This window comes from Canis lupus, chromosome 17 (assembly GCF_011100685.1).
Source record: "Canis lupus familiaris isolate Mischka breed German Shepherd chromosome 17, alternate assembly UU_Cfam_GSD_1.0, whole genome shotgun sequence".
NCBI classification, from domain to species: Eukaryota; Metazoa; Chordata; class Mammalia; order Carnivora; family Canidae; genus Canis; species Canis lupus.
The window spans coordinates 15,295,231-15,429,367 of record NC_049238.1 but is presented as its reverse complement, the minus strand read 5'-3'; the positions used below and the strand labels follow the sequence as shown (position 1 = coordinate 15,429,367).

At 38.1% G+C, this 134,137-nt stretch overlaps 2 protein-coding genes and 1 pseudogene across 11 annotated transcripts; 1 reads left to right on the top strand and 2 right to left on the bottom strand.

Moving 5' to 3' along the window:
* Window positions 1–16,037: 16,037 nt before the first annotated feature.
* LOC111090393 (translation initiation factor IF-2-like) lies at window positions 16,038–31,387 on the bottom strand. Its single transcript, XM_038562395.1, has 6 exons — window positions 30,600–31,387; window positions 28,466–28,513; window positions 25,652–25,759; window positions 19,230–19,315; window positions 17,415–17,566; window positions 16,038–16,198 (listed from the first exon to the last, which is right to left on the bottom strand). The coding sequence occupies exons 1-5, from the start codon at window positions 31,385–31,387 to the stop codon at window positions 17,541–17,543; spliced, it is 1,056 nt and encodes a 351-aa protein (XP_038418323.1). The 3' UTR covers window positions 16,038–16,198; window positions 17,415–17,540.
* On the top strand, window positions 31,269–127,075 carry PUM2 (pumilio RNA binding family member 2). 10 transcript variants are annotated; one of them, XM_038560863.1, is made up of 23 exons: window positions 31,519–31,604; window positions 53,403–53,471; window positions 54,382–54,506; window positions 55,387–55,460; window positions 60,975–61,083; window positions 64,147–64,334; window positions 64,888–65,057; window positions 67,948–68,218; window positions 68,459–68,552; window positions 77,069–77,194; window positions 79,896–80,038; window positions 81,297–81,426; window positions 89,926–90,069; window positions 90,187–90,477; window positions 94,746–94,982; window positions 112,505–112,772; window positions 113,932–114,061; window positions 115,996–116,130; window positions 119,575–119,712; window positions 120,565–120,690; window positions 120,988–121,109; window positions 122,266–122,458; window positions 124,044–127,075. In XM_038560863.1, the coding sequence occupies exons 6-23, from the start codon at window positions 64,155–64,157 to the stop codon at window positions 124,173–124,175; spliced, it is 3,030 nt and encodes a 1,009-aa protein (XP_038416791.1). In that variant the 5' UTR covers window positions 31,519–31,604; window positions 53,403–53,471; window positions 54,382–54,506; window positions 55,387–55,460; window positions 60,975–61,083; window positions 64,147–64,154; the 3' UTR covers window positions 124,176–127,075. The 10 variants fall into 10 exon arrangements, with proteins under 10 accessions (XP_038416786.1, XP_038416787.1, XP_038416788.1 ...); XM_038560862.1 differs by lacking the exon at window positions 55,387–55,460; XM_038560858.1 differs by lacking the exons at window positions 31,519–31,604; window positions 54,382–54,506; window positions 55,387–55,460 and adding an exon at window positions 31,269–31,287.
* On the bottom strand, window positions 116,726–116,823 carry LOC119864062 (annotated as a pseudogene).
* Window positions 127,076–134,137: the final 7,062 nt, after the last annotated feature.

Genomic DNA, 134,137 nt, shown 5'->3' with positions numbered 1-134,137 from the left:
ATCTTTTTTTTTAATTCCACATGTGAGTGAAGTCATATAATTATCTTTCTCTGATCGACTTATTTCGCTTAGCATAATACCCTCTAGTTTTATCCACATTGTTCCAAATGGCAATGTTTCATTTTTGATGGCTGAGTAATATTCCACTGTGCGTACATATATTGGAACTGACATCAACCATGTGGATGAGCTGGATAGGAAGAGACACAAAACCAACTGCCCTGTTTGCCCCAGGCAGCAGCTAGAAATGTGAGGGGACCATTGACTAAAAAGTTTCCAAACTAGAGGAAAGCCACAGAAATTTGAGTGAGCCAGCCAAGAGCAGAGGAACTGTCGCAGGCATCCAGCCCAAGTTGCTGACCTACAGAATCATTGGCTGATAGGTGATGACTATGATCAGTCACTGCACATGAAGGCAATTTGTTACGAAGCAAAAGCAACCTGCTACACTTATCCCATTTTCCAAAGGGAAGCAACCAAGGACTATATCCAGTCACTACACTCCAGTGAGTTCAGGACCCCTTAGTGATCTCTGTTCTCTGAAAGTTTAAGATATGGTTCATCATCATACAGCAACCTGTATGGTGAGAAATTCGGTCACCTCCAAAACATCTGGCAAACAATGATGGAGAAAAAACAAGATTGTCTTTCAGACAAGAGAAAAAGAAAAGTAAAATATCTATATAACAAGATTGCCATTAGTTTTGGCTACCTTGCATTTGAATTCTTTTTTACATGCAAGGAGTCCCTCACCTTATGAAGCAGAGTCTATATCCCACTACTGAGCTACAAAATATTCCTCAGACTTCCTTCCAGCTTGGGTATGGGCATATAGACTTGGCTCTGCCATTCAGATGCATTTATATTTTGAATCAGAAAACTTCGATGTGAAGAAACAGAAAACCCATTTGGTTAGTGAGTGGTGGCAGTAGTATCAGTTCAAGGGACAGTGACCAATGCCAGTCTCAGGGGTGTAAGCAGTGCAAGCTTCACGGTTTCTTTCAGTGTCCTCACTACATTGTTTGTATGTTCTTTTTTTTTTTTTTTTTTAGATTTTATTTATTTATTCATAAGAGACAGAGAGAGAAAGAGGCAGAGACACAGGCAGAGGGAGAAGAAGCAGGCTCCACGCAGGGAACCTGATGTGGGACTCGATCCTGGGACTCCAGGATCACACCCTGGGCCGAAGGCAGGCATTAAACCACTGGGCCACCCAGGGATTTTTGTACATTTGTACAAAATGTACATTCTGTTTGTACATTCTGATCTGGAATATTGCTCCTGATTTTATATTCTTCAGGCTGTGTCTTTTAGTCCTTCCCCCTCCCCAAAACACACAACACTTCTATCCCCAGTTCCCCAGAGTGGATGACAGAGAAGCTCTGGAGCCCATCCAGCTGGTTTTAAATTCTGGTTTTTATCAGCCATGAGTTGGGTGACTGGGGTAAGTTCCTTAACTTCGGTGCCATTTCCCCATCCAAAATGTGCAGTTGGGGCACCTGGGTGGCTCAGTCGGTTAAGCACCTGCCCTCAGTTCAGGTCATGATCCCAGGGTCCTGTGATCAAGCCCAGTCCCTGGCTCTGTGCTCAGCATGGAAGTCTACTTATCGCTCTCCCTCGGCTCCTCCCCCTTGCTCATCCTAGCTTGCTCTCTCTCAAATAAATAAAATCTTTAAAAACAGCAACAACAAAATGTGCAGTTAATCACAGAATCAATCTCAGACATGCTATTCTGTTGTTATCAAGTTTGTGAGAAGAATTATATGAGTTTCATACACAAAAAATTTCAAAGAATGCTTGATAAAGTATGTGTTCAATAAATGTTATTAGCTATTCAACAATAACTAATAGTATTCACCTCTTAGTATCATATTAATATGTTCCTTTTTCTGTGTAAATCAATTCCTATTGCTTGTAACTAAGATTGCTGGCAGATATAATTAGTCACCAATCCAGAGTGTATACCATATCCTGGTAAATAGGGATATGATACTAAGAGGTGCAATTGTTATATTTCAATGAGCCACTTCAGTTGCTAAAGATTCCATTGACCATGGGGATCCACTTTGTACAGTTCCTCCATGGCCATTGTTGAGGTCTGTACACCTTAATGATCAATTTGCTTTGGGGATAGATGAAGGAACATGGGGGATGTTTCATAGCCTGAGCCACACATAAGAGGCCAGAGAGGATGTCTTGAGGCACAGTGCCTAAAGATGCCATACCAACATTTCCACCTTTCTATGCTGCATCATGCTGCCTTGGCTAATGGCAAGGTTCTGCCTTGCATAATGGGGAATTCTAGAGCCTGACATACTTTCCTGGGTTTTCCCCTTGGAAGATCTCCAAATCTATCTGGAGATTCTCTTGCCTTTACATGACTCTTGACCTAGCACATGTACACCTCTCCCACATGTATGCTACTGCAGGCCCTCCAAGAAGCATATACCAAGATAAGATTAAGTGAGCAGGAAATACATTAGAAGAAACCCCAGGAGAATATAAATAATAGTGAAAGGGAATAAAGGGGAAAGGAGAAAAAATAAGTGGGAAATATCAGAAAGGGAGACAGAACATGGAAGACTCCTAACTCTGGGAAACGAACTAGGGGTGGTGGAAAGGGAGGAGGCCGGGGGTTGTGGGTGACTGGGTGGCAGGCACTGAGGTGGGCACTTGAAAGGATGAGCATTGGGTGTTATTCTGTATGTTGGCAAATTGAACACCAATAAAAAATAAATTTATTATTATGAAGAAGAAGAAGAAAAAAGAAGAAGAAGAAGAAGAAGAAGGAGGAGGAGGAGGAGGAGGAGGAGGAGGAGAAGAAACAACCCCAGGAGAGGCAAATGGAGGAGTCAAGAAAGGCTGGCAGATATATATGTCAGCCCATGCTGCAAGTCTGGCCTTGAGTGGAAGAAAAAAGGAAGGGAAAGTGGGGCACAAATATCTTGTTTGTGATGCAGATGGAAGGCAAGTTGACCAGGACATTGAGGAGTCCTTAGGCCAAGGTCGCCTTCAAAGGAATCCCAAGACTCCCAGGAATGGGCCTGCCTTGGTATCCCTGCCACACTCAGTGACTGGCTGGGAGCAGCTGGGAGTGACACAGGCATAGTGGAAATGTAGGGATAGGGATCCCTGGGTGGCGCAGCGGTTTGGCGCCTGCCTTTGGCCCAGGGCGCCATCCTGGAGACCCGGGTTCGAATCCCACATCAGGCTCCCGGTGCATGGAGCCTGCTTCTCCCTCTGCCTGTGTCTCTGCCTCTCTCTCTCTCTGTGTGACTATCATAAATAAATAAAAATTAAAAAAAAATGTAAGGATGGTTTCAGAGGATGAAAAGTCTATTCAATACATGATTTTGGTATAATTAGCTAAGCACAGTGAAGAAAAAATCAAGTGTCCTTACCTTATGTCATTAAAAATCCAAATGATTTTTTTACATGAAACATGTAAGAAAAAAAACAAACAAAAATTATAAGAGAATGTGAAGAAAATATGAATGAACCAAAAGACAGAAATGTATTCATGTAGAAATAAGAAGTCTAAATGCCGGGTGCTGGGGTGGCCTGGTTATTTAAGCATCTGACTCTCAGTTTCAGCTCAGGTCATGACCTCCGAGTCCTGAGATCTAGCCCCATGTGGGGCTCTCCACTTAGGGGAGAGCCTGCTCAGGATTCTCTTCCTCTGCTCCTGTAGTGTGTTTGCTCTCTCTCTCACTCTAAAATGAAATAAATATTTAGAAACAAAACAGAAAAAGAATTCAAAATGCCAGAAGAAAGAAGAGAAACTGGTACACTATGGATAGAAGAAAGAGTGGGAAGGAGTAGAACCGGAATCCATAATGTCATTTTTAAACAATTAAATACAAATAAAGATAATTTAAAAAAAGAGAGTGAGAGAACACTATGTACTACTTTTTCTACAAATCTTGAAAATTAGGGGAAAAAACAGATGACTTGTATGCTACTATAACCATTAAATATATTAAATCAGAAGTTAAAAGTTTTACAAGGAAAAAAACAGGTCCACGTGGCTTTATGGGAACATTCTGCCAAATGACAAAGAACAGATAATTCTAATACAGTGCAAACTTCTCAAAAGAAAAAGGTGGAAATATTGTCCAAATCATTTTATGTGGTTAGAATAGTCTTAATACCACCAAACAAGAATAGGACAAGAAAGTAAAAATAAAAGTCAATCCCATTTACTAATACAGATGCAGAATTTCTGAGCACAGTATTAGAAAATTGAATCCAACAATGTATTTTTTCAGTTTATCATGGCAAAGTTGGTTTATCTCACCAACACAAAGATATCTAACTTTCAGAAAATCTGTTATTACAAATTATTTACTATATTAACAAATAAAGGGAGAAAAACATCATCTCAACAGGTGCAAAAAAAATTTACTAGAGTTTAATACTAACATGAAAAAATTTGAAAGTAACTGAAGAGAACGGTTTTAATCTCATGTCAATCTGCAAAAAAGACTACAGTAAACAATGTACTTAATAAGCAAATTAATGTACTTAATAACAGAATTTTTTCAAAGTCAGTAATGAGACAAGAATGACCACAGTCGGGGATCCCTGGGTGGCTCAGCAGTTTAGTGCCTGCCTTTAGCCCAGGGCACAATCCTGGAGTCCCGGGATCGAGACCTGCATCAGGCTCCCAGCATGGAGCCTGCTTCTCCCTCCTCCTGTGTCTCTGCCTCTCTCTCTCTCTCATAAATAAACACATAAATCTTTAAGAAAAAAAAAAAGAATGACCACAATCACTGCTTCTATTAAATATTGTGCTGGAAGTCTAACCAGTGTAGCAAGGCAAAAATGAAACTAAAATTACTTCTCTGCTTCAAACTGAGGGCTTGGGGTTTGGCCGGGTCAGCTCTGTTCCTCCAGTCTCTCACTCTTCAGACCAATGGGTCACAGCTGCAGTATAAGAACATACCTAAGGGGCATCTGGGTGGCTCAGCGGTTGAGCATCTGTCTGCCTTTGGCTCGGGGCAAGATCCTGGGGTCCTTGGATAGAGTCCTACATCAGGCTCACCACAGGGAGCCTGCTTCTCCCTCTGCCTATCTCTCTCTCTCTCTCTCTCTCTCTCTGTCTCTCATGAATAAATAAATAACATTAAAAAAAAAAAAAAAAGAGGGGATCCCTGGGTGGCGCAGCGGTTTGGCGCCTGCCTTTGGCCCAGGGCGCGATCCTGGAGACCCTGGATCGAATCCCACATCGGGCTCCCGGTGCATGGAGCCTGCTTCTCCCCCTGCCTGTGTCTCTGCCTCTGTCTCTCTCTCTCTCTCTGTGACTATCATAAATAAATTAAAAAAAAAAAAAAAAAAAAAAGAGGAAGAACATACCTAAGACAAAAGCACAAGAGGGCAAGAAGGAACTCACAATTCACCCTAAGACTTGGTCTCTGTATTCATTATATTTTCTGTATTGTTGATGCTCTGGCATATGAAAGCTTTCCAGTCTTGAGAAGAGACTGCTTCTCCCTGGGCTGGCTAACTGCTAATGACAGTAAACAACTTAACAGGAAGCATGTGTCTCATGTGCAAGGTGACCACCACCTTTATCTAAATCACCCCGGGGGCCACATACCAGGCAACGCAACACCACCCCCACAGCCCAAAACCTGCCAGAATTATTCTATCTAGCCAATCCTAAACTGTTTACCCTGCCTTGCCTTTCTCATAGAAACCCCAATAAAGTTTGTGGTCTCTGCCTTCCCTTCACTCTTTTCTACCTCCTGAACAAAACTGGTCCTTACCCCTGTGGCCCTAAGTGGTATGGCCCGCCCCTTTCTCTTGGAAAATGTTAAGAAAGCATTCTTCTTTCTTTTCTTTTTTTTTTTTTGTAAGATTTTTTTTTAATTTTATTTATTTATGATAGTCACATAGAGAGAGAGAGAGAGAGGCAGAGACACAGGCAGAGGGAGAAGCAGGCTCCATGCACCGGGAGCCCGATGTGGGATTCGATCCAGGGTCTCCAGGATCGCGCCCTGGGCCAAAGGCAGGCGCCAAACCGCTGCGCCACCCAGGGATCCCTTTTTTTGTAAGATTTTATTTATTTATTCATGAGAGACACAGAGAGAGAGAGAGAGAGAGAGAGAGAGAGAGGCAGAGGGAGAAGCAGGCTCCATGCAGGGAGCCCGTCGCGGGACTCGATCCTGAGTCTCTGGAATCCGGCCCTGGGCTGAAGGCGGCGCTAAACCGACGAGCCACAAAGGGATCCCAGCATTCTTCTTTCCATGGCATTTGCCTCTCCTTGCTGACAGCCACCACCATAAATTAAAATCCTATGGGTACAGACAAGATGGTGTCAAAACTTGCACTTGGTAACTTCTACCCAAAATCCATGGTCCAAAGCAACTCCAACATCACTATCGAGTGTGGATTTTACTTCTTTTCTGAGAACAACTGCAAAGCACATGGCAAAAGTTTTGGATATGTGGAAGAATGAGAAACTGGAAATAATAATAAAGCCTAACACATCATATTATAGTAGTAATTTTTAAAAAGATACCTAGGAATATCTCTAACAAAGGATATTCTTGAGCAGCCCCAGTGGCGCAGCGGTTTAGCGCGCCTGCAGCCCAGGGCATGATCCTGGAGACCCTAGATTGAGTCCCACGTCAGGCTCTCTGCATGGAGCCTGCTTCTCCCTCGGCTTGTGTCTCTGCCTCTCTCTCTCTCTCTCTCTCTCTGCATCTCTATAAATAAATAAAATCTTTAAACAAAATAAAAGGATATTTTCATGACCTTTACAGAGATGTGTATGCAGATTTATTCAAGTATTTTAGAACCTACATAAATGGAGCAATATATCATGTTATTACATAGAAAGACTCAAAAGTGTAAAAATGCCCATTTTCTCCAAATTAATCTATAATCCAACGCGATTTCAGTCCAAGAGAATTTGGGCAGAAAAACAAGGTGAGGAGTCTCAGCCTGAAAAGCAAGACTTAACGGTAATTAAAACAATGTGACATTGGTATAAGAAAAGAAAAAAACACAAGGAGCCAACTTGAGAGCCCAGAAAAGTACATATGCAAACAATCTCTGTCAGCAGTGCATTTTCAATTATTGGTGCTTATAAACAGCTTAACTATGTTTAAAAAATAAAGTAAAATATAATCCTACCTCATACCATGCATAAGCATCAATTCTATATGGAAAGCACTACATATGAAAAATCAAATTTTAAAACGTTAAGGAAAAAAAGCATAGAAAAAAATCTTTCTGGCCCTAGGTTAGGAAAACTTTTTAAATTTTAAGTAGGCTCCATATCCAATGTGGGACTTGAACTCATGACCCCAAGATCAAGAATCACATTCCACTGACTGAGCCAGCAGGGTGCTCCAAAAATATTTCTTTTTAAAACAGGACCCCAAAAGCATTAACCAGAAAAGGATTGACAAGTATTATTATATTTAAAAACTAAACTTTTAAAAACCAAATGGCACTGAAAACAAGCCGCAGACAAGAGAATTCATGTAACAGGCAACAAATTTGTATCCACATTATATAACATCTTTAAGTCAACATTTATAAACAAGTAAGAAAAAGAAAAATAGCCCCTGTAAAACTTTGGCAGTAAGTTTTGAGAATAGGCACTTTTCCACAAAATAAGGGGGAAAAGTAAATGACCAATTAAAATATGAAAAGATACTCTCCATTGACATTAATAATGGGAATGCAAAATAAACTTTAAAGATTTTATTATTTATTTATTTATTTATTTATTTATTTATTTATTTATTTATTTGACAGAGAATGTGAGATAGAGTACACACAAGCAGGGGGAGAGGCAGAGGGAGAAGCAGGTTCCCCACTGAGCAGAGAGCTAAGGTGGGGCTTCATCCCAGAACCCTGGGACCAGGATCTGACCCCAAGGCAGGCGCTCAATGTAGGCACCCTGCAAAATAAACTTTACAAGCAACACTCATTTAAAAAGTTCTTTTTTTTTTTTTAAGATTTTACTTATTTATTCATGAGACACAGAGAGAGAGAGAGAGAGAGAGAGAGAGAGGGAGAAGCAGGCTCCATGCAGGGAGCCTGATGCGGGACTCGATCCCGGGTCTCCAGGATCACACCCTGGGCCAAAGGCAGGCGCTAAACCGCTGAGCCACCCAGGGATCCCCATTTAAAAAGTTCTTAGGGGGATCCCTGGGTGGCTCAGCGGTTTAGCGCGCCCACCTTTGGCCCAGGATGCGATCCTGGAGTCCCGGGATCGAGTCCCGCATCAGGCTCCCAGCATGGGGCCTGCTTGTGTCTCTGCGCTCCAACCCCCCGCCCGTGTCTATCATGGATGAATAAATAAAATCTTTTTTAAAAATTAAAAAAAAATAAAAAGTTCTTAAACTCAAGGCTCCCAGGTGGCTCAGTAAGCTAACTGCCTGCCTGGCTCAGGTCAGGATCCCGGGTCCAGTGCTCAGTGGGGAGCCTGCTTTTCCCTCTTCCTCTGCCCTTCCCCCCCCACCTGACCTCATGCTCCGCTCTCTCAAGTAAATAAAATCTGTAAAAGAATTAATTAAAAAATAAAAAATTTTTAGCCCTTAATGGAGACAGAAGAAAAAAAAATACCTAGAGCAAATGGAAAGCCAAACCAAGATCTAGGCTTGGGAGATTAATTCATTTTTGATTATTTAGTTAGACATGCTGATTCTAAAGTTTTTATGAAAAACAATCAAGAATGGCCAAGGAAATTCAGAAATAAAAGAGTAGGAGAGAAAATTAACCCTACAAGGTATGAAAATATATAAGTAAAATAACTCCAAGTACAATGCCAGCAGAGGAATAGACAGAAAAATGGAGGAAAATTGAAAATCCAGAAATAGACCCATAAGTGATAGAAATTAGTTGATGATCAAGGTGACTCTGTTAAAGGGTCTCTTTCCTTTAGATTCCTGGGTTCTTGCTCATACCACTTGTAAGAGTGAAGAGGCAGACCAGATGAAGAGTGGGGGGCAGCAAGGCAAAATTTACTGAGCGATAGTAAAGTGATTGAGTACAAAGCTCCCAAAGAGAGAGGGGACCAAGGAGGGTTGCCCCCAGAGTTTCTAAATCTAGGGATTTTTTATGAGCTTGTTGGTGGGCTGTTTTAATTTCATTTACCCTCCCTGCACCTGTCATCCAATCAGGTTTTTGTCATCTATCCATCACCTGGGAAAGGGTGGAGGGTTCCTTCCAGGGTGGTTTAAAATCCTTTTAAGGGTGGTTTCCTCTTTGGGAGGGCAGGGCGGGGGGGGGGGCGGGGGGGGGGGGGGGCTTGTCCTGCCTGCCTTTCTTCCAATTATCCTTCATCCACATTGTAAATCAGTGAGGGGAGAGATGGATAACTTAATAAATGGTGTTGAAACATCTAGGTAGACATCCGGAAAAAAACATGAACATATATCTGTATTTCTGGCCTTATGCCAAGATAAATAACAAATGAATCAAGTATTTAAATATAAATATAGGGGCACCTGGGTGGCTCAGTGCTTGAGGATCTACCCTAGGTTCAAGTCATGATCCCAGGGTTCTGGGATGGAGTCCCACATAAGCTCCCTGCAGGGAGCCTGCTTCTTCCTCTATGTCTCTGGCTCTCTCTGTGTCTCTCATGAATGAATGAATGATCGAATGAATGAATGAATGAATGAATATACAAAAATCCTAAAGTGACTACAAGAATGGAAAAAACTTATTTTTACATCACAAAACTCAAAAGCCATATATATGAGTCTAATCAGGTGACAAAAACCACACAGCAGGGGCACCCTGGGTGGCTCAGTCTTAAGTGTCTGCCTTGGTCTCAGGTCCTGATCTCAGGGTCCTGGGATGGGGCTCTCTGCTCAGCAGAGAATCTTCTTCTCTTTCTCACTCTCCCTCTGTGCTCTCTCTCAAATAAAATCTTAAAAAAAAAAGAAAAAAAAACACAGCAATTTTATTAACAGGAGGAAATTAATAGAAGAATTGTCAACTACAGGGGTGCCTGGGTGGCTCAGTCAGTTGAGGTACTCTTGACTTTTGGCGTATGGTCATGATCACAGGGTTGTGAGATTGATCCCAGCATTGGGCTTCCTGTGGGGCTCCATGTTGGGCACAGAGCCTGCTTGAGATTCTCTTTCTCCCTCCGTCTCTTCCCCTCCCCTCTGTCTGCACACACATGCTCTTTCTCTCAAAAAAAAAAAAAAAAAGAAAAGAAAAAAGAAACTACATAAAGAATTGAAATGGTAAAAGAAGAATGATCTGTGTGAAATAATAGGAAATATCTATATTAGTGTCTGCCCCGGGTTCCTGTTAATATTTGGTCTTTGATAGGAGTCTCACCAGGAGCTCCTAAATCCACATTTTTTGTTCTAATTCGATGACTCTGGGGCCTCTGGCTGGGGGCAGGTCTCCAGAAGGACTAAACAGGATTTAGAAGCTTGGAATTTTCAGCCTCACCCTCATCTTCCCAGGAGAGATTACCAGGGGCTAGAGATTGAGTTAATAATTGAACATTGTATGTAATGAAGCCTCCATAAAAACCCATAAAGTACAGGATTTAAGGAGCTTCTGGAATAGTGAACAACACATCAACACCCCAGGAGGGTAGAACGCTCCAACTTCACACATAGAGGTTCCTGTACTCAGAACCCTGCAGGACCTTGCCCTATGTACCTCTCCACCTAGCTGTCCATTTGTACCCTTTATTATATCTTTTATTAGAAACCAGTAAACAGGGGATCCCTGGGTGGCGCAGCGGTTTGGCGCCTGCCTTTGGCCCAGGGCGCGATCCTGGAGACCCGGGATCGAGTCCCACGTCGGGCTCCCGGTGCATGGAGCCTGCTTCTCCCTCTGCCTGTGTCTCTGCCTCTCTCTCTCTGTGACTATCATAAATAAATTAAAAAAAAAAAAAAAAAGAAACCAGTAAACATGCAATGTTTCCCTCTCTTCTGTGAACCATTCTAGCAAACTACCCAACCCAAGGAAAGGGTCATGGAAACTCCTGTTTCATTACCAGTTGGTCAGAAGTACAGGTGACAAGTTGGGACTTGCAATTGGCTTCTGAAATGAGGACAGTCTTGTACAACTGAGCCCTCGACCTGTGTGGCCTGTGCTAACGCCAGGCAGTTGGCATCAGAATTAAGTTAAATTGTAGGACACCTCGTTGGTATTCTCCAAAAACTGGAGAATTATTTGGTATAGAAAATCCCGTACATGTGGTATCAGAAGTTGTGTGTGTGTTAGTAGAGGAAACAGGAGTTTTCTTTTAGTATAAGTCATGGGAAAGGGTGTCTGCATGGCTCAGTTGGTTAAACAACTGCCTTCTGCTCAGGTCATGATCCCAGAGTCATGGGATGAGTCCTGCATTGGGCTCCATGCTCTGAAGGGAGCCTGCTTCTCCCTCTGCCTGCCACTCCCTCTGCTTGTGCTCTCTTTCTGTCAAATAAATAAAATCTTTTTTAAAAAATCATGAAAAAATACAAATTTCATTTTCAGTCCAACTAGGAGACAAAAAATCCATAGATTGCAAATATCCATAAAGGCTACCCAAAGCTGATGTGTTTCCTTCCTAATCTTTACAAAGGTAAAATGTTGTGGCAGCCCCTCAGGATAAAATCTGGAAGCAAAATGCAAAACGGCCCAAGGGCAGCAAATCTAAGAAACCCCCAGCATGAAGATTTCCTCTAGGTGGGAAGCTCAGCCTGAGGTGATATATCAATACCCCTTGCATCCAGTAAGGGATGTGTCATTCAAGAGGCCAGCAAAGATATCTCATGGAGGGAAATAAAATAATCTGTAAGGACCAATGGAAGAAAAACATTAGCAAAAATCCAGCCTGCGAAGCTACCTAACAAACAGGTAAACCACGAATATTCAAAGGCAGCCAACACTAATACAAAGAAAAAAAGAAGGCCAGAAATTACAGCAAAATCTATCGGGTGCAAAGAATCACCCAAAAAAGCTGCCATGAAATCTATGAAAATCCCGGCTAAATATTTGGCCATGACTTTAAAAAAAAAAAAAAAAGTAATGAAAAGGTAGACTTAGGGAAGAAAAAATTCAAAACAGAATTCTATACTCTCAAAGAAGACGGTGTGAGAAAACAAGAGAAGATAAAGCTTGATCTTACACATTTGCAGAACTCAGAACAGAGGTACAAAGGAAAAAAGAAACATCACAGAAATCAAAACAAAAGCTGGGGAGCACCGGGGGTATAAACATAGTGGAAAACACAGTACTAGAACCAGAGCATAGAAATGAAACAGGTGTAAAAATGAAATGGAAATACAGTTTTAAAATAAATCATAAAGACGCTGACACATAGAGAAAAGACAGGCAGTGGAGAGGCTGTAAGAGGAATCCCTGAAGGAGGAAAACAAACCATCCACCGTAACCAAACAAGTAGTGGGAAAGGATGCTTCTGAAACAAAAGACGACTTGACATACTGTGCACCACGGGAAGTGGACACCACATGGTCACTGCAAAGACATAGTAGATGTTAAAAATAAAGGAACAGTCCCTCTTCCTCTTTCACTTCCTCTTTCTTTGTCCTGTCCCTTCTAATCAATTCAGACCAGTCATTGGGCGGCACCAGCGAAATTGCCATGCGTGTAAGGAAGGGGAGAAAAGGGGGAAGCACCCCCAAAAGTCATAATGGTGGAACCTGAACAGAGGAAGGAGGACATGTGGGTACAAAAGTACAATGGAGGGGATCCCTGGGTGGCTCAGCGGTTTAGAGCCTGCCTTCGGCCCAGGGTGTGCTCCTGGAGTCCTGGGATCGAGTCCCACATCGGGCTCCCTGCGTGGAGCCTGCTTCTCCCTCTGCCCGTGTCTCTGCCTCTCTCTCTCTCTCTCTGTGTGTCTCTCATGAATAAATAAAGAAAAATTAAAAAAAAAAAGTACAATGGAGTGAATGTTTGTGTCTCTTCCCCCCCACCCCCAGAATTCATATGCTGAAATCCTAACCCCCAATGTGATGGTATTAAGTGGGGCTTTGGGAGGTGATTAGGTCACCAGGGTGAAGCCTTCATGCATGGGATTAGTGCCCTGGTAAACAAGGGACCCCAGAACTCCCTCTCTCTCTTTCCACCATGTGAGGATACGACAAGCGAGAAATAAGCAGTCTAAAACCTTAGAGAAGGTCTCACCCCACCCCCACCATGTTGGCACCCTGATCTCCGACATCTGGTCTCCAGAACTGTGGGAAATACATTTTGTTGTTTGTACACCACTTCGTCTATGGTATTTTGTTGTAGCAGCCTGAAGTGACTAAGACAAAGAGTGACCTATCCTAGGATGTCAGTGCTTTAGTGGGGTAAGGAGGGTAGCATATGGGGAGGAGCTGGCCTGCACAGGGTGTCACAACCCAAGTGGGGTGCAGAGAGTGTCTGTGCTGGAGGGCAGCCAGGTATGGGATGCTGGAGCCTAAGTGGGTGAGGAGGGCTTCTGCGTGGAGGGACAGATTGAGCTCAGGTGTTGTGAGAACAGCATCAGGCAGGAAGGGAGGCAGCCAAGCAGGAAGTGTAGCATCCTGACTGTGACCTATGACCAGGAGGAGCACTAAGAGCAAAGGGGTGAGTGCCTACCCAGCAAAGCTCAGAGAGAGCAGGCTATCAGGACAGACGAACATGTAGGTGATAAGAAAGCCAGGCACTGCCCCTAGACTCCAGAACCAGTGCTCAAGTCAGCACAGCACCCCAGGTTGAGCATGACCAACCTGCCCAGACCATGAGGCTGGCCTCAGGGCTGTCCATGGGGAGCATCACAACAGCGCACAAGTGAAGGTGTCAGAGCTGACCGGGGACACAGTGCGCTGCAGGTCATTTCCACCCGTCCCCGGTGCCCCACCACCAGGCTCTTGCCTGTCCCTCTCTGGCCTCAGGACTTCAAGAGAAGTGGACTCTAGTTGATTCGAGGTAGATCAGAGGGAGCTTCCTGCAAGAATTAATGATTACAACAGCCCAAGAATAGTTGTACCAAAAGACAGGCAGGCTACCCTAAAGACTTTGGTTCTGGTCCTTGGTCCTAGGTCTGGTGCCTTACTGACTCAGGCTCGTGTAAAAGTGCAGAGACACCTACTCCCAGGACATCTCAGCCCCATTCCAGAAAGGAGAGGTTTCAATGCCAACTCTCGGCACTCACCGACTCAACTTGGTGTAGAACTAGTTAAAGAAGATTCTGTACCTAAAATGTAAATCCAGGACGCCTAGGTGGTTCAGTGGTTTAGCGCCTGCCTTTGTCTCAGGGCCTGATCTCAGGGTCCCAGGATGGAGTCCCACATCGGGCTCCCCACAGGGAGCCTGCTTCTCCCCCTGCCTGTGTCTCCGCCTCTTCCTGTGTGTCTCTCATGACTAAATAAATTAAATCTTTAAATAAATAAATAAAGTGTAACCTCCAAGGAATTGCAGATGGAAAGACAGAGCTCATTGTATAGGCAGTTCAGCAAAGATGCCAAGAGGGGCTTCTTCTAGGTCAGACAGCAGGGGGTGAGGGACACAGATAAGAAAGCCTTCAAGTTAAGGATAAGGAAATACAGACGGGAACAGGCAGGGATGTTTCCATCAATCACACCTGGATAAGGCTCTCACCACCAGTTCCATAGTGTGAAGGGATTGGATTTTTTTTTCTTTTATTTATTTATTTTTTAAGGGATTGGATTTAATCTCAGAATGACACTCTAGGACAGAGCTGTATTAGACCATCCACAGTTGTGGAAACATTCTTCATCTGTGCTAACCCAGCAGCACTACCAACAGGTGGCTACTAAGCACTGGGAATATGGCTAGTGTAACTGAAGAACTGCATTAAAAATTTTTTTTTAAATTTTTAAAAAGATTTTCTTTATTGGGGTGCCTGGGTGGCTCAGCTGGTTAAGCGTCTCCTTTGGCTCAGGTCATGATCTCAGGGTCCTGAGATCAAGCCCTACATCAGGCTCCTTGCCCTGTGGGAGCAAGCAAGAATAAATAAAATCTTGAAAAAAAATAAAGATTTTATTTATTTGACAGAGAAAGAGACAGAGAGAGCACAAGCAGGAGGGAGGGGCAGAGGAAGAAGGAGAAGCAGGCTCCCAGCTGAGTAGGGAGCCCAATATGGGGCTTGATCCCAGGACCCTGAGATCGTGACCCGAGCCGAAGGCAGACGCTTAACCGAGTGAGCCACCCAGGCACCCCAAGAACTGCATTTTTAATTTTACCTAATTGTCATTGATTACAATATTTAAATAGGCACATGTGACTAGTGATTCATACTGAACAGTACAGCTCTACAGAATTTGTGGTCATTGTGTAATTGACTGCTGTGTACTGTGTGAATCATTCTGGTAGTTTTCAATTGTTTTAAATAATCAGAATTATGGGATCCCTGGGTGGCTCAGCGGTTTAGCGCCTGCCTTTGGCCCAGAGCGATCTTGGAGACCCGGGATCGAGTCCCACGTCGGGCTCCCTGCATGGAGCCTGTTTCTCCCTCTACCTGTGTCTCTGCCTCTTGCTCTCTGTGTCTCTCATGAATAAATAAATAAAAATCTTTAATAAATAAATAATCAGAATTATTCTTTGTATAAGTAAAATTCTGAGTGAAAGAACCCTTCTTAATTCATGTAAGTCAAATTCGCAGGGCTCTGGAGTCCTGTTGAGGCAAGTTACATGAACTCAGCTGCTAATTGTAGTCCAGATGGTGGTGTCCAAAGTGGGCAAAGCATTCCCGGAGAGGCATTAGCAGGGCACGATAATGACCAGTTGCTATCCGGGTGTTTGCTCCTGGTGTTATGAAGGGGTTTTGGGTAAAGCCCCTTCATGGTCCCCTTTGGCCATGGGGACTTCCCAATGGGGGAGAATTCTCCCGTGAGAATTCTCCCAACCCTACCTAAATCTTTTCCACAAAAGCCTATCAGACACACGCCCAAAGAAGCAGTGTGGTTTTCTTCAGACCAGCATCCACGTGGTTTCTTATGCATGGGAAGTAACACAGGGAGGGTAACAAAGATGGGGAAAGAAGAAATGAGGGAGTAGAAGGGGATCAACATGAAAGGGTAATCACCTTCTGTCTGAGGTAAGAAACCATCAGTATCTGAGACCCTCTGGTGAGCATTTATTAATGTGTAAACATGTTCCCTTTCCATGCCAGACTTTCCCTTTCCAGACTTCTGAGTCTTTGGGGACCCTTAAACCTGTAGGAAGGTCCTGTAGGTCATGAGGTGGGCTGAGCCCAGAGGCCAGCGGGGCTTGTGTCCTGAAGAGGGAGGGAGAAAGTCAGGTTAGAGTTTAGAACTGTCGGGGTGCCTGGGTGGCCCAGTGGTTGAGCATCTGCTTTTGACTCAGATCGTGATCCCGGGGTCCTGGGGTCAAGTCCCATATTGGGCTCCCTGCAGGGAGCCTGCTTCTCCCTCTGCCTATGTCTCTGCCTCTCTCTCTGTGTCTCTCATGAATACATTTTAAAAATCTTAAAAAAAAAAAAAAAAAAAAAAAAACCTGTCAAGAAAATTATGTGGAAGGAGAAGGAGCCAGCTCAGGATGTTCTTGGTCTAAAGGGACTAGGAAGGCTGAGGTCTCTCCTAGAGCTGTCTTGCACCTGGCACACCTAAGTGTCCTGCACCTTCAATGGGCCTCTCTGTGAGGCTGTTGCTGGGTTCCCATGGCTTGTGAAAGGGGGCAGACCCTGCCGGAGGCCCTGTCTGCTCTCAGCAGCGGGTGTGGGGAATGACGAGGAGAACGACTCTTGAGGGCCAGGAAACTTGGCTTCAAGGCTGCTTCCCTCTCTGTAACAGAAATCCTGAGTGCCGCCCAGGACTCTTGTAAGCATAATCCCCAAGTCCCCGTATCCCTCGGCCTGTGGGTGCAAACAAAATTACATTTGCACCAGTAAGTCAAGATTTCCTGCTCTTGTTCCCACTTGCCCACTCTAGGCTCCAGGGCCGGACACACTTCCCTCAAGTATTTTGGGCAGTTCTCAGGAGGTGGGTCCTGTGCGCTAGAAGGCCATCTGTCAGCTACCATCAGTGTCAAGTGCTTTCGCCCTGTGCTCTCTCCTGCTCTGCTCCTCTCTGCCCATGCCCCCCCCCCATCCTGCAGCCTGCACCCCCTCCCCCACAACCCTGCAGTGAGGGCACCTCATCTCTGCCTCAGCACAAGTGCCACTTGTGAAAATGCAGCGCAGGGGCAGGAATGCTCTTCCAAGTTTCCAGGGCTGTGATGAAAGGTGCCAGGCTCAGGGCAGACATTTTTCTGATTTTGTGAAATACTTGACAACCCCGATTGTTACACCCAAATGACTAGGGCTCGGCAACTGTGGCTGCCAGAGAAGATCGTTTAAGAAGAAAACAAAACTTAATTTTGAATAATAGTAATAATGAGCTCCCCTTCTGCCTCCCAGCTCTCTCTTTCTGAGGGGGGAGCCCAGATCAGCAGCACCTCACTTTGGGCACCCTGAGGCCTTTGGGAATGCTTACACTGTCTGTGACTTGCTCTTCCTGGTCTTGCCGGCTTTCCCTGCCTGGGGAACAGATGTTCAGTCATGACCCCGCGTCCAGACTCTGCAAAGGCTCTGGCCAGCCCTGCAGCAGGTCTGTGTTTTCTCAGAAGTATCTTGTACAAATATGCCCTGAAAAATACAAAGTGCTGTACTCAGAGCTCTGAGTCTTATATAAAAATTGAGCCCATCGGATACATCTCTTCTCCTCTGAAAGCACACCTAGAGATGACCCAAAATCATTATACTTGTGAGGACAGCCCCAGCCCCACCAGACTGATAATGACCAGAACTCCCTGCACTGGCCAGGCAGGGAGTGCCAAATTCTGGAAACCAGGTCACGTCAGCCTCTGCGTGTTCTTAGCCTCACCCAGCTGTCTCAGATGAACACCTGAGTGTTTACAGGTGACTTCACCCTGACCGGCTGCCAGGGAGAAGACAGTCATCAACAGTCTTGCCACTCCCAGAGTCCTGGAGGAAGCTGAGCTGGCTCTGCAGCCCGGGCCTCGGGGTGAATGGATGAGGCCAGCCTGTAAGGCTTCAGGGTTAGCACATCCCACTGAGCATTCAGTGGATGTCCCGCTGCCCTCCAGACTTTGGCAGGGTCAGAGCCGCCCCTGAGTGTCCATGCCTGGGTGCCAGTGTCAGGACTGAGGTCCATTCTAAATTCCTAATGTGACCCTTAGAGGTTGGCCCTCTCTTATCTCTGTCTGAGACCTCCTCACCCACCGCCCTGGCTAAGTAGCATCCCTAAAGAAATACCCCTAAAGATACGCCCTGAAGAAACATATCTTGCTCCATTTCCTGCTTCTTCATTGGGCACAACCTGCTTCCTTGCCCTCCGTAAGCCACAAAGCCAGCGCAGGGGCAGGCTCCAGGGCAGCTGGGGGTGAGTGTCTATCAGCCCACGGAGCTCTGTGTTCTAGAGCACAGAACAGCAGGAGATGGAAGTGACCCTTCATCCCCTGGGGAGTTTGCAGCAGTGAAGACAAGAGGCCGAGGAGCCCTCATGGTGAGGAGTGGTGGTGGGAAGCTCTGGAAGCTGCCCTGTGCCTCCCTGGGTCCCCAGCTGCCTGGGCAGCGCTGATTCCTAGTGGAGATGGAGAGGCAGCCCAGCCTGGGCATCCAGAGAGGAGAAAGGAACACTGAACTGCAGGGGAGCCTTCGGCACCCTCCTGAGCCCCTCCCAGACATCTTCAGCTCCTCAAACTGTCCTCTAGGGCCTAAAATCGTGCTTGGCACACAGCACATGCTCAGGAAACATGTGCCAAACGAACAGGTGAGTCTGAAAGGAAGGCCTGCTCACCTGCGGGGCTGCTTTCACAGGGAAACATGGTGGCAGCTTCTGTACCCTTTGTGTTTTGGGGTGCTGCCTGTCCGCCTCACTGTCTCAGCCCTGGTTCCTCAGCGAGAGTGCCCTCTTTGCCCTGTCTCACCCGGGGTGGACAGAATCCGGCCTTGAGAGGCCCCCATGATTCTCTCTTTTTCACTAGTCTGGCCAGAATCCTGCCCTCACTCCCGTTGGACTGGTTTGGATGGCTCCATTTCACGGGGCCTGCAATCCTCAACACAGCACCATAAACACCTCACAGCGACATCTTGCGCACAGTTTCCTGTGTGCTGAGGGCAGCAGCAGAGCACCATGTGAGGGGCAGTGCTCTTCAGAACCACATCTCCTCAGGTGGTCCGGAGGCAAGCCTCTTAACAGCTTTTTTCCCCCAAAAAATACTTAGGCAAGTATGAGGAGACACCTCCTATGAGGAGGTCATTCGTATGCTCCACACGTATTTCTCACCTGGCCTCTTCTGTGTCAGGAGCCTCCTGAGGAGCTGGGGACCAGCTGAGAGTACAACAAAGCCCCTGCCTTCATGGAGCTTACTCCTAGTGCAATAAGAAGGACAATAAACAAATAAATCATACCTCAGGTGGTACTAAGTACCAAGGAGAAAAATCGAGCAGAGTAAGGGGATACAGAATGGTTGGGAAAGACATGAGTTGTGTGTATGTGTGTTATCTAAGGGAGTGTCACCAGTAAGGTGAATTTGAACAGAGATGTGGAGGAAATGAGCTGTGTATCTGGGAGGAAATAGTCCAGCAAGAAATTAAAAACACAAAGATCCTGAAGCTAGAGTCTGGTATATTCGAGGAACAGCCAAGCATCCAATGTGGCTTCAGGGAGGGGGAGATTTGAGAGGTAGCAGGAAGCCAGAATACAAACGTCATGGTAACGATTTTAGATTTATTCCAAGTGACATGGGAAGCCATCACAGGGTTCTGAGCAGAGGAGGGACAAGATCCAACTTGAATTATAAAAGGAACACACTGGCTGCTGCGTGTAGAATAGACCAGGGCTGGGCAAGGAGGGGGGCAGGGAGACAAGGCTTTGCAGTAGTTCATTTAAGGGATGATGGTAGCCCAGACTAATGTGGTCACGGTGGAAATAGTAGAAAATGGATGGAATCTGGATATTTTCAAAAGAAAAGCCAACATGGTCTACTGGTGGATTGCATGTGCATGCAGTATTAGAGAAAGATAAAAGTCAAAGATGACTCCAGTGGCGACTTAGAGTGTTGATTGGAGGAAGAAGGAAGAATGAAGCTACCACAAGGAAATGCTTTCAACTCTGGGGTCCTGTATTTCTCTGAAAAGAAAATGAAAATCAGGAATCAAGAAAGGGACACTCCAAGGACCTGGATGCAATACTCAGTCCAACCAAGAGGGTGGCGCTGTGAATGTGCATGCTGATGGTTATATGAGGACTGACACTATGGTGACCCAGGGCATACGCAGAGGGTGATATTACAGGTGTGCTTTAGAATATTTATGTATCATAAGGTAAACCCAGATGGAATCCTGTTAAAGTAGCAGCCTGGAAGCGCAGTTATCTTGTTTTGACCATGTACTAGACCTTTGACTTCAATAGTCCAAGAAGATTTATCCAGCTTGATTATCAACTACAGTGAAAACTTGAGGCTTTATTTGGGACTTTGTGTAGACCTCAAAAGGACTAGTTAAGAAAGAAGAGCACAGGGACACCTGGGTGGCTCAGTGGTTGAGCGTCTGTCTGCCTTTGGCTCAGAGCATGTTCCTGGGGTCTGGGATTGAGTCCCACATCAGGCTCCCTGCAGGGAGCCTGCTTCTCCCTCTGCCTGTGTCTCTTGGCCTCTGTGTGTCTCTCACGAATAAATAAATAAAATCTTAAAAAAAAAAAAAGGAGGAGCACATACTCTAATGAGAACCACAATCAGTTTACTCTAAATTCTTTTATTTTTATTTTTATTTTTTATTTATATATTCATGAGAGACACAGAGAGAGAGAAAGAGGCAGAGACACAGGCAGAGGGAGAAGCAGGCTCCATGCAGGGAGCCCGATGTGGGACTCGATCCCGGGACTCCAGGATCACGCCCTGGGCTGAAGGCAGACGCTCAACCGCTGAGCCACCCAGGCGTCCCAGTTTACTCTAAATTCTTATAGACAACAAAATATAAATGTTGTACAGAAGGTTCTGATCTTGGTTTCTCTTCACTTAGAAGCTGGTAAAGATCCATACCTACTATAGCCAACAGAATAGTCTCTTACCCTCCAGTTTCCTCTGTCCAAGGACTCTTCCATATCTTCCTTTGCGCAACACTGAGATCGTCTCACATGATGTAGTCTGCTCAGGGATGTTTACTTCTTGTTTCATACATTTGTTACCATTCATTGTCTAGGATACACAGTTTTTGCTTCTGTTTTTCAAAGGAGGATTTGCTTCTAATATACTCTATATGCTCTCTCTCAAATAAATAAAATCTTAATATTCTCTATAAAATGCTGAATGTTGGCTCTACTTGTCAACCCAAGAAGACTACATGATGGGGCTGTTCTGTTTTCCCTGCCAAGCTGTGTTTTCTCTCTAGGATCAACTTTCTCTATGAAATTCTGCAATGGGAGGGATATTTTAAAGCCCTTTGACACACACAGCACACCAGAGACCATGAACACTGAGGTGAATGAGTAGGAAAAACTCATTGCCTCTTCTACAACAGATAAAGGAAAAAAAAAGAAAACAAAACAAAATAACCACGTTTCTTCAATCTACTACTCTCAATACTTAATTCTGGTCACCAAATGTGGGAGGAGGGGGATTCCCCACACCAAGCAATTCTCTAATTCTCTGTAGCTAACAACTGGGTGTCCTACAATTCAATTCAGTTCTGACACACCTACCTGGGGTTAGAACATACCCCACTGGCTAAGGGCTAGTCCCAGAAGACTTTAGGCCCTCACTCACTTCCGATATCAATTATAAGGCCAAGTTGTCACATGCGTTTGTGACCTACTGATTTAAGCCAGAGGTTCCAGGTTCCCACAACACCTGCCTCAGATTTGGTAATTTGTTACAGCAGCTTACAGAATGTATGAAAATAATTTACTTACTTGATTACTGGTTTATTATTAAAGGATATAATTTAGAAACAGCCAAATGGAAGAGGTGCCATAAAGCAAGGTATGGGGGATGGGGTGTAGAATTTCTACACTCCAGCACACCCCCACACATGTTCATCAGTCTAGAAGCTTTCTGAACCCCACTGTTTAGGGTTCTTATGGAGCCTTCATTATGTAGGCATGATTGATTAAATCACTGACCATTGGTGATTATTTCAACCTCCAACCCCACTCCACTCCGCCAGAGATCATGGGGCTGAAAGTTCTAACCCTCTAATTACCTGGATGGTCACCCTCCCTCAACCAGCTCTCAGGTTAGATAGAAGCTTTCCATAAGTGACTTCATTCAAACTTAGATATGGTTGAATGGGACTTGTTATGAATAACAAAAGATACCTTTTATCTCTTTCATCTCTTATGAAATTCCATGGATTTTAGGAGCTCTATGCCAGGAATGAGGATGAAGACCAAAAATATATTTATTATAATTCACAGTATTGCACTGAACCTGTTGTACTACCAGGAGGTTTTCTTTTCTTTTCTTTTTTTAAGGTTTTATTTATTTGAGACAGGAAGAGAAAGCGAGAGCAAGGGAGGGAGAGAGAGAGAGAGAGAGAGAGCGCGCAAGCCCAAGTGGCAGGGAGGAGAAGAGGAAGAGGGAGAAGCAGGCTCCCCACTGAGCAGGACGCCCAGTGCTGGGCTCCATCCCAGGACCCTGAGATCAGGACCTGAGCCAAAGGAGGATGCTTAACCAACTGAGCCACTCAGGCACCCCTACCCAACAGGTTTTCAATAATATTTTGTATATATTTTTCCCGTGTAATGCATCTCTAGTTAAATGACAAATGAGAAAATATAATCAACTTTCAAAATCTCTATTCCTGGCAGCCTATAAAGTAGAAGATATCAGTAGATTTTCCTGACACCATGGATAGGTAGTAGTTTATTTTTGAATTTATGAGCATTATTTGACTCCCTGACTCATCACACAGCCTGAGAATCACTCCAATGGCATGCAAGTCATACTCTGGGAATGATGGAGGTGTGGCATGTCTGAGATAATACAGAGTCTCCTTGTCCAGTTTTGCCCTTGCCTAAGTCCAAGACATTGGACAGAAAGTCCTAGAGTTCCCTGTGTCCAAGACCTTCTTATTTTAAGTCTAGGAAAGCCCTACTCTCTACTATGCCCAAATATGAAAACTAGCCAGGTTTCCCTGCCCTCCCCCAGAAAGTATAAAAATCTGGGAAAACCTCACCCAGGGATGTCCATGTTTAGGGAAATTCTCTCTGACCCTCCAACATTCAGTTGGCTTCTCCTTCAGGGGCAATGGGACATACAAAGCTATGACAGCATGTCCTCATGCACAAACATTCAGAGAATACAAGCAAACAAACCCACAGCCACCACAGCTTCCCCAAACTAGAACAATTGTTCCTAAACCCCAAACATACCATGATTCAGATCCCCACTGTTTTATTGCCTGTCATGGAAGAATGATAGGTAGTTAAGGTTTAGCTAACAGTGGGTTCTTCATTTTGTATAAGCTTTAGAGCAAAGATGGGGATTCAAGCCTGCACTGGCCATGTTGTCCCTGACAATACCACCAAATGACCGAAGGTAAATTTGGAAACTATTTTGAAATGGGAAATAGAAGCTTTGGAGAAATCCTCTGCTTGAGACTGGTGACCTCACTTGAAGAACAAGAGATTATATGCAAGGTCACCAGCTAAGAGTATCTAAGAAAATTTCTCTTATAATGCTGAAATGAGAAATTGATATAAGGTGATCTTCCCCAAATATACAATTTCTTAAGAAATTGGGCTATGTCTTGGAAGGGGAAAGGAAACTATCTATAGCTATGCACAAGCTGATCAGTGCTCTTGCTTGGCTTTTGTCCTGAGATAGGACTCTAACAGACCAGACGGCTAGGATGGAATAAGGCAGGAAGCAAAGTGGATGTCACGATGGTTTACCATCTTCCTGGACACTCTTAGTTGACAGAACAAGCTGAACTCTATGAGGGTGGAATGAAATCCTCAAGCAGGTGGCATGGGCCTCGCAAAGAATGTTCAGGAGGATCTCTACTGAGTGACCAGCATCTAGGACCTCCAGGAAGAATCCATTTAGTGGTGAATAAGCTTGTTCCCTCCTCTACCATGGTTTCATTGGGCTACAGGTTAAGTGGCATAAAACTATACCTTATACTCAAACGATAGCTCTGAAGGGAAGACACATTGATCCCAGATGAGTGAGAAAGCTCACAGTCGCTCAAAGCAAAATGAGAGTGTGCCAGGTCTGCCCATGGTAACCTCAAGCAGCAAGAAACATAAGTGGCCTTTCTTGGAGGCAATTAGGCAAACAAACGACAAGGGAAAAAAAGGAAAGAACACCTCATACAAAAGGCAGAAAACCCAATCCAAGAGAAACTACAGTCTAAGACACTACCCAAATACTTGTTCACAAATATTCATGGCAGCATTCTTCACAATAGCTAAAGGGTTATAACAACCCAAATTTCCATTATTTGATGAATGAGTAAACAAAATGTGGGATATCCATGCACTGGAATATTATTTGGTTGTAAAAAAGCCATAGGGTACTGATGCATGCCACAACGAGGGTGAAACTTGAAAGCATTACGCTGAAAGAAGCCAGTCACAAAAGACACATATGATTCCCATTTATACAAAATGTCCAGAATAGGCAAACTACCCATAGAGACAAAAAGGTGATTAGTGGCTGTTTAGGACTAGGGTGTGGGAGGTCAGCAGAGTACTATCCAAAGGGTATGTGGCTTCTTTTTGAAGTGATAAAAATATTCTAAAATTGGCTCTGCTAGTGGTTGTAGGCATCTGTGACTATCCTAAAACCACTGAATTATACACATTAAATGGGTAAATTGTATGGCATGTAAATTACAGCTCAATAAACCTGTTTAAACAATAAGAGCTAGTAATGTTGTCTGACTCATTTAAACAAAAAAAAATAGGTGCAGAAAAAAATGCAATAAAGGCACGGGAAAAGATTTTTTTTTTTAAAGTCACATTTTGGGACACTTGGGTGGCTCAGTGGTTGAGCGTCTGCCTTTGGCTCAGGGCGTGATCCTGGTACCGGGATCAAGTCCCACGTTGGGTTCCCTACGGGGAGCCTGCTTCTCCCTCTGCCTATATGTCTCTTCCTCTCTCTCTGTGTATCTCATGAATAAATAAATAAAAATCTTTTAAAAAGTCACATTTTCTGCAAATGCTTATGCTATAATAACATGTTTAATAACAAAACTTTAATAAATTCTAGAAGATGATGCATCAGTTTAGGACCAGTCAGGAAAACAGAGACCACACTGGTTATTTTAACGGAGAGAATGTGGGCAATTGGTTAGGCTGACAAAACGAAAAAGCATGATGAGAAGCATGATGAAGTAGTAGAGTTAGCGACCACCCCTGAGAAAATCAAGAAAAGAGGGGGACATTAGCTGAACTTAGAAACAAAGGAAGTACCCCCAGAGAGTTGGGACTTGGACTTCTGAGGAGGGGGCATTCTGGTTGCTCCTACTACCGCAGGAGTTTGGAGAAGAGTCTCTAGAGGAGCAGGGTCTCAGTCCTCTGAGGAAGGGTCATCATTCAGCCACTGCTTATTCTTCCAAGGGAGTATCAGCAGGCTGGTTCTGGGAGTGGGCAAAGAAGTTAGAAACTGGAACCAACTTCTACAGTTGGGCTGAAGTGCTCCCTTGGGATCCTGCTGATAGGAATAACAAGTGGAAGAGCAAGAGACTTCTCCTTCCACCCACCTTGTCATCTCTTTCCAGGAGCCCGCTATTGACGAAGTTTCCCAGGTCGCCCACTGGCGAAGAAGTGTCATTTGCAGAATCTCAATCTCAGCACTGCAAAGTTTGGAGCTGGGAGACAATAGATTAAAAGCACAGATGATGAGAAAACATCAAAATATGATGAAAGGGATGATTGAGGAGCTAAGGAAACATCAAAACCAATGGTGACATTGCATCATTGACAATTTGGCAGAAAAACAAATTAATAACATTGAAGAAAAGGCTTGATGTAATCGTAGTGAATTCAGAAGAAAAAGCCAAAGATATTAGAGGATTAATGAGGTGGTACATGTGAAGAACAAAGATGTTTTCGTTCTCAAAATTCTTTTTAATAGTGTCTTCCCATCACCTTATTGTTCTGAAGTAGAAAACTCCATCAAAGGTCAGAGAAAAAAATATTCAGGGCTGTTATACAGAAAAATTTCCCTGAAATAATTAAAGAACTTAATTTCAAATATCAGGGTTATATTGTAATGCCAAGAAAATCTGTTAGAAACTGATCGACAGCAGGATATATTGTGATTAAGACATTAAACTTCAAAAGCCGAGGAAAATATTCTTAAGTAGGTTAAAATCAAATCGGCCTAAGACTTTTCCATGAGATTCTTCCCTAAGAGCAGTGTCCACAAAGTCCTGGGGCATGAGGATGTGGCTGGGGCTGGGGGGGAGGGGCTGGGAGAGGGGAGAAATATAAAGCTTAAAACGTAAGAAATATAAGGCTGTCGAAAGATTGCAAATACACACAAATTCTTCGTATCTTCTCCCATCAAAAGATAAAGTCTGTTTCTTCATCTTTTAAATCTGGGCTGGCCTTATGATTTGCTTTGGCCAATGACTTGCAGAAGAAGGGACATTACATGAATTCCAAGCCTGCAGCTTCCATTCCCACTGTCTGCTACGAGTGAACAAGCCTAAGCAAGTCTACAGGAGGGGCTACAGGTGCCTTGGCTGACCACCAGGCCTGAGCCATGCAGCCCCAGGCTCGGTACTGGCTTATCAGTTGTGCATGTAAGTCCAGGAGAGATCAGCTGAACCTCTCAGTTGAACCCAACCCTACTAACCAACCCACATCACTGGGAGCTAGAGAATGAGCTATTGGGGGTGGTTGTAACCCACATAAACAAAGGCTAACTGATACATGATGAAATCCGTATCATTGAATCAAAATAAAGTCAGACATGAAGAAGCTATACACGATAAATACATTTAAATACTGAAATTAAGAAAAATCAATACAAAAATGATGGATAAAAATAGAATGTAAATATTATAAACCCTGACAAAGTGAAAAATAATGAGCCCAAAATTACGAAGTACAGGAAAGAGATTAGAAGGAAGTGAAAGTGTTAATCTAATCCCCACAGGGACATCCAGAGGATCTGTTAGCAGGGAACTCAGTACTGAACAACACTGAAGCACATAGTTCCTCTGTCCTATTATGATTTTTTTTTAATCATTTTAACCTTTGAGAAAGCTTTTATGAATCAATTCCTCTTACAGTGAAGAAACATGCATCTGAGCAATTCCTTTGGGTCTTTCAAAATTCAAGTAAGACTAAATTCAACACTGTATTTTAAAAATATTCATGTGCAGGGGCACCTGGGTGGCTCGGTGGTTGAGTGTCTGCCTTTGGCTCAGATCGTTATCCCAGGGTCCTGGGATCTGAGTCCCACCCGGGGGTCCCTGCAGGGAGCCTGCTTCTCCTTCTGCCTATGTCTCAGCCTCTCTCTCTCTCTCATGAATAAATAAAATCTTAAAAAAAAAGAAAAAAGAAATATAGCACGGGCAGACTTAGTCTATTCCTCCTGTCTGTTACCCTACGTAGCTCTCTATCCATCCTTCTATCTGAATTTGTGCTTGTAATAATGCTGTTTACCACATGTGGGTAGTAGTATTTCTGTGATCTTTAAATTGAGATGGTTTGAACTTCATTTCTTGAAATTTTGATAAAAGGCTTATATTATTTTTATATAAACAACAAAGTTGTAAAGAGTTTACAAGTTTCATTAGCAGTCCCAGTGGAAAGCGACATTTTCATAGAGAATATTAAAATGGCATTATCCTCTGAGATGTGGTCTGTCTAAACTGGTGGTACACCAATGGCTACATGCTATAACCACTAGGGAATATTTTTTAAAATATCAATATCCAGTCTTCAGCCAGACCAGAACCATTCAATCAGAATCTCTGTGATCGGGCTAGAGAATGATACAATTCAAATGTTCCCCAAGGTGATTCCGATGTGCAACTCTGGCTGAGAACCACTGGTCTCAGCAGGCCATATAGACACTTCCTAAGATGCAATGTGTGTTGCTCATTCTACCCTATGCCTCTTCCAGCCCACAGGGACATCCAGAGGATCTGTTGGTAAAGAAGACAGGGAAAATAAATACTCTGGGTGGGCTCCTAGCAGATAGGATGTCTGTCTGCAGGACCTGGGGACAAGGTGGCTTTTTTGTTTACATTCAGGAGAGCCTAGCTTTTTTCCCCCAGATGCTGAGTTGGCACCTCTTTGTGTCCCACAGGCTCTAAATGAATGACACACCCACTATAGAACCAGTTCCTATCAAGTGAGATGGAATTATTGTGATTGGTTTACCAATGCTTCTTAACTTTTATTATGTAGAAGAATTGCCCAGTAATCTTGTTAAAGTGCAGATATTGATTCAGTAGGTCTGGAGTGGGGCCAAGATTCTGCATTTCTAACAAGCTCCGGGGGATTAGAATGGCTGTCAGGCATCAATCAACAATGTCCACCTTAACTATCAAGCTCACCTGATATTTACAGTAGCTGAGGAATGCATTCTTTCCTTGTAGGTAAATCTGCAAGAGAAGCCAATTATAATCAGAAGGTGCCTAATGAGGAAAGCCATATTGTAAAGCATTTATGAAGGCACAGAAGCAAGAAAACAGCTCATGTGTAGGGTGGAGCTGGAGGTAGGCGGAGTCAGATCACTTAAGGTTGGACTTTGATCGGTATTCTGCAGAGCACAAAGCCTCTAAGACATTTTCCATGAAAAATGGTCTTCTAGAGTCAGATTTGTTTTCGGAAGTGTAGTACACTATGTACACTTGGATATTTACAATGTATAATTTGATTTTAAAGATATAAGAAGTCTTTTGTCAAAGAGAGAAAACGCATAAACAGTACAGGTTATATAGTTTGTGGAGCCCAATGCAAAATGAAAATTTATCTTCCAAAAACTATTAACATTTCCTAAATGGCGATGACAAAACATTAAACCAATTGTGGGACGTTTCTAAAGCTTTTAAAACTTCAGACCTTATGGGACTATACAGGTCACAGGCCTGCTTACCTGCCCTGTTCTTGGGGATACCGGGAGCATTAAATGAAACAATGTATGGAAAGTGTTTTAGTGCTTGCGTACTTTAAATACTAAATAAATAATAACTGTGGTGTACACACAGCCTTTAGTTAGGGCTCTTGGTTGTAACAGAAACTCATTTCATCTAGCTTAAGCAAAAAAAACAAAAAACAAAAAAAATTATTATAATGATCCAGGCATGTATTTCCAAATCCAAGGGTAGAAGCAGCTAGCAAGCAAGGTATAGGAACAAAGGGGAAGAGAAGCATTATCAGGACTCCCTTTCTCTCTCAACACCAGTTTTCTCTATGGGTTCGCTGCCCACATTGTGGGACAAATCAGCCAGGAGGGGATGCCTGGGTGGCTCAGTGATTTAGCGCCTGCCTTTGGCCCAGGGCGTGATCCTGGAGTCCCAGGATGGAGTCCCACATTGGGCTCCCGGTATGGAGGCTGCTTCTCCCTCTGCCTGTGACACTCTGCCTCTCTCTCTGTCTCACTCTATGTCTATCATAAATAAATAAATAAATAAATAAATAAATAAATAAATAAGATCTTTAAAAAAAAAAAATCAATCAGCCGGGAGGTGTCAGGCTCAAGAGAGTTTCCAGAGGGTGACTGGGGTCTCTTAGTCCCAATTCTGCATTCTGAGGGAGGGCTTCTTAGTCCAGGGCTTTTAACCGGGACTAAGCAACTGTACATAAAGACTCTTCAGCTATTATCAGCCCAGTGGAAGTGGAAGAAGGCAACACATGTATATCCCAGTGTGTCCCATACTTACTTGGTCATGAGACATTTCTGGAAGGAACATCTATTAGTTCTACAGACATGGGCGGGGGTCGGGGGGAATGAAGTTGCGGGGAAAAGGGAAGCAATGGGATGGCCAAAGGAGAGGCAAGAAAGTCAGGAATCAGATTCTCATTTTAGATGGGGAGCAGAGCTGACTAGAGGGAACAAGACTGAATACATAAAGGCTAATTAAGAGCCTGCTATAGAAATCCAGACTTGGGGAAGCAAGGCTAGTATTAATGAGGATAAAGGGGAGGAAAAAAAAAAAAAAGTCTCCAGAAATATTTGGGAAGTGAAAAATCCTATATGGGGAGAGAGGGGTGTAAGAGCAAGAGACAAGGATGGTCTCAAAGGACTAACTTGGGGTGCTCAATAGGTCTAGCACTACCAACTGTTGAAACAAATGCAAGAACTGGGGGGTTGGGGATGGTTTTAAGTTGGCTCTTGTTTGGCGCCAGGATGAACATTCACGTGGAAATACCTAGAAGCCTGAAATGTGGACCACAGGTAAAGGCTTGAGACAGATTAAAAAAATAAAAATAAAAATCACTCGCTTTTCGGGAACCATTAAAAACCGAAAAGCTCAGGCATTCAACCTATAGGACGGTTCACCACTCTACCACGGCCCAGGCCCTGGGGGACACAACGCACAAGGTCCCTGCAGCGCTCGGGGGGCTTACAGCCGCCCAGGAAGATAAGGTAATGGCAAGGCACTCCGTGTCTCGAGGACGGCGTGTCGGAGCGGAGTGCTGCAGGCCAGGGAGGACGAGGCGGGCACACTGTGCCGCTGCCCCTACCGATGTAGGGCTGTGCGACAGGGGCAGACTCCGGGTCGGGGGTCGAGCCTGGGGTCCCCACGACCAGGTCCCCGAGCCAGGGCGGCGGCGCGGTGCGCTGGGCGAAGCATCCCCAGCCCGGGAGGACGCCCGGGTCCTTTGTGTTCCCCCGGGCCGGGCCGAGCACTGGCTCCACCGGCCGGCGACGCGACCGCCAGAATGACAGTCCACGCAAGGGGCTCGCTTTTGCACCCCAAATGCGTGTCCATCGCCTGGCTGCGGGGACAGGGCGAGGATGAGCCCCACGGGCCTGGATGACCGTCCGGCTCCTGCGGGTGCCCGCGCCCCAGAGGCGACGACACCCGCACACGCGGTTGGCGGAGAACAATGAGCTCCCAGGGAGGAAGCGGAGGGCGAGCGAATTCGGAAGCCGAGGCCCCACGCGGGACACAGAGGCGGACGCGGCGCTCGGCGACAGCACGCCTGCGCCGCCCCAGCCCGGGCGCGCGTCCCCACCCGCCGCCGCCGAGCCCAGCGCCAGCCGCCAGCCGCCAGCCGCCAGCCCGCAAGGTGAGGGCGGGGGTGCGCATGCCCGGGGGCCGGCCGAAACGCGCGGGCGCGGAGAGCGTGCGCACGCGCAGAGCCCCCGCCGGCCGGCGCCTGGAGCGCGGGAGAAGCGACGGAAGCCACTGAGAGGAGCCGCACCTCGGTGAGCGCTCCCCCCCGCTCCCCTCCCCTTTCTCCCGGAGTGCCTTGCGCGCGCCCGGTGGGCGGGGGGGGAGGGGAGGGGAGGCGGCGGTGGCAGCCATGTTGTTGTGAGTCTCTGTGTCTCACCCTCGGTACTTCGGTGGTTCGGAGGAGGAGGGGGAGGAGAAGGAGGAGGTGGGGTGGGGGGGAGGGAGGTAGGTGGAGAAAGAAGATCTTGCCGCCACCGAAGGCGGAGGAGGGAAGGACGGCCCAGAGCGACGCCGCCGTGTGCCCAACGGTCGGTGTCCCCGGCTGAGGCAGCGCGGCCGCAGCAGCCCCGTAAGTCAGTCGGCGTCGGCTCCGTCTCCCCGTGCTCGGGCGCCGCAGAAGCTGGCTTCCCGGGCTTTGTGCGGCGGGCGCGGCGGGCGCGGCTCGCCGGCGGGAGGGCGGACGGGGCCTGCGGGCAGCCCGCGACGGCCGCGGCCTGGGGCCCGCTCGCACAATGCGGGGGGAGGGGTGCCGGAAGGGGGTGTGCGCCCGGCGGGCGGGGGGGTCGGCGCTCGCGCTAAGCTTCCGCCCCCGCGGCGCGGCCGCGCGGCCCTGGGGGCGGGGGGCGGGGGGGCCACCCCACGCCGCGGGGCCCGGGGCTCCAGGGGCTCCAGGGGCTCCCGGGGCTCCCGGGGCTCCCGGGCCCGAGCTGTCGCTTCAGCCCCCGGCCGGGGCTCCGGAGAAGTGTGCGAGTTGGAAGTGGGCGAAGGGGGAAGGAGTGGGCTTATGAAAACAAGTGCGGGAATTCCCGGGGCGGGGGGCGGGGGGCGGGGGGCCCGAGCGCGTCCGGGGAAAGCTGGCGGCAGACAGGTGTGGGTAGGAAGGAATCGGCGGCGGGGGCGCTCGGACTCCCTGGGTGCCGCCGCGATCCGCGAATCTTCTGTTTTTGTTGCCGCAACAGATTCAGGCCCGGCGAAAAGAGGACCCGCAACTTAAAACGAGAAAGAAAGGATTGATTATATAGAGGCTTCAGACATTGTGGCAGCAACAGTTTTTGTTTCTGAGTTGGGTCAGGTTTGGGGATCATGGTTTACAAAGTTTTATTCCCCAACCAACGCGTGTGAAAAAGTTAGGCTGCTGCTTGCTGCTGCTGCTGAGAACGCAGCTAGGGTTAAACCCGTTTTTCTTAGCCTGGTGGTTCATTCTATCTAACACGTATTTGAACATTTTTAGGGGGGGGGTTAATACCACGAATGTGTTAGGCGTAATAAGACAATCATGTCAGTTAAAATCAGGATTTCGGACTTTGAGATTTTTAACTTAAGAAAACTGTTGATAGTTTTTTTTGTTTTGTTTTTCGGTAAAGGTTTTTTTTTTTTTTTCCCCCTAGGGAGAGCTCTATTAGACGGAGGGTTTAGACGCTTAAGAGAAATGTGATGTCTGTAAAGGTATTTCAAAACGATTTAAATAAAGGGAGTTACCTAAGGATTTTAAAAGGTTGTTTACTGCTTAGATTCCGTGTTTCATAGGTGACTCTTCACCATGTGACCTAGAGTATCGGAGGATGATTTAAGGAATTCTGGCTAGGAATCCTGTTTAAAATAGAAGGACAAATATTTTTTAATTGGCATGAGCTTCTGTGCTTAGTCTTTAAATATTCTGCTTTTTGAAGATGATTTACTTCCATCTGCACAGACATCATAAATGATGGTATTTCCCTTTTGCCTGAATGCCTTTTAAAGTTCAATTTTGGGTGAACTTAAGTTATTTACAGTTGTCTTTGGGTGTCCTGAAGGTTTTTGTGCCCAGTAAAAGTTTACACCGATTTAAAAAATTAGTTGTATTTTAGAATCCTGGTTCTTAAGCTCTTTTTTTTCTTACTTGTGCAAGTCTGGCTATTCAATCTTCAAGTTAGATTTACTATTAACAAACTTAAACATCTTCGAGAGAACTTAAGCTAATTTTTATACATAGTTTTCTTAATTTGAGTGGAAAGTTCTTTTAGATGTTTGAATATTTAGTAAGATTTCAACTTAAAGTCTAAATTACTGTCATGGTTGAATTGATCTTACAAGGTTGTCCACTTTAATAGACCATTTTTTCTTAGGCATGGAGGACATAAGCTAACCCATGCAGTCTCAACAAAGATACTAGGATTTTGTTTCTCTTAAACCTTCCATACTTGTTTATAAATCTTTTCTGGTGGTGAGATACAATTTGTCTTCCTGCATAGGGTACTTAGCAGAAGTAACTATGATCAGAGATTTGGGCTAGGTGTGACATTCAAAGCCAATCTGGTCAGTGACCAGATTGTCTACTTTTTATAGACATGGACAAGATCTTCATAATTTTAAGTGGAGATTAGTTCTATCTCCTGGACTCAAGTTCTCCATAGTTCTAATTCAGTGACCTGTAAGTTGGTTAAGTTTCTATCATAGCAAAATAGTCTGTATTTTTTTTCATGATCTTAAGGCAGGTTTGTTTGTTTATTTATTTATTCATTCATGAGAGACAGAAAGGCAGAGACACAAGCAGAGGGAGAAGCAGGCTCCATGCAGGGAGCCTGATTCGGGACTCCATCCCTGGTCTCCAGGATCACGCCCTGGGCCGATCGAAGGCAGGCGCTAAACCACTGAGCTACCCAGGGATCCCCAAGACAGGATTATTTTAAATATCTGAATATATCACGTGGCTTTGTCTGGCTTGTATTCACAGTTTGTGGCTGTTGTGATAGGTGTGTGATTAATATAAAAAATTGTACAAATAACTGGATAAAATGGTTTGCAATGTATTAGGTAGATTTCTCATTTCTTGCCTTGTCTAACAAGGCATTATAAACAGTCTGACTTCTTGTTATCCCACTTCTTCACTCTTGCCTGATGAATTTGTAGGAAGGAACTGGTGGAGAATATGGCTTAGCCTCCTTCCTCTCTTTTTCTTTGGAAGTCTGCCCCCTGCAGAAAGCACTTTGTTCTGCTTCTTGAGGTCACCATGATAGATAGACTCTGCCCCTCTTTGGAGGACCATCAGTTGTCCAGTACTATCTGTGACTGGGTTAGGATAATTAAGGGGTGTGGTGGTAGGAACCCCACTGGCCTTGTCTAAATTAGTGGTTCCATTGTAGCTTGATCAGTAATAAAGGAGATAATTTGCATTGTTATCAGTCTAGTTTCTGTGTTTCTCACTTTTGAATTCTGATTTGGTGGAAAAAGTTTTCCTTCAAACCTTGTCATTTAGAAGCTAATATTTTAGTAATTTTTATATTTAGGAATTTAGGTAAAAAAGGAATATAGATAGAAGATATTTTTCACTTAAAATGTATTGCTTTTGTAGTGGGAGAAGTGAATTTACAAACCTATAACTTTGAAACCTTTCCAATGAAACAGTTTAAAATTACTAGATAGGTTCATGGTAAATGCTTGTATCTTCTCAGAGTTTCAGGTAGCAGTATGTTTACAGACATAAGGTTAATGTATTTTTTTCTTAATGACTTTTTCGTTCAAGAACTCAAAAGATCCAATTTTTTTATAAATGAAAAATTAAGACTTGCCTAATTAAGCACAGTGTTGCCTTCTAGAGAGTCATTTAATTCTTAATGAAATTGTGGACATTTTTATCTTTCACTGATTTTTTTCTTAAATGAAAAGTTTTGTTTGATCCCTTGCCTGGCTTCTTTCTGTATTTTTCTAAAGTGCTTTAAAGAATTAAAAAAAGTATCGGTTATTAAGCACATTGGCAAAATCACCTTCTTGTTTTAAAGATTTTGTTTATTTATTCATGAGAGAGGCAGAAGGAGAAGCAGGCTCTCCACGGGGAGCCTGATGCAGGACTCGATTTCAGGACCCCAGGATCATGACCTGAGCCAAAGACAGACACTTAACCCTAGTGCCTTGAAATCAGTTTCTTTAGTATATTTTATCACTGCAAGTTTAACTCTATAATCTCATCCATTTTTAGTTTATGTATTACAGATTTTTACTTCTTATTCATTTAACTTTTCTCTTTTAGAGAAATAGAAGATGTCGGAATAGAATACCAGAAAACATACAAATGTGTACACCTTATGTACATTATCCCAGGATTTCACTGTAGCTGCCAAGTACAAAAAAGAGGAAGAAATGTGAAGGGAGAAGGAGTAGTTGGGATGTCAGAATACTTTGACTGCAACGGGAGAGGGGGAAAAAAAGTCATTATCCCTACCTAAGGCAAAAAGTATAATTTGAACCACAAAACCTCCACAAAAATCTGCTTCCTGGAAGTGATTTGGTGAAATTGACTATAAAATGACCCTACACAACCACCTATTCAACACCTGCTCAGGAGAATAAAACCTGCAACTGACTGCCAGAGTATATAAGAAATGGTGTGTGGCCGGGGATGGGGAAGAAAAGGCTCTTTTTAGACATCTTGTAGTCCTTTAAAAAAAATCACTAAGTTTGTAGCGAATCTAGTTTGAGGGCAAATCTTGGTAATTTTTTTTTTTTAACCTCTGTTTGAGGGAATGAGAGCACACGTTAGAGCAGGGGAAGGGGCAGAGAGAATCCTCAAGTGGACTCTCCATTGAGCTGCGAGCCCAATGCAGTGCTCTATCCCAGGACCCTGAGATCATGACCTGAGCCAAAATTAAGAGTTGGCATTTCACTGACTGAGCCACCCCAAATCTGTGATTTAGAATAGCAGTTTTAGATGTCAAAGTGGTGATCTGTGGTTTTAGGCACTGTTTTTGAATAGCTTATTAGGGATCAGTAGAATATCGTCTTCATTGTATAAGATGCCACTGGTTTATTCATTCAGGCATTAAAGAAAGTAAATGAGTAGTAGAGACAAGCTGACCCTAAGTATAGGTCTCTGCTAGATAGTCAAATAAGGTGAATTGTAGGTAGAGAAAAATATAGATGGTTCTTATTTTGATAAATACCAAAAGTTGTATACAGGTAGAAGCTACTTGTGTTTTCCATTTTGGTGACCAGGTCATTTATTAACATCTATTTAGTATTTTATCAGCATTTTTAGTTTGACTAAATGCAAAATATTAAGTTTTCTCTAGTACAAAGTGAATCTTTAAAACTGGTCAACATAAACAAGATTTGAAGTTTTGAGAAGGTGAAAGCTATCAGGTTTTCCTTGTAGATGTTTTCTTGGACCACCTTGCAGTTGAAGTGTAAAAGATTACTGAAAAGGGATCCAAGGGAAAGCCTTATGTGCCTTCGTTTAATCTGATTTACTTTGCTCCTACACTAGCAGAAATGGGAGTACTCTGTCTAGGAACTTGCTAAAGATAAATTGTTTGCTAATTTTTTTTTTAAAGATTTTATTGATTTATTCTTGAGACATACACAGAGAGAGGCAGAGATATAGGCAGAGGGAGAAGCAGGCTCCCTGCAGAGAACCGGATGTGGGCCCCGTCCCAGGACCCTGTCGCAGGACCCTGGCAGACACTCAACCACTGAGCCACCCAGGCGTCCCTTGCTAATTTTTATTGTAAGTCTGGTTGAGAAGATACTCATGGAGTATTATTTGAGAAACATTTAGTTGTTACTCTGGATATTCTAAGTTGTATCTTTTTTTTTCTTTTAAGAATTTATTTTATTTATTCATGAGAGGCACAGAGAGAGATGCAAAGTCACAGGCAGAGGGAGAAGCAGGCTCCCCACAGGGAGCCCAATGGGGGGGGTATCACATCCCCCCCCCCAAAGGTGGGGCTAAACTGCTGTGCTACAGGGGCTGCCCTCTAAGTTGTATCTTCTCATCAAGGTACACTACCAGAAACTTGCATGCATTTTTTTGTTTGTAGGCCTATGATGTGCCAGACTTTCTTTAGATATTGGTGATACCAGATCCCTGTTGTTAAGGAGTTTACAGCAAAGGGAAGAGTAAGATGATTAAACTTGTGATTGCAGTGTAGTACACTGAGTGCCACACATATGGTGTTAATAAGTGCTGTGGACTCAACACAGGTAAACATCGTAGGGGTCAGGAAGAGCTTTCTGCATGAGATAAAGTTACATTTGAAAAGACTTGGAGAGGGGATCCCTGGGTGGCTCAGCGGTTTGGCCCCTGCCTTTGGCCCAGGGCGCAATCCTGGAGTCCCGGGATCGAGTACCGCGTCAGGCTCCCGGCATGGAGCCTGCTTCTCCCTCTGCCGTGTCTCTGCCTCTCTCTCTCTCTCTATCATGAATAAATAAATAAAGGAATAAATCTTTAAAAAAAATAAATAAATAAAAAGACTTGGAGAGGGGCATCTTGCTGGCTCAGTCATAGAGCATGGAACTCTTGATCTCAGGGTTGTGAGTTCAAGCTCCATGTTGAGCATGAGCTTACTTAAAAAAAAAAAAGAGTTGGTAGAAATTTATTTGGTCAAGAGATAAATGAATTGGCATTCAGCCAGAGGGATTAGTATGGGTAGTGACCCTGATGGGGGAGAATGGCAGAACCTGACGTGGAGGTAGGGAAAATTGAAAAGATATGACTGGATAGGGGCACCTGGGTGTCTTAGTTGGCTAGGCATCTGCCTTGGAGTCCCTGCTCAGTGGGGAGCCTACTTCTCCCTCTTTCTCTGCCTGCTGCCTCCCCTGCTTGTGTACACATGCTCTCTTTCTCTGTCAGATGGATAAAACCTTTAAAAAAAGAAAAGATATGACTGGAGAAATAAGTAGAGGGAACCATAACATATTTAAAGGCTTTTTCTGATTTGGATAATTCTGAAAGACTTTGGATATCCAAGAGTATAACCTGGGAAGATTTAGACCACATTGTCCTGAAACCCTTACAGAATTAATTGTGGAATTAGTTTCCCGGGACTGTGTTACAAGTTAGGTGCATGGTTTTCCTTGAGGGACTAACTACAAAAAATAAGATTATGAAACTTTGCATCTGTTGAGAGAATGGTGTGAGATTTTCTATTATAATTCTGTGTCCTCTATAGTATCCTATATAAGAAATTTCTTTGAAAGTTTAATGCTAGAAATAAGGTTGTGTATGAGGAATTGTTGGTATGATTTTTTTCTGTGGATTATGAGAACTTTATGTAATTCATTGTGTTTTCTCCCTTTTTATCTCTATCTTCAGAAGTTAATCTTAGAGTTCACTTAATATTTGCTTTATGTTCCTAAGATTAGTTTTTGTTTTACTGTGTGTATTTCCTATGAATACTTCATGTACCTTTCAAAAATTTTTATTTAAGGAGTACTTGGGTAGCTCAGTTGGTTAAGCATCTGAAGGGTTTGGCTCTTGTTTTCTGCTCAGGTCTTGACCTCAGGATTGTGACTTTAAGCTCACACTGGACATGGAGCCTACTTAAAAAAAATTTTTTTTGTTTTTTAAGATTTAAATGCATATAAAACAAATTTCATTTAAATTCTACACAATAGGGGATCCCTGGGTGGCTCCGTGGTTTGGCGCCTGCCTTTGGCCCAGGAGGTGATCCTGGAGTCCCTGGATCGAGTCCCGCATCGGGCTCCCCGCATGGAGCCTGCTTCTCCCTCTGCCTGTGTCTCTGCCTCTCTCTGTGTGTCTGTAATTATTGTCTATGACAAACAAATTTACTTATTTATTTATTCATTCATTTATTTATTTCTACACAATATTTCTTCCAGCCCCCCCCCCCCCTTTTTTTGGTATATAACTTAATAGTCCTGGAAACTAACAGATTTGGCTTCTCTTTTCAGGCTCTGTAGCCCAAGGTGTGTGTGTGTGTGTGTGTGTGTGTGTGTGTGTGTGTGTGTGTGTATTTAAGTAATCTCTACACCCAGTTTGGGACTGTACATCCTTTGTCCAGTCACATGCTCTTCTGAGCCAGCCAGGTGGCCTGGATACATTTGTTGTTGTTTTATAAATAACAACTTAGAAAGTTTTTTAAAATTTCAACTTTTTGGGCACCTGGATGGCTCAGTGGTTGAGTGTCTGCCTTTGGCTCAGGTTGTGATCCTGGGGTCCTGGGATTGTGTCCTGCATCAATCAGGTTCCCCATAGGGAGCCTGCTTCTCCCTTTGCCTGTGTCTGCTTCTCTCTGTGTCTCTCATGAATAAATAAGTAAATGCATAATCTTAAAACACACAAAACAAAAATGGGATTATATGATACACCTTAGGCAACTTGGTGTTTTTATTTAATATCCTGAACATTTTACTGTGTTTGTACATAAAACTTCAATAACTTGTAACAATCAGTGCAGATTTTAATTTTGTTAAACCATTTTTCTGTTGCTAAGTTTGTTCAATTATTTCATTTAAATTCAATTAATGTATAGTGTTATTAGTTTCAGAAGTACATTGTTCAATTCTTATTTTTGAACCACTGCAAGCAATGCTGCAGTAAATGTTATGCAGTTCATTCTTTTCATGTTGGTGCTGTTTATGTAAGGTAAATTCTCAAAAGAAATTCCTGTGTTAGAGGATTGTATATTGATTTTTTAAACAAGAAAATATTCCCTCATTGTGGTAGTCCTTAATACTCTTGAAAGCACTTATATTTTAATTTCGTATATTTCATGTTTCACAATAATCCTGTGAAGGAGGCATATTCTCATTTGCAAATGGGAAAACAGGACCAGTGTTAAAGTGTTTTGAATTCATTCACCTAGTTTGGGACAAACATGGAACTATATTCGAGATCTTTTTATTCAGATTCATCTGTTATACTATGATGAATGATCCAAATTTTTTTATTTGGAAAACCAATATGGTTTTGTGGATATATTCCTTAGCTATAGGTGATACAGTGACGTTGTAAGGGTTATATAAGTGGGATCTGAGTGTACAGTTTTAAACCTTCTACCTAGATTCTGATGCACCGTGAGGTTGTGAACCAGTGACCTTAAAATTGGGGTGTTCATATCCTTGAGGATTGCATAAAGAATTTCCAAAACGAGGGATGCCTGAATGGCTCAGCGGTTGAGCCAAAACGAGGGATGCCTGAATGGCTCAGCGGTTGAGCATATGCCTTCTGCCTTTGGCTCAGGACATGATCCCTGAGTCCTGGGATCGAGTTCCACGTCAGGCTTCCTACATGGAGCCTGCTTCTTTCTCTGCCTCTCTCTTTCTCTCTGTGTCTCTCATGAATAAATAGAATCTTTAAAAAAAAAAAAAAAAAGATTTTCCGAAACATTAGCACATTTACTTTTCTGGGAATCAGTTAACAGATCCTCCTTATATATGCTAAGAAAGACATACCTCTGATCCTTCCCAAATCCTAATGTGGTATGTTATACTGATGGGTAAACCTTCAGGGCACAAACTTAAAGTTAGTGTCCTTTAGGGATTAATCTCATTTAGTCTTTTTTTTTTTTTTTAATTCATGAGAGACACAGAGAGAGAGAGAGAGAGAGAGAGGCAGAGACATAGGCAAAGAGAAAAGCAGGCTCCACGCAGGGAGCCCGATGTGGGACTCGATCCCAGGTCTCCAGGATCACGCCCTAGGCCAAAGGCAGGCGCTCAACCGCTGAGCCACCCAGGCGTCCCAGTCTCATTTAGACTTAATTCACTCACATTGCTGTTAGGAATGAAATTTAGCATAGAACTGTAGTATTTTGCCTTCTGGGAATTCAGGTAAGTGATAGTCTTGAGCTATAGAAGTAATGGCAAATTAAAAAAAAAAAAAGTCATATGGGGTGCCTAGGGGGCTCAGTCTGTTGAGCAACCGACTTGGTTTCAGCTCAGGTTATGACCTCATGGTCATGGGTAGAGGTAGAGCCCATGTGGGGCTCCATGCTCAGTAGGGAGTCTGCTTAATAAGCTCTCCCTCTCTTCCTCTCATGCATGTGCTCTCTCAAAAGAAAGCTTTTTTTCTTTTAATTTTAAAGATTTATTTATTTGAGAGGGAGCTTGCAAGTGGTGAGTTGGGGGGAGAGGAGAGGGAGAGAATCATAAGCTGATTCCCACACTGAGCATGGCTCTATCTCAGGAGTCGGTGCTTTTTTTTTTTTTTTTTTAAGATTTCCTTTATTCAGGAGAGACACAGAGAGGCAGAGACACAGGCAAAGAGAAGTAGGCTCCACACAGGGAGCCCGATGTGGGACTTGATCCTGGGGCTCCAGGATCACCCAGGCGTCTCTTCAAGAGTTGGTGCTTAACCAACTGAGCCACACAGGTACCCCAAAATAAATAAATCTTTAAAATAAAATAACAATTCTTGTCTTCTTTCTTAAGCTTTTGTCAAAGAATACTTACCAAGCAGAAACAATATTATGTATGAAATACTTTGAAAACTAGAAATACGTAAACCATGTTTATCACAGTATACTGTCAAATACATTGAGGAGTTTAAAAGGTATAATTTTTTTTAACACTTTGAGGAATATATCAAAAAGGTAGAACTAACCTAGATGAAGTGGTTAGAAAACTAAGTGTTACCTACACAAGTACAATCCCTTTAAATCAAGTGATGAGAAAAATACTTAGAACTATATTTTAGATTTTACTTTTTAAAACCCAAAGTGTCATGAAGTGTATAGCTAGAGATATTTACTACAGTAGGTATTGGTATTGGTATTGGTATTTACATGTAAATTCCTTTATAGTGCCTTAAAACCCCTTAGAAGTTTACCAGTAAGAGCAGAATATTTTTCTTTTAAGTGATGCCTAGTTTATGGAAAAGATGTTTTTCTGGTGTGTTTCTTTGCAAGTCATACATAGCTCATGTATAGGTATACTTCCAAAATACTTGAGCACAGGGACACCTGGGTGGCTCAGCGATTGAGTGGGTGGCTCAGCGATTGAGCGTCTGCCTTGGGCTCGGCATGATCCCTGGGTCCTGGGATCGAGTTCCACATTGGGCTCCCTTCATGGAGCCTGCTTCTCTCGAGTTCCACATTGGGCTCCCTTCATGGAGCCTGCTTCTCTCTCTGCCTTTGTCTCTGCCTCTCTGTCTCTCACGAATAAATAAATACAAATCTTTAAAAAAAAAAAAAATTACTTAAAAATAAAGGCCATTGATTTCCAAGCTGACTTGATTATAAGAACTACATCAATGTGTTTAGTGATTTCCAGCATGTATATATTTTAAATATTTTCAGAGTTAAGTAATGACTGGGAGACACTTGAGTAAATAATTATAAAATATAAAACAAAAATCATGCATACCCTTTTCCCAGATGTGACCACTAATAATTAAGTGTCACAGTTTCTGATGGTTTTCCATTTATACAATGTGTATGTTTTTATTTTGTTTTTATGAAAGTTGGATGATGCACTGCTTTTAACCTTGCCTTTTCACTTATATCCGGGATTTCCTCCACCACATATGTCTAAATACATTTATCTCACGCTTTTTTCTTTTTTAAATCTCACGCTTTTAAATGGATTCATAGTTGATAATGTTAACCGTTTCCCTCTCTCCCTATCCCTATTACACTATGCCTTACTATTCTTCTTTGAACCCTTGCCTCATTTCATGGAACGCTGGTGTAACCAGAATAGCTTACATAACTGTGTTAATGTTTTTTCTACCCTAATTCTGATATAGAAAAGTTTTGTGGGGTTTTTTTTTCTTTTTTTTTTCCTATGATACGGAGAAGTTTTAAAGTCTAACAGGGAATATGATGTTATTAATAATTGATGAAAATACCAACTAAATGCCATGGGAATTAAGAAAAAGATTGTTTTGGGGTGGGTTTTTTTTTTTTTAAGATTTTTTTTTTTTTATTTATTCATGATAGTCACAGAGAGAGAGAGAGAGAGAGGCAGAGACATAGGCAGAGGGAGAAGCAGGCTCCATGCAGGGAGCCCGATGTGGGATTCGATCCCGGGTCTCCAGGATCGCGCCCCGGGCCAAAGGCAGGCGCCAAACCGCTGCGCCACCCAGGGATCCCGGGGGTGGGTTTTGATGGAGAAAGTGCCATTTGAGCCAAACTTTGAGTTTGTGTTATTTACATATGAAGAGATAAGTGTCAAAGACCTGTCCAGGGAACTGGAATAGTGTAACCAAAAGGATGATGGGGGTGGTGGCAGCTTTAAGAGAGTTGTAGAATTAACATATATGCTGAATATTGGTTTATGTTTGGTTGGTATAGAAAAGCGCATGGAGCCTTTGGAGTCTTGACAGTATAAAGTCTGCCACTTTAGTAGTTTTGTCTATTAGTATATGGAAATTGTCCACAGTTTCCTTATTTGTAAAACAAGGATACAGTACTTACTTTGCTGGATAGTGTGGCGCAGCGGTTTGGCGCCTGCCTTTGGCCCAGGGCGCGATCCTGGAGACCCGGGATCGAATCCCACATCAGGCTCCCGGTGCATGGAGCCTGCTTCTCCCTCTGCCTGTGTCTCTGCCTCTCTCTCTCTCTCTGTGACTATCATAAATAAATGAAAGTTAAAAAAAAAATCTAAAAAAAAGAATTAGATATTATGTGCCTAGCACAATCTCTGGCATGACGTTGAGTGTTAAATTAACTTTGTTCCCTGGAGGTGCCTGAGTGGCTCCATTGAACATCATCTGACTCTTGATTTCAACTCAGGTCGTGATCTCAGGGTTGTGATGATATCCAGCCCCTTGTTGGGTTCTGTGCTCAGGAGGGAGTCTACTTGAAATTCTCTCCTTCTCTGCACATGCATGTGTGCTCACTCTCTCTCAAATAAATCTTTTTTAAAAAAAAAGATTCTCTGAGGGGATGGTGTGTGATAAAAATTGGTCCGAAGAGGTTTGTGCTTATTTGGAAATCAGTTTTTTTGGGAAAAGAATTTCATGTGCCACTTGTCAGAAATATGGTTGATGAAGTAATAAATGATAACCAAGTTATACAATAGCTTGGATCCTAAGTCAGTTAATGTAGCAAGTAACTACCTTTACAAGCCACAGTTTATATAAATGTTTTTTTTAAAAAGGGGAGTGGTTTCAAATTGTACTTACCCCTCAAGACCCAGCTTGAATACTACCCTGTTTCACATGGTCTTGTCACATTGTTTTTTGTATATATGTGTGTGTGTGTATATATATATACACACACACACATATATGTATGTATTTATATATAAAATTTATAAAATTAAACTTTGTTATGAGGATATTCAAACACAGAGGTAAAATAATATATTGCATCCTCAGGTATCTATCATTGATATTCAACCTTGTATGAAATATTTTACGTTTTTAAAAAGAGTATTTCAAAGCAAATCCCAGACAGCAGGCCAGCTTAAGGATAAATTCTGTGGGGTGCCTGGGTAGCTCAGTTAGTTAAACATCTGACTCTTGATCTCAACTCAGGTCTTGATCTCAGGGTGGTGAATTCAAGCCTCTCATTGGGCTCCAGGGTGGATATATATAAATTCTCTTACTGATGAGGACTTATTAAAATATACAATCCTCTTGCTGCTATTACCACTAGCAAAATTTGTGAATATCATAATGCACATTCTGTATGTAGATTTCTCTGATTTTCTGAAAAAAAATTTTTTTTTAGGATTTTATTTATTCATGAGAGACGGAGACATAGGCAGAGGGAGAAGTAGGCTCCCTGCAAGGAGCCTGATACAGGACTCTATCCCACTTCCCTGGGGACCACGACGTGAGCCAAAGGTAGACGCTTAACCACTGAGCCACCCAGGTGCCCCGAAACCAGTATTTAGATCTAGTGATTTTATCACACAGATGGAGGTTTTTTGGATTGTTCTTTGTTTCGAGACCATAATTTTTCATAGGTGGTGGTACTGTTTGATATTTTGTCATGGGGGCATAAAACTGTTGGCTTTACTTTTAAGATCATACCATATTAAATCACAATAAATGTTAATTTAGAAATAATTGCTTTTTGGGGGCTCATTTAATAATATATCTTTGAGGGGCAGCCCGGGTGGCTCAGCGGTTTAGCGCTGCCTTCAGCCCAGGGCCTGATCTTGGAGAGTGAGTCCCACGTCGGGCTCCCTGCATGGAGCCTGCTTCTCCCTTTGCCTGTGTGTCTGTTTCTCTCTCTCTCTCTCTCTCTCTCCTTTCTCTCTCTCATTAATAAATAAAATATTTTTTTTATAAATAAAATATTTAAAAAAATATATCTTTGATATTTCACATCTATTCTTTGACTCATTAGAGTCACTTTATGTTATCAGTCTTTTCAGGCATGTCATCTTCACTTCCACCTAAGATACCTGATTTGCTTCTCTCAGGTGTTACCTAAAAGTACCAAAAACTAAGATTGATTGAGGCTGATTTAGTTTGGAGATTTTCTTTAAGTAGTATTTCATTTTTCAAAAATGAAAATTTTTGAATTTTAAGTAGTATTTTCATTTTTCAAAAATTTCCTTAACCAGTGTTTTATTTCTCAAAATAAATCGAGAGGATGCTTTGTAAAAACAAGGGACTTCATAAAGGCTCAGATACATGGTAATTCTCCTTTGAGAGAATTCTAAGGGGGAAAAACATCTTGCCTCATATTTGCATGTATGTAAGTTAAATACTTAATCCTATTTTGCCTCTTTGAGAATATGTTCTATGAGATTTAACCTCAGAGAGCTAAAGCAGTCTTGCATGGAAGTACTTGGTAAATTTGCATTTAATATCTAAATGCTGATGTTGGAATAACTTAATTTCTAATCTTATTAGAAGATTTGAGGTAGGGTCTTTGAAGATTTCTGGTTTCTGGGAGTGTATATTGACACTTTTGTGTGTATGTGCCAAATTTAATTTAACGTGAAAAAAAATAAAACGTAAAACAATACAGTTGAGTCAGTAATACTGTTTATGTTGGCAAAACAAGCATTATATAATTACCCCATGAAGTATGTAGACAAACAGCAAATATCAAAACATGTTGATGGGCTTCTTGGCTCAACTACTAGCTAAGTGACTTGTCCAACACAACTAGAAAAGTATATGATTCAAGGGAAACAAAAGCAAAAATGAACTTATTGGGATTTCATCAAGATAAAAAGGCTTTGGCACAAGGAAACAAAACTAAAAGGCAGCCTTCAGAATGGAGAAGGTATTTACAAATGAACGGTTAGTATCCACAATCTATGAAGAACTTCTGAAATTCAACACCCAGAAAACAAATAATCCAGTTAAGAAATGGGCAGAAGACATAAATACACACTTTTCCAAAGGAGACATGAAGGTGGCCGACAGACACATGAAACGATGCCCAGCATCACTCATTGTCAGGGAAATATAAATAAAAAAAAAACTCGATGAGATCCCAACCTTAACACCTGTCAGGGTGGTTAAAATTAAGCAGTCTTTTTTTTTTTTTTTTTTTAAGATTTTATTTATTCATGAGAGACAGAGAGGCAGAGTACACAGGCAGAGGGAGAAGCAGGCTCCACACAGGGAGCGTGATGTGGGACTGGATCCCTGGACTCTAGGATCATGCCCTGGGCCAAAGGCAGGCGCCAAACCACTGAGCCATCCAGGGTTCCCAGGGTGGCTAAAATTAATACAAGAAACAACAGATGTTGGCGAGGATGCACCCTCTTGCAGACTGTTGGTGGGAATGCAAACTGGTACAGTCATGGAAAACAGTATGGAGGTACTGCAAAAAGCTAAAAATAGAACTACCCTGTGATCCAGCAATTGCACTACTAGCTGTTTACCCAAAGGTTACAAAAATACAGATTCGAAGGGGTACATGCACCCTGGCGTTTATTGCAGCATTATCAACAATACCCATGCTCTGGAAAGAACCCAAATGTCCATCTACAAATGAATAGATAAAGCAGATACGGTGTGTGTGTGTGTGTGTGTGTGTGTGTGTGTTTTACACACACACACACAAAATGAAATATTACTCAGCCATCAGAGAAAATGAAATGTTACATTAGCAGTGATATGGATGGAGCTAGAGTGTATTATGCTAAGTAAAATAAGTCCAAGAAAGACAAATACCATATAATTCCAGAAGTGGAATTTAAGAAACAAAACAGATGAACATATGGGAGGGGGGCAAAGGGGGAAACAAACCATTAGAGAGTCTTAGAGTCTTAATGATAAAGAAACTGAGAGTTGATGGAGGGTGATGGGTATTAAGGAGGGCACTTGTTAATGAGCACTGAGTGTTGTATGTAAGTGATGAATCACTGAATTCTCCTTAAAACTAATATTTCACTGCATGGTAACTAATTAGAATTTAAATTTAAAAAATTTTTGTAGGGGATCCCTCGGCTCAGCGGTGTAGCGCCTGCCTTCGGCCCAGGGCGTGATTCTGGAGTCCTGGGATCGAGTCCCGTGTCGGGCTCCCTGCATGGAGCCTGCTTCTCCCTCTGCCTGTGTCTCTGTCTCTCTCTCTGTGTGTGTCTCGTGAATAAATAAGTAAAATCTTTAAAAAAAAATTTTTTTGTAAGCTTCAAAATGAAAGTTATACTTAATGAAACACACACAAGAAAAGTGTATGATTCCATTCATGCCCCCAGAAGAAGTAAATTACTGGGTGTTAAGGGTGATTAGTAGAAACTTTGCAAGGTTAAATCTTTGAAGGCTAATCATCTGCTACAAATACTCAAGACTGGATTTACGTTTACCTTTGTCATGGGTAAGAAACAGATTAGTTGGCAAATTTGCATAAGTGGCTTAATATGCTGAAGAAATATCCTGTTTGTTTGCAATGGATACCGCTAATGCTCACTGATTATGTTCATTAAAAACAATCCAAGGAGGATGACTACCAAGAATATTTCATAAGCAGCTTATTGCAGCTAAGTTACTTTTTGTAATGGCTTATATTTAAGTTTTCCTGTAATTGTGTTGTTTTTGTAATTGATGCACAAGATAGCAGTAGCTTTCAGGTCTTATAGGACTAATAGGAAAAGTACTGGAAGTTACTATCATTTTATGTTGGAAAATGTATTCAGTGTTATAGAAAGTCTAACGAAGGGTAGTCCGGGTAGCTCAGTGGTTTAGCACCGCCTTTAGCCCAGGGTGTGATCCTGGAGACCCCGGGATCGAGTCCCATGTTGGGCTCCCTGCGTGGAGCCTGCTTCTCCTCCCTCTGCCTGTGTACTCTGCCTCTCTCTCTCTCTCCCTCTTTCTTTCTGTGTCTCTCATGAATAAATAAATAAAATCTTTTTAAAAAGTCTGAGGAAGAGTCTTGTTCACTGTCTTCATTAAAATGGACATTATGTATTACTATATGTGAAGGTATTTATAAGCAGTTACTATCCAGGTATTTGATAAGATCTAAATTTGCATTTCATATAATAAAAAATAATTCTTTTTCATTCATTATACATTGAGCATTTACAGTGTCTTAAGTCACAGTTCCTATAGGGCTTCTTTAACCCCAGAGCTTAATTTCTACTGTGGCCTTAAAATAGAACTAATTATAATACTATGAAAATGTGATTAGTGTTATATAGAAGTAGAAAGTGCTTTGGTACCATTTATTATAGCTCTAAGTGGTTTCGCCCAAACGTTTTTTTTTTTTTTTTACAGTAAGCATATGGAGAGGAATTGGATCAGATGTCTGAGAAAAATTAGTACTCTTAATGATACAAATATCAATATTAATGCATATTCTTGGTTCTTTACACAAACTTGTAAACCTTTTGAATTATATTTGTTAATTGTTAGTAAATATGAAAACTTAGAACTTAACCAAGTTGTTATTTGAGGTGCTTTATCTGTTTTTCTCATGTAATTAGTGTTGCCTACAAAAAGTTGACTAATGCTATTACATTTTATTTATTTATTTATTTTTTGCTATTACATTTTAGAATTTAATGAAACACTGATTTTAGGAAACAAAGAATCAACCTCAAAAACTATTTTTTAATTCAAACTTACCTCAAGATTACACAGATGTTGGCCATAGAAAATGTTCTATTATATATCTTCTATATGAGCCAATTCCAGTTATTAAATAATACTGGGGGAGTTTCATGGCTTAATGATGCGAACAAAAAAAATTTTGAAGACAGACTTTACACCCCAAACAGTGCTGTGTACTATAACTCTTGGATACGTTTTTGTTTTTGTTTTTTAATATTTATTAGAGACAGAGAGGCAGAGACATAGAGAAGCAGGCTCCATGCAGGGAGCCTGATGTGGTACTCCATCCCAGGACTTCATCAAGCAGATCCCTGGACTTCCATCAAGCCCTGGGCGGAAGAAACACTCAACTGCCAGCCACCCAGGCATCCCTCTTGGATACATTTTATTCCAGTTAACAAGTCAATTCAATATTCTGTACCTGGATGCTAGATAGATACTCTGTTGCGTCTTAGAAGAACTAAAGTGTTCTTTCTTCCTAAGATCTAACCATTTGGATAAAGTCCTTAAATTCATGTCCACATTCTTTTTCCCTTGCCACCAGATGATACCAACATTTGTAACTGCATAGGACATAGTAGATTTGCATTTTCCAAAAATTTTGGAGTCTTATTGGTATATGTGCGACCCCCACCATCTCAACTTTGTAATAACTAATACGGAGATTACTGGCTTGAGAGTTTGTGTTTACCTTCTATCCTGTTGTTTTGCCTTTCTCTTCCTATCTTTTCATGATTGAAATAAATGGTAACACCCTAACTGAAAAGCTGGGTTTGAGTCTTCTGCAGATTTTATTTTTTTGAAGTCTTCTTCCTGACCTACCCAATCACCTACATTTAAATTTAACCTGTAATACCATTCATTATAAGAAGAAAATATGCCTGGGGATAGTATAAATGAAAAGGTTGAAAGCAAAGCCTTGATGCTTAACTTTTGGCTTGCTCATGTTTGAGAGTGGATTATCTGTATTTGAAATTTCTGTGGAGCAGTCAAGAAAGTAAGTCCACTAGAGCAGACATCAGCAAACTATAGCCTACAGTCCAGATCTGGCCCACTACCAGTTTTTGTTTGGCCCACTCTCTGGAATTGGCTTTTAGATTTTTAAATTTGGGGGCAGGGGAAGAATGTTTTGTAGCACATAAAATGTATATGAAATTCAGATTTCACTATTCATAAAGTTTTATTGAGACACATCCATGCTCATTTATTTTGATGTCTATGGCTGCTTTGTGCTACAAAGGCATAGTTGAGAACAGAGATTGAGAACAGAGATCATATGATCTGCCTGTATGACTCTTTATTGAAAAAGTTTGTTGACCCCTGCCCTGGCGCATGATTCACTACAAAAGTAAGAGTGGGGGACGCCTGGCCCGGTGGTTGGATGTCTGCCTTTGGCTCAGGTTGTGATCCTGGGGTCCTTGTGAGGATTCTGCTTCTCCCCCTGCCTATGTCTCTGCCTCTCTCTCTCTCTCTCTTTCATGAATAAATAAGTAATTTCTTTTTTTCTTTTCTTTCTTTTCTTTTTTTCTTTTCTTTTTCTTTCTTTCTTTCTTTCTTTCTTTCTTTCTTTCTTTCTTTCTTTCTTTCTTTCTTTCTTTCTTTCTTTCTTTCTTTCTTTCTTTCTTTCAGTAAGAATGGATCCAAGAGACTTCTCATATTTATCTGGAGGTTCTTTAACATATGACATTATTTATTCAAACCACAGATGAAAACCTGGTAGTAAGCAAAGAAGGGCTTCAGTACAAGAGCTCCAGTGCTTTTTATTCTTGAGAAAATGTCTTGGCTTTTACTCTGTTCTTTTAATCTTTTCCTTTCTTTCTTTTTTTGAAGATTTTATTTATTCATTTGATACACAGAGATAGGGAGAGATAGCACACATGAGCAGGGTTAGAAGGAGAGGGGAAAATCTTCCTACTTTCATTCATGGACTATACACATATATTGTAGAAAGGTAATAACCTACAGATAAATAGATGAAAAATATTGCATACCCTGGTAACTTAAGGACTATATGAAATTTGTGTTATTTCAGTCTTTCTGGTTTCTAAAAAGGTTTTATTAGAGCATGATCAAGTGAGGAGCCAAGCACAAGTTGGGGGAGGGGAAGAGGGGGAGGGAGAAACAGACTTCCAGACAAGCAGGGAGCCCATCATGGGGCTCCATCCCAGGACCCTGAGATCATGACCTGAGCCAAAGTCTGATGCTTAACCTGACTGAGCCACCCAGTCACTGTTCATTTGAATCTTTCTTAACATTACTATCTAAGCATTTTTTTTAAGGTTTTACTTATTCATGAGAGACAGAGAGTCAGAGACATAGGCAGAAGGAGAAGCAGGCTCCCTGTGGGGAGACCGAAGCAGTACTCGATCCTAGGACCCCAGGATTACACCCTGAGCCGAAGGCAGACACTCAACCACTGAGCCATTCAAGCATCTCACTGTCTAAGCGTTTTCTTAATTTCAAACTCCAATTTTTATTTTTTTTAAATATATTCTTGATTTATTCATGAGAGACACAGGGAGAGGCAGAGACACAGGCAGAGGGAGAAGCAGGCTCCACACGGGGAGTCTGATGTGGGACTCGATCCGGGATCTCCAGGATCACACCCTGGGCTGAAGGTGAGGCTAAACTGCTGAGCCACCCGGGCTGCCCTCAAACTCAGATTTTTTTTTTTCAGACATTTTTAACAGCTATTAAAGTATTCCATTTTATAGATGTGTCACTCCACTTAACTAGTGTACGGCAGTTACACAGTTTATAATTTCAGTAATTTGCAAGCAACACTACTGCCAGCATGTTTGTAATAAAGCTTTATAAATATTTATCTTTATGGGTTGTTTTCTTTCTGAGACTTCCTCAATTTCTGGTTGCCCTCAACTGTGTCCTTTGGTTCTTCAAGTTTAAGACTGGATTCTCTATAGGAATTTTGGTGCACTAAGGCCTCCACCCAGGCCTGTCCTCAGTTGGAAAAGCCATTAAAAAGACATTAGACTGTCTTCCATGTTTTTTGATGTTTTCCATTGCCTTCAGATTGTTTTCTATTTGTCCAGAATTTATAGTTCTCTGCAGGATGCTGCTTAAGGTTAAAGGGACCTACATCTCCAATACCAGGAAACCTGTGTGACTCATTTAAACTCTTTGAGAACAGTGATCTTATTTTAACTTGTTTTTTTTTTTCCTCTACAAAATTTAACTTTGAAGATGCCAGTAAGAGCTTACAGAGTTAATGAAAGGGTGAATGAAAAGTTCACTTTGTTGAACTGTTAATGAATTCAAGTTAAGAGAATAGCTTATTTACCATCCATATATCTTTGATGTAGAATCTGCAGATCTTTGCCCATTTTTAAGTTGAATTGTTATAATTTTTTTAAGATTTTATATATTCATGAGAGACACACAGAGGCAGAGATATAGAGGGAGAAGCAGTCTCCTTGCAGGGAGCCCGATGTGGGACGGAATCCCAGGGGCCTATATATATATAGTTTTCAAAGCAGTGAGAGTGGATGAGATTGCTCAGGGTAAAGAGTAAAGAGGAGACTACTGTGGATAGAATACTAAGGAACACTAACATTTAACATGAATTGAAGAGACAAATGGGACTCTGAAGAAGCCTGAGAAAAAGCAGCTAGACATGGGAAAATAGAATTTTAAGAGACAAAGTAGCAACAAAGAACAGTATTACAGGAAGGGAGGAGTGCTTTGTTAATGTCACATGCTATGGAGTTTTAAGAGAGAGACTGATTGGGGGAAATAATAGTATTATATTGTAAGGCCCATAAAGCAGGACAGCTGAATTTGTAGTGGCTTCAGTGTTGAGTGGTTTTCTCCAGCAGTACTTAACATTAGGAGGCAAAGGGCCTCTGATTCAAGAATACATCAATTGCCACATGAATGATAAACTAAACAGTTGGAAATGGAAAGATGAAAAGGTATTTTAGTTTTAGTTTAAGGAGAAGGGGAAGGAGCTACTCTTAAGGAAATTAAATATTGCTCTCACTGCTGATTAATTTGTGTTTTTTTGAACTGGACCACCACTTATTTTCATTAAAATTTTTTTATTATTAGTATAAGATTTACAAATAATAAAATGCTGAGAAATTTTGAAAAATGTTAACCGAAAGAAGTAAAATAGTAATTTTGTAATTGGAAGTATAATATATAAAGCTAACTATATTTTAGTATTTGAGCTTGCTTCCTTTATTCTTTACTTTCTATTTTGCTCAGCTAGTAGGAGTTCACTTGGCACAGACAATAGCCCAAGAATCTTTGACCCTAGGTTTTAATTTTAATTTTAATGTAGATTGTTGTTATGTGCTCTACTTAGGAAAATCTATCTTCATAGATAAATTGATTTTTGCCCATATGAGCTCATGCAAATAGTAACAATAGTGGCAATATAACAAAAATATTTGATGCAGTCAATTGTTTAAATTTTTCTTTTTACTAATTTTTATTTTTGTTCAACAGGTTTGATCTGTGGATGAAATGAATCATGATTTTCAAGCTCTTGCATTAGAATCTCGGGGAATGGGAGAGGTAAATATTTATGAATGCTAAGAATGTATACCTCACTAAAATTATTTGAGCCATTGAGACTTTTTTAACCATAAATATTCTTGAAAATAGTGGTTATGTCTTCCACATGGTGCGGGATTTTTAAATCTTGGATCATACAATTCTCCAGTTGTGGTGATTTGTTTTTTTTTAATATTAGTAGAAGTAATTTTTAGTGAGATTGTACCTAGTTGATTTGATTGACTTGGTTTAGATAATATTTTACGTTTTGGTAATGAACCACAATTACTTTGAAAAGAGCCTTTCTTGATCCTTGTCCTGCTGTTTTATATATGTATGCTGTTTGCTTTAGCCACACTTAATTGCTCACTATTCTCTCTTCCAAAAATCTCTCCTTGTTCACTGTTTGCTTAATAAACTTCTAATCCTCTACAAGACTGTACTGAGAAAGACTCCTATGTGTTGTCCTATTGTTAGAGTTAATTACTTCCTCTTCTGACTTCTCAGATCTTTATACATATTTTTATTATATTGTTACAGTTCATTTTATATTAGTCTCCTCTGTAGGTTGTTAGATTTGAATGACTGACACACAGTGAGCTCTCTCAATTTTTTAATAGAGCTTATCAGTCCTGTTAATATGTGATTTTCATTGAGGCATTCCATTTAACTGCACCATTACATACTTTAAGGCATCAAAAATGCTTAGCCTAAAGAATATTTAGAAAACCTTAATTACTTATGGAAACCCTTGTGGTCACATCTTTATTTTGTCTTGTTCTAAAGTACTAACATAGTGTGGACTTTGCTTATAGAACATAACAGTGAACAGACATAAGATGTGTAATTAATTGCTTGCTCCTGGAGATTATTTTACTTTGGTAGATTAGACCTTCATGAGACTCACTCCATCCAATGCTGTGCTCTTCAGATGCAGAAAAAGAGTCCAGTCACTCCTCTGGGCCACAAGAGGGCACCCTGCAGCTAGCTAACCCTTCCCTTCTCCAGAACAGCGTTTTCCAAAGAGTTTGTCATTTTCAGAGGACTGATTTAAGGGTGAGTTAAGGTGCTTAAGCATAAGTATTGCCAAAGTAAACGTGTTAGTCTAGTGCATAAGGTAAAATTCTGGTCCCTAAGAAAGATTTAAAAGAGGGAATAATTTTTTAGTTAAACAACAAAAAACTAGAGCTTCACTGCAATACAGTGGCTGCTTAGGCATTATTTACACTATGGGCAAATAAAAAGAAGCAATTGAAAAGGGCTTTTGTTTTGTTCCCTGCTACTTGTTTCCTATGGTCTTTAGAAAGCAGAATAATCTATCTTAAAGGCAAGTTTGAACAGTGTTTCAGCCTAGTTTGTGACAAACTTGAACTTGATTTTTTTAAGAGCAAATAAAGCCACACCATCAACTTCATTCTTTCTAGGAAACCATCCCCCTCAGTGTACTTCCTAGATCTACATTGTATATATATTTGCAGATTGGTTCATCATTCCCCTACCTTTCTAAATAGTATTTGATAAATGCAAAGACATCTTTGCAGTTAAAAAAAAGTGATCAGAAATAGTTGAAAGAGTTGGTTAGTTGTTTGGGGATGAAGGAAGTATACTTGAGGTTTTTGGAAAAGAGACAAACTGGGTTGGAATAGTGTATTAATCTAAAATTAGGCTTTCTTAACGGAAATTTCAGATACGCAGAGTAAAGGTAGCTAGGATTTAGACTGCCTGTTTTTTGGGGCAGCTAGCAGTAGGTCAGTGCTTCTGTGACCTTCATTCAGTAGGAATGTATTTTTAAATAAGCTGTTACTCATTAAGTATATTTTCTTAACAGTTTACCAACTAATTCTGTTACCTCTAAGAGATAGCTAAGAAACCTACTCAGGTTTCTGTCTCTGGGTTCTCTCTCCCACAAGCCTTTCTATCTTTCCTCATCTCACAGGCAGCAGGGAACCTTCTGGGATTTCCTTCTTTGCCTGTCTCTCTCTCACCAGTCTTCTCCTCCTTTCCTGACAGGTGAGGTTTTTTGTTTTTGTTTTATCCCAGAATTCATTCATTTTAATAAATTAAAAATACCCGTGAGTTTCTGGCTTTTGAGTTTTCTAAAATTGCTTGTTTATTTTTTGATGTGACATCCTTTTTTAATGGATTGCCCTATTCTTGACTTTTTCTTCAAAAATGGAATTTTCTTTATTATGTCTTAATTTGTTGTAAATCTCTAAAGTGGAAAGCACTGCATTGCATATAGGACTATTTCAAATGTACTAGGTTTTATAGATCATGATATTTTTGCTGACGCATTATCAGAAGGGCAGTCTTTTCTAGTTGGTCATCCAGAAATGGGAACAGATCAGTCTTCATCCATTCATAAACTCATTCTTTCCATATTTTTCCATAGCATGTTTTTGCCAAAAGACTTACCTGATTTGTATTATGTCATGGCTTAAAAAGAGCAAAGCTAGTTTATAGGAGGTTGGACTCAGATTCAATAGTACAGTGTTTTAAAACTAAACTGCAAAGGCACATATCTATTATTTTATACATATACTTTATTTTTCAAATGGGGGAAACAGGCCCCTGCCTGAAATTCTTTAGGAAACCCAGAATTAAACTTTAAGTCACTGAATTAATGTGTATTATTTGGGGAGTATTCATAGCTTAGTATGAAAAATAATGCCCCCCTCCTTTCTTAAACAATATTTAAAGAAAATTATATACTGATATCCTAGGTGGTGTGGAGAATACTAGATAAGAGAGTAAAAAGACTTCTGTATTCTCTGATCTATCACTAGTGCTATGACCTTGAGTGAGACTGATTTCTTTAAAGACAGTAATAGGAATAGCCTTTTGTATGAATTAGATATATTTCAAATTTCTAGCTCTGATCTGTTAGGAATAACTGAAATGGAGATCAACTACTTGAAATAGTGTCTAAATGACAGTTTCTAGTTTTGTGTACATAAATCTTTGTCTTAGCAATTCTGTCTTAACTTTATCCACCATTATGAATTCCCACATTATATGGTGTGAATATCGTGATAATATCATAAACTTTGTTAAATCTAGTGGTATTCTAATACTAGGAATTTTCAGAAATATTGATGAATTAGGCTGCAATTGAAAAGAACCATCTTCTATGGTAGTTAAATGTAAAGAGAATGAGCCTTAGAATTATACAGATGATAGGTTCAAATCCTAATGGTGCCACATAGTAGCCATATGTGTAACCTTGGTTATGTTTCCTTGTGCAGAATGGGACTATATTAGGCATCTGTTCTTTGTTTCATGCTCCTTCTATAATACTCAAATGGACTTGAAAATCAAGAAGGCAAACAGCCAGAGACAAGATTTTTATGATGAATTATATCATAGTTCTTAAATTAGCAATTTAAGTGTCACTGGTCAATATGTTACTTATGTTTTATAATATTAAAAGATTCCTATTTTTGGTAGTAATGATATCTAATATTTATATGTCTGTTCTAATTAGTTTACTTATGCTGTTTCATTCTGGCCTCAGAAACTCTATAACAGTTGCTTTATTATTATCCTTACATATGAGGAAACTTGAGTTCAGAATGGTTAATTAACTGGCCCAAGATCATGTATAGTGGTGATGGAATAGCATAAACTCATGAATGCCTTGACTATTCACAATACTGCTTCCTTGGAAGTGATGATGTCTTATGTTTTCTAGTAATATTAAAGGATATGGAAAGAAATTTCCATAAGAATGGAAATTTGGGGGAAGTTGTATAATTTGAAAGAATTTATTGATCTTTTTTATTAACAGAAGAGATTAAAGTCTGGAAAAACATCATTCTAGGGATTTATGTTGTTTTTTGTTCTCTATACATTGAGTTATTATTAGCATTTATGCCTCTCTTTTATGAACTTGCATTATAAAGAGAGTCACCTTACATCCTAAGTTGCCCAGACAGTCCAAATACATATCTGTTGTCATGGTGTAATTATTAAAAGCACTCGCTTCCTCAAAAGTGCCCCATTTGGGATGTTATATAAACACCTTAACTTAAAACACCATATTGGGGCAACCTGGGTGGCTCAGTGGTTGAGTGTCTGACTTTGGGTCGGTTTTAATCCTGGGGTCCTGGGATAGAGTCCTGCATCAGGCTCCCTCTGCTTCTCCCTCTGTCTGTGTCTCTGCTTCTCTCTCTCTGTCTCCAATGAATAAATAAGTAAAATCTTTAAAAAAATAAAACACCATATTGTAGACATAAAGCCGTTTAAGTTCTTTTGACTCTTAAGATTATGTTAATTAGGTTGGCTATGTGATTTTATGTAACAATTTGTATTAAGAAATCTGAAGTGTAAGTGTACCTGGTAAATTCTAGTAAGAATTTATTATTTTGAGGCAGTGTGCTAGGTTGTTGACTGATTTCTTTGAAAGTGGAGAGGGCAAGCCATAAATACTTCTTGAAAGAAAGAACTAATAAAATGGTGGACAGTTGGGGGATGAATTTGTATGTTTACCCAGTCATTTCTGAGTTGGAAGGACAGAGGTGCAGGTTAACAAGAAAATTGCTTGATTTTGGTTTAAAACTTTTGTGAATTAGAGAACTAATAAGTGGTATTGGATCATAAATTTTACAGATCTCTAAGATCTCTTGGCCCTTGTTCTCTGTAATATGCTTCCCGATTTCTACTACAGTAAAAGAGTCTCCAGGGGCAAATCTCTATTTTTACTGCTATCCAACCAATGTACTGCCTGTTTTTTCATTTCTTTTTTTTTTTTTTAACTTTTTTATCCTGAATTGTTGCTTTCCCCCTCTATTTAGTTCATTTTAATTTATTTTCGACTAGTAGTTTCTCTGAGTTTTTGGAATCAGTGTTTAAACTGTCACAAGGGGATCCCTGGGTGGCGCAGTGGTTTGGCGCCTGCCTTTGGCCCAGGGCGCGATCCTGGAGACCCGGGATCGAATCCCACGTCGGGCTCCCGGTGCATGGAGCCTGCTTCTCCCTCTGCCTGTGTCTCTGCCTCTCTCTCGCTGTGACTATCATAAATAAATAAAAATTAAAAAAAAATTAAAAAAAAAATAAACTGTCACAAAAAGTTGTTTCTGGAATGTATAGGCCTTTGCTAGAAGTGTTACTTTTATTAACTACTAAATTGTTTTCCTGTGCATGATAGCTTATAAATGTTTACAAAATGAAAAGATATTCATAGCACAGTGCTTGACAGAAAGTTAGGTACAGGGATCCCTGGGTGGCGCAGCGGTTTGGCGCCTGCCTTTGACCCAGGGCGCGATCCTGGAGACCCGGGATCGAATCCCACGTCGGGCTCCCGGTGCATGGAGCCTGCTTCTCCCTCTGCCTGTGTCTCTGCCTCTCTCTCTCTCACTGTGTGCCTATCATAAATAAATTAAAAAAATAAAAAAAAAAATGAAAAAAAAAAAAAGAAAGTTAGGTACATTAGAGAAGTGCTTAACATAGATTTTTCTTTTCTAGTTGCACAATTTGTATTTTAAAGCCATGATCTATGAGCTTCTCTACTTAAAGCACTATATGGAACTTTATCACAAAGACTTTGGAATAGTCTCCTCAAAGAGATTCTATTGTTTCTGTTATCTTTTAGAAAGATTAGTTTCAAGCCACTTCTGTGTCTATGATGACTGCTTCTATGAAGTTGTTAAAATTTTATTCTCAATTCCTTATTTGTTACAATTACTTTGATATTGAATCTTTTTTCTCATATATGGGATAAAAATATTTCTTTATTCTTTCAGAACCATTTATAATGGTATTTTTTAAGGATTAAGTTGGGGTTTACTATGAATGGCTATTTACTTATTTAAATATATCAAGCACAGTGTTTTAGTGTTTTATTAAGCAGCTTTACATTTTGTTTGAATATTTACAAGAATTCTTTTATAGTGAGATTTAAAAAAAACTGAAGGAACAGAGGTTACATTTGACTGAGATCTTTATGAGAGCAGATTATTGTTTAAAATGTGTGCTTTAAATACAAACCCTTTGCAATCCAGGATGATCCTAACATGGAAAAACTTTTTTTTTTTTTTAATAGAAATTGGTTTCCTTTAAAATGAAATATATTTAGTTTAGTGAAAAATCTGTAGATTAGGAACATGGCCAAATTGAACTTTTCCGCCTGCCTTCAAAGCTGCTTCTGGTTTTTTGTTTTAGTCAATAGTACTACGATTTACCTTATTACCCAAATTTTAAAATTTTATCTTTTTTATTAATCTCCGTTTTTAATCCTATCCTGCTGACTCTCCTAAATGTCTGTCTCAAGCCATTTTATTTTTTCAGCTCTTTGTATTAGTACCCTATTTCGATTCTTACCATCTTGGCCCTTTTGTAATTCTGCTAAACTGATTTCCTTGTCTTTAGTGTAGAATATCTATGTTATTATGACTTACAACTTGAGTTGTTTTCTAAAACATAATGTCACTCTTAACAACCTGTCTGGATTCCCTTTACTTTAATATGCAGCTTTTTAGCTTATCTTTAAGGTTCCTCAGGATCTGACCTAGAAAGTTTTACCAGCATCAGCTTTGACATTTCCTCATCTATTCATCCATCTCATACCTTGTTGTACACACAATGTAGTTTATTAGATTGTACCTTTGTTCATGATTTACTTTATCTTTCTCACAAAACTCACATTTTCACCCCCCAACACCTCACAGTTTTATTTCTCAGACCCAGAGTTTTTACTAAGTTCATTTTATTACATTTAGTTTGTGGGCTCTCTGAAAATAAGGTTACTGTGCCCCTAAGGAGGCAGACACAGGCAATTTAGTGTGATAAGTGTAATGATAAGAAGTATATACAGGTTCAATAATGAGCACTGATTATTATGTATTGAATATTATTATTATTCAGTACATATTGAATAATCAGTGAATCATTGTATCAACATAATTTTAATGTGCTATAATAGTGTAACATATATGGCAGATAGAGCATGGGGCTTTTAGAGTATCTCAGAAGTATTTGAGGTTCCTTTCTGTGTGTCTTCCACTATCCGTAGGTTCCTGATTTGGAATTGATAGATTACTAGCATTCCAGACCTAGGAAGAGTTGTGAAGTTCACTTCCTTTGAATAAGTGAAGTAAAAGTGAAGATGTATTTTCTATCATGGAAGCTTTGGGATACGAGGTGATCCAAGGGCAGTATTTGGAAGTAAAGGAAAAGTTTTCATCTTTTGTATAGATGTTTTTATTGTATTATCTATATTGAGTAAGAAACTTTAGTAAACTGTATAAAGAAAGTCACGTAGTGGTAAAACCATTTCAAACATGTAGAAAAAGAAGTAGACTTTGATTAAGGTTCAGGTGTAGAATTACTAGAGCCAGTACCCAAACATTAAGTGAGGAGTTACTTATTATTAACAAGACAAATAGGAAATAGTTCACTCTGAATTTTCCTTAGTATTGAAAACTAATTTGTACATATTGGTGGTAAGTTTGCTTTCACCTATGTATAATCAGAATAAATTTGCAGTTAGAATGAAACTTAAATTAATATTTTTTCCCTCCCAAATAGCTTTTGCCTACCAAAAAGTTTTGGGAACCTGATGATTCAACAAAAGATGGACAAAAAGGCATATTTCTTGGGGATGATGAATGGAGAGAGACTGCATGGGGAACTTCTCGTAAGTTATTGGTGGTGTATGTGTGTGAATAATGAGTGTATTCAAATTTTTTAAAATCCTGCCTACTCCTAAACGATACTTGGAGCAAATTTGTGATGTCTTTGTAGACAAATGACTTTTATAAGTCATTAGAATGTACATTTTTAATGTAAATTAGCCCTTATCTAATGGTCTACTTAGTAGAAGTGTTCACAGTAAAACGTTACTAAGTTTTATTTGAAGTTTTAAACTCTAATTATAAAATTTTGAATTTCCATTGAAAGAGAGGATGCATTAACGATAGGAATTTTCAATCTTAAATTGTATTAGAGGACAGCAACTGATTTATCTAATTGCAGGTTGATCTAGGTTTGTGGGTTTGTTTTGTTTTGTTTTGTTTTGTTTTGTTTTGGTCTAGCTTTATTAGACATTCACTATACCCAGAAGGGAAGTTAACTCCCTGAATAGGATAAATTCTCAGAAAGGAAGCAGACTTTTAATGTTTTTGATATCCACAAGTAGTGGAGAGAGACTTTAGGTCCAAGAAACTGTCAAGGGAGAAGAAACTGGTATGTAAGGAGTATAATTCACAGAATTAACAGTATTAATTGGTAACTTAAAGAGCATGACTTATTCTTAAAATAGTAGTGGTTAAGTTTTGAGATGATTCTGATTAGTAAAATTTGAGATGTATGCAAATAGCTTTTAATGTGTATTTTACAAGTAAGTTTTCTCAATTTATAACCATTTAATGCAGCTTGTGAAAGCTACACAAAATGACCAGAGTAATAAAGAAATTTCCAGATGACAATCAAATTAACCTTAAAGTTTGAGTATAAATTACCCAGAGGTATTTTTATTCTCCAAATCATTAAGATCAAAAGATTTAAAGTCCTTTGTATCTAGGGTTTGTTATTAAACTAAACTAATTGCTAAAGAGTGAAGAAGTGCTAGAAAATTTTAGTGATTAGTAAATACTCTTACAGTCAGAATTGAAAAAGACAGAACTTTGGTAACCACTAATTAAGAGTAAAATTTCCTTAAAATAATTGGGAATATACTTGGAGTTCAGTCAGTATGTAATATAATATTCCACGTTTGGAGAATATAAAGGTAAAAGGAGATGTGCTTGCCCTCAAATTTTTTTTTTATGGTATTTGAATTAATGTATATTACATGGGACTCCTGATATAAAGCATTTCAATATTTAGACTGGGATACATTTTTCCCACAAGACCCTTTTTTTCCTAAAATTACATGTGCTTGAAAACTTGATTGGTAGACATGTTTTAATTTTAGTCTTGAAGATTGAATTCTTAATTACTTTATTTACCAAAACCAAATATTTTTTTAAAGTGTTCTGAAGCAAAACATCTTGAGCACAACATGGTAATGAGATTATTTTCAAGATGGGTGGTTGGGAAATATTTTTGGTACGTTGTATTTGGAGGACAACTCGTACAAGCAATAAAACATTTAAGCAACATATTTTTATGTATTTTAGTGTAAAGTTTGTGTTTGTAATTTCTGTGCTACTCTTCTTGTAACTTAACATTTTTTAGCCGGGTTGATAAAATTTTAAAGATGAATATTAGTCTTTACTTAGAGACATGAGGAAATTAGAAGTGAATGAAAACATTATAATTTTGTTTACAGAACCTTTATTAAAAGCCAACTATGTAAAAAAAAAAAAGCCAACTACGTGCAAATATGAATAACAGTCCTTGTCCTAAAGGAATTTTCATTCTAAGGAAGATTCTTTCCTTGACTGCAGGAGACTTTATCATATAGATGGTTTCTCTAACTGAAATTGTCTTTTTCACCCTCATGTTTACCTGTTTTTTTCTCACTTTAACTCTTTATCCTTCATGTCACTTCCTTTGGGATTCACTCTAAGACTAGGAAGGGTTAATGCTCCTTTCTGTTTCCATAGTATCCTGGATCATGTTTACTGATGAACTTTTACTCTTAAGACTGCCTTATATTAAACCTATGATCTCTTTGAGGGCAGGGACTGTCTTGTTTGTTCTTGGATTCCTCATACATAGCACAATGCCTAGCATATGAGAGACCATAAACCAACATTTGAACTATGTTAATGAATGGATGAATTATTGAATGAAAAAATATACTGACTAATCTCTTGTGGATAAAGGTACTGCAATGGAAATGTTTTAATATGCTTTAACAAAAGTAGCAATCATTTAAAAACATACAGTTAATGTAGTGATGGCTGAGTACCACCATGATAGTTCAGCCCCTTAAGGACTAGACCTAATATTGAGTATTTTATGTTATGTGATAACAGTTCAACCAGAGATAGCTTATTGGTGCCTTAAAAAGATTTTTTTTGGCAAATCTGTTTGAATGTTGCCTCAGATCCTTTATTGTATTTCTATACCATTTGTTCTCTAATCTTAAATATTGTTCTTTTCTTTTTGTCATAAAAATATATAGGAATGGTATTCATGGGTGAATAATTTTTTGTTAAGAATAAATGGAACACTTTTAAACTAGAAGGGACTTTAAAAATAATCTTTAGATGACGGTTTTTGCACCAAGAATAGAAAATTCTGTGGTAATTAACTTTTTCTTCAAACTCACTTGTTTGTGTTTATAGTGGTAGAGCCATGTGTTCTGAATCCATACAGTACATAACTATGAGCTTGAGATGTGCTTCTGCCAGTTTAGGAGTTATTCTTGTAGGTTTTGCTTCTAAAGGTTTTTGTTTTGAATTATTATGTATTCCGAAGAAAGCTTTAACCTTTTTACAAGATGCTTATAGGTAGCTGAGTGCCTGCAGGTTACTGTTTCCAGCTCCATTGACCTTCCTGATTTGCTTGTTCTTCATACCAGCTTTTACTTATTTATTTATTTTTTTTTACCAATGTCTCTATCTGTATTCCCAAGAAATGTGCCCAGGCCAGTGAATCTCAACAGTATGAAGAGCTTTTTGTAAAATTATAACAACATTCAAAATAAAACAATATGCTGATTTTTAAAAACTTTAATATATTTATATGTAAGTACATTTTGGTTACTTTAAAAGTACAAATGTGTAATTGTAATCTTCCTTCCAAACAGACCATTCAATGTCCCAGCCTATTATGGTACAGAGAAGATCTGGACAGGGTTTTCATGGAAACAGTGAAGTAAATGCAATACTGTCTCCGCGATCAGAAAGTGGAGGCCTTGGTGTGAGCATGGTAGAATATGTATTAAGTTCTTCTCCTGCTGATAAATTGGATTCTCGATTTAGGAAGGGAACTTTTGTAAGTATTTTGAATAAAGAAATATTTAATAATTACTCAGTGGTTATTTGGTTATTTTCAAGTCCCTGTACTTTTCTGGCTCTTCCCAGAGCTAAAGGAAATCTTACAGCTGTTGGAGCTCTTGTTTTGTCTCTTGGCCGCTTTTTGAAATACATGAAATAGTAGAACCAATGGGAATATAATCTTAGCCATGTTACAAAAATCAAACTGTACTGAGAAACATAATTTGCAATATTAAAGTTGCTTATTCATCGTAGTTCTTGATGTGAAAGTAACTAAACAAAATCATCTGCATTAAGTAGAATTTTAATCTCATCTGTGGTGTTACTGCTTTTCCAGCACCGCTATAGTTAAGGTTGCCTTAGCCCTTCTGTTATAAATCACTGTTTTGTGCTCAATTTTTTGGCCTTTGATAAATTAGTTGATTACGAAATTAAAATAAGATAATGCTTTTATTGTTTACGTGCACTATAGCGTAGTTTTAGGTCACCTTGTGGTGCCTTTTTTTGTGTTCTATTAAATATTCAGAATCAAACAGATTCTTTTTCCTCAGGGCACTAGAGATGCTGAAACAGATGGACCTGAGAAAGGAGATCAAAAAGGCAAGGCTTCTCCATTTGAGGAGGACCAAAACAGAGATCTTAAACAAGGAGATGATGATGATTCTAAAATAAATGGCAGAGGTTTGCCAAATGGAATGGATGCCGATTGCAAAGATTTTAAGTAAGACTTTAACTTTCTCGAGAAGAAAAGCCTATCTCTTTAGGGATGATTACTACTAGCTGATGTGATTGATTTAGACTTTTTCCAATTTTGGTTTATTTCCCTTTGTACCTTGTGTTAATCCAGAAAATTTGATTTTTAATAAGGAATATTAATTGATTATGAACCATTTTTAAAAAAATAATTCTTCAAAATAGTCTCTAAAACTGTGCATTCCATTAAAGGAGTAATGTTAGAAGTTGCTGTTACCTTTCTGCTAATATGGTAGTCTAAATTTTAACTTTTCCCTCCTTGCTAAAATTTAGTGAGTTTTAGGTTTAATCTTGGTTTTTCTTGGCAAACTCCTCTTGGGGTTGCTCCTAAGCACCTTTCTGTGGGGTTTCCTCTTCCTTCTATCCTTGTATTGTACCCCCCATCCCCCATCTAACTCTTAATCTTGGAAATGAGGAAACATAATTAGTTTAGGAGCTGTGACCTTTCTTAGTATATATGAATTTGTGTAATACTTAATATTTCTGAAATTAAGAAGTAGAGAACATATTAGAGACCTCAAAAAGTTAGTTTTAAGTTTAGAATTCTTTAAATTGTAACTCTTTAGTGGTCTCTTTATGACAAATAAGTATTTTCTTCTAGCCTTTGTCTCAGATTAGAGAGTATACATTTACCTAGATATTAGGGAGTTGTTTCTTCATACTGAATTCCTGTATTTTATACTTCATTAGTCAGATGCTTTGGGGCTTATACCTGAAAATGAGCTATTTATTGATCTTGTGAACCATAGAATCTCAGTTAACTGAGTGTAACCATACACGTGGGTGGTACGCTTTTACATTTATTGCCTTTAGTTATTAAAAGCAGAGTAAGAATGCTTCTTAAAACAGTGCTGTTTGTATCTGTTCTAAGTGCAAAAAAGCATCCAAAACCAGTAAACCTCTTTGACAAGAAATAATTTTAATGTTTTTCAATTTGTTTAGAACCTTATCCTGATTTTGCTTTTCTGCAATTACCTAATCTGAGTTTTAGTCAAGGGCATGTATTTAAAACTGAGTTGAATATGAGCCTGTCAGAGTATGCATTTATAATTGAAGTGTTAATACACCATTAACTATAGCAAGAAAATAGCACCACTTCTTAGCGCAATGCCTTTTTTCTATTATATGCTCTACTTACTGCTATATTAGAGTTGTTTGTATGAAAGGCTATGCTTCTCCATATTAATACGAACTTTTACATTTATTAGCATTCTAATTTTATTCCATTAAGTTTGGGGTATGTGTTTAAAATTGCTTATGAAATATCTTAGACACAGTATTGTACTTATAGTGTAAAAATGTTTCAGACTAATGGCTATGGCCATATGGTCGCTATGCTAACACATCATTAATATGTACATTAATTGATACTGATCAATAGATCATAGAACTGAAAGGAAGGAAGTAACAATAGCAGGCTTTATTATAATCGATTAATTTTGGGGAGGATCCTTTCATGTTATTTTTCCCCCCATATATTCTGAATGAAAAACAAACCTTTGAAATATTCACATGAAAAATTAGGTATGGTTAAAGGGGAAAGGAATTAGAAGCTTCTTCTAAATATTTATAAGGGCAGTGTTTGATTTCTAAATAAAATGTTCACCTAAATGTGTGGAGACCAATTCTTAGAATTAAGTAATTTCATTAAGTAATTACTTTATAAAATGCTCTGTACGTGTTAGCAAATTTATCTCAATGTGAAGCTCCTGAAGTTGAGGGCAGAGTTACATAGGCAGGTGACAACTGGCAGTGAAAGCCAGGTAAAATAGCTATTGCCATTTACTTAATGTATTTATGTTTGAATATGCTATGAACTCATGCTTCCTCAGAACAAACATATTTCTTGTGAGGAAAAGGATCTTGCATAAAATATTTCTGTAGAAGAAGACACTGTAAGTGAGGATAGATTATGTCTAGAAATAAATTAAAAATAAGGTTTATACCGTGAAGAATGTTGATAAAAAGTTCTGCAAAAATTAAAAAGGCTTATTAGTAGTAGAGTAAGTTGCCTTTTTATATGTATAAGTATATTTTTCATTGATGAGCAAACAATTTTTGGTAAATACGTTACGAATATCCATTTCTTTATGATGATTTAAACTGAGACAATTTGGTGTGATAAGATGGTTTTTGGAGAGCGGTCATAGAGGTTTTTAACACTTCGTTTTTTGTTTTTACTTGTAACAATAAACACAATGTTATGTTTTCATTCTCATTTGAGAAACTGAGGCCTGGAAAATGAAATGATTTGCTCAAAATCATATTCAAAGAGAGAGAGTCTGGAGTTAGCCTTCATCTTAGCTCATGTCATTTTTCCATTGTATTCCACATTTTGCACTCTGAAGTCATGAAGGCCTTCCTTTATGGCCAGTTTTGGTTTATTTCTGAACCATTATTAAGCAAGATATAATGGCAGAATTCTGTGCTGGAGGGCAGGACAGAAGTATGGTAGGTGCATTTTGGTTTTGAGTCTTCCCATGTTTGTCACTTGATAGTCTGCTATTCATACTACCATTCATTTTGTCTGTGATTTGAGACAAAAGTTTTGGGTAATCTAAGCCTAAATTGTGATATTAGTCAATTATCTTACCTGTAAAATTGAGTTAAATTTTTATGCTATTCAAATTAGAATGATCATTAGAAATATGAAAAAAAAACAAAACTATGTCCATTCTTAAGAGGAAGTTACATTAGACACAAAAATGTTAAAGTGGAGTGGATAGTTACCTGGGGTGCCTGATTTGCTCTCTGTATTTTACAGCCATTTGTTTTTCATGGTTTTCCCACTTTCCCATTCCAACAGTGACTGACTTACTACTTTTACCTCCTAACACCTTCCTGTTTTCTTTATATAGTCGTACTCCTGGAAGTCGTCAAGCCTCTCCAACTGAAGTAGTTGAGCGCCTGGGCCCCAATACTAATCCCCCAGAAGGACTGGGGCCTCTTCCTAATCCTACAGCTAATAAACCACTTGTTGAAGAATTTTCAAATCCTGAAACTCAGAATCTGGATGCCATGGAACAAGTTGGTCTGGATTCCTTACAGTTTGACTATCCTGGTAATCAGGTACCCATGGACTCTTCAGGAGCTACTGTAGGCCTTTTCGACTACAATTCCCAGCAGCAGGTAAAGCATGCTACTCCTTTAATGAAGCTCCTCTTAACTCTATACTGGTGTAGCCTGAAGTGCTGTGAGGCATCCACGTTAGTAATAGGAGTGTTCTTAAATACTTAGTGTTTTATAAATAAAATGTTTTTGTAGTGGAGAAGGTTATTGAAATGTGTTCAAAATACTCTATTCATAGCTTTCTAAATAGAAGTGAAATGCTTTGAGACTAATCTTTGTGTTAAATATTTTCTCTAATAGCTCTTTCAGAGGACTAATGCACTAACCGTTCAGCAGTTAACTGCAGCTCAACAGCAGCAATATGCATTAGCTGCAGCTCAGCAGCCACATATAGGTGAGTCTTTATAAGTTACCATACTGATGAGTTGGTTAGAAAATCCTGTGTTACAATGTTTATTGGAATGTTTCATTTTTCTTTTACTGAATTGTTTTACCCCATTATGTTTTAAATTAAAATGTTTCATTGGGATCAAAGAGTAATAAATTACATGGCAAGAATACAGATTAACTGGGGAAGAACTGTTTCTGGTTATTGTATTTTGGATAAATAAGAATCTATAGATTGATGAAAATTGTCAGCCCGTAAGTTTTTTTTTCAGCATGAAGTTGAGAGGGTCAGACACTTGGAAATTCAAATGTAGTTATTTGTATCTATTACCAAGTCAAAATGTTTATTTTAAAAATAATTTGAAATCAGATTTCCAAGAAAATTCCTTAAAATATTTTCTTCTTTATTTCACTAAGTTATTTGGTCTTTGACCATTAGCCTTTAATGTGAATTATTATTATAATTATACATTTGTTAGTGCTAAAGCATTACTTGTTCCTCTTATGGGTTTTTTATGTTTGTTTTTATCTTTTTATTTTGAAATAATTGGAGATTCACATGGAGTTTTTTTTTTTTTTTTTTTTTTTTTTTTTTTTTTTAATTTTTTATTTATTTACGATAGTCACACAGAGAGAGAGAGAGAGAGAGGCAGAGACACAGGCAGAGGGAGGAGCAGGCTCCATGCACCAAGAGCCCGATGTGGGATTCGATCCCGGGTCTCCAGGATCGCGCCCTGGGCCAAAGACAGGCGCTAAACCGCTGCGCCACCCAGGGATCCCTCACATGGAGTTAAAAGGACAGTACAGAGAGGTTCCCCACTCAGCTTTCCCTATATGGCTACATGTTATATATTTATAGGATAGTACCAAAATCAGGAATATGATATTGGTAAATGTAGGTATAGTGTTATATCATTATATCACACATACAGATTTATGTAACCATCTTTATGCCTGATGTTAGCTAATCTTAATTTATTTACTAATTGGAAAAGTTGTGAATATTCTCCACATCATAATCTATGGAAACAGGTGGGGTGGGGAGAAGGTGACATACTAAGTTCTTCCTCACATTTGTATTGTTCTCTGTCAATCCAAGAAGGTCTCCTAGGTCCCACATTTTATTTCTGTTTTTTTTTTTTTTTAATTTATTTTTTATTGGTGTTCAATTTACTAACATACAGAATAACCCCCAGTGCCCGTCACCCATTCACTCCCACCCCCCGCCCTCCTCCCCTTCTACCACCCCTAGTTCGTTTCCCAGAGTTAGGAGTCTTTACGCTCTGTCTCCCTTTCTGATATTTCCCACACATTTCTTCTCCCTTCCCTTATATTCCCTTTCACTATTATTTATATTCCCCAAATGAATGAGAACATATAATGTTTGTCCTTCTCCGATTGACTTACTTCACTCAGCTTATTTCTGGTTTTAATCAAAGGTGACCACACATTTCTAGATGACTTTTATAGTAGCATGCATTCTTTACCCCTAGCTTCCTTTATCCCTATACTTAATCCTTCTCATTAGAAATGTAGTGATTCCTGGGATGTGTGGATGGTTCGTTTGGTTAAGCATCCAACTCTTGATTTCAGCTCAGATCATGATATCAAGGTCATAAGATTGAGCCTTGTAATAGGGCTCTGCGCTCAGCAGAGTCTGCTGGGGTTTTTTCTCTCCCTCCTTGAGCAGGCATGTGTGCTTTTCATTTTCACTCTCAAATCATAAAATTAAAGAAAAAAGAAGAAATGTAGCAATTCCTGTCTACTCACAGACTAGTATAACCCTTTTTTATTTCTTGAGACTTTATGATATGTTTTAATATGTGACAGGCTAGTGTACCCATTATTGCTCTTCCTTTTTGGAGTTTAAAATTTTTTTCTTCTTACTTGCTTTTTTATATGAACTTTAGAATTCATTAATTTACTTTTATATGAACTTTAAAATTCACTTATTTACTTCCAGAGGATTGGGTTTAAATTTTAAATTAACTTTTGGAAAATCTACATCTTTATGACATTAAGTATTCTAACCAGGACATGGTGTATCTTTACTTTTGTTCAAATCTGCTTTTATGTTGTTTATCAGTGCTTTAAAGTTTTTATTATGTAAGTTTCCATATTTCTTGAGAAATTGGTTCTTAAGTATTTTATCTTTTGCTATCATTGTAAATGACCTATCTTATATTGAATCTTTAAATTGGTATTTTAGGAAAGCTCTTGATTTGGCAAATACTGAATTTTATGAGTATTTTCTAATTGAATCATTTCTGTGTTCATGGAATAAAAAATGTGTAAAATTAGCTCTTTCTATTTGCTCATATTTTATTTAGAATGTTGCATAAAATGTACAATAATGTGAACATAAAACTAGTCCTTAAGTTTGTGTGTTTTCTTGCATTTTTTGTTAGATTTTGGAATATGATTACTTCATAAAAAGAATTTAGAACTGTTCCCCATTTTAATGCCTTAGAGTATTTCAAGTAACATTGGACTTAGTCCTCTTTTAAATCTTGGCAGAACTTCTTTGTGAAGCCATTTGGGAAAGCATACACATAAATTTGAAAATCTGAATAAAATGGAAATATTTCTAAGTATAATTTACCAAAATTGACTCCATCTTTTAATCTTTGTTCCATAGTTAAATTTATTCATTGTTGACCATCAGTTTTTTTTATCCTAGTCTCCTCTTCATTAGCTGAAAGCCCATTTTAGAACAGCATTGTGCAATAGAAATATATAATATGTGCCACAGAGAATTTTAAATTCTTTTGTAGCCACATTTTTGAAAAGTAAAAAGAAATAGGTGAAATGAATTTGACTATTTTATTTAACCCATTATATCCAAAATGTCATTTTAAATGTGATCAATATAAAACTACTAATGAGAAATTTAAATTCTTTTCTTCATAGGAAACTTTTCAATTCAGGTGTGCATTTTTCCACTTTCAGCAGGTCTCAGTAAACTAGTCCCATTTCAAATGGCTCAGTAGCTATATGTGATAGTAAATATAAATGGACAGTGTGGCGCTAGAAGATTCTTCTAGAATGGGGATTGACATTTTTATAAAGGCCCAGATAATCTGTAAATATTGTAAGTTTTGCAAGCCATGTAATTTGTCACAACTCTTCAACTCTGCTGTTATGACACAAACGCAGTCTTAGATGATATATAAATGAGTATGACTGTATTCCTATAAAATTTTTACTCTGGACCTTGTAGTTTGAATATCATATAATTTTCATGTATTGCAAGTTATTATTTTATTATTTTCAACCATTAAAAAGTGTTAAAATTGTTCTTAGGTAGTTTACATAAAAATAAGTGGCAATCTGGACTCGGCTCATGGACTGGGCCAGGGATAATAGATACAGTATGTGTGTGTGTGTGTGTGTGTGTGTGTGTGTGTGTTTTTAAGACATCTACACTGAAAAGAGAGAGAGAAAAGGAAAAAGGATTGTTGAGACAGTTGGGAAACTTCTATAGTATGGGAAATTGAAAGATAATCCATGGGAGTGAATTGGAAATAAACCAGATAGTTTTCAGAGGGCTAGAAGAGGGGCAAATAATTAGAGGGCCTACACACTACCAGGATTGGAATTTGAGTCATGCTAACCTTGTACATAGAGTAAGAACACACAAGGTCATAAATATGAACAGGTCTTGATTTGGAGACTTGACTTTATGATGTATAGTTCGCAATCATTCATCTGATGGACGGGTAAATATAAGAGAATCTCTCAGTATCACAAACAGAATTCACAGTGCAAACAAGAAAGATCAGCTAGAAAGCAGTCAGTCATATAAAAAACAGTAGAATTTACACCCAAAATGTAGAAATAAGAGAACTTTAAAGTTAGGAAAACAACTAAAATTCAACTGAGGGGTGGCTCAGTGGTTGAACATCTGCCTTTGGCTCAGGTCATGATCCCGAGGTCCTGGGATCAAGTCCCACATCGGGCTCCCTGCAGGGATCCTGCTTCTATCTCTGCCTATATCTCTGCCTCCCTCTGTGTCTCTCATGAATAAATAAAATCTTTTTTTTTTTTTTTAAAGGTCGACTCAGAATCATAGGGGACATAAAGGACTGAAGTCCTCAAAGATCAGTGGTCTTGAAACAAAATGATGTAAAAACAGACCATTTCAGAATCTTATAAAATAAAAAGACATAGGTGTGCTTCATTATTGATTGGCTGTCACCTAGGTTGAAATGAGCTGGAGAATAAAACTTAGGAAATCTCCTAGAACACTGAACCCATAGTGATCAGTACTTGGAAGAGATGAGAGAAATTAGAAGCTAAGGAATGGAATAGATGGTAACTAAAGATGTGCAAGGCATAGAAGACTATAAACTTTTCCTGAAGACTCGAATACATGTGGACACATGGCTTTTTTGGGAAAACTCAATATTATAAAGATGTCACTTTACCTAAATTAATTTGGGGACTTAATGGATTCTTCGTTGGAATCCCAGTAGGATTTTTTTGGAACTTGAGAAGTTTGCTTTTGATGTTTGTTTTAGAAAAGCAAAATGAGAAAATTAATGGAAAACTAAAGTAAAAAGAGGGGAACTTACTGAAAAAGTTATTTCAAAAGTTATTATTTCAAAAAGTTATTATTTCAAAAGTTATTATTTTCAGTGACTAAAACAGTGTGGTCCTGGCCTAGGTGCAGACAAGTAGATAGTAGACAAGAACACTTTGTAGTAGACATATGTTCACGTTTGTGTATAGTTAGGGTGCAGTGGTGGGGTAGATTTTCATTTTAGCTGACATTTCAACTTAACAGTAAAATAATGTATTTGGAAAATAGCCTGGAGATAATTGGGTCCTATTCCTTTCTTTCCCCCCAAAGATTTTATTTATTTGAGAGAGAACAAGAGGAAGGCAGAAGGAGAAGCAGGCTCCCACTGAATAGAGAACCTGATATGAGGTTAAACTCAGGACCTGAGCCTAAAGCCAGACAGACACGTAACCCACTGAGCTACCCAGGTGCCCCAGGTCCTATTCCTGAGGATTAAAAATTTAAATGAGAGGGGCTCCTTGACGGGTGGACTCCTTACTCAGTTGGGAGTCTGCTTGTCCCTCTCCTGCTTCTCTCTGCCCAGGAGTGGAGAGCACTCCTCTCTCTCAAATAAAATGTTTTTAAAAAATTTAAATGAGAAGGTAAAGTTATGAAAGACATTTTACCTCTTTGATAGACAAAGAACCATAGATTAAAACAAAAAAAAACCTTTTTTTTTTTTAATGCTTTATTTTACTACTCAGATTGACAACTGTTTCGAGTTTGATAATGTGCAGGTTTCCTGGGTGGCTCAATGGCTGAGCATCTGCCTTCAGCTCAGGGCATTGGTGCCAGAGATCGAGTCCCACATTGGGCTCCCTGCATGGGGCCTGCTTCTCCCTCTGTCTCTGCCTTCTCTCTGTGTCTCTCATGAATAAGTTAAAAAAAGAAAAAGTTTAGTAATGAGCAATTTCGAATAGGAGTGTGAGTGGTATTCTCTTATATTCCTGATGAGAGTATAAATTGGTACAACTTTCTTGGAGAATAATAGGAAATACTGACCAAGAATTGATACATATTTTCCCATTTAAGTGAATGTTTATAAAGATACGATGATAACATAGAAACCCTGTATAAAGAATAATAGGAGCACTATTATTTATAGCAAAAGATAATGAACAATCTGACTATTTATCAGTAGAAAACTGGTTAAGTCACGTTCCTTCTGAACATTAGAAAGCGTGACCTGTGAGGTTATCTGTTGATAATAGAATGAGACCTATGGCAAGTGAAAAAAAGCATATTAAAGTATCAGTATAGCCTACAATATAAAATGTGTGACTGTGCATGTTCATTTAAATATTTGGTAGGATATATATTTATACCTGTGTACATGTATAAACACATAGATACAAACACATATTTGTGTATTTGTATGTGGAGATATACAAATATATATTTATGTAAATACACAAGCATATTGTTTGGTGTCTAGTATGTTGTAAATATTCCTTAAATGAATTGTGAGCTTAAAACATGAAAAACATTTTTCAACAGAAGGCTCAGTATGTGTCCATTAGGTCAAACTAATTTCTTGTTTTTCAAATATCTGAAACTTCCTATCTGCTTTATAACATAAATGTGGAGAAAGCTATGTTAAAATTATTTCTAAAATTGAAAAATTTAGAATATGAACCAAGAGTCAGTAAGGATTGCATGAAGACTTTGTTTTCTATTTTATTTACTCCAATAGTATTTGAGATTTTATAATCTTTTTAAATCATAAAATATAGAATATAAAAAAATTACATCTTGGCTTTGAGATTTTGTAGTGTTATGAATAGGCATGAATACCACTATATCCATGGTTTTCTACTGTAATAAAGATAATATATGATAGAGGAATCAGTGGGAAATCTTGAAACTTTACCCTAGGGTTAAGGATGCAACTCTGAGCAAATGATTTTTTAAATAGTGCAATGATTTTATTGAATCCTCTTTAATTCTTAATTAAAAGCAAATTTTTAGGGCAGCCCTGGTGGCTCAGCGGTTTAGTGCCGCCTTCAGCCCGGGGCCTGATCCTGGAGACTCGGGGTCGAGTCCTGTGTTGGGCTCCCTATGTGAAGCCTGCTTCTCCCTCTGCCTCTCTCTCTCGTTTTCTCTCTCTCTCTCTGTATCTCTCATGAATAAATAAAATCTTTAAAAAAATTTTTTTAAATGACTTTTTTGTGTCTGTGCATTAAATCAATGTTAATGGGTTATGGCCACTATTCTTAGAGATTAAATAGATTTATAGAAATTAATAAAAAGAAAAATTAGGTAGAAAATAGGTTATGTTGGAACTTTATAAGGATCAGTTTTTTTGAGATTTTCGTGGCAATTATATGTATCCATATATATCTATGGACACTAAGTTATGAAATATATTTTATATTGTGGGTCACAGTCAAAACATTTAAAAACTGCTGTAATATAGTTAGAATGAAGTTTTGGAATCTCAATTTTAAGGTCTAGATTTTACAATAAGTGCTACTTTTGAATACTTTTTAAAAAGTTATTTATGTCCACTTGCTTTTATACATCTATTCCCCCTTCTTAAATTATCTTTTATTTATTTATTTTTAAAGATTTATTTATTTACTTTTAAAGATTTTGTTTTTAAGTAATCTCTACACCCAACATGGGGCTTTGAACTCTCAACCCCAAGATCAAGGGTCATATGCTCTATGCACTGAACCAGCCAGGCACTGAATTAATCGTCTTTTAAATTGAACCTTTATGAGCTCTTTATTAGTTCTCTCACCTTCAACTTGTCTCCCTTATTTTCTAGAAGAAACAACTCTGGCAGTTAATACTTTATGATATATGATGTACACAGGGATTCCTTGATACCAGCAGTCTTCTCCCTCCCTCCCTTCCTTCCTCCCTTCCTTCCTTCCTTCCTTCCTCCCTTCCTTCCTTCCTCCCTTCCTCCCTTCCTCCCTTCCTCCCTTCCTCCCTTCCTTTCCTTCCTCCCTCCCTTTCCTTCCTCCCTCCCTTTCCTTCCTTTCCTTCCTTTCCTTCCTTTTCTTCCTTTTCTTCATTTGATTTAGTCACGAGAGACACACAGAGGCAGAGACACAGGCAGCGGGAGAAGCAGGCTCCATGCAGGGAGCCCAATGTGGGACTCGATCCCTAGACCTCAGGACCACGCCCTGGGCTGAAGGCAGTCACTAAACTGCTGAGCCACCCAGGGATCCATTCTTGTCTCTTTAGGTTTTGTCTCTTTAGTAAGTACTGCAAATGAATATTTAAAAATCTTTCCTAGTCTTTACTAAATCCATATTGATGATACATTAGATACAGAAGTGATCTGAGAGTCACTATACTGCTTAAAGCCCTTCATGTTTTTTCTGTTGCTTTCGAGGTAAAGTCCAAACTACTTAACATGACCCAGGAAGATCTTCATGGGTCTTCCTTCTGGTTATAACTTATTTGTCTTGTCTTGCCCTACAGCCCCACTTCATAATCCCCACCCCTTCTGAAGCTTGTTAATAAGTGCCCCTTCCCTCTATGCCCATAGCATTTACTTTGTATTATATCTAATTGCCAATTTCTTGTTTGTTTCTCTCATTAGATGGATTGATTGTGAGGGCAGATCACATCTGTCTTCCTCACTGTTGAATCCCTAGCTCATAGTACAGCTTGAGAAAGATAGAATGAAAAACTGTTCAACGATAGTAGCTCTAGCTCTCAACATTTACTGTATGCCTGTTGTGCTAGTTGTATGTAGTCATTTCATATTCAGTATCATTTAATTTTCACAAAAATCCCTTAAGACAAGTGGCAATACACCTATTTCATAAATTAAGAATCTTAGAGTCAGGTTGTGTTACATGGCCAACGTCACTAGGTTAATCAGAATTTCAACCATTATACACACTCTCCTCCCCCACTCCAAATTTAATGTAGAAATTATTTTACCTAATGAAGAAAATCATACTTTACATTTTCATTCATTATTTCTCCCTTTTTAAATACAGCTGGTGTATTCTCAGCAGGCCTTGCTCCAGCTGCATTTGTGCCAAATCCATATATTATTAGTGCTGCTCCTCCAGGGACTGATCCATATACTGCAGCAGGATTGGCTGCAGCAGCAACATTAGCAGGTAACTTACTGTTCATCCTTGTTGCTTATTAAAGATTTAGTTTAAATTTTGGTATAAGCTTTATTTTTGTCTACTTAGGCAATTTGGAGTTCTTAAGAAAATCTGAAACATTTATCTAAAGTGAACTGAAGTTACCACAGAGGTAGTTTACTATTTTTTCCAATTGTAATGCTAGGAAAAAGCCTAAGCCTGGTAACTCTTTCCTCATATACATAGCTGATATACATTTCAGTTCTGTAGTTTCAGAAATGTTAGTGTCAACCACAAATCTTCCTTTTTGTGACCAATTCTATAACCCATAGAGACCATGAATAAATGCAAAGTAAAGTTAAACTGGGGATAGGTGCTATAAATACCCACATCAGGGAGAGTATGAGGTAAGGAACTTCAGCTATCTTGAGAGAATGCATATCTAAAAAGTAGTTTATTTAGCAGTATTAAAATGTACAGGCCAACTGAGGGGCAAAAAGATGGGATGGAGTTGAAAGAACTTGCTGTTAAAACCTGAAACTACCACTCAATCTGAACAATGTGTAACATTGTGTACATGTTAGTGGTATCGCAGTAAAGCTGGGGAAAAAATGTTTTAAACTCAAAGCTGTATTTATTGTGTAAGTAAGGAGATCAGGCACCATTCTTTTGAGCAAAGCAATTTGTAGATCTTCTGTAGAGTTTTGAGGTTATTTTTTATCTTAGGTTGAGTTGGTTGTTATGTTGGTTACAGAGGCAGAAACAGGATAATGTCAGCCACAGATTCACTGGAGTGAACCTGTCCATTGACTTTCATAACTCAAGACTATCACAGTTTTTTTACTTTGTTCACTGATACGAATTGTCACTGATGAATAAGGCAGTTTTTAAAACTCTACTTCTGATAGTTATCATGATGACCACAGAACAGTTAGTCTTTTCCTGAGAGTTTGGGACTTTTTTTTAATGCTTAAGACTTTAAGAAGTAAAAAAAAATGTTAATTTCCAATTCTTATTTGATAGCTTAGTTAGACTGAAACTAAACTGTCACATTCAATAGTTTTTGCTCTAGATCTGTGTGTGATTCCTTAAAGGATGAACTGTTATGTTGGCATTTAACTGGATGTTAGTATGTAAAGTTCTGGTGTATCATATAGACAAAGCTATAGAATCAGAAGGAGCCCCTTTAAGAAATGTTAGTTTTGAGAGTACACACTCTAGGCATTCTGGACTTAGGCTTTCTAAGACCAGTGCTACCCAGTAGAAATATAATGTGAGCCAGATAATGCAATTTAAGTTTTTCATAGCTACATTATAAAAGTAAAAAACTGATGAAAATAATTTCAATATTTGATTTAGTTGGCATATCTAAAATACTATCATTTTAATATAATTTTAAATTATTAATAGCTCTTTTACATCCACTTGTTCCCCTCATGCAAAGTCTTCAAAATCCTATATATTGATATGGTACCTCTGAGATGTGATATAGCACATCTCAGTTCAGGCTACAGTTTTAAGTCTTCAGTAGCCACAAGTGGCTTCTGTCTACTGTTTTGGACAGAGAGATTCTGGGTGGACATCTGACTCTTGTTTTAGTAACATATTCTTCCTTCATAAATCCTGTTAATAGTTGTCATTTTAGATTGTGCTTAAACTATCTTCAGAAATCTATTTTACCTTTAAATTTTTTAATGCTTTTCACTTTAGTGATTCAGTCCATTGTACTGGGCTTTATTGGAGCCTCCAAAACAAAGTGAAACCGAGTTTAACTTTTTAAAATATTAAGTAGCTATACTAAAGTCATGTCAGTGGAATTTTAGGGCATCTTTGTTTTATCAGTCAGTAATCATGACATCTTATTCATCAGCTTAATGATGGGGCTTATTGTGTATAATGCTATTTCTCTCCTGGAAGTAAATGTTATCTTGAATAAAGTAGAATAGAGCAAGAACAATTCATTCTATTTTTCCTAGTTTGCTTTCCCATGTCTGTTTCCCTCTCTGATTCTATCACTTAGTTCTTTCTTGTCTTGACTCACTAGTTCCATTTTCCTAACTATATAAACACTGATGTTTCATTTGTTTTCATGTGATTTTCGGTGGTTTTGTGAGAATTGTGGCTAATTCTGTTTCAAATGTGAAGAATAGTTTTAGTAGAAACTTAATTAAAAATATTTTTAAATTCAAGATTTACAATTCAAATAACGCTTGCAGTAAGCTTGGTATCAGAATATTCCCTAGTTTTACATTATAGATTGCAAATAAAAAGATAAAAGTGTTTTTATTTTTGTAATTCTATTCAGTAGTCAGAAAATAACCTTAAGAGAATTTGAATTGAACCTAGTATATCATAGAGTTTTATGAAATTTAGTGTTCCCTAAATGTATTATGTGTTGGTCAGCATTAAATCTATAAACTGACATTCAGTAAATGTTGCATAGATGGCTGTGTCCTGTCAATTCATTGGTCCTCTTAACTTTAGCTTTACTATATCCATGAAGGCCACTGCTGTCACTCCTGAATATTTAATAATCATACTGAATGAGACTGTCCCCCTAATAGAACCAGAAACAAATGGTATGTAGCAGGTGTAAGTGGGTAGAGGATTATAAGGACATTTGCTCTAAGTCTTATACACTGCTCCCTTTTATGATCTATTGGTAACTGACCTCATTTATAAAATGTAAGTAACTTTTTCTTTGGGGGGTGGGGTGGGGTGTGGGGTTTAGGTCCAGCGGTGGTTCCACCTCAGTATTATGGTGTTCCGTGGGGGGTGTATCCAGCCAATTTATTTCAGCAACAAGCTGCAGCTGCGGCAAACAACACAGCAAATCAGCAAGCAGCATCACAAGCTCAGCCTGGACAGCAACAGGTATAGGCCTGCCTTCATTAAGTTAATGGAGTCTTTGAAATTCCATGAGTGCCTTGTTGTCAAGATCTGTGTCTTTTCATCTTCAATATGTAGTACAGTACCTAGTATATAATTGGTATAAAGTATTGATTTCATGGTTTTTTTTCCTAATTGGTATTATATGAATTTAAAGATTTGGATGTATTCCATTTCTACGTTTCTGTTATTGAAACCATCTTGAAATCTGTAGCGATTTTTTATTTTCTTTTCATCACCTCTTAAAGTATGCTAATTTATTTTCCTATCAAAATAGTTACCGCTTCATTTCCTTCTGGGCATTTAACTTACTATTTTAAATATTATATTATATATATATAACCAGAAAGAGTACTTTCTATTTTGGGTACTTTATATTTTTAAGGAAGATGAAAAAGTTGAAAGATGAAATATTTTCACTAAGGGTTATATTTAAAATCTTAAAATAGAAAATGTTTATTACAAAGGTCATTCTCCAGCCCCCACCCTCCCACCGGGGCCGCTTTCCTGGAACTATTTTAATAAATGTAGAACAAAAAAAAATAATATATATATATAAAAAAACACTATGGATGATTCAGAATTCTGACAGTCAAATTCTTCATATTTATACCAAAGAAGCAACTTAATGATAAGTATAGTGTTATTTGGCAGTTAATTTTTATTCTAAATTTCCTTTATATACTTTAATACTATATTGATGTTTTGTTGAAGTTGTCCTTTGGCCTAGTCCTTGTAGATTATACCACAGCATCATTTAATTGTTTTTTAACCTATATCTTCTTTGGGGAAACATGAAAATATCATACTACCTGAACAATACACCTACATGTCAGGCCTACTTACATGAGTGATGTTAACAATGAATCCCCCTTGTACTGAATTGTTTATCTATTTTTGTGAAATTAATATGATCTAAGATTTTGCCATTCCCCTCTTTAAATAAATTTAATTTTTAATACTGCACTGGTAAGTTAAAGAGCACAAATACTAGAAATAATTTTTCCCAAAGGCCTTCTAGAATCTCCATGTTACTTAGTAGATTGTTCTAGTTGTCAAGAGCCAGTGATTGTTTTTTATTTGAAATATTTTGGTTTTTTTCATGTTAAATCAACATTTCATTGCATATAAATATGTTCAAAGAATATCCAGAGACTGTCGTATGTAAAGAGTTGTCTGGGATAAATTTATTTATCTGTTATTTTATAATTCCATTTTTAAGGAAATCATTTGTCCTTTGTAGGTTCTCCGTGCTGGAGCAGGTCAGCGCCCTCTTACTCCCAATCAGGGCCAACAAGGGCAGCAGGCAGAATCGCTTGCAGCAGCAAATCCAACTTTGGCTTTTGGTCAGGGTCTTGCTACCGGCATGCCAGGTATATAGTTAGTTAATTGTAGAAACTTGCATAGGTTTAAAAATGTTAAATGTAGACACATTGAAGAGTGAAAAAAATCAAGAAATGTCTTAAAAGTCTTGCCTGCCTTTCAATAAGTTATTTAGAACTCAGATGCCAATAGTTGAAATCAGTACTATTTGTGAGAATTAATAACAGAGATGGCATACATGTACTAGAATTCTCTATACATCCATTTTTCCTTCATTGGTGTATGGGATAAAGCCATAGCATTTTCCCAACTTAACATAGCCCAGAATTACTGCTTCAAGAAATAAAATCAATTAATTAGAGTTGGCATGTAAAATAAAACCTCAGTTTGTCATTGCTGCAGAATAAGAAAGTCATTTAGTTAATATTGAAAAACTTGCAGCTTAATTTTTCCACTTTGAACATTTGTTCCATTGTGTTCAGCTCATTTGTAGTATTTTAAACTATTGTTATTTATAACCTGATAGTGTCTACTAAAATATGCCTATGAAAGCCTAATGCAAAGAAATTTATAAAAGTTCTTTCCCATTACCACAGCACAACTTTTAGAAAGGGCCAAAAATACATTTTTTTGGTGAAGTAGATTTTTATGAAACCAGATACAAAATTACTGCAAAATTACTTATACTGTAAAATTAATAATAATGGAAGGAAATTATTTTTCTTAATCCAATAAAAGCAGCACTTGTTATATTTTTTTAAAGTGAAATTTAAAACTACACTTGACTATCAATAGGTAATGAGTCACTTCCTGTTTCTTCATACTCCTAGACTCACTTTGTTTTTTAAGTATGCTGTTCTTTTACTTTTAGTCTATGAGTAGTTACTTCTATAACTGTATAGATTATTTATTAGTGAAATGTGTGTTCTGGTTTCCATTTAATTGTAATATAGTTAAATTTTCTATTCAAATCATTTAGGAAATGTGTTTAATGTATTGGAAAAAATTGTGAGGGTTTCTTTTATGTATTACATGCTGCTGAATACTTCTGTGTGTGTTTTTTTTTTTTAAGGATTTCTTAATTGCGTTTATTCTATTTTTTTCTCATTTATTCTATTTTCTCTGAGATTCTAAGGTCTGATTTTATCATCTTGTCTAGCCCTCTGAATAAAGAGAAGATGTTAATACTGCGGTCCCTGAAGTACAAATAATAGAATGAGAGTGTTCTTGTAATTTTCTTTTTGTTCTTTTTCTTTCTTTCTTTCTTTTTTTTCCTTTACCACAGCTATGTACTGGCTTCAGGGAAGCTGCTTTCCTGGAGCCATTGTGGATTAGAGATCTTTGAAAATGTACTGTGAAGCTGAAGTTGTAGACACGTAGAGGGACATGAAGACAGGGCTAAAGGGAACTGAGCTGAGAGTTTATGGATGACACTGCTGAGATTACTCTGGGCTCCTCTTTCTATCCCTCCCTTCTTTTAAGGCTTGCCTTCATGATTCCTTTACAGTAACCCTAATATTAACTCAATAACAATTGCAAAATATGACCTCTCCTCCATTCTTACTTTTATCAGTTCTTTGTTGTATTTCATCATATTGACTATGTTCAACTCTCTACACTCCTCTCTACCATTTCACTACCTTCTCTGATACTTTATTCTCCTGGCTTTCCTACCTTTCTCATTGTTTCTTTTAATCAGTCTCCCTTTCCTCTGTGTAGATCCTTAAACATGGAAGATAGTCTGGCTTAGTGACTAGATGCTTTGGAGTCAAGTCTGCCAAATTGCTGTATCACTTAGTCATATGACCGTGACCAAGTTCACTTTTCTCTTTGAACTTAACTTTCAATATTGGAACAATAGATACTTTACTTTTTTTGTGTGTATGTGTGTGGGGCGGGAGTATCTACTTTCATCTTTTCAGCTATCATCTCTAGACCAGTAAACTATAAATCCATCTATATCTTGGATTCTTTTCTGAACACCTAACACATTTTTGCCTTTGTATCAGAATTACCATGTGTGTGTTCCAAGCACTCCTCAAACCGACAATGTCAAAAAAATGAACTCTGTCCTAGATTTATCTTATTATTGTTTACTTTATTTCACTACTATTTTTTACCCAACACCCACAAGTTTTATTTTCAACATTTACTAAGTTTAAGTTGTGCTAATATTTGATACATAAAATGTATCCACTTAACTATATGTACACATAATTCATATCCATAGTAATATTTTGAGTTTTATCTTTGAAACTAATTTCAATTTGAGTCAAACATTTCATTTTTTACAATAACCCTAATCTGTTGATGAGAATCTTCATTCCACCTGAGGTAAGGCATGTAATCCTGGGTACAGCTGGGATATGGTACTGGGATGGTCAGAACTGCCCCTAGCCCATACAGGCAGGATACCTTGGTACAACATAGAAAAGGAGCCACATCATCTGAGTAGACACAACCATAGTTCCATAAACTCAGCTTGATGAGTGGAGCCTGGTAGGACTTCAGCTCTCATTGGGTATCTCAGCCAGGTACCCTTCTACAGGACATGACCTGCATGTTGGTGGCCATCCTAGAGGGGACTACTCGGTGGTACAAGCAGAAAGGGATGATCAGGCCACCTTTGTTCAGCTTTACTCCTTGCTCAGAAAGATGGTGTTAATATTTGCATGGCTGAGTTTGGTCAGATAGGAAGGGGTCTCTTTGAACCACTTATGTTGATTTAGCTGAAGAGAGAAGTCTCCATAGGTGACGAGAGAAGTCTCCTTGATGGAAGATCATTTTCATGTTCACATGTGCACATGCCTGTGTGACATGCAAGTGGACTTTCAAGGCTTAATCTTAAAATAACCCAGTGTTGATTCTTGACTCCTAAAAATTATGCTGTCAAGCTGGCTATAGGTGAGCTATGCAGTTTTCCTCTTTTAAATGTTCTTAGTCTTGAAGTACAAACTATAAGGAAAGCCTATTCCAAAACTATTAAGATGAATTCATTACTTGGAGCGGGAGCTCAAACATTGCTCTCAGAGCCTCGCTTTGGCCACTTTTACCTAGGAGTATTGCAGAGGGGTTGAGAGGAAGAGAGGAGCCAGCAAACAGTTTCTGTGTTGCACCCTTGCCCTGGACCAATGGGCCAGAGACACCCCCATCCAGGTGCCTCAGCAAGGCAAGTGCACTTGGTCCCATGCCCTCAAGGCTGTCCACTATCTCTTGAACTAGAAACTTTTGGTTTTAGCCTCAAAATCATATTTAGCTCTTGATTTTCTTCTATGTTCCATGTTCAGTAACTCGTCAGTTCTTAATCATTCTGTCCCACATTCATTTGTTTTCTTTTTTTATTTTTTTTTTTTTGTATGATAGTCACAGAGAGAGAGAGAGGCAGAGACATAGGCAGAGGGAGAAGCAGGCTCCATGCACCGGGAGCCCGACGTGGGACTCGATCCCGGGTCTCCAGGATCACGACCTGGGCCAAAGGCAGGCGCCAAACCGCTGCGCCACCCAGGGATCCCCATTCATTTGTTTTCATCTCTGCTATTCTTGTTTAGCCTCTTCCTTATCCTCCCACTAATTCGGCCTCTAATCTTTACGTCGTTTTCTTCTCCTTTTAGTTACATTTCAAAAATACAAGTTAGTTTATACCATTCTGGTTCTTAAGATTTTTAGTGATCTAGTCCCAAACTATGTAGTTGATAGTATCCTTCTATAATCCTACACTTTAATACACTAGATCATATACTGCCCCCCCCACACACACACACAAAATGCCTGTAGCCCTAGTTAATGACTTTTCAATTGACTTTTCCTAGGTATACATTTTAAACAAAATTGGGATATATAGAGTTTAACATTTTCCTTTCTTTAACATAGCTTTATAAACATTTTGTAATTAGCTTTGCTTCACATCCTTTAATATCCTTTCCACGAAGCCTTCCCTGGTCTTTCTTTCCTAGTGCTTTTTCATCAGTAATTACTCTTTTCCCTTCCTGTAGCACATAACTTGTACCTTTCTTTAGTACTTCCTTCTGCCTTGCATTTCATTTAGTTTTTTGTGCACTTACTCAATTCTGCACTTACTTTGCCATGTTTAAAAGTAGAAAATGAAAAAAAAAAAAGAAAAAAAAATGAAAAAAAAATAAAAATAAAAGTAGAAAATGTCTTAGAATTTAAGTGGAACAGCTTTTTTTCTATTTCTCCTTGAAGGTCAGTTAGTAGATTGGTGTCGTGTCTTAAAGTGGCATCTTAGAATTAAGGAAATAGTACATTACCTCCTCTACTATGTTGTACAGTTCTTTTTTTTTTTTAAATTTTTATTTATTTATGATAGTCACACAGAGAGAGAGAGAGAGAGAGAGAGAGGCAGAGACACAGGCAGAGGGAGAAGCAGGCTCCATGCACCTGGAGCCCGACGTGGGATTCGATCCCGGGTCTCCAGGATCGCGCCCTGGGCCAAAGGCAGGCGCTAAACCGCAGCGCCACCCAGGGATCCCTGTTGTACAGTTCTTGAGTGTGGGGACCATTTCTTTTTTAAAGCCCTGTATCTTATTAGAGTCTCTCAGTAATAAAAAGATTGAGTAGAAATTAGAAACTTTTGAACTAAATGACAAGACCAAATGTCCATTGACTGATGAATGGATAAAGAAGAGTGATGTATACATACATGATGGAATATTACTCAGCCATCAGAAAGAATGAAATCTTGCCATTTGCAACCATGTAGATGGAGCTCGAGTTATTATGCTAAGGGAAATAAGTCAGAGAAAGACGTAACATATGATTTCACTTATGTGGAATTTAAGAAACAAAACAGATGAACCTAGAGGAAAGGAAAAAAGAGGAGAGGGAGGCAAACCATAAGAGAGACTCTTAATTATAGAGAACAAACTGAGGATGGGTGGAGGGATGGGTACTGAGGAAGGTGTGGAGGTTTTTTTGTTTTGTTTTGTTTTTGAGGAGGTGGGTGTTTGTTGATGAACTTCTGGGTATTACCTGTAAGTGATGAAGCACTTAAATGCTTCTCCTGAAACCAGTATTATACTATATGTTAACTAACTGGAATTTAAATTAAAAAATTGAAACATTAGGATCCCTGGGTGGTGCAGCGGTTTGGCGCCTGCCTTTAGCCCAGGGCGCGATCCTGGAGACCTGGGATCGAATCCCACGTCGGGCTCCTGGTGCATGAAGCCTGCTTCTCCCTCTGCTTGTGTCTCTGCCTCTCTCTCTCTCTCTCTCTTACTATCATAAATTTAAAAAAATTTTTAAAAAAGGTTTAAAAAATTGAAACATTAATAAAAGCCAGGAACTTAAATATTAAAAATAGAAATAAAAAGATAACTAAATTCAGATTGATTAGAAAGTCAAAATCATTCTATTGTAATGTTTCTTAGTCTTCATCTCTTTATAAAATCCACTTTAAAATTACAGATCCTTACAAATATCCAAATACTTTTAAAACAAAGACTCATAAAGATAATATGCTACATTTAAAAAATAATATAGGTGCCCCAGTGGCTCAAGTGATTAAGCGACTGCCTTTGACTCCGTCATGATCCTGTAGTCTTGGGATTCAGCCAGGGTTGGGTTCCCTGCTGGGCTGGGAGGGGAGGGGAGGGGAGTCCTACTTCTTCCTCTCCCTCTGCTCTCCTCCTCGGTGCCAGCCCTGAGGGTCAGGTAGCAGTGGAAGAAGATACTTGCCATATGTTAAAATAGTGAAAGAGTTAGATACAACATAAAGAATTCTAAACAGGTGAGATAAGTCATCCCAATAGGAAAATGGGCAAAAGACTGGAACAAACCTCTCCTAAAAGAAAATCCATATGCCCAGTTATATGGAAAGATGCTCATCCTCCTTAGTATGGGTAAAGAAAATCAAATACATAACATTACTTCTGCATATTTTCTGGATTAGCCAGATGTAAAAGTCTGAGAATATAAAGTGTTGTTAAAGTCACAGAGCAGGGGGGCCTGGGTGGCTCAGTGGTTGAGCATCTGCCTTTAGTTCAGGTCATGTTCCTGGGGTCCTGGAATTGAGTTCCTCATCAAGCTCCCTGCAGGGAGCCTGCTTTTCCCTCTGCCTATGTCTGTCTCTCATGAATAAATAAATAAAGTCTTTTTAAAAAATAATAAAGTCACAGAGCAGTGGAAACTAATACCAAATTAGTAAAAATGTAAATTGCACAGAGTGTCCACTCCTTTAATAGATATAGAGAAATATGTGCACTTAACAGACAAGGAAACACACACCGAAATGTTTATGGCAGTATTATTGGCAGTGTCCCCCAACAGGGACCAATATAAATGTAGAACAGATAAATGCATTGTGGTATCCATCCATTGAGGTGCTACACTATAATGGAAATGCGTATCTGTATACAACCACGTGAATGAATCATACATGAAAAATTTGAATCCAGGGCAGCCCGCCTTCAGCCCAGGGCCTGATCCTGGAGACCCGGGATCGAGTCCCACGTCAGGCTCCCTGCATGGAGCCTGCTTCTCCCTCTGCCTGTGTCTCTGCCTCCCTCTCTGCATCTCTCTGTGTCTCTCATGGATAAATAAAATCTTTAAAAAAATTTTTTTTTTAAATCCAAACCAAATGATGGTTAAGGAGGGAGGCAGATATGGGTAGTAGGGTGGTATGTAACACAAAGAAAGAGGAGGTTTGGTAGAGCAGGGACGGACATATGAGAGGTAGGGTACTGAGCACTCTTCTGTTTCTTAACTTGGATGGTTATCATTTTTTTGTTGTGGTAGTCTTTATACTGTACTTTTGAGTTTTGTACTCTTTATGTGTTTTATTTCACAATAACAGTAAATTTTTAAAGAAAGTATTGTGCTTTGCTAATAAAGTACCTTCTCTGTACTGTAAAGAAAAAATTAGAGTCAACATTCCCTTTCTCCCTGTGGCCCTTTTTGCAGCAGAACTCCTCAGAAGCATTGTCTGTACTTGTTTGTGGTTCTCCCATTCTTGACTCAATTCCTCACAGTTTGGCTTTCATCCCGCCATAATGACTTCCATGTTGCTAAACCCATTGGTCAGTTCTCAACTCTTAATAGGTTTTAGCAGCATTTGACATTGTTGATCACTTAGCCTTCATTGAAATTCTTTTTTCTTTGGCCTGCCAAGAGACCACATTTTTCTAATTTCGTTCTAATTTCCTTTCCTTCTTTACTGGTTATTCCTTCGTAGTCTCTTCCCTGGTTCCTTCTCTCTCCAACCTCTTACTGTGAAGTACTCTGTCCATAGATTCCTTTTTCATTTTCTTGGTGATTTTATCCTTTATAGCTCTAGCCTGGACCTCTCTTCTAAAATTGAGATTTCTATATCCTATTTGGCATTTCCAGTTGGATATCTAATAATTTCTTCTCAGATTTATCACATTCATTCCGTGAGGAGAGGGTTTAGAAGCTCTGCATTCCCTCCTAGATTTTGCCCTATATGTCTTGCCCTCTGTGTCTAATTGGCTGGTCCTCCTAATTTATATTCATTTATAATGAAAGTATAATTGCAAAACAGAATACTGTAATTAAAAACATCCTTCGCATGTGAGAGTGTTGACCCAAGTGGTGAAGGTAGTTTTCAAACTTAAAGCTATCAGAGGTTGCCAGTGCCTTTTAGCAAATGAATGTCAGACTGTTGAACCTTATTCCTTGTTTGTCATGCCTTTCTCAACCTGACTTCTGGGAGGGGAAAAGCTTTCCTGCCTTAAAGTATCTCTTCTGTGTAGTTAACTTCTCTTTTGTGCATCTAGAATGGTACTTGTTATATACCGTCCTTGGTAGAATTGGCAAAATAGTCATATTTCTGTTCAAAATCGTTACTTTCTGTTCTGTAGTTAAGGACTCCCCACTGAGAAAGGCTGCTAAGAGTAAACTTTCCTAAATCCTGCAAATTGTCACCTGCCTTGTACTTAAAGCTATAATAAAACTAATAATGCGTGCATGATAGTTATCCAAACTTTAGCTCAAGAACCTTTACAAAAAGGTTGTGACCTTATGATTTTAAAGTATGTGTTTATATAATTTACATTTTTAAATGAATGCTTACAAATGAAAATCTATGGGGATGCTGGTAATGAAGCAGTTGGTTTAGAACTTTATTAAAATTGAATAATAAATATTTCTTACAGTGTTCTACCTCACATCCCCTAGTTTTCCCATCTTTCTTTCAGAACTAATAGGTAATATTTTTCAAGTATCAGTGCTTGAATGCTCTGGTTTCTCTTCAGATCATATAAAGTATCAGTGCTTGATAGTCTATAGTTTCTGTATCAAAGAAAGTACCTCATCATTCTGTGGTCCTTGAGTGGAAGGCATCTCTTAAAATTTAAAGAAAACAATTTTACTTACACTCTGTATTACATTTCCATATATTTAGTAAGTAATACTTTCTCAAATGTGTTTGCTTTTCATAACTACCTAAGGGTTTTATGTTAACAGTATATAATTATATTTTCTGGTTGATGAAAAACAAATAAAGGGGAAATAAACATGCATGTGTTCTATAATAAATGTCTTCATTAGTAAACATTTGTTTTAATATTGTCTAGGCTATCAAGTACTAGCTCCAACTGCCTATTATGATCAGACTGGTGCCTTGGTGGTTGGCCCTGGAGCAAGAACTGGCCTTGGAGCTCCAGTTCGTTTAATGGCTCCAGCACCTGTTTTAATTAGTTCAGCAGCAGCACAAGCTGGTAAGTTTAAGTGATGTTTTCAGGGATAATATTTTTTCTGGTGTTCTTTAAGATATTTTAAAAATAGAGAATAGTCTTTTGGATAGTTTCAAGAAGTATCTGAAATTTATTTTCCAGCAGCGGCCGCAGCAGCTGGAGGGACTGCAAATAGTCTTACAGGCAGCACAAATGGTCTTTTTCGGCCAATTGGCACTCAGCCACCACAGCAGCAGCAGCAGCAGCAGCCGCCAAGCACGAATCTGCAGTCTAATTCATTTTATGGGAGCACTTCTTTGACTAGTAGCTCCCAGAGCAGTTCTTTATTTTCTCACGGACCTGGCCAACCTGGAAGTACATCTCTTGGCTTTGGAAGCAGTAGCTCTTTGGGTGCTGCTATAGGCTCAGCCCTCAGTGGATTTGGTTCATCAGGTAAGTTGCCTTTTATCATGAGTGTACTCTTAAGTTTATATGAGGTATATATATGTTTTTGATAATAAGGTAAACATTAATAAGTAGCTTGTAGTGTAGAAAGGACAGGACTAAAATACTGGTTTGTTTAATTTTGTAGAAAAAGTCTACCTCCAGCACATCTTTTAAGTTTTATGAATGTTTTGCTCATTTCAAGCTGCTCATCTTTTACTCAGAATACATTTTCCCTTAGCTTTAAGAATAGTGTTCCTATAATTTTTGTTTTATTGAGGTTTGCTTACAGCAGTATATTTTAAGTTAATTACTAGCTCTTCTTTATTCTCTACATAATGTTGAGGAAGTAAATATTTTGCCATCTTAAATTTCTGGTGTTTTAAAGTAATAATTGTCTTTGTGTGCTTATTAGATGGTTTATTCTTATTAAATGTTAGTAGCTCATTATGATTTTCTTTAGTTTGTATAATATATAAAAATAAAATATAATGAAATGTTCTAAACAGAAGCCCCTAAGAAACTACTAGTATGCTTATCTTTTAGGTTAAACAATGTGGCCTTTATCACTCAAAATTAATTTAAAAGCGTGTTTCTTCCCATATCTTAGTTTCATATATAATACTTAAAATTTTAAATTTGAAATAGCTTTACAAAATAATTTCCCCACACAAACTGATTTTGTAACTGAGGAACCACTAGGTGAAATCAGAAGAGGCCCACATTAACTCCCTATTGACATACTTTGTTATTCTCTGAGGTTTCCAGGGTATTCAGGAAATATTAGGGGAAAAACATCTTACCCAGTTTTATTGATATATTTTATTGTCACCCTTTTCTTCATGAGAGGCAGGGCAAGTTTTTCAGACTTCAGGTGATTTTTCTATTTCTGTAAAGTCTTAGAATCTTTAATACCTGCTTCTCATCTGTTTTCCCACCGCCTTAAATTGTATGCTTTTCTGGTGCGGAAAATGTCAAAACTGACATGAGCCAGTCCTTTTTTTTTTTTTTTCTTTTTTTCTTTTCTTTTCTTTTTTTTTTTTTTTTTTTTTGAGCCAGTCATTTTTAAGTGTTTGCTGGTTTTCTAAGGAAAGATCTTTTGAATTTGAACATTCATATTTATAAGAGGAATGGGCTAAAACATTTATAAACTTTCAGATGCAAAATGCTTTTTTGTTATAGTGAAGTGCAACACGGAAATAATCACTGTTACTGAACACAAAGTTACCTAAAGAATGGGCACAAGAACTTCTGAGGGAATATCTAATGAACATGAAGACTCTTCAGGCCTTTAATTTTCCTATTTGAGTTTTTCATTCCTTTTGGAGTTCAGTATTTTTATCCCTACCCAAGCACTCCCATAGGACTCAGTTTTTTGTTTCTAATACGGTCGACAAGCATTTTCCCCAAAATATCCCAACATGCTGAAGGAAACTGAAAGAACATATAATTTTTAAAAGATAAACTTTGTAGAAATAACTAGTTTCTAAACTAGAGATTCTAGACTCTAAATAATTCAGGAAAAACAAGAGCTTTGATACATCTCCTGTTCCCTTTTCTAATAAAATATGTCACTGATGGTCTGGAATAGATTTGTAGGCCCCCTTACCCAGTTCTTTCAAATTCCCATTTGTCTCTTAGTTGTTAAGATCATTCCCCCCAGCATTCAGGAACTGGTTGGCGTGAACATTTTGTTCCCTACAAATGTTTACTGCAAAAGCCTCTTTCCCAAAAACTGATCTTCTTCATGCCTCCCTTATTTATAATCATGCTTATGCAATTCTCACTACGAGTCTAGGTGGCTCTGTTTACTTTGCTTCAGAGGGCATTGGCAGTTGCCACTCCTGAATGCCAAGACATAGCCTCTTGAACATTTCATGAGAGTTCATTCAAGTGTGATACGTTTACCCTTAAAACAAGTCTACCCGTTACCATTTCATAAGATGGCAATCCCATACCTATATGAAGTCTAAAATGATAGTATAGTTATGTGCACATATGTGGAACCAACACAGTCATTCTCTTACCTATATAATAAAGTTATTAACACTTATCAGTGTTAAATACCCCAGCTTATAACAGTCAGCTAGGAAACTTAGCTATCAATATAGTAATTAAATCTTCCTTTCTATGACCCATTATTTAGAAAGTGTTGTAACAATTGAAAGCTTGTAATTTAACATTTTATACACAGGTGACATGATTAGCAACTCCACTGTTGGTCTAACCTTTTAGGTATTTTAGGTATATTTTGTTTCATATTTATAATCACACTGTTGCAGATAACTTAGGCATATAGTAAAGGTTAAAGAGCCAGATTTTTAAGGTTTAAAATAAAACTATTTCTGAAATACTTTTAAATGTTTGGCTTGGCTTTTCCTTTTTGGAGGAAAATAAAATTGTATGTGTCAAAACTGTGGGGGTTTTTTTGTTTTGTTTTGTTTTTTGTTTTTGTTTTTGTTTTTTTTTGGTTATTTGCCAGGGGAATGACAGTGCTATTGCTCTCATTATTGAGCCTTTGTCTTTTTCCTTGTCAATTAAATTGTTTTCTGAAATAAATAGGAATTTTAAATATAGCCATATTCTAGAACAATCACTTTGACAGTGTCCTTTTAAATTAGCATAGTTAATGTAGCATATGTTGACAATTTTGCCAAAAGCAACTTTAAGAAGAGGTATTTTTGCATTAGTGTTTGCATTTGGTTTTGCTATTAAAGTGCATATGCTTATGTAGTACTTCTCTATTACATGATACCTTAAAATGTGCAATTTTCAATAAAACATACGATCAGTCTTTCAGAAACCACACTGGCTGGTTTAAAAGGTTGACTTGTGTTTTAATATTTTGCCTCATACAGTTATGTGAGCCTAGTATTTTTCCTTTATGAGAATCTGGAATTTGGCAAAACCAGAATAATTATTTTCTATCTTATAAGCTTAACTTGGTCTACCATGTGCTCTGCTTAATTTTTCTCTTAATTTTTCATTATACCCTAATGACCTACTTATAATTGACTTGTGATTAGAAAACCAAGACCTAATAGAAACTTTAAAATTCTCCTGAAAAAGGTTACCATATTGGTCCGAATATAGAGCTTGTTTAAAAATTTGACAGGTTAAGAAACATAATAATGAAATTACCTTAGGTATAAAAGGCATTCAGTTTAAGGTGAGGGGTGGATGTCTGTGTTTAGAAATTGGGAAGAAGCACTTGAAAATGTGGCCTCTAAGTGAGACTTAAGAATTGGGAGTTTTGGACAGCCCTTTTAAACCCTTGGTAAAGAAGTGGATTATCCAGATGTGTTGAATAACAGATCTTGGGTTATTTTTTTTTGAGCGTGGACCGGTACAAGGGAACGAGATTCTACCATTGTTTTATGATTTTGCAGAGTACAAAAGGAAAAAGGGTTAGAAGGTTGAACTTGGGATTAAGTAGAAAGAATTTAGTATGTAGTTCAGTTAGAAATGTAAAATGAAAGAATCGTATATTATCTGAGAAAAAAAAGGCTTACCAGTCTTCACTTGAATAAGGGCCTCATAAAACCAGTAGTAGAATCTTAGGAATGGAAGATCCCGAGGGGTAAGTGAAAGTATGTCTTTGATGTGATAATAGTAATGAGAGCTATTACTTTTCTAAAAGGAGTCTAGTTTTTCATATCTGTTTTGTAACTTAGTTGTTGAAGGATAGGGAGAATGTGTAGTGTGAAAAGTACAGAGAAGTTAGTTGTTATCTGTTATTTCACAACTGACATATTCGGGCCAATATGGACTTAAAAGACCATGGTTTGAACATAAGCTAGACGCTAAATTAAATATGAATGGTGAGGGAAATGTATTAATAATCTGTTAGTGTAATCCTTTCTGGACATTGAGTTGAAGTCTAAGAACCTGATTCCAGAGATTAGGACACTACAAAAATTTAACCTTAATGGAATTTAATCTCTAGCGTCTCCTAAAGCAGACACCTTACAATTCCAGGGTTTATAAATCATACCAGGGTATTAAAGCACAGTAATCATATGTGTCGATGGTAAATATGTGTGAAATAATAAACATATGAGTGCTCTGTTAAGTATTTGGTTACTTTATTGGGGTGCATTTATACCCTTTTATGATTAATAAGTTAGTTTATATAGTTATCACAGTAATTATCTTCTTCATAATGTTTCTAAAAATAATTATTGTGATCACTTCTGTTATTTCCCAGCAAGAGTTGGGGATAGGTTTTATTCAGTTAACACTGTATGTAATTAGGGTTTTTTTTATTTCTTCTTCAGTTGGCAGTTCTGCAAGTAGTAGTGCCACAAGGAGAGAGTCTCTATCTACTAGCTCTGACTTGTACAAAAGATCTAGTAGCAGCCTAGCACCCATAGGGCAACCATTTTACAATAGTCTGGGATTTTCCTCCTCTCCAAGTCCAATAGGCATGCCTCTGCCAAGCCAAACTCCAGGACATTCACTTACGCCACCGCCATCACTTTCATCACATGGATCCTCATCCAGTTTGCATTTAGGTAAAAAAAAAAAACCAAAACCCTTTTTATTTGTATGTATACATGTAAGTGTGTTTGTGTGTGTGTTTATAATATATGTAAAATATTTAATGTTGGATAAAACATGCCAAATTGCTTTTGCTTTTAGATATTTAGCCTTTCGAAAAAGTTCTACTTGTGAAAATTCAAAGTGAGGGTCTAATGTACAGTAAGGTAAAGACCCCTATTGTATCTTATGTTCCTTTTATGAAATACAGTGGTGTGTTTTTTCTTGTCTGTGCTTTTGATTTGTGTGTGTTTTAGATCATCTGAAAAGTCAACTGTTTAAACATGATAGTAAAAGAAATTTCACTGTCGAAAGTTTTTGCACACCTAAAGGAAAGCATTAGTCACATATTTACTGAACTTCAAATAGTTTAGTACAATGGTTTTTGCTTTGGCCTTTGAATCCTGGCCATTTTACTAAAGGTTGTATCAGGGTATATGAATTTAGTATGTTTGTGAGTTAGAGTCTTAGGGGTTTGGTCCATATACTCTTACTTTTGAATATGTCATTAGTTTAAGAAAAAAATGTTTTAGGCTTCTTATACCCTTGAATTTGGAGCATTTAGACCTTTTGTTTATATCTGTATGTTAAAATTGCTACCTACCCCAAGATTATTGAATTGGTGGTTACCTTTTTCCCTCTCCAGGAAGTATTTGTTGATGTAGTTAAACAGAATATTTTGAAGAGATTTTTGGGTATCAGAGGCTGTATATGAATCCCAGTCTCTTCAAGGAAAGTATTTCATTAAAATTAGATTTTGAATTTTTGTAATTTTAGTTAACTCCATTAAAACAGATTCTCTTTTTGATTTTCATGTGCTTGGAAAAATTTAAATCAGCTTGTGATTTAAAAAGTAATGTTGCTGTTGTTAGCAAATATAAGTCAGTGATTATATTTGACACACACACCCCCATCATAAGGGTGTAGCTCTTTTTTCCTAAAGCTCATTAATACGTAAGTGTCCATGTAACAAAGAGCTCTTTTGCAGTGATCATTGTTTAGATATATGTCAGTGTGAAGTGGCCTGGAGTTTTAGACGCTTGTCCTGTGCTCAGAATTCTGGGTCCTTGGTCTTTTGTGGATATTAAATATATACAACTAATTAATTTATTTGGGTGGGATCCTAGTATCTGTACTGCATTATTTGTGTAAACTTACCAGTTTTTAGCCTCATACCTTCCTTCGTTTATCATCTTTTCTTGGTCATAGGAACTGCTCAGTTCCTGATCTCTATTTCTACTCAGACCCCCTCCCTCCCACCAACCCCCATGTGTAAGACATGCCTTTGAAACTTTGAAATGACACAAAAATTTGGTATATAATAAGCCTAAGAATAGGTCTCTCATAATAGTTTTGTGTTTTGTTCAAAATTATATTTGTCATGTCCTGTCCTCACATAGGTAAGTTCCAGATCAGATTCCTGTCAACCGTTACTACTTCTGAGTGCTTTAGAGCCTGTAAAAATGGCATTAATTATTCTACATAGCTTGCTTAGAAATTAGAATATAGATGAATTTTTAGATGTCTCTATAATTAAGCAGCAATCAAGATATTTTTCTTCAGACTCAAAGAACCCAGCTGTGAAGATGCTTACAGAAGAAATTCTTGTCAGTTATGAGAACTAATTAATCATCGCTTGGGCCATTAATACTTTATAGCCTGATACTTTTGTACCCAGAGTTAAACTACTTAGTTTAGCTTCAGCTGGAAATGTGATCTTTTTAATATATCTCTGATTGGAATTATCTGTAGATGATTTCCTTTAGTGACCTCCCAGTTTCTTTTAGTTTTAGTTGTATGACAGGCAGTGTTGTTAACAAGGACCGGGTAGACCTGCCAGTTTGGAATAATTTAATAGATTTCATACATATACTCTTTACATGGTGTTCATGGAAGTAATCTATTTGCTTTCACCTGATTGAATCACAATACAAGACTTCCATGCTCTCTGCTCTAAGAAAACAGTTTAAATTGCCTATCCTTTAAGTGGATTTCTTCATGAATCAGGTTATCAAGGCAGCTAATTTAGAAAATACTTATGGAAATGAATTTGCATATCCATTTTTAGAAATGATCTCACTCAGCTCACATATTGAGAATATAGTATCGTGAGATAGGAATTAGTTCTCAGTTTCATTAGAATTGGTTGGAATTAATTAATTCCAGGTTATTGTCTTGTGAGAATTTCAGACGGGTAACCATTATAATTATTGATAGGCCCTCCTGATACCTACATTCTTAAAGTATTGAATGACACACTTTTTTTTCTTTTTTAAACCAGCTCTCCCTTTGTTAGTTATTTGATTCACAGAAAGGGCCTAATAGCAACATTTTGTGCTTCTGTCTTTCCAAAAAAGATGTTTTAGTTTTAAAAATAGTTGTCATTTGGTTAACATAAGTATTTTCTTTTCTTCTTTTTTTAAAGATTTTATTTATTCATGAGAGGCAGAGAGAGAGAGGCAGAGACACACAGGCAGAGGGAGAAGCAGGCTCCATGCAGGGAGACCAATGTGGGACTTGATCCCGCGACTCCAGGATCACACCGTAGGCTGAAGGCAGACGCTTAACCGCTGAGCCACCCAGTCGTCCCAAAATAAGTATTTTCAACTCATGAATACTAGTTACTTTTTCGTTAAAGAACAAATATTTCAATTGATAGGTATTGGTTCATTTTTTATAAACTAAAATATTTCTGATTTACAACCCTGTTACTTTTTTAATATATTGGGAGTCAAAAACAAAGTTTTTTCCATTTCCTAGTACAAAATTTCTTAACAGATAAAAGATTCCTTTTTAAAAAACAAAACCACAGTATCATCATCTTTTAAAATTAATAATTTCTCACTATTTTGTTTTCCCTAATTACCTTAAATGTCTTTTTATGGGTCCCACTAAGGCCCCATATATTGCATTTGTTTGATATGCCCTTTAATCTGGAGCCACTTCCCCATTCTCTTTTTTCTTTCCATTTATTTATTGAAGAAACTTTGTCCTATTGAATCTCCCACATTCCTAACTTTGCCAATTGCTCCCCCACGGTAGTATTGAATGTGCTTCTCTATTCCTCATATTTCTTATAAAACGGAATTAAATCTAGAAGTGTGGTCTTATTGTTTGTTTTTGTTGTTTTTGACAAAATAAGTTCGGTATTCTCCCTGTTGCACCATATCAGAAAACACACCTCTGGTTGTCTCCATTGTGAGCTTGTCAGCCTGATCCACCTAATGGTGTAGCAGCCTAGAATTGAGCATTTTTTTCAGATGTTGCAAAGTGCTGATACTCTAATTCTGTCATATCTTCAGCAGTTATTAGCTGGAAGTTTTCTATAAAAAAGAACTCATCATTGTGAGGTTACCCTGGAATATAATATAGTTCATATAGGAGTCGGAATAATGCTTGATTTCTTTAACTTTATTTTCTAACTTTGAGAATGAGTTGATGCCCTGGCAATTTCTGTATGTAATTCATGTTTTGTTTTGTTTTGTTTTGTTTTTATCATTGTTACCTGTAAATTGATAGCTTTTAGGGTACTTGATAGGTTTTAGCTCATTGCAGTCTGAGAAACTTCAATTTTATACCTTCTTTTTGATCCCTTAAATTTCACCATCTAAGGTACCTGGCTTTCAGCTCAGGTCATGATCCCAGGGTCGGGGCACCATGTCTGGGCTCCCTGATAAGTGGGAAATCTGCCCCCCTCCTGGGTTTCTCTGCCCCTTCCTGGCTCATGGTCTCTGGCTTGCTCTCTTTCAAGTAAATAAATAAAATTTTAAAAATTACCTTTTGCCATTTGGAACCCTTCAGATTGGCTCCCATTTGACTACAACTTTTTTTTAAAGCAGCATTTAAATACTGAGAATCAGAGAAACAAATGGGAACGAAGAAGGAAAGAGAAGGAATTTTAAATTAATGGTTTTTGGGCAGCCCCAGTGGCTCAGCAGTTTAGCGCCGTCTTCAGCCCAGGGCGTGATCCTGGAGACCTGGAATCGAATCCCGTGTCAGGCTCTCCGCATGGAGCCTGCTTCTCCCTCTGCCTGTGTCTCTGCCTGCCGCCCCCCCCCCTTGTGTGTGTGTGTCTCTCATGAATAAATAAATAAAACTCTTTTAAAAAATTAATGGCTTATCTTGAAATACAAAAAGCAGGGTTATAGTCTGGGTTTCAGGTGAAGTGTTCAGCTTTAAGTGAATTAATTTTCTCATATTATCTTGATCTATTAGGGATGGAGGAAATTATCTACCTGCAACTGTTTCTGTAATCATTCTCTGATAGAATTCAGGATCTAATTTTTCCCCCCTTTTTTTAAGATTTTATTTATTTATTCATGAGAGGCAGAGAGAGAGAGGCAGAGACACAGGCAGAGGGAGAAGCAGGCTCCTTGCCGGGAGCCTGATGTGGGATTCGATCCTGAGTTTCTCTGATCACACCCTGGGCTGAAGGCGGCACTAAACCGCTGAGCCACCCGGGCTACCCTCTTTTTCCTTTTTAAATAAAATTTTAAAATATGCTAGTGATTTCTTATTTAATCTTTATGCTCACATAGTAATTAGATTGATAAGGCATTTCCCAGTCATAAAGCAACATTCTGTATTTTTATTTAACTTAGAACTTGACGAACTAATGGCTTATTCCTTGTACCTCTTCATTTTTGTATATGTGCTGCCAAAGTGAGCACTGTACTTCTTCATTTTTGAACTGGCTTATATTTTTCTTAAGAAAAAAGGTACCTAAAAAGTGTAATTCAGGCTTTGAGCTTAGTGAAATTAGCTTATTAAAAGGTGGCTATCAGTTCTGACAATTCACTAATATCTTATATTCAGTAATTTGCTTCTTATGGATTAGAAAATTTTATAACCTATTTTCTAATCACAGAAAATTTTATGTTAAAAATAGGCAGAATAAAACTGTTAGTATCATTTTTCCTATTAAGTAGAAGTTAACATCTGTTACAATTGCTGAACTTTGGCAGATTGTGTCATCTTCTTTTAGAATGAAATGTTTAAAAATTAAAACAGGGTGGCCCAGGTGGCTCAGTGGTTTAGTGCCTGCCTTCAGCCCAGGGTGTGATCCTGGAGACTCCGGATTGAGTCCCACGTCAGGCTCCCTGCATGGACCCTGCTTCTCCCTCTGCCTGTGTCTTTGCCTGCCCCCCCAACCCCGTCTCTCATGAATAAATAAAATTTAAAAATAAATAAATAAAAATTAAAACAGATATGACCAAATCGGTTGTAAGGCAGTGTGCAGTTTTTCTGAATGTCATATGGTCCTTACAGCAGAAAAACAGAATAAATTATTTTGAAGCTTTCATTGAAGGTACTCCCTATAATTGAATAGCATTTGAATAGTTTTCTAATGCACCTTCATATGCATTATTTCATTTCATCCTAATTGTTAATGTAGACTGGCTGAGCAATATGGCCATCAAAGATAGAAAAGCATAGTTCTTATGAGCCCAGGAGAATTGCCCAAACCAGTAAATGATGCACCATTTGACTCTTGCTACTATGCATGATTTTTCTATTATGCTATTCTATAATAAATTGAACAGTTTTATAAAGTGTATAAACAACAGTATTCTAATCAGCCTCCAAAACTGTGTACCTCACAGTGGCATAGGTCATATATTTTTATTTTTTATTTATTTTTTTAAAAGTTTTATTTATTTGTGAGAGACACACACACACAGAGAGGCAGAGACACAGGCAGAGGGAAGAAGCAGGCTCCATGCGGGGAGCCCAACGTGGGACTCCATCCCAGGTCTCTAGAATCACACCCTGGGCCAAAGGTGGCGCCAAACCACTGGGCCACTGGGGCTGCCCAAGTTATATATTTTTAAAGTTGTATTTAAGATTACTAAACTTACTAGAGCCCTTTCTCTCATTTCAGTTATTCTTGAGAAAGCCCAAATATATTAACTACTCCATGAAATAAAAATAGTGTTAATCATAAAGCAGGCAACCTAGAAATTGGCTATAGGACAGCATACCCAGCTCTCAACAGAGTATTATTTACAGGTTCTTGTGGTGATGTATATTAAAGCACCACTTCACAGCCTTGGTGTGTCTAAAAGTCATTTATTGATTGATATGAAATACGCTGTGAAGAAAAATCCAAAATTCTATTATTACTCATATGGAGATGCATATGATTATAAGATACAATCTTTATTTCATTTCTGTATACAAATTTATTGATCTTAGTTCTAGTTTGGAGTTACAGTGATTCATTTTTTTGTCCTTATGTTTTATTATCTGTGACTTTATGGTTCTAATGACTGGATATTTTCACCAGTTCAGTTAAGGTAGTCTCAGATTTAGAACTAGCAAATACTTGATGATCTAAGTCAGTGGTTCAGCTTCAGAATGAATCACTGGGAGCACTCAACAAGTGTGAGGAAGTGAGCAATTTGGAAATGTGTGGCAACAGTTTTTGCTTATCACAGTGATTGTAGGGATTCTATTGACGTTCAGTATCCATATGCTAAACTTCTCATAACAAAAAAGAATTTTATCCCACTTAAATATCCAGTAGTGCCCACAGGGAGAGAGACACCTCAGAAGAAAATAATTCATATTTTACACACGACCTTATCCAGTTCACATTTCTTTTTTTACTCATAGTTACTGGATTCCTTGAGTGTTCTTAGGAATCTTTGACCTTGTCCTCCATCATCTCCCTAATGCCTTTTTTCTTTTCTCCTACCATCTTTCCTTCCATTTATCTGAACTCTGCTTGCCAGTGTATATTTTAAAGTTTGGAAGTGATAAAAGTTTATAGATGAGAGGAAATGAAAGAAAGTCTATTGCCGTTTTGTATATGTTTTTATTTTTTGAATTATTTTTTGGTAATGTGTTTTTAAATGCTTTTCCCTCCTTGATATGAAGTGTGCAAATAGGAGCTTATTCTTTAATTTTGCTGATTGTATATCATTATTCTCTGTGATCTTACTGTTTTTATTTTTTGGCCCTATCTTCACATTTCCATTTCAGTTCCCCACTCAATTATTTCTCTACCCTTTTCTTTTTACTGAGATCAAGTAAATCTTCATGTGCCTCAAAAATTCGTTTAATTTCTCAAGATTTCACCTAGAATTTACATCATTACATTATTTATACACTAAGCAATGTACATTAAGTAAACATAAGATCAAAAATATACCTCTTAAAATACATGCAGATGTACTTTATGAGAGATCTGTAGCTTTAGGTAAGTAATCTTTAAAAATGAAGACAGTGTGTGTCTCATGGGATAACACTGAAAAATAACTTATATACCGAGAGTATTTTCATATGCGAAGGTTTCCTTATAATGTATCCAGGGATAGGTCCAATGGAAGAAGGGCAAGATCTTTACACTGTAAACTCTAAACCACTGACAGAAGTTAAATAAGTCAATTAAATGGATAGGCATACTGTATTTGGGGATTGAGAGAGTCTGTTATAAAGACATTGCCTTTCTTCAGGTTGATGTATAGATTCAGCACAGTCTCAAGAATTTTTCCGGTTTTTTAAAGAAATTGACAAGCTGATTTTAATATTATAAATGGAAAGACCAAGCCAAGAATAGTCCAGACAATCTTGAAGAACCAAGTTAATACCAAATTCGTTAAAAACTTACAGTAATTAAAATTGTGGTATTGGCACAAGAATAAGTAAACCAGTGAAATAGAATAGTGGATCCAGAAATAGACCTACTCATTTAGTTACCTGATTTGTGGCCCCCTTACCACTCTGGTATATTTGTGAAGGATGGTCTTTCTAGTAAATTGGACTGGAGCAATTAAATATCCAAATAGAGGAAAATGAACTTTGACTACTCTTTCACATTCTGTTCATGTTAAATGTTCATGTTAACTGTTCATGCACAGTTATAAATTTTATTCTCAAAGAAATTAAATAATTTGCTTATAGTCATGAAGTTAGTAAAGAACAAAAATCTTGAGCCCACGTCTATCTTGCTTATTCTAGGATATCACATTGCATTCTCAGAGAATGCTTTTCTTTCTGTGTAATATCTATCTGAATAAATAAAGGGTCTTATTCTCTAAGATTAGAGTTTTTTCAACTTTTAATAAAACTGTGGTAAAATACAACTTAGCCTATTGTGAGTTGGTGGGGAATGTGAGTTTGAATGTCGATATATTGACTCCTTTATGGCTTTTTGCTTGCTAACAATTGACCTTTAATCCAAGTTAAATAATTTTTACTCTAGTAGCCTAATAAATATTTTATTACTAATTTCTAAATTAAAACTGATGAAATGTGGTCATCTTTATATGACATTTTAAACAGAATAGGAATAAGCTTAATTTATACTGAGACTAATCCATTACTATTTTATGTTTATCTTTTGTGGGTAGTTTTCACCTCCATTTTAGGATTTTTGTATCTGGTCAGAGTTTTACATATTAATTCATTCAGCCAATAAGGACTGCTTGACTAGAGATACTATGTTACAGAAAAAGACACCATCCCTACCCACTATAATGGAGTTTGTAGTGTTGTGTTGAATGTAGACATATATGTCAGCAGTTAAAATGTAAAGATTGTAGTGCTCTTTCCTTATTGCACTTTAATTCCATTTTATATAAACATAATCTGTCCATTAGAATTATCATCTTAATTCCTTAATGATTTTTTTTGGTACCAGATTTACCACAGACTGGATTTATATTAGAGTTATTCTTGGGTTTATTTTAGATTAGAAGCAAGAAAGCTGAAACCTTTCTCCACAGCTCTAAAGATTAGATCTCAGCAGAAGTTTGGATAATTGATAATGAGGATTTTATTTATGAATCTATTGTACACTAGCTACTTTCTTGTTTCAAAAATCAGTTTACATTATACATGGATTTCTAAAAGCATTATTTGGCAGTTCCAGTCAGTGTGTTTTCTGATCAGTTTGTTAGAACCATACTCTTCAGAATACTGCACTTTGAAAAGTTTTATGACAGTCAACTGTGGAATTTTGTGTGTATGTGTTTTGTGGGGTTTTTGTTTTTTTTGTGTGTGGGGTTTTTTGTTTTTGGTTTTTTGGGTTGTCATTTTGGTTTTTGAAATTGAGTTTAGGTTTAGGTTTTTCTGGGTTAAACGTATCTTTCACAGTACCTTCTCGGTTCAACCCTCTTCCCACCACTTTAACAACCTCAACAAGAGAGAAAAATCAGTGTGCCTCTAATGTTTGTCTAGGATCAAAATTTTTCTCCCTAATATTCATAATTCAAGAAGCAAACCTTAAGATTGCATAAATCCACTGAGTAATCATGTTTTAAAGAGAAAAATCCCAGCTCCTATAGTTTTCATTTACTCCAGCCACTCAGGGCAGCTGGCCATGAAATCGCAGCAGGAATATTTTAAAAGAAATGAGAAAAAAAAAAAAAGAAATGCAGATCTTGTATTATATCCTGATGGTTTCTTAACTGTCACCAAAAGCATTTACCCAAGCCAGGAATTGAGGTCAGATCTGAAAGGGTAGTTGAGATGTCAGGGAGATATTTTTGCCCATGTGTTCATATCGGGCAGTCATTGAAGTTCACCCCACTACTTAGAATTTTGGGGGCATAGGCAGTTTTTAAAGTGTCCTTATTTTCAACAGAGAGGCCGTTAGTTTTCACTAGGATTTTGGGGGCATAGGCAATTTTTAAAGTGTCCTTATTTTCAACAGTTAGAGAGTCAGTTAGTTTTCACTAAAGATTAAGCCTTAAGCAGTTTTTGAAACCAAACAAAACTAGCTTTTTTTGTTGGAATAATGGAAATCGGCTAAGTGAGTTAATCATAGAAATGATGTAATACTAGTCTGAAGATTGGTTCATATATTAAAAAGTAAAATCTTTTTAAATGCTTTTTGATGAATGAGGGAAGATTTTCAAATATGTTTTGTTGTGATGGTCTCCCTCTTTGTATTTTTAGAAAGTTTACACCTAACTACAGGCTAAAAGGTAAGGTTATTTAAGTGCTTTTACAAAACAATTTCTACTGAAATGGAAACAACAGATCTTTATTTTGGTTTGCAGTTTGCATCTAATGTTTGCTTTACATGTTGTCATAAGATGTACAACTTTAAGATAGCACACCAGACATTTATGCTTTTTATATTAACCTATTAAAAATGATTTGAAAGGATTATGCTTTTAACTAGAATCACCTGGACTTTGGGGGCACCTGGGTGGCTCAGTTGAGCATCTTACTCTTGGTTTTGGCTCAGCTTATGATCTCAGGGTTGTGGGATCGAACTCTGAGTCAGACTCTGTTCTCAGCAGGGTATCTGCTGGATATTCTCTCCCTCTCCCCTGCTCACTGACTTATTCTCTCTCAAAAATAAATAAAATAAATCACATTGGCTTTTAAACTCCCTGAAACTTCGGTCTTTTTCCAGTAAAATGTTTGTGTCTTTTATATGGCAAACATATAGTTAATAATGATTTAAAAATATTATATGTAATTTATTCCCCATGTAACCTCAAGCGTATCCCAGATTTAAGAACATCATATGCCATTAAATGTTCTTCATGAGGTAAAGTGCAGTATAACTAAAAGGTTTAAGTGAATTGTGGAGATGTAAGGGTTTTAGAAAAACCTCAATCTAATTATTATTTATTCATTCTTGAGTTAAAGTATTTAGCTTCTCCAAGTCTGTTGTGTCACAAGTAAAATGGAGATAATTTCCTTGTCCCATAGGGTTCTTAAGAAGATAGCATATGTATTAGTTTTCTAGGACTGCTTTAGCGAACTACTACAGCTAGGTGGCTTAAAACAAATTTATTGTCTCACACTTCTGAAATGTAGAAGTCAAATCATGGTGATGTCAGGGCCATGTCCTTTTGAAGACCAAAGAAGCAGCAGTCCTTCCTTGCCTCTTCCTAGCTTCTGCTTCTGGTGGTTGCTGGCAATCCTTGGCATTCCTTGGCTTGTTAGATGCATCAGTCTTATTTCCACCTACCTCAATATGTGACATTCTCCCTGTGTGTCTCTGTCCTAATTTTCCTCCTCTTAGGAGGACACCAATCATTGGATAGGAGCCCAACTTAATCCATTATAACTTCATTTTAACTTGGTTACATTTGCCAAGACCTTATTTCCAAATAAAATCAAATTCACAGGTGCCAGAAATTAAGAATTGAACATAGTTTTTTGAGAGACTCAGTTCAACCCAGTGTAGTCTGCCTTCTGGTTCCCCTAAATTCATGTTTGGCCCACATGCAGAATATATTCACCCAAAAGAGTCAGAACCCATCCTCCCATCAACCCAAAGTCTAAAAATCTCATCTAAATAACTCAGAAAATGGGCACATGGGTGGCTCAGTTGGTTAAGCACCTGCCTTTGGCTCAGTTCATGATCTGAGGGTCCTGGGATCAAGCCCCATGATGGGCTCCCTCCTCGGTAGGGAGTCTGTCTTCCTCCCTCTGCCCCTTCCTCACTCGCACTCTTTCAAAGAAATAAATAAAATGCTTAAAAAATAAATAACTCAGAAAAGTCCAGATCTCATCTTCTCTGTCAGACACTGAATGTGGATCAACCTTGGACAAAATTCTTCTCTGTGGACCTATGAAGCCTACAAAACAAGTTATCTGCTTCTAAAATACAGTAGTGGGACAGGCATAGGGAAGACATTCCTGTTGCCAAAGGGAGAGATTGGAAAGAATGAAGGGATTACCAGTCTCCAGCAAGTCTGAAAGTCAGCAGGACAAATCCTACTTTGACAAGACCTGAGAATAATCATTTGTGACTTAGATGCTCTGCTACTGCCCCACCTTTCTAGCTCTGCATCTGTGGCTCTGCTCTCAAAGTCATTTTTTGAAAAGATTTTATTTATTCATTCATGAGAGACAGAAAGAGAGGCATAGGCAGAGGGAGAAGCAGGCTTCCTGCCCAGTGGGAGTCCAATGGGGGACTCGATCCCAGAACCCTGGGATCATGCCCTGACCCAAAGACAGATGCTCAACCGCTGAGCCACCCAGGTGTCCCAACTCAGAGTCATTTTTCATTTTGTTCCATCTCTGACCTTCTCAGGCCAGGCTGACAGTGTTTCTATCCATAGGAAATTCTCAAAAATATTGTTGATCTCCCATAATGTCAAGGGACTGTCCAGCCATGCCCATTGGCTCTGTGTCCTTAGCATTCTATCTGGATAAACCAAGATTTTTCCAGATCATCAAGTGCTGATTTTCTTTTGCTTAGCAATTCCTTCTTGAAATTATCTTTTTCTCTTATTTTATCATAAGCAATTAGGAGAAACCAGACCATACCTTTAACACATTGCTTGGAAATCTTAGCTAAAATATCCATATCAGTTCTCTTTTCTGCCCAGTATAACACACTTCAGTCTAGTTTCCCCATTTTCAATAACCTGTTTCTCATTTTCTCTTAACTTTCACTTAAAGCATCTTTAGCATTCATATTTCTACCAGCATTCATGACAAACATATATTCTCTAAGACGGTAGCAGTTTTGGTAAGTGTTCTTCACATCTGAGCCCTTATCAGAATTGCTTTTAATATCTGTATTTCTGCCAAACCTTTCTTCAGGGTAGTTAAGCCTTTTTGTTAAGCACCTCCCAAATCCAAATTCACTTCATTATTAGGCTTTTTTTCTGGTAGCACTTTAGTCTGAGTACCAAAATCTGTGTTAGTTTGGTGGGGACGTTACGTCAGATTACCCGAGCTGAATGACTTAAAATGGCAAACTTTAGGGGAGGCACAGTTTCAACACAGTATAGCATTTTATGCAAAGTTCATGTTCTGAATGTCCAAAAAAGAGTGCTCAATAAATGGTTCTTGCCTTTTGTGTTTTTTTGTGTGTGTGTGTTTTTAATTTTTTTTTTAAGATTTTATTTATTTATTCATGAGAGACACACAGAGAGAGGCAGAGACATAGGCAGAGGGAGAAGCAGGCTCCATGCAGGGAGTCCAATGTGGGACTCGATCCTGGGTCTCCAGGATCACGCCCTAGGATGCAAACGGCACTAAACCGCTGCGCCACCGGGGCTGCCCTGGTCCTTGCTTTTTGAATGGATCCTCATGGACCATCAGGATCTAGCACATAGTATCAGTTATCAATATTAAGTCGTTAAATGGACTTTCTAAAGTAGGTAAAAGGAACTGATGATGTTGAACACAAACTTTATTTAAATGAGATGCCAGAACTCAGGTCAAAGATCTGATCAATGTTGTCCTTTGACAAATCATAGCTTTTGAAGTTAGGAAAGTGTAACTGATGTCTCAAAGTGATTCATGTACATATTGAGAAGCACTAATTTGAAGTCATTTTTCCTACCAAAGTCCAACAGTGTGCAGATAAATCAAGAAGTCAGATTACCCATGTTTGTTACTGTCTACTCTAGATGTTCCATATACTTATTTTAAAAAGTGATCAGAGAAAAAATACTGAACTAAAAATACTACGTTGACCTGTTTATGGTATAGAAGTAACTAAAATTAATGTCATAAAATAAAATAGACTGTCCCCATTTTCGACATTTTTCAGCCACCCCTTATCATCGATTCTTTACCTGCTCCAACTAATTGGTTATCTTTGGTTATCCCCTTACCATTTCTTAAGCTTTTTAGAGCCTTATCTTCTGAAACAGGCTCTGTCTCGTAGCTTATATATAGTTGTACCCTTTTCAGGACCCAAAATTACTAGGATTACCCATTTTTATTTGAAATTAGTAGTTGACAGCCTGTTATAAAATGAACCCTTGAATTATCTTGGATTTTAATTCATTAGCCTCCAGACTCTTCTATCAGAATATAATCTTCAGATTTTTTTTTTAAATAAAAAGTATCCACTGATTGTAATTCAGTATGTTTTGAGTGAGGCTCAGAAATCTATATTTTTAAAAGAATACACAGGTCTGCTAAGTTGAGCTGCTATTACAAGTCCTCAGGGGGTAGAAGATAATGAAAAGACTAGTTTTATTTATTTTGTGGTTTCTGTTACACTTTTTTCTTCGCCCATGATTTTCTCTGTATTTTATAATTTTTAGCTTTTGATTAATAGTAGGAAGGATTCTTTTTTTTTTTTTTTTAAAGATTTTATTTATTCATAGAGAGAGAGAGGCAGAGGCAGAGACACAGGCAGAGGGAGAAGCAGGCTCCCTGCAGGGAGCCTGACGTGGGACTTGATCCAGGGTCTCCAGAACCACACCCTGGGCTGCAGGCAGCGCCAAACCGCTGTGCCACCGGGGCTGCCCAGTAGGAAGGATTCTAAAATGGCAGACTTCTCAAGGAAATTAATGAAAACTTATCAAATCATGTTCTTCTAAGATAATTGTAAGATGTTTGCCTTCACTCAGTTGTTAACGAATAAACTTGAAAACTCCTTCTGTAAATAGCATGTAAGGGGCAGCACACTGTTGTGTTTTAAGCTGTAGCCAAGGGTCCTGGCTTATTAGCTACATATCACATTTGGGCCCTAATGACTTCATCTGTGAAATTATCGTACAAATCTCCATGTCCAGTAACATCTAAGTAGTGATTAAGGAGTGGTAAATGATAAGGGGAGGTGTCCGTGATGATTACTGAAGGACTATTCTCCCTTTTCACACACTTGGTACAGAAACACATCTGCTTGTAGACTACCACTAGCAATGAAATGAATATAGATAGCCTGTATGTTTTTAATTTTGGAATAATTTCAGACTTTGGGGAAGTTGTAATACTAATATAAAAGCATTCCAGCATTCCCTTTACCCACATTTTCCAAATGTTATTTTTTCCTCATTAGCTTTATCATTCTTTTTCTCTCTTCTCTCCTCTGCATATTCCTTTCCTCTCACATCTAGTTTTTTTTTCCTTGATACTTTGGAAAAGAAGCTGCAGACATTGTCCATAAATCTATCAATATGTTTTCTGAAAATAAAGACATTCTTTTATGTTATCACAATTATCAAAGTCAGGATATTAACAATGATTTAGTACCACAATCAAATCACCCAACTTCACTGAAACTTTTCCAGAAGGGGTAGGGAGAGAGTGAGGACTGGGAGGGAGATTGATTAGGAGCCTCACACATGACACTCGTTTGTCATGGTTCTTTAATCTTGCACTATTTCTCAGTCTTTTGTGACTTTAACATTTTAAAATATAGGCCAGTTTTGTAAAATGTCCCTCAATTCCAGAATAGGTTTTAGATGGCTTGCTTTCATTGTTTAGTAACCACATTTTAAAATGTGTAATATATTATGAATTGGGTTTTAAATACTTAATTTGTAAAGAAAGGCATCCTGCCCTGAGTGAATTTTTTTTCCATTTTGTAAATGCAAATACTAATTAGACTTCCAGAACTGAAATTCTGAGGTTTTTAAAACTGAAGGCAGTTTAAGTTAGGGAGTTAAGTTGGTGTTAGGGAGCTGATAGAATATAATCAAAGAATAGACATGGGAGACATTTCTGTTGAATATTAGAAGTACCAAATAAAATTGGCATAGTCATTCTTGGGGATAAATATGTATTTTGAATTTGGTGTTAAAAATCTTCAGTTCATTAAGGGTAACAAGGTGTAGGATTGGGCCTTATGTTTGAGGTAAGTTACCATAAGTAATGGTGCAAAGATAACAAGAGAAGGAGAAGTGAATAATTAAACTAGGATTCTACTAGGAAATTTGTGTGTGAAGTAGGTTCAGAATAATGACTTGAAAATTAGACTGAAGAATTTAGAGGATATACTTTAGCAGGATGCTTTACTGTAAAGTGACATCATCAAAGTAGCCTTTGAATGGAACATTATAATTGTTCTTTGTAAAAACACATAGGAATAATAAGCAGAGCACCCCTACCCTATGAAAAGATTAAAGAATTGTTAAAGGTTCTAATGGGCTAGTGAACAGTTTATGGCACTATATATATTCATGGAACTGTATAAATAGAAATAATAGATGCTAGAGGGTTAAGAGTATTGGGGAAATCAAGACAGTATTAAAACACTGAATTTTTTCCACTTTTTAGATTACACACTTTTAAGAAAGAGTACAGAACTGGACCTTGGGCAGTTAATGTTACACAAGATTGTCATGAATATTAGTGTGTACTCACGTTCTGTCAGACATTGTTTTAGGTATCAGGTATCTAGTATATAGGTGAATGTAATTTTATGGCACTTAACATTGGAAAGAGGACTGGAAAGTCATATATGAATTATGTGTAATCTGGATGGTGGGAAATTTAACAAAGAAAGGCTAGGGCAGTGGGGACTAAAAGTAAAAGGAATGTTCTAACTCAATTCACTCTCCAGGATTATAACTGTCTTACTGCTCTTTGTCCCTATAACTCTTTTTGCCTTTATAAATGCCTCTGTATAACTTTGCAACTTCGCACTGACAGTGTGTCCTTGGCATCATCTCTGCCTTGTGGTTTGGATTGTATATATATATGTAGCATTACTTTACATAGAGATGGTATACAAAGGCAATAAAGCTGATGGTAGATTCTGTTTATCTGAGCTACTAAATCTGTGCTTTATGGTTTTCAACACATTTTTCTTTTTTAAAAGGACACTGTCAAGTACTTTTAAATGGTTATTTGTGATAACAATTTCCTGCTTGTATTTTTTGTTTCTATTGACTGCCCTTTAATTTTCTTGTTTGGAATGGAATAGAAGTTAAAGAGAGGCTTTTTATTTTGTCTCAAATGATCAAGATTAAAGTTCCAGGAAAAATAAATGTGTATTTCTGTTTCTTTATTAGTAAAATAATGTTTTATGGAGAGTATTCCTTTACATTTTTAAAACATTTTTAAATAAGATGTAATTTTGATTTATTACTTAGTTTTTGGGATTTTTTTTAACTTCAGAAATTAATCAGTATGTTATAACTTCTTTAAGAAATGGTTTTTTGGGGCTCCTGCCTCAGTCCATAGAGCATGCAACTCTTGATTTCAGGGTTATGAGTGCAAGCACCACCTTGTACATACAATCTACTTTAAAAAAAAAAAAAGATTTTTCTTTGCATAGAGGTATATACGACTTAATGCTTTTTTTAAAATATAGCCCAAAAAAGGACCGATTTAGCCCATGTTCCATTAACACTGCAAGTCAATTTCAGCCCAACTCTATTTCAGTGGCTTAAAATCTGAGTTAGCCAGCTATTTGTAACCTTGTTAATAAACTGGAAATTTTGTTGGTGGTTTCAGTATTCTGTTATTGATACTAGTATGTACGAAATTACTTGCTATAATTATGTTTTATACTAAGCTTCCAAGAACAAATAAAAGTTTCGTGTATGGCGTTACATGTTAATAATTACGATTTAAACTAAACTGCCAAGAACAAATACAGGTTTATTTTTCTCCTGTTTTCCAGTCTTTTCCCCCCGAATCCTATAGCTGCACACATTAAGTAAACGTGTGAGATTTCTCCTCCAATTTTAATTTCCTATTATAACATATAGGAGTTAGTGGTTAGTGAAATGAATATTTATTTTTTGATTGAAATTTTAGTTTTAAATAACTCTTATTTGAGGAATGGCCTTGTCAAAAATATTTACTGACCACAGCTGCTTTGTTGTAGGAGGCCTGACAAATGGTAGTGGTCGATATATCTCTGCAGCACCTGGAGCAGAAGCAAAATACCGAAGTGCTTCAAGCACTTCCAGTCTGTTCAGCTCCAGCAGCCAGCTCTTTCCTCCTTCTCGGCTTCGGTATAATAGGTCTGATATTATGCCTTCTGGCCGAAGTAGATTATTGGAAGATTTCAGGAACAACCGTTTTCCAAACCTTCAACTTAGAGACCTGATTGGACACATAGTTGAGTTTTCTCAAGACCAGCATGGTTCTAGGTAGGTGATTATGGTTTATGATTACTCTGCACTGTATTTTTGCTTTGAAAATTGCTGCCTTTTAAGAGGCTACATTTTTCTTGACTAGGATTAATCTTTATAAAAGTTACAAGTTTTTAAAAAAAATACATACTTAATAGGGATTAGTAATTTTGGATAAGTGATAAAAATGCAGGTTCTTAAATTATTTTTGGTTTCCGTAATGAAAATAGAGGAATGCCTTTTATTGAATAATATTTATTACATTGACTCACTTTTGATTAAAATAATGCTCTAATTTACATTTGTCAACTTAAGTGTCCCCGATGTATAGACTTTATCAAAACAAAGTTAAAAAGAAAGTTAAATGGTTTTTGCGTTCCTTTATAAATTAGTATTTGATGTGATGTGGCCTAAGTTGAAACATTTCACTTTTGTTTTAGAAAAAATTGGCAATTTTATACATTAAACATAATATATGTACATGTGAGTTGGTGTTCTCAAGATAGAGCACAAAAAGGAAAAAGTTGAATTGTAACACATTTATTAAATTTGTATGGTTTTTTCTTTTTATAGTTTTATTGTATCTCCCTGTGGTTGAACATTCCTCTTTTTTTAAAATATTTTATTTATTATTCATGAGAGAGAGAGATAGGCAGAGACACAGGCAGAGGGAAAAGCAGGCCCTGGGCTGAAGGTGGTGCTAAACCGCTGAGCCACCCAGGCTGCCCTGAGCATTCCTTAAGAGTAGCAAAACAACCTTGTATCACTCACAATGGGTAAGAATTTATTTGTAAGGGTTTATTTTATTTTCTAAACTTAGATAGTAATATTATAAGAAAGCATGTGAATAGGCAATAAAATCTAATTTTTCTTCCTTGATTTATAATGCAACCAGAAATAACTATTAAACTTCCCTATGTCCAGACATTTTGCCTAACTGGTAGTTACTTTAAATTAAGATGTTATAAAGGAAAAAAGTAATTTAAGGAAAAGCTTCCTAACTTTGGTCTTTTTTTTTTTTCCTTTAAATTGGCGGTTCACAGTAGTAAATGTGTTAGTACTATTTTTGGAAATAATTCTATGTGTATATATATGGGGATGTGTAATACTCAAGTCAGATTTTACAGAAGCTTGTTTTCAATGTGCTGTTATGGCATGTAAAATTTTTTCTACCTAGATTCATACAACAAAAACTAGAGAGAGCTACTCCAGCTGAGCGACAGATGGTATTTAATGAAATTCTACAAGCAGCATATCAATTAATGACAGATGTGTTTGGAAACTATGTTATACAGAAATTTTTTGAGGTAAGCACGTATACATGTTTGTATATCCATCTATATGCTTAATGCTTAGAAAAGTTCAGAAAGTTGGGTAAGAGTCCTTTTCATATAAAACGTATACTAGCTTGGGAGAAAATATTTGCAAATTTACATAGCTGATTTTATATCCAGAATATATAAAGAACTCTTAAAACTCAACAACAGAAAGACAACTCAATTAAAAAATGAATAGGAGGTGTCCTTGGCTGGCTCAGTTGAAGTGTGCCATTCTTGATCTCAAAGTTGTGGGTCCGAGCCGCACATTGGGTGCAGAGATTACTTAAAAAGAATTTTTTAAAAGGAAAATGAACAGAGGACTTGAATAGACATTTCTCCCTAGAAGATATACAAATAGCCAATAAGCACATGAAAAGTTCAACACTTAATCCACTCTTATATATACCTAAAATAATTGAAAATAGGAACTCAAACACCAGTGTTTGTTTCAGCATTATTCATAGTAGCCAAAAGATAGAAACAGCCCAGATGTCCAACAGATGAATGGATAAAATCTGATACATGCATATGATAGAATATTATTCAGCTCTAAGAAGGAATAGATGAAGCTAAGTGAAATAAGCCAGTTGTAAAAGGACATAGAGTTTCACTTACATGAAATACCTACACTAGGCAAATTGATAGGGACATAAAATAGATTGGGGCTTACTAGGTGCTGGGGGAAGTAGGGAGTTACTGCTTAATGCATACAGTGTGTTTGAGGCAACAGAAGATTTAGAAACAGTTTGTAGTGATGATTGCACAACATTGTGAATATAATTAAAACCACTCATTCTCAGGGATCCCTGGGTGGCTCAGCGGTTTAGTGCCTGCCTTCAGCCCAGGATGTGATCCTGGAGTCCCAGGATCGAGTTCCATATCAGGCTGCCTGCATGGAGTCTGCTTCTCCTTCTGCCTATGTCTCTGCCTCTCTCTCTCTCTCTCTCTCTCTCTCTCTCTCTCTCTGTGTGTGTGTGTGTGTGTGTGTCTCTCTCATGAATAAATAAAAAATAGTATAAATGCTGGTTATTTAAGTATATATATTTAAGTGCTGATCCTCACACTTAAAATGGTGAAAATGACATTTTATACTATATATTTTATCACAAAAATAGTTTTAAAATATATGGGCCTACTTTAAATGAGAAGTTTAATATTAATCTGATTAATATTTGAAAATATAAAGCAGGGCAGCCCCGGTGGCACAGCGATTTAGCACCATCTGCAGCCCGGGGTGTGTTCCTGGAGACCCGGGATCGAGTCCCACATGGAGCTCCCTGCATGGGGCCTGCTTCTCCCTCTGCCTGTGTCTCTCTCTACCTCCCTCTAGCTTGCTCTGTGTCTCTCATGAATAAATAAAAAATAAAAATCTTTAAATTAAAAAAATATATATATAAAGCATTGGGAGTATGTTGTAGGTGAAGAAATTAGTAATAGTATAGTCTTTTTGGATTTGTTAGGTGTCATGTATTTTGTGATTTAGTTAATTCTCAGCTTATAACTAAGTATCTGTTTTAGTTTGACTTAAGATTCCTGCAGTTACCTCAGAATATAGTTGAGAATTACCTGAATGTATGGCTCAGAAGTTAAAAATGAGAATGTGGTTTGTTTAAAATGAAGAGTAAAGATGTTTACTTTAAAAGAATAACAGATGGTTAATGTATTATAACAAGGAGACTTTAGATAGTGAAACGTAACACACACACACACACACACACACACACACACCCCCAAAGCAATACAGTTCTTTCACGCAGCTCTGGATCTATCTTAATTAGCTTTTACCTAAATCCTCCTTCCTGTGTGATTACCAAATGTGATATTTTAAAAGTAGAATGAATAGGCTGTAAACAGTGGGCTACTCAGGTTTAAGAAGATAATATTGTGATTATTTTTATTAATACTAATTTCTTTTTTATCAGTTTGGGAGTTTGGATCAAAAATTAGCCCTTGCTACTCGTATTCGTGGTCATGTTCTGCCTTTAGCCTTGCAGATGTATGGCTGCCGTGTTATTCAGAAAGCATTAGAGTCTATTTCGTCTGACCAGCAGGTAATTGTAAGTTAAGACAAAATTTTTGTATTTTATTCAGTTTTTAAATTATTACTTTATTATCTTATATCTTGGACTGAAACGTTAAATATTTCTAAAATTAAAATACTTTAAGAAATCTGTCCCAAACAGTACCTTATTATACAGTAGATCTTTGATCTATCCTCTTCATTTCTTCAACATTTTTTCATCTTTAAATGAAGATAGCTGAGTACCTATTTTGTTATATGCAGTGCTAGATGATGGGTATTTTTGCTACACTTGCTTATTTGATTTTCTGTAGTATCAGGAATACCTTTTAATTTTTCCAAAGTGTATCTGGATTGTACTTAAACATTTCTATCATAAGAATAAAAATAGGGACACCTGGGTGGCTCAGCGGTTTAGCACCTGCTTTGGCCCAGGGCGTGATCCCGGAGTCCTGGGATCGAGTCCCACATCGGGCTCTCTGTATGGAGCCTGCTTCTCCCTCTTCCTGTGTCTCTGCCTCTCTCTCTCTGTGTGTCTCTCATGAATGAATAAATAAAATCTTTTAAAAAAATAAAAATAAGTTTTTTTTGAGTAGAGTGCCCTTTAAGTGTTCCTTTAACTCAGTTCACATAAAAATGTGGAATGCTTCATGAACTTGTGTGTCCTCTGTGTGCAGGGGCCATGCTAATCTTCTTTGTACCATTCCAATTTTAGTATACTGCCAAAGCAAGCACAAGAATAAAAATATTAAAACGTTGCATTCCTATATGCCAGTTAAAAAAGAATATATATATAACATTTATATATATTTATATATCTTAAAAGTTTCATTCAATAGGAAAAGCAACCTAAGAATTCTAACAAGATTCAGTTTTTTAAGATAAAGAGGAAAGAGAACATATATAAATTAAAGGAATTTAAAAAAAGAAGGAATATATCATATTCTTGAATGGGAAAGTCTATTTAAATTGTTTTAAGTTAAAAAAAGGATTAATGCAATTCCAATCATATGCTCATGTGAATTTGCTTATAACTGATCAGAATAATTTTTAAAATTATTTGAAATAGACAAGAATATTAAGATGAGGATAAATGCCGATCTGCTAGGTTTTTTTTTTTTTTTTTAGTTTTTTTTTTTTTTTAATTTTTATTTATTTATGATAATCACAGAGAGAGAGAGAGAGAGGCAGAGACATAGGCAGAGGGAGAAGCAGGCTCCATGCACTGGGAGCCCGATGTGGGATTCGATCCCGGGTCTCCAGGATCGTGCCCTGGGCCAAAGGCAGGCGCCAAACTGCTGCGCCACCCAGGGATCCCCCGATCTGCTAGGTTTTTAAAATATGAAGCATCACTAGTGTGGTTCTTGTAGGAGATTAAGCAGACTTTCAAAATTACATTCATAACCCCAAATAGATACTATTTTATATCTAACTAGCTTATGTATTACAATGAAACTTAGTGTTAAGAAGATAATTAGCTCTTGAAAGGCATTGGTAATTAGTAAATTGTAAAGATTAGCTTTGACTTTCTACCCACATACATTATTATATAATAAAGTAAATTCTAGAATTAAAAACTAATGACATATATGGATATGTGTATATGTATGTGTATGTATTAATCACAGCATTAAAACTTTGTGAGAAAATAGCATACTTCTCTGGAGGAAATCCTGAATTTTAGAATAGTTGAAGATACATCACAATGTAGAAAAGGTCGACAAATTTTGATTATCGTAGATGCTTAAAGAACTGCTCTACTGTAAGTCTCAAGCCAGTCAGTATAGATACTTTAACATATTTTTAAAGAATGAGATCTTGCCATTCTGAGAACATGGATGGGCCTAGAGTGGTTTATACTAAGTGAAGTAAGTCAGGGGAAGGACAAATATCTTTGATTTCACTTACATATGGAATCTGATAAGTAGAACAAAACAAAATTTTAAATGCAGAGAACAAATTTTCATTGCCAGAGGGCCGATGGGTGGCAGGTTGGGGAGGTAATAGGTGGAGGGGATTAAGAGGTATAAACTTTCAGTTATAAAATTTAAGAAGTCACAAAAATGTAAAGTACAGCATTAGGGAAGATAGTAATGTTATAATAACATTTTGTGATGACTTTACATATCTTGGTGAACAGTGTGTAGTGTAATTCTTGGATCGCTATGTTGCACACCTGAAATTAATATAACATTGTATGTCAGTTATACTTCAATAATAAATAAATAATAAAGATATCCTAAATGTCTTTAAAATTTGAAAATAGGATCCCTGGGTGGCGCAGCAGTTTAGCGCCTGCCTTTGGCCCAGGGTGTGATCCTGGAGACCCGGGATCGAATCCCACATCGGGCTCCCGGTGCATGGAGCCTGCTTCTCCCTCTGCCTGTGTCTCTGCCTCTCTCTCTCTCTCTGTGACTATCATAAATCAATAAAAAATTAAAAAAAAATAAAAGTAAAATTTGAAAATATAAATCACTGGGAATAAGCCTTACATGAACCTGTTAATGAATAATGGTATTCTCTGGATTTTTTAGAATATTTTTTCTTATTACTTAGTTTATAGCTAAACATCTGTCTTATATCTTGGCTTAACAGTATTCTACTTATGTCAGTATGTAGTTCAGAGTTTTTTGGGGTGAGAGATACTTTAAATGTGACACCTTTAAACTATGTGCACTCCCATTTCTTCACAAATCTATTTCCTGTTGTACTAATAAGGCACACAGATTATCGTATGGCAAACTATATTACCTGAGGATTAGATGTTTCTTTAATAAATGCTTAAAAAATTTTTTTTTAATGAAGATCGCTAGCTAAAAGAAAATGCAGTTAATAAACCTTAGTGTAATAAATAAGCTTAACCTTATTAGTAAGCAAAGAAACAAATGAAAAGGGTTATTTTTGCTAGTTAAATAAACAAAAATCTAAAATTTCCCAAGAATTCATCCCTGAAGGGACACCGGGGTGGCTCAGTTGGTTAAGTGTCTGACTCTTGAATTCACTCAGGTCATGATCTCAGGGTTGTAAGAACAAGCCCCACATCACTCCCTCTCCTTCTACCCCTCCTCCTACTTGAACACGTTCTAAATAAATAATCTTTTTTTTTTTTAAATAACAAATCTTTTAAGAAATTTTTGAAAGGTTATTTTGAGGGAAGGGGCGTGCTAAGTAGAGAAAAAGTGTAGAATTCTGACTTAATTGTATATATTGTTAGCTGAGAAAAATGAGTAGAAGGTGTAAACAGTGAAGAGAGTTGTTTATGGCAAATTTAGCATCACTAGGTTATTTTCAGCAAGTGTCCTTTACATTATAGTTCTGCAAAATGTTTTTATAATTCTATTAGTAGCTTCTGTCGGCAGGGCGGAGGGTAGGCTTTAAACTTTGATATTTAAAAAACTGTAAACAGATTTTTTAGTGTACTTTTACTCTTTTTAATCCTGTATGATGAGGTAATTTTTAAAATCTCATCTTCTCTTTGCAGAGTGAAATGGTAAAAGAGCTAGATGGTCATGTACTCAAATGTGTGAAAGATCAAAATGGAAACCACGTTGTTCAAAAATGTATTGAATGTGTTCAGCCACAGTCACTACAGTTCATCATTGATGCATTCAAAGGACAAGTAAGGATTGATTTTTGGCTTTTAATTAGTTAGCAGGGCATTTTTCTAGAATTTGAGTGTTAACAACATTTTTCATAAGTCACAAGATTAGAATACCCAGTACTGTCATACAAAAATAGGAGACAGTGAATGTGCAGTGATTTCTGCCTCTTTCATAGAATGCATCAATAGCTTCATTTGTTTTGAAGCTGAAAAATTAGAAATATCAGTTTAATTATATTACTTTAGGACCACAACTCTTATAAGCCCAATAGTGTTTCCCAGATTTTCGAGGAGAAAGAGAGGAAGACTTAAGACCATATAATAAAACAAAATAAATATCGATTAGTAACTAATACATAGTAATTAATTAACAGCTGCTTATTACATTGTGCACTACCCTCACCCTGCAGTGTGTTTGTTTTCATTATTACATGCCTTCCATCTTGGCTTGGTACCTTTAGATCACAATATCTCTTAGCTCCTGGGGCACTTGGGTGGCTCTGTAGGTTAAGTGTCCAATTCTTAGTTTTCAGCTCAGGTCATGATCTCACAGTTGTGGGATGGAGCCCTGCTTGGGGCTATAGCTCAGTGTGAAGTCTGCTTCAGATTCTCTCTCCCTCTCGCTTTCCTTCTCCTTCACCCTCTCTCTTTCTTGAATAAATAATAAAATCTTTAAAAAAAAATCTGTCAACTCCCAAACTGAGCACCCCACTTTTCAATCTTTACTAGCAGGGTGGTAATTAATGCTAAAGATGACTCCACACCTTTCTGTATTAAATTAATTCAGCATGTCTTCAAAAAACCTGACTGCCTCATAGAACTTTCCAAAAATATTGGATAATGGAAATGTATTTCTTCCAATTTTTTAAGGTGTTTGTACTTTCAACTCATCCTTATGGCTGCAGAGTGATCCAGCGCATCCTAGAACATTGCACTGCAGAACAGACCTTACCTATCTTAGAAGAACTCCACCAACATACAGAGCAGTTGGTACAGGTATAAACTCCCTAATAGTTTTGATGTTTATGTCTTTTTGAAAATGGTTCATAAAAAAAAAAAAGAAAAAAGAAAATGGTTCATAATGTTGGGAAATATAATTTATTGTTAAATTTAGGGAAATATAATTTATTCCTAAATTAACAAACTGTAGAAACACAGAGATAAGAAGCCTGGTATATTCTCCTGACTATATAATGTTGAACTTTAAGAAAGATAATTAAGATCTTTTTAAAGAATAATCATTATTCTTAAGGAATGACTTAAGGAAAGTAATTTTAAAATATCTGTACTTAGGATCAGTATGGCAATTACGTTATTCAGCATGTACTGGAACATGGTCGACCTGAAGACAAAAGCAAAATTGTTTCTGAAATCAGAGGAAAAGTCTTAGCCCTGAGTCAACACAAATTTGCCAGGTACTGCATTACTTTCTAATTCCAGGGGTCAGTTCTTTTAACTCTTAGGCTTTTATTAGTAAACAAAGAAATGCATGCAGACTATAGCATTAGAACATAATCTTTCTTTTAGTAGAGGGAAAAAGCACATACAGAATGTTGCTTTTATTCTTACATGACAAATTGGTTTGCCCGTATATATTCCATTTTTGATGTCTGTATTCAGGAAATGATTTGTCTCCCAAGTCTATAAATGCAAATTTAATTAGTGCATGTTAATGAAAACCTCAGACCTTACTAATGACTTTGTTTTCTTGTTTTTGAATTACAATTTTAATTATTAAACTTGTGGGTATCCAGTATGGGTTCCCCTATGATACTAATTTTTGTTTAAAAAGTAAAGGGTAAGGGATCCCTGGGTGGCGCAGCGATTTAGCGCCTGCCTTTGGCCCAGGGCGCGATCCTGGAGACCCGGGATCGAATCCCATGTTGGGCTCCCGGTGCATGGAGCCTGCTTCTCCCTCTGCCTATGTCTCTACCTCTCTATCTCTGTGTGACTATCATAAATAAATAAAAATTAAAAAAAAAAAAAAAGTAAAGGGTAAGAGAATACTGTTTTGTCTCTTCTGTCTTCAATATGTTGAGCAAATTCCTTCAAAACCAAGGATATTTTGCTATAAAGGAAAAAGTAACAAAATATGGGGCGCCCAAGTGGTGGAGTTGGTTAACCATCTGACTCTTGGTTTTATTTCTATTTTTTTTTATTTTATTTTATTTTATTTTATTTTATTTTATTTTATTTATTTATTTACTTATTTACTTATTTATTTATTTACTTATTTATTTTTTGACTCTTGGTTTTAGATGAGGCTGTTATTTATTTCATGGTTGAGATGGAGACTCATTTTCAGCCTGAGGTCCGATTGGATTTCTCTCTCGCTCACTGTCTAATAAGTTTTTAAAGAAAAAAAGTAACAAAATAACTTTTGGGGGGCACCTGACGGGTACAGTCTGTTAAATGTCTGCCTTTGGCTCAGGTCATGATCTTGGGGTCTTGGGATTGAGCCCCACATTGGGCTCCCTGCTTTGTAGGGAGTCCCCTCTCCCTCTGCGCCCCCCCCCCAAATAAATAAAACTTTTTTTAAAATAACTTTTTGTGTATATACTTAATTTTTAGCAATGTAGTAGAAAAGTGTGTTACTCATGCCTCCCGTGCTGAGAGAGCTTTACTGATTGATGAAGTTTGCTGCCAGAATGATGGTCCTCACAGTGCCTTATACACCATGATGAAGGACCAGTATGCCAATTATGTGGTTCAGAAGATGATTGATATGGCTGAACCTGCTCAGAGAAAGATAATCATGCATAAGGTAATACAGTTCATAGCGCTTAAAATAGATGATTCAATTTGTGTGACTTTCAGGCTACAATTTTAGCTTTCTAGGTTTTAATTTCCTCTTCTATTATAACTGGAGGAAAAAAATCTAAAATCAATGGGTAACCTTTGACAAATGTAGATATGGTGTACCCCTCTCATTAAGTTCCTAATTTCAGAATCACATTCATTTCTCATCTACTTGCCTACCTTTTAGCATTGCTCATTCCCATCTTATTTAGATATATTTGGTTTGCCATAGTACATGGGTTGAACATCAATTTTAAAATGTAATTAGATTTTCTCACTAACCTCATACATTAACCTAAAAAGAATTTTTTTGATTTGATTAGGGTTTTTAAAAACAGTTAAGCTGTTTTCTCTGTACCTTCTCCCAAAGAATCTAATGATTCTTTAAAAATGCCTTAATTTCCATAGGAAAACTGTTAAAAAAGAACACTGGAAGAAAAACTAAATACCTAATGTTTTTCTAAGTTTATTCATTTAAGAAACAGGGGACAAATAAATAACTTCTTTGGACCTCTTGTTATATAGAGAGAAATATAACGTCATAAATTCTTTTACCTTTCTTAAAATGTAATATTTCTGGTTAAAAATATATACTTAAAAAAGATTGTAAGTTTTATTTTTAACAAATACATTATTTAACCAATATATTTATGACATTTGGATTGTTTCTGGTTTTTTAAGTGTCATAAGCAATGCTACATACGAATGTCTTTGCATAATTAACTGTTTTTGTAGGATAAATTCCTAGATGTGGAACTGCTGGTGTGAAGTAAACATTTTACATGTTGATAGATACTGCCAGGTTGCTCTAAAAAAATCTGCACACGTTTGCACGTCTGTCTACCAATATATAAGAAGAGTTCCTTTTTTGCCAGTCTGGGGCACCTGGGTAGCCCAGTCAGTTAAGCATCTGCCCTCAGCTCAGGTCATGATCCCAGGGTTCTGGGATCGAGAAACACATCAGGCTCCTTGCTCTGCTTCTCCCTCTCCCTCCCCTGACTCATGCTTGCATTCATTCATTCTCTCTCTCTCTCTCTCTCTCTCTCTCTCGTAAAATCTTAAAAAATCTGTCAGTCTGAGTGCAAAGAGTAATGATAGGATTCTTTTCATTTGCATTTTAAAAACTATTAGATTTTTAACAACTTGTATGTATTAGTCATCACATATCTGATTGCTCATTCATATCTTTTGCTCCATTTTCTAATGGAGTGAATTTTTGTCCAACAGATTCGAGCTAGAAAATTCTGCCTTCATCAACTTTTTAAGAACTTAATAGTTCACGTAATTTCCTGCTGTGTTTGGAGCCCCTCTACTATTTGCATTTATAATAGTTTAGTAGAAGTAGTGGTTTGTTTATTCATTGAACAATTTTGGGAGTAGACGTTTGGAGAGATTGAGTAGAATGAATTACTTTTGCAAACAACTTTCTTTAAAGGATTTGAATATTAAAATCAATTATTCTTCTGAATCACCCAGATTTAGGAGTGCTTTTTTAAGAAACCAGAGATCAAAATAACTCAGATTTACTAAGCAGATTATTTCTTTTTCAGATTCGTCCTCATATCACTACTTTGCGCAAATACACATATGGGAAGCATATACTGGCCAAGTTGGAAAAATATTATTTGAAAAATAGCCCAGATCTGGGGCCTATTGGAGGACCACCAAATGGAATGCTGTAAAGGGAAAAGAGAAAGAAGATAATGTAACCATGTGAAAAGAATGTTTCTTTTGTGAATTATCAAAACACAACTCAACTATGAATCTTCAAATTTTTTTTTAAAGCAGAACTATTTATTGACTTTATTCATCCATTTGTAAATTTTTTAAGGTTCTTGTGTATATTTGGGGGGTGGGGGTGGTGAATTATAAATTATATTCAGCCCTGAATGGAGACCTATCAGATTGGATTGCTGGCAAAGCACAGAATGCCTGTATATGATGTAACTATCAAAAAAAGCTGTCACATATTTTGTAAATTTTTACCTTGTAAAGTCACAAAAAAAAATAGTTTTTAAAGGAAAAAGTACAGTATTCTTTTAATAAACTGGCTTGCAGTCTGGTAGGTCTACGGACCCCATAGCACAACAGGTTTATAGAGATGTATATAGAAATATAGTCCTTATTTTTTTTTTGTCCTTTGTGTGAAGCCTTTTTATAACTGATTAACAATCAACTGCATAAATATTATTAATATTTTAAAAAGAAAGTTAAGTTGTATTTTGGTAATTCACAAACCATCATGCAAATAAAAACTCGGCAAATAAGACAAGAATTAAATGATTTGAGATGAAAAGAACTTATATTATTTCCAGTGGATGTGGTTTTAATACAAATACTGCCCTAAAACGTCTCTGGCAATGTACAGAAGTATTGTATATACTTACATATGTAATTGTTGTAAGAGGTAGAAAAAACAAAAATCATGGTGACACTTCCATTCAATTAAATGCACTAATTGAAAAGTTAAGTCCCATTTTAACTTTTCAGTTTGGTTTGCAATCTGAGAAAGAGTGGAAATTTGTATATTGTTTTGCTTTTAGAATTACAAGGACATGTTGAGGAAGTGTTGAGCTTTGTTTTGCTTTTTCATAGTAGATTTTGAAAGAGTAGGAACCAGTTAGAGGTGAAAGGGGCCACTGAAAAGTGAATTTGATAGCTCAACATTTAAGCATGACTACATATTCAGATAGCTTTTTTTGCTTCCTATAAATATATGCATTGTGTGTGTAGTAATAGATGTAAGTTTACACTTTGAAAGCAAATCTTGTTTCAATGTTTATTATAAAAGCCTTGCTAATTTAGTAGTGATGCTTTCCTTGGTTGTACAGGTGTACATTTGTAAACCTTCATGCTGTAAATGGAATTTGTTTTATCTCCTTGGGAAACATTTGCATTTTAGTGTACATTTATGTCCCTGCCCTCTTTGACCTGGCATATAGTGTTGTATAATGTAAATTTATCTCTCCAAATCAAGAGTGATTTTTAAAAAATTTTTTATCTTTATATGGTTTCAGAAGTATGAACCGGCTTTCTTTTTATTATTGTGGGAAACATTTTCTTTTATAACATAGTTGTTGACTCTGTTAATATGGACATACTAGGATTTGGATCACTTTCAAGAAGTCAGGGTATTGTGCATAATAGAAAGTATTGGACTGAGAAATTTGGTTACCATGGAGGCCAATGCTTTTTCCATCTTATTAAATGTGATGTGACTTTTTTCTTTGTACAGAAGAGTACTGTATTTTTGAATAGCCTATTCCCAAGTAAGAGCAAATCTGTATGATAACATTTTTTCCTCTGGACATAAGACATAACAGTAACATGATGTACATTTACAAGCGGCCTTATGTACATTTCCCAACAATCTTTTTAAGGCAAAATTGTGACCATATGTGTATAATTAAAATCGTTTTTAATCCTTTGCCTATGAAAATATTTTGGAAAAAAACTTGCTTTGTATATTCAGTTTCTGAAAGATAAAGAAAGTGCTTTGTATTTTGTTGAAGTCAGTATTTTGTATAAAACCATTTATGTTGACCCACTTCTGTTTAGTGCTGAAAACTAATGAACCATGCTCTCTCCTTCGATTGAACATGTAAGGGATTTTTATATTAGAAGTCTGCAGAAGAAAAGCATTCTTCTGAGCACAATATGGAATATAAAGGTTTTATCACTTAGCTATTCATATCATGAGCCTAAAAATAATGGCATAAAGTTTGGGGTGCCAGGCATACTTTTCCGTGTTTGACGTTGAGTTATTCTAGATTTCTCACCCAACATTCCATGTTGAGTCCATTAGATCCAACCACTTGTCACTGCCCCCTCTCATAGTCGTACTGGCTCATCAGCATGTCCCAGTCCCAGTGGCAGTGCTTCCCTCCTCCCCACCCACCACCACCATACAAAGCTGCTCTCTTCCACCCCATCCTCCTCTGTTTTGCCTCAGAGTGTCCTGGCCCCCGTGTCGAACTTCTGTTCCCATTATCAGCTCATGGTCGTGAGCTGATCATGATCCAAGTTGTTCTTGTTGGAGGTTGATAAGTGACTTTCCTGGATTTGCACAGTTGAATTCCTGGTTTTCCTTTTTCCTACCCTCTGTTGACACAGGCAGTTATCTCTGCAAATTTAGAAAGTCCTAGGGGATAGCTGGGAAATGGAACCTTCTTCAGGTTTTGATTTTCCCATGTATCCTAATGTAGACAACCCAATCTTCCCAGTACTTTGGGGCCTATTCTAGGAGAATATTATATAGAAATTTTATCGTCTGCCATTTTGGTGCCCACCTAATTCCACCATTGTTTAATAAGTTGGCATGGAGTTTTGCTAAAATCTGAGCATCACATTTCAGAATAAAGAAACTTTAATTGGGCAGAACCACTTAGACTTTACTCTTGAGTGTCTCCTTTTGATATGGATTGTTTCTGGACCAGTTTGTCTAAGTCCTGGCTCTTCTTGGTTCATATGAAATAATGTTATCTTCACTTTGTATATTATGTATAAATTAGAAAATGAAAAATGTGTGAATAACATTGTATGAAATAAACCTGGTCTTGTGTTTTTCTCTAGATATAAAATACCCTTCTGTACCTCGACTATAATTCACATTGCCCATTCAAGTTTACTCTGACATAAGGAAAAGCAAATATTTTTATCACATGGATGCTAATCTGGGGCTACTGATTACTCTGATGGTATTCCTATCTGATTGGTATTTAGGATTTCTGTCTAATTACATAGAGTGATTACACAGTTCATAGGATGAAACTTTTAGCTGTTTCCTTGATAAAATGATACTTCTACAAGGTTGTTTTGAGGATTAAATTAAATCACTTGCCTTTACCTATAGGTGTTTGTTTCCTTTCCACATGGACTTTCAGAGACAGTGTTGTCTAAAGAATACAGTTTGGGCTCAAGCGTGGATTTGAAGTTTATATCCGGATTCACAAACCTTGTGAACTTGGGTGTGTTAACTTATCTAAGCCTCAATGTCGCCACCTGTATTAAGGATGAGTAGTATTTAGGTCACTGATTTTAAGGATCGAGAATATCTTTAAAAAAATACATAGAACCCAGTTCTTAACTGATGCTAATATTGTTTTCCATTTTACTCTCACTTGTATAGCTGTTCTTTTTGTTTTAAGCCATACAGATAATTTGATAGAATCCAAAGCAGAGATCTATGTAAAACTGTAAGAAATATTTTTATCAGACACATTGTTTATGCCAGTTTTAATTTTATCTTGTTTTGGTTCAGAGCTGAAAGCAACCCTTGGAATCGTTGACTCTCACATTGTAATGATGAAATTAAAAGACCCTGAGAGGGCAGCCCCGGTGGCGCAGCGGTTTAGCGCCGCCTGCAGCCCGGGGTGTGATCCTGGAGACCCAGGATTGAGTCCCACATCAGGCTTCCTGCATGGAGCCTGCTTCTCCCTCTGCCTGTCTCTGCCTCTCTCTTCGCTCTCTCTGAATGAATAAATAAATAAACCTTTAAAAAAATAAAAAAAATAAAAGACCCTGAGAGAAATACTACATCCTCTCACCCTAGCTTACCAACCTAAGAAAAGCAAATTTCCTAAAGTGGCCTGGATAGTAGTCCTTCTATTTGCCTTAATGACTTGATTTCTCAGGAAGGTTGGGGTCGGGACCTGGGGCAGGGGAAGGAAGGGGGTAGAGGAACCCTGGAGGAGCAGTGTTCACTGTCTACCTTACCTAGCTAGCTTTAAAGGACTGATTCAATCTATCTGATGGGATCTCAATGCTCCAGGCAGTAAATCTGTCTGAACGCAGGTGAGAAGCATGGAGTGCTGTGGTACTGGTGCTCACTTCTAGGAGGCTGCGGTGAGGAGGCTGTGTGATCCTGGGCCTCAGTGTTCCCCATCTGTGAAGTTGAAATACTATGCTAACTGCATCTGAGGAGTGCTTGATGCTAAGAACCTAAGAAAACTGCAGGAGAGATACAGGAAGCTCAACATTTGGTGGAATTTTTATTGAACCTCATTATCTCTGTATCCTATAGACAGTTTCTGATTCTGTTTCAGTCACAGAACTTTTTTTTCCCCAAAAAAATATTTACCAGGAACTTAAACCAAATGAAATAGTCCTGTATTCTTCCTGGTAATTGAAGAAAGAAATTGGCTAGGTTGAGATTGATTCAAGTTTTCTTGGACATCAGAGTGTAATGGTTCAATCAGGACTCGGATTAGCCCAGATTCCAAACCTTTTGCTTTACGTTGTTGGGCAAATGGTTTCATCTCTTAATCCTTCATTTCTTCATGTATAGATAAGGGAAATGAGACCTACCTCCTAAAATTGCAAGGATTAAGTGAGATCTGTGACTCCTTAACAGTAAATTAATGAAAGGTGGGGAGGTTGAATTTGCCTACATGCAGCCTCAGGACATTTGGGTTGGAGCTCATATGGGCTCTTCTTGATTCAAGTTGCAGATAAATCAAGTCAGCAGGAAGACTGTTGAAAGATAGGATTAAAGAATTTAACTGCATTTTAGTTCTTAGAACACTTAATCTTTTTTCTTGGTACTAATTTAACAAGTAGCTTTGCCCCAATGGCTGCCAGGATGTTGACAGTAGGGAGTTGTCCTATATCCTGGAGCTGTAGAGTGACAAGTGCAGTGCTGTAGAGGATCTGCGTGCAAGACCGGCCAAGCTGTGAAAAGTAGCAGGGACCTGGAGGGAAGGTGAAGTTGAGGCAGATTTCAGAGACGGGTTCCATCACGACGGCCAAGCCCCCTCTCACCTCAGTCAATCACCCTGGACCTTTCATGGGAAGAAGCCCTGAAAAGTTGGGTCTCCACATCTGGCAGGCCCATCTTACACCAGGGGTCAGGGGGAAGCCTGTGGATCACTCTGGAGGAGAGGAGGGATGTTTGGGAGCCTTTTCCCGCCCCCACTTTGAAAGTCAGTTATGACATCACCCAGAGCACATTCAATTGAATAGAATGTCATAGGTTTCACTAGAAGAGAACTAGAAAAGGAGGCCAAAAATATATCTCAGAAATACATCTAACTACTAGAAATCTTAGTAATGTTTAAAATAACAGTTCTTAATAACTCCTAAATTAAAGAATAGTCTAATCTGGAATAAACCATTTGGGTCAACTTCAAAATGAGAAGCAGTGCTATATATCCAACGTGGGGGACTTGGGCCAAAGGCTATTAAGAAAAAACTATTTAGCCAAGAAAATCTGAAGATAATTTAAGAAGCTAGTGAGGGGTGCCTGGGTGGCACAGTCAGTTGAGCGTCTGACTCTTGGTTTTGGTTTGGGTCATGATCTCAAGGTCACACAATCAAGCCACATGTGGAGCTCCATACTCAGCGCAGAGTCTGCTTCGGATTCTCTCCTCCCATTGCCCCTTCCCCCTCTAAAAGTAAAAAGCTAGTAAAAAAAAAAAAAAATGTAGACGGGATTAATAAACTCCACAAAAAAGGAATCTACTGGGTTAAAAATAAAAAGACATGCTTTTGGCAAACTGGAATTTTAAAAATAGGAGTAAGACATGGGATAGATAAAATGAGCTTTTTAAAAAATTCTAGAACAGGGATCCCTGGGTGGCGCAGCGGTTTAGCGCCTGCCTTTGGCCCAGGGCGCGATCCTGGAGACCCGGGATCGAATCCCATGTCAGGCTCCCAGTACATGGAGCCTGCTTCTCCCTCTGCCTATGTCTCTGCCTTTCTCTCTCTCTCAGTGTGACTATCATAAATAAATAATTTAAAAAATTCTAGAACATTAAAAAGTCTACATATAGGGACGCCTGGACAGTTCAGTCAGGTAGGTGTCAGATTCTTGATTTTGGCTCAGGTCATGATCTCAGGATAGGGAGATCGAGCCCTGTGTTGGGCTCTGTGCTTAGCGGGGAGTCGGCTTGAGGTTCTCAACTCCTTCTGCCCCTCCCATCTCTCTCTTTCTCTCAAGTAAATATTTTTTTTAAAGTCTACTTATAAGTTAAAAATCAAATTTTCTAGGGAAGTAAACTCCAGAAATAAAGGAATAATACAAAATATAAATAGACTAATAACTATAAAACAAAGGAAGAAGCTAGTCAAAGGGATGAAGTTGAAGCAAGGTCTCACATTGCCTGATGTCAGAACTTACTACAAACCTACAGTAATCAAAACCATTTGGATGTTAACTATACATTGTGATCATTTTGCAATAGATACAAATACTGAATCATGCATGTTATACACCTGAAGCTAATATGTCAATTATACCTCAATTTTTTATTAAATTTTATAAAAAATGTGTGGTACAGCATCAAAACAGACATAGACCAGCAGGATGAATAGAGAATCCAGAAACGAACCCTTCCATTAAGGGTCAAATGATGTTCAACATGAGTGTCAAGACCATTCAATAGGGAAAGGAGATGGTGTTGGGAAAATAGGCTATCCTCCTGCAAAAGAATGAAGTTGGACTCTTACTCTACACCAAATACAAAAATTAGCTCAAAATGGATTAAATACCTAAAAAGAAAGTCCTACAACTATAAAGCTCCTAGAAGAAAACATGACAAAAGCTTCATAGCTTTAGATTTGGCAAAGATTTTTGCATATGACACCAAAAGCACAACAAAGCAAAACTAGATAAATGAGACTACATTCAACTTAAAGACATTTGTGCATTTCAAAGGGAATAATCAGATGAAAAGGCAATCCACAGAATGGGAGGAAATCTTTGCAAATCATGTATCAGATAAGGGGTTATTATCCAGAACATATAAAGAACTACAAGAAGAAAAAAACCCAACCTGATTTTAAAAGGGCAAAGGAGGGACACCTGGGTGGCTCAGCAGATGAGTGTCTGCCTTTGGCTCGAGGTGTGATCCCAGCCAGGCTCCTAGGATCAAGTCCAGCATCAGGCTCCCTCTGAGAAGCCTGCTTCTCCCTCTGCTTATGCCTCTGCCTCTCTCTGTGTGTCTCTCATGAATAAATAAATAAAAATCTATAAAATAAAAAAAATAAAAGGGCAAAGGAAGTGAATTTCTCCAAAGATGATATATGCAAATGACCAACAAGCGTTCGAAAAGATGCTCAACATCACTAATCTTTAGGTAAATGCAAATCAAAACCACAGTGGGATATCACTCATCATGACTATGAGGAAACAGAAAATAGCAAGGGTTAGGAAATGCAGAAACGGGAACCCTTGTGCACTATTGGGAATGTCAAAGGTGCAGCTGCTATTGAAAACCATTCTGGGGTTACTCAAAAAATTAAAAGTAGAATTACCATCTGATCCAACAATCCCACTTCTGGGTATATATATTCAAAAGAATTAAAAGTAGGATTTCAGGGGATCCCTGGGTGGCTCAGCAGTTTCGCGCCTGCCTTTGGCCCAGGGCGCGATCCTGGAGTCCCAGGATCGAGTCCCGCGTCTGGCTCCCGGCATGGAGCCTGCTTGTGTCTCTGCCTCTCTCTCTCTCTCTCTCTCTCTCTCTATCATAAATAAATAAATATTTAAAAAAAAAAAAAAAGAAAGTAGGATTTCAGGGACGCCTGGGTGGCTCAGTGGTTGGGAGAGTGCCTTCAGCTCAGGTCATGATCCCAGGATCTGGGATTGAGTCCAGCATCGGGCTCCTGTGAGGAGCCTGCTTCTCCCTCTGCCTGTGTCTCTGCCTCCCTCTCTCACCCTGTGTCTCTCATGAATAAATAAATAAATCTTAAAAAAAAAAGTAGGATTTCAAAGCAATATTTGCCTTCCCATGTTCATAGCAGCATTGTCCACAATAGCCAAAGTGTAGAAACAATCCAAATGTCCATCAGTGTATGGATGATTTTTTTAAAGATTTTATTTATTTTTTCATGAGAGACACAGAGAGAGAGAGAGAGAGAGAGAGAGAGGCAGAGACACAGGCAGAGGGAGAAGCAGGCTTCATGCAGCGAGCCCGACATGGGACTCAATCCCAGGTCTCCAGGATCACACCCTGGGCCGAAGGCGGCACTAAACCGCTGAACCACCAGGGCTGCCCTGGATGGATGAGTTAAACAAAATGTGGTCTATACATAAAATGGAATATCGTTCAGCCCTTAAATGGAAGTTTTGACATAAGCTGCAATGTGAATAAACCTGACATTATGATATGTGAAACCATAAAAAGACATACTGTCTGATTCCCCTTATATGAGGGTATTTAAAATAGTTAAATTACAGAAACAGAAAAGTGGTTTCCAGGGACTGGAGTAGGAGTAAATGAAGAGTCGCTATTTAATGGGTATAGAGTTTTAGCTTTGCAAGATGAAAAAGTTCTGGAGATCTGCTGTGTAACAATGTGAATTACTACTGAACTATCCACCTACAGATGCTGCAGATACCAAAAAAACAAAAACCAAAAGAAGATGGAAAGAAAGAAGAGAAAAAAGAAAGTAGTCGAGGATATCTAAGGGCATGAGACCAGACTGTTTAAGGGACAAGTTCTGTAAATCTTTAAGGAACATCTAATTCCTAGTTAATATAGATTTTACAGAGCAGGAAAAATGATGAAAATTTCCCAAGTTATTCTACAAAACTGTAACAACCTTGTAAACAAAGCGGAACTTTACCGCACACAAACCATAACAGAGGGCTATTTTCATACATGCCTATAGATGCAAGACTCCTAACCAATATGGAAACCAGTTGAATCCAATGTGATTGTATTCACATATTATGAAATTAAAAGGCAGTCTTACCATATGACCCAACCATCATGCTCCTACGTATTTACCCAAAAGAGTTAAAAACTTAGGTCCACACAAGAGACTGCACACAGATGTTTATAGCAGCTTTATTCATAACTCCCCAGACGTTGAAGCAACCAAGACGTCCTTCAGTAGGTGAGTGGGTAAGCAAACTGATGCATCCAGGCAATGGAATATTACTCGGCGATAAAAAGAAATTAGTTATCAAACCATGAAAAGGCATGGAAGAAGCTTAAATGCATATTGCTCAGGGAAAGAAGCCAATCTGAGAAGGCTGCCTACCGTATGATTCCAACTACATGACATTCTGGAAAAGGCAAAACTATGGAAATGGTAAAAAAGATTGGGGTTTACCAAGAGTTGGGGGGTAGGAAGGGATCAATACCTGGAGCAGAGGGGATTTTTTAAAATGTTCCCACAGTGTGGTTCTGTGACCTGGGGAAAAATCAGGCTGTCCAAATCAAGGAAGTTCCTTTCCAGTCTCCAAAGAGTTCAGTTTGTTTGTTTTTTTTTAAAGATTTTATTTATTTATTCATGAGAGACAGAGAGAGAGAGAGGCAGAGACACAGGCAGAGGGAGAAGCAGGCTCCTCGCAAGGACCCTGATGTGGGATTTGATCCTAAACCCTGGGATTATGCCCTGAGCCAAAGGCAGATGCTCAACCACTGAGCCACCCAGGCATCCCAAGAGGTCAGTTTTAACCCTAAAATCATGAGCTAGTACCAGAAGCAGTAACAGCAATAGCTGGAAAGCACTGGAGACTTATAAGTCCCAGATGTTAAGTGCCTTGCATATATGATCCCATTCCCCCCAACAACTGTGTGAGGAAGGGACTAGTCCTATAAGACTTTTACTGATGACAAGTAGGACTTGTCCAGGGAGGCAGGGCCAGAGTTCAACCGTGGTCTCATGCCAGAGCCAACACACTTCATGGCTGTGCAGA

What these genes read in the sequence shown, in the direction of transcription:
- LOC111090393 (XM_038562395.1), bottom strand. Translation starts at nt 31,387, where the DNA reads ATGGCTGCCACCGCCGCCTCCCCTCCCCTCCCCCCCCGCCCACCGGGC. An exon ending in TGTCGCACAGCCCTACATCG is followed by an intron (nt 28,514 to 30,599) that starts GTAGGGGCAGCG and finishes CTTCTCTTGCAG; the next exon opens with ATTTACCTACAAGGAAAGAA. An exon ending in CCTGACACAGAAGAGGCCAG is followed by an intron (nt 17,567 to 19,229) that starts GTGAGAAATACG and finishes TGTATTTTTCAG; the next exon opens with GGCATATTTGTACAAGATAC.
- PUM2 (XM_038560858.1), top strand. Translation starts at nt 53,421, where the DNA reads ATGAATCATGATTTTCAAGCTCTTGCATTAGAATCTCGGGGAATGGGA. An exon ending in ACTACAATTCCCAGCAGCAG is followed by an intron (nt 68,219 to 68,458) that starts GTAAAGCATGCT and finishes TTTCTCTAATAG; the next exon opens with CTCTTTCAGAGGACTAATGC. An exon ending in AGCTCAGCAGCCACATATAG is followed by an intron (nt 68,553 to 77,068) that starts GTGAGTCTTTAT and finishes TTTTAAATACAG; the next exon opens with CTGGTGTATTCTCAGCAGGC.